The 122,990-nt window shown below is 36.7% G+C and overlaps 3 protein-coding genes across 3 annotated transcripts; all 3 read left to right on the top strand.

Annotated features, from left to right (window-relative positions):
- The first annotated feature begins 7,401 nt into the window (after positions 1-7,401).
- Positions 7,402-116,141, top strand: LOC145684472 (G-protein coupled receptor dmsr-1-like). The gene is made up of 2 exons (XM_081756906.1): positions 7,402-7,494; positions 113,735-116,141. The coding sequence occupies exon 2, from the start codon at positions 114,276-114,278 to the stop codon at positions 115,530-115,532; it is 1,257 nt and encodes a 418-aa protein (XP_081613032.1). The 5' UTR covers positions 7,402-7,494; positions 113,735-114,275; the 3' UTR covers positions 115,533-116,141.
- Positions 87,693-89,954, top strand: LOC145680618 (uncharacterized). The gene has a single exon (XM_081751339.1). The coding sequence runs from the start codon at positions 87,693-87,695 to the stop codon at positions 89,952-89,954; it is 2,262 nt and encodes a 753-aa protein (XP_081607465.1).
- On the top strand, positions 89,982-91,605 carry LOC145680552 (uncharacterized). Its single transcript, XM_081751220.1, has 2 exons — positions 89,982-90,165; positions 90,959-91,605. Exons 1-2 carry the CDS (start codon positions 89,982-89,984, stop codon positions 91,603-91,605), a joined length of 831 nt encoding a protein of 276 aa, XP_081607346.1.
- Positions 116,142-122,990: the final 6,849 nt, after the last annotated feature.

Raw genomic sequence — 122,990 nt, 5'->3', positions numbered from 1 at the left:
GATTGAATTTAAGTCGGGGAGGAGCTGATCCTAGGAATTTTTGTAATGGCTCTGATCCCGCGGAAGGGAGGAAACTCTGAAGGATATTGGCCGGCACCAAACACAAATGATAACTTAACACGTACCATTGGATCTGGGATGAGATGCGGGAGCATCTCGACGTGTGTGTGGTACCCCTACACACGAAGCAGGTGGCCAGTTGAACGATAGAGGTAGGCAGGGCTGGGATTGAACAAATCCACTCAGGCAACGCCTGGGGCTCCGGATTTGCGTTGGACTCAGCCAGGAAGTGGTCATACCGTGGGATTCGGTAGCTCATACAAGCCAATCCCAGGAATTTGGGTAGCGGTGAGCATGGGCGGGAGGTGAACTTGCCTTGAAACACTCGGATGCCATGCCTGCAGGGCACGGTAGGACTGGCTCGCTAGCAGTCTTCCTCCATCAGTAGAATAACTGCTAGTCACTCAGGAGTTCGGTATGGCAGAGGTATCCCACCTCTTCAGAAAATGGGAGTTACATCGCTTAGGTGAGTCAGGATTAGGGGACAATCCTGGCGGTGCACCTCGTGCACAAGGACTATGGTCCAAAGAGGAGCAACTATGGTCGGGGTGCAATGTAGGGGTACCCGTTCATTAAATAGACCGAACAGTCATGGGCGTGCTCTCCATGCATGCAATTAAGCGTGGAAATTGAAGACTACCAGCATCAAAATAGGGCAAAAGTAATGAGAGTTTGAAGTTTAGCATTTGAAAATAAGTGAGAAACAAATTTTGATTTGCATGAAAAGAAACTTTTTACAGGGTTTCAACGCATGAACATCTGATTTAAAGATTACTCATTCAAGCCACTCGGCTATTTATTACACATGTCTGAACGTTCAGCTGCGCTGTAATAGTTGCTGACCAATTAATGCTACATCAACATTTGCTTCTTATTGGTTTTAATGCTAAACTCCACTTCAAGACCCCACCATTTTCCCCCGTGTGTATTTCCATGTGAACTTATGTGTTTAGGCATAGTTTCCCATTCTCTAAACAGTGTCCAAGTTTGCCAGCGGGCACCTGCTGACTATTTCTTACTTATCTCGAGTCGGGTTTTCTCTTGTTATTTTAATTACAATGCAAATTCTAAGCGTGGATTACAAATGTGAGCCAAGCAACAGAGAATCTCACAAACCTCTCATCATAAGAAATTCTATACATAAACGCATTATTAAAAATGTACGGCACTTTCTACACTGCTTTCGGAACTTTTACTTCTGGGAGAGAAAGGGAGCAATTGCTAAAATGTCTTAAATTCTCATTTTGTAGCCATAAAATGACCAAAGCGAGGAAACATTTTAATTGTTTGAAATGAATCTTCAACAAAGCACATGGATTAATTTAACCTTTTATTATTTTGGTTCGATTGAAATGCGTATTCTATTGGAGGAAGCGGTCTAAATATTTCACAAATAATATTCGATAAACATGCTTCTTCTCTTGAGAAAAACTGAAATATTAACTAGTTTTATTTGACTTTTAATCATTTGATTAGTAAATATTTTAAAAGGAATTGTTTCTTTTATTTAATTATTATATTAGGAACCCTATATTAGGAACCTAGATGCACTAAAAATCCGACGTTTCATTATGGACTACGATGGTTCAGCGAGAAGTCACCCGTTAAATCAAGATTTGTGATTTTGATCTATTTCTGGATTTATGTGGAAATAGCTCCGGGCATGTTTCTTTTCTTTATATGTATTAATTGCAACACTACACGGATTACGATCAAGTTTTCTTTTCTCAACCTTATAAACTCTAAGACTGATAGGTTGGTAATTGATTATTAGTGGAGGATAGTAGTAGATCATGGAGCCAGCTTGATTATGATAATGAGGATGATGTTATTATCTTGAATGACTTAATCAGATTGATTTAACGTGCTTTATGACCGAAGAAACCTTATGATATTCAGATTTGCATAAACTAACTAACTTTATGGCCTCTGATACCCGGAGGTTCAATGCCGCGTTCACAAAAGCTCTCCACTGACTTCGATCCATAGCCAACTGGATCCGGTTTCGATTTTGTATTCCTATTTCTTCGAGATCCGTCTTAATATTCTCCTCCGATTTGTGCCTGGGTCTTCCTAATGGCCATTTTCCGATTGGACTTCCAGTTAAAATATTGAAAGTTTTTCTACTTTCTTCCATTCTGGCTACATGACTTGCCGACCTGAGCCTCCTAGACTTGACTACTAACAATGTTTGGTAAACGGTATAAATTATGTAGTTCCTCTTTTAAGAAGTTTCCGCCACAAAGCATTCCCGCTTTTCTTGGGTCCGAATATTCTCTCAGAATCTGTTCTCAAATACTTTCAGTCTATATTCTTCCCTCAGAGTAAGCGCCCATATTTCGCAAAGCACAACAGGTATGATTATCGTTTCATATATTGTAAGCTTCAAATTCCTCGACGGAAAATTTTGAACTGAATAATAACACGAATTCCTTGCCTTTAGTTGACATTTAATTTCTTCTTGAATATGTTTTCCGTCTGTTAATATTGATCCTAGATGTTTTAAAGTATCTACTTTCTCAAAAGTATTTTATAAGAGCAAATTACAAACTATTTTTTAAGGTTTTGTTTATCTCTTATGTACACTTGTGCTATTTACATTGGCTGTCATTCAAGGACGCGCATTTCCATAAAGACGAATTGTAGAAGTAGAGCAGCGAGGTGGGATCTAAGCTTCCTCTTTGTTTACATGTCTACTGGAATACTGACAATGTAACTGACTAAGCTGCAGTAAGATAATTACGGAAACAATTAGGAAAACAAGAAATTGACTCCATTGAATGCTTCAAAGACCTTGGAAGTGGTTTACTTAAGTGGACAAACCTATCTGAGCATTAAACGGAAAGACCCTCTTTGCGAAGGCTATTTGCACGATTGTTTTTAGACCAAAAGACAAAGCTTGACAGTAGATTGCATAATGCCTTTGCGGTTTTACGCTTCTAAAGGGTCTTTCGTCTCCATGGGAATAGAGGATGGCTGACCAATTCTTAATTAATGTTATACTGTGTCTGTACTGTTCCCAACACCGTTGAGAAATTCTGTGGGACAGTGCTATCGTATGTTGTTACTGAATAACTTAATACCCTGCTATTAAGATGGAAATTCTCTAGTGAATGTGAGACTACTCGACACCACTTCCCTCCTTCACACATATAATCGCATTTTAATGAAGATACATATATCTTGTTTCCATCCAAATTCTAATAATAGAATAATTTAAGCATCAGAGTACAATCAGTTCTTTGGAACCGTTTCGTAATTACAGAGTAACAAGCAATAATCACATTCTCGAATGCAAATTTCCATTTCCCTTGTTAAGTAGCAAGAAATTCAATTTCAAACAAGTAGTCATATTACAAAAGCTACTACTGACCCTACGTAGTTCGTGTAAGAGGAGAGGGTATGGATCAAGCACCATCAAATGTTTGTGTAGCTTAGCTCCCGTGGTTATACGATTCATATATATATATATATATATATATATATATATATATATATATATATATATATATATATATATATATACCGTTCGATTCCGGGTGGGAGCTCATTTGTTATGGATTTCACGTTACGTTGAAGGTTCATGTCTCATATACCCTTGATGTTGAAGGAGAAACTCAAACTACTCATCTGTCTGGTATGTGTCTCTGTGGAAAATATGCGTTCTGTATGCGTGGTCCCGTTTTCGTTTCCCATTAAGGGCACTTGTCTCACACAAACTCGATTAGTCGTGAGAATCCGACTAGATGCAGTGGACATATTTCAAGCTTAATCCCTTTCAGCAGCAAGGCTACATGCGACGTTGACCTACGATATCTACGGTGGGAGCTTAAAGCAATATCATAATAACGTAAGCTCCGACTGGGAGTAAACTCTTGAAATCTCCGTGTTGGTGTAGATGATACCAAATGCCAAATGGTAGGAAACACCGTACAATGTACCAAGGAAGCACCTACAGATCCTTGTCAATTTACTGGAAACAAATGGAATTGGAAACAAGTCTGATGTCTGGGTTGGCAACGGCCAGGTGGCGAATGTAGCGCCTGGCTGTTGGCCGTGGTGGTGAGTTAAGAAAGACTCTGTACTACGGAAATCTTAGTAGAATGGCAGTGTGCATTGAATTGGGCAGATGGTGATAGTATAAAATGTGCGACATCCCTAATTTCGAAAAGGGTACATTATTGGCTTTAAGTTATGTGGTGGGAGCATGACGAAGTGACATATGTCTTAGATGTGTGGCGAAGGACAGTGTCCAAGGTGATAACTGCCTACAAAGCTCACGGTATAATCATATCGGCGAAGAGGAACTATGGTCGGAAGAAAATCGTCAGTCACAGGTCTGCTTATCACTTAAGGTCACTATTGCCACATAGAAGTGTAGTGTGTGATTCGATACAAGTGACGGCCAAACAGTACCTCCTACAGACTGCGTCGACAATCACATTCCACCTGAAATCACATGACTTGGAAATTCCGAGTAGGTTGGACGGGCATATATTAGATGATAAAGCTTTAGCACTATACCAAGTACTGCATACATGCAGCATGAACAGCTGTTGACTAGAAACATGTAACATGGTCTGCAGAGTAATCGCTCAGTTAATTTACGACTATCAGCCAAGTTTATATGTGGCGTATGCTCAAAGAAGATACGATCCGCAGTGTCTCCACCCAAACGTGAAACACGACGGCTATTCTCATCCTTTCCGGTCATGTCACTTTCCGTGATTAAGTCGCCGTTTTAGGGAACCATATACATCCTATGGTCTCGATATTGTTTCCGGCCAATGATGTCATATTCCAGGGTCATCTTCCCATTCACACTAGGGGCGTCATTTAGTGGACAGGAGGGGAAATTGCCCCCCCCTCCAAGAGTTTGAGGAATACATATACTTTACTCGATTGTCTACTAATATAATAGTACAAAACGTGAGTTTTATGTCGGTAGTGTTCTTGCACCCCTCAGGCGAAGTCTGAAATGACGCCCCTGATTCACACAGCTGAATCTGTTGCAACATAATTAGAGAAACACCGGGATGAAATAGAACAATCGCCTGGCCCGTTCGACACCAAGGCCTAAACATAATTAAAAATCTGTGGTCCATTTTGGAAGCAAGGATTTGGCACAAATTTTCGACTCCATCTTCCCTCGCTGAACTAAGAAATGCTCTCCACGTGAAATGACGCAATATTGCTACCATTCAGGACTTCCATTACATCATGCCACATCAAACTAGAGCTCATTTGAGAATAAAAGTTGGTTAGACGCCATATTAATCTACGTACTTTGTAGTCCGTGGTACTTTTGCAGGTATTCCTATTCAATTAGTAAGCACAGTAAAGTACCCATTATTCATGAAATTGGGTCGCAAGTGCGCCGCGGATTGCGAAAATCGGGGATAACGAGAAAAAAGTCTGAACGTGAGGTGCAAAAACAAAAAAAAAAGATATTTCAGCATACAAAACTATGCTTTATTGTTTGTATTGCTCGGATCGTCAAGATCAGAGAACGGAAAAGCTGTGACCAAAACAAAACACCAAGAGCCTGCCACTCATCCACAAATTCCGAGAAGCCCTATAGGATTACTTTGCACAATAAACTCGTCACTAATTTTTGAACTTCGCTCCTATACGGTCTATTGTATTTTCCCGGTTGTTGCCTTGGTTTATTATTTTTTTTAAGGTTCGTAATTGACCCTTCAGTAGTCGCCCATGGACTCTTACTTCCTCCACTGTGAACAATGAATGTATGCAAACCACTCTTCCAATTTCCATTTCTCATACTTTACAATAATCGGCTCCTGCTAATTAGAGTAGAGTTTCACTTCGAAACGTGCTTTACTGCATATTTGTTCGTACGTTGAGAATTTAGGTGATTTTATTTTACACATTTTCGTACGTTGTGAAGTCATCTCTACACTGTCCAGGTAGCATTACCAATAGAGAACTGTTTTCGTTTATTATTATTATTATTTTTATTATTATTATTATTATTATTATTATTATTATTATTATTATTATTATTATTATTATTATTATTATTATTATTATTATTATTATTTGGATTATTGTGTCCATTTCGCTAGCGAAGTTATATGAGACGTGAAGCTATAAATTTACCTGAGATTCTATTCATATGAGTTTTCAACTGGAGAAGAACTCAGGCCTCCTGCTCCGAAAGCATGTGCTAATCATATAAATCAAATACTGCTGTTCTATTAGGGCGATGGCCGCACCTACACTTTATTGCTATAGTACGCTTTCGTGTTCCCGTACTTCGAATATTACCCAAAAAGGAACATTTGCCGGATCCTGGAAGTACGCAGAAATATCTCTGATTTGAAATTTCTTCGTAAGGTAGTTAGTGGGAACTTAAAATCAAAAACTCTACTTCAAGAATTATCCTTACGTGGCACTCCTCGCAAAACTCGGAATACTTACCTACTATTCCATCTTACCCACCTCAGGTTGTTAATTATACAGAGGTATCTTTTTCATAGAATAGGATCTACTGAACTCCTATAATAATGTACCAACTGATGTGGACATTTTTTCGATCTTCCCGGTTTTTGACAGACTAATTGAACGCGTGTTGGCCAAATAATATTAGTTTTCCACTTTTTGTAGGCACTGCTGTTGTTATGGTTGTTGACAATTTATTTCTATTTTTTCCTTCCTGTCTGTTAACATTCCTTGTGTAAAATGGCAAAAATATGCTGTATCTGAGAATTTGTTCAATAAATAAATAAATAAATATAATCAAGACGGAGCTATATTAAAATTAATTACCATAACATACAACGTTGTATAATTGTATTCTACTATCAACTAGAATTCATATAATATTATGATTAGTTGTTATATTCTTTATTGAAAATTTATTTTATCGTTACATAAAAAATATGTAATTACACTATTTTATCGTTTAAATGTAAAACTTTTCAAGTCTATTCCGTATCTCGAGCGTACATTCAGCGTCCAAGAGTAATCTTCTCCCCTTCCTCCCCCTCCCCAAAATAATCTTCTGGATATGGTAGTGAAGTGAGGTGAGTTCTAACCGTCAATAACAGGTTCTTGGATCAACTCTTTGTGCCAGAAATACTAATTTACTTATCAATTATTTCGGTTAAAGAAATGTAATCAAGTAAATCATTGCAAAAGTAATAAATTAAACTAATATTCTCGGAGAAACATTTGTTACAATCTCGATTACATGATGCGAGACTGAGAATTTTATAGATGTATATATTGGATGATTAATTGATTTAGTATAGTATGATATCTGGTTAGTTCAACTACTTTATTATGTTATATTACAAGAGAAAGTAATGTAATACACACTTTGTCATTTTCAGCTTCCGTCTCCCTGATGTCGTCTAGTTTTCCATAGGACAATATTTAAAGGCAAAAGGTCAAGGATACCAAACAAGTAACGTAAGTAGCTTCTAACATTTAACACTGCATGTATTATTGCTTATCATTAACAACGTTTTATTATATATTCCAGTATATAAAAAGTGGCGCCGAGTTGACTAACTCATTTCAAACTTACATATTGCGCATGCGTAATAACTAATACAGAATGTCTCAAAAGTCCCGTGACATAGGGTAATTCTGTTATTATCAAAGTTACAACAAAATGTAAGAGGGGAAAACCGTCTCCAAATATGATGTTTTCAATCTAAAGTTAAGAATTTTTTTAATCGGGCGACCCGTTTGTGATGTACACTCTTTATGCACCCAGTGTTAAATGAAAATGCAACGTTGCCTTTACCTGGACTCACAACATAAGTGAATAAAGTTACTGTATTTTACGCTAACTGTATCGATGGCCAAACTCCATTTCAAACAATAACTTCATTCACTTGTTTTTCATTTAACATCGGGTGCACAAAGAGTGTACATACCAAACGGTTCGTACGATTTAAAAAAAATCCTTCACTTTAAATTCAAAATATTGTATTTGGGGATGATTTTCCTAAATATATTTTGAATTGAGTTGATTTTGAGTTTAACGTTCCGTGCAGCAGCGAGGCTATACGAGACGTGGACCTACCGATTAACGTGCAATCCGAACCACATGAGCTCCATTACATTTTGTTGTAATTGTGATAATAACAGAGTTACACTGTGTCAAGGGACTTTTGAGACACCCTGTATTTGTTGGCGGGCTGGGAACCGAAAGAGGAAAGAATGTCACGTTATACGGTCGATCGCAATCGAGCATTGGAGCACAGAACAATGTTAGAAGTAGAGCAAAGAAACCTTGAAGAGGTCGATCAATTCAAATCAGAGATGTGCGTCTACGCGTAAAAACGATAGTTTACGTTTACGTGTCAACTATGCGTAGACAATGTAAACAACGTAGACTATGTAGAATATGTCAACAACACGTAATTTAATATGGCATCGTGGACAATAAAGGAGCTTTATTTTGTCGTTACCTTGCGAAATTGCGTACAAAATAAAATGTCTAGACCAGCGAATAGTAACTTTTGAATACTTAGTTTCGGCTGGATGAAGGAAAATAAAAAAATATTATGCATTTTGTAAAATATGCAAGAAAAAATTGACAAATACAGCAGATTCAAGACTGAAAGTCTACAGGTAAGAATTAGTTTTGTAAATTTCATTACAAAAGCAGTGCTCGAAGTGGAAAATCTAAGGAAGTGGTATGTGCAGAGCAGATTAAACATACAGATTAGATAATTCCCTCTACTTTTTATATGTTACTCGTTTCCCTAATCTTTCGCTGCACCGAAGCAAAACAACTGAATGAGGAAATATGAACAAACGAGCAACGAAATTATTCCTTACATTTGATAGTGGTTGTCTACATAGTCTACACGGGAAAAGGTGTAATGTTGATTACGTTTAGATTACAGTAGACAATCGCGTAGACGTAAAATTATAGTTTACGGCACATCACTGGTTCAAATATCTGAGACGTCTTTTGACGCTAACTGTGCCGTTCAGGTCAAGAATTGCCCTAGCCAAAGTCACATTCAACAGGAAAATATAATTTTTAACCAATGTCTTAACACTGCCCTAACGAAGAAGCTAATCAAGTTATTTATATGGAGAATTTTATTCTATGCTTGGAAGACATAAGCACTATGAAAGTTTGGGAAGAAATATTTAGAAAGCTTCGAAAGGTAATGTTGGAAGAAGATGGAGAAGGTAAAAGGAATATATTGGGAACTAAAAGAGCAAACCAAAGATTGGGAAACGTGGAAAAATAGTTCCAGATCAAAACTAAGAAATATTTTTAATAAAGAAAAATACAGCGTCTCATTTGTTCCGGGAATTGCTGTGAGGTAGAAATCTTAATAATAATAATAATAATAATAATAATAATAATAATAATAATAATAATAATAATAATAATAATAATAATAATAATAATAATAATAATAATATGGTCACTGAAGGAAAACGCGAGTATCTTACACATACCGTGTAATGAAAAATATTTCGAAATGAATGTATATTAACAAGGAAATATTTGGTAGTAGACCAAGACAATTTCCTGCGAAACAGCACACTGAATAATAGTAATATAGTGTAGTATTAAAAAGTGAAAAGAAATGCTTTATAGCACATTCAAAAAATGCATGTTATTCCTATATGAAAAAGAACCCTTTGATCATGGAATCTTTTTGTAGAGATCTGTATTCAATTGGCTCTCACACCTTGAAAGGATTTTGGGATTTTAGATTTCTGGGCTGTCAGCAACTAAGGCCATTTAGCCCGTCACGTTTTGAGGGATGACGTCCCTCGGCGAGGACACTATCCGGGAAAAGGGAAGGAAGGAAGCGGCCTGGGACCTATAAGTTAGGTACCACTCCGGCATTTGCCTGGTGTGAATGAGGAAAAACCCAGGAAAACCTCATTCAGGGTGGCTGGCCTGAAAAAGCGTTTTACACTTTTCAACCGGGCGCCCCCACCGGGAATCGAACCCGGGACCTCTCGCACCGAAGACGAGAGCGTTATCGACTACGCTACCCGGGGTCACCCCTTACATCTTGAGTTGAATATGAATGGAGAAAAGGCGAAGGTCAATTGTTGGTATGGATATATTCAACATATCACCTGGTTCTGACAGTCCAGTTACACCGCATAATTACAGAGTGACCATGGAATCTCCACAAAGCGACATAAGGACGTGTATGTTGTACAAGTTCAAACTGAGGTCACACGCCGCTGCAACGGGCTTTAGATATGTCAGGCTTTTGTGAGGGTGTCGTAACTACAAGGGCAGTACAGAGGAGGTTTAACAAGTTTAAGGACGGTGACAAAACACTCGAAGACGCGCCACATGCCGGAAGACCAAAATATGTAGATCTGAAGATTTTCAGGCAACAAGGCAGCAATTAAGGCGGACAGTGGACAGACATGTAAGGAACTATGACTACAATTCCTGTGAGTGGAGAAACCATTCGGCAACACCTCCATCAACTTGGGAAGCACTACAAGTTGGGACTATGGTTCTCACATGATTTGACACCGAGCCAGAAGGCAATGTGAGCAGACATCTATATTTCTTTGCTGTCTCGTCTGAGAAAGGAGGCATTTCTGGACAGGACGTTCATATGTGATGAGAAGTGGGTCCTGTGCGAAACTCCACGGCGCCGTCGTCATTGGTTAGAATCCCATGAACCAGTTTTAAAAACAGCCGAAACCAGCACTGCGCCAGAGAAAGGTCCTCTTGTGTATTTTGCGGACTGCTCGCGGCATCGTGTATCTGAAACTGGGACCAGCTGGTCAGGGCGTCAATGCAACTGTGTACTTTCAGCAATTGAGCCGTGTTCAAAAAGACTCAAAACTCTAGAGCCAGCATTTCTGAATCGCAAAGGAGTTCTCCTGTTACAGGACAACGCTAAGCCTCACGTGGTTACGATGACCCAGGACACCATTGTACGCCTTGGAATGGGAACACTATTGCAACAACCATACTACCCAACCACCATACTACCCGTACATTGCACCACGGATTATCACCTGTTCCATTCCTTGAACAATCACCTTAGAGGACGCCAGTTCAAATCCCTAGTAGAGGTGCAAAGTGCACTTGGTACTTTTTTCGTTTCACTTGTCCGTACCGTGGTCCATGAAGTTTCTTTTCTGGCTTTGGCATTGAAAATTCATTGGGTTGTCTTTTTTTAATTCCACATGGCGTGCTGTGCTCCGATAGATCACCTTGAAGAGAAACCACCCCGGTCCAGGCTCGTCGGCCGCAATCCTTTGGCTTTCGTCGAAGCACATGGAGCGGCACGAAGTCTACCATAAATTGAGAAGTGGTATAGAAAGCAGGAGCGGCACTGCGGTCCTGGCACGGGCTGAGGAACGTCAGCTTATGTGTGGATCAGCGTTAAACCTCTATGTTGCCCGTATGCGTAATATGCACAGAGAGTTAAAGGTACTACTCGGGGCACCAAAGGGAAAAGAATTAAGGAAGAGCAAATTTGAGTTTAAGTTCTTTTTATGTGTCTCCTTATTCAAGATCGAGGTTACGTACGACAGAAGCTACTGTGAATAGAATCTCCGAACCACTACCGTGAACTGTATTTGGCGCATTTGGTGCGTTCAAAGTATTATCATGCAAAATGTATAAATAACAATCCTTAATGAATTTCTCATGATATAGAAACAGTTCAGACGAGAAGAATCGTTTCGCTATTAATTATCCTTACAGGTCTTTAACCTTGAGTACCCATAATTAAAAGTACTCAGCGCCGAGACTCCCAGGTTTACACTGGATACTGCATCTTTAAGAAATTTTAATACGCTAATAAAATTCTAATATGTTATTATTTTCGTCTTAAGTAATACCTCATTCCCATTCTTTCTCAGGATTTGAACTTTTCGAATCGAAATTCCTGATTTCTTCCACCATTTGATTCTTATATTATGATAAGTTTTGCAGACCGCGTACAAAGTATACTCATCTTGTGACATAGAGAGGCAGTCAAAAAAGTTCCTAGAATTTTGCCATAGTTCTGGCATTTGTGATGCAATCACAATGAATCTTGTGCGCAAAGTTTTGCAGACCGCGTACAAGATATACTCATCTTGTGACATAGAGAGGCAGTCAAAAAAGTTCCTAGAATGTTGCCATAGTTGTGGCATTTGTGATGCAATCACAATGAATCTTGTGCAATACAGTCTCTAGGTTGTCTAATTCTGAATTTAGCAAGTGTTAGCATGTCTTAACAGACAGTGTACGAATAGTGTAGCTAGTGATCGGGCAACGCGCAAACATCAAGTTCATGTGCAAATTGGGGAATATCTGATTCAGAAAGCTTGACAGCCTTAAAAGCAGTTTAGCACCATCGGCTCTTCCCAAAGCCAAAAATAGGCCTTTTCCGTTCCATCAATGTAGAAGAGATCAAAACCAATGGGACGGCTGAACTTCGGAAGATACTAAAAGAAGTCCGTCGTCGGTGATTCTGCCAACTCAGAAGGAGCAGTGGAACAACTTTCCGTGTGTTCCGAAGGTGTCAACTCTGAAGACGATTAAGTAATATGTACTTATATTGTGATAACAAAAAGCTACAGCAGAATTCCGAGAATTTTTTTATTTCCCCTCGTATTCTCCTGGTTCGATTCCCGTTAGGAGCTCACAGCTCATATAGTTCGAAATCGAGGTAAATGTGAATCCAAGTCTCAGCTTGTCTGGGTGTTAGAAAGAGACACTCAATTCAAACCCAAGGAAAGAATATTTATCACGGATAGTGTACAGATTTAATGAAGACACCTGAAAAGTGCAAATTAATGAGGAATTGAGCCACATTTTTACCGTTAAGATACTTAACTCTGATGCGGCGAGTAATGGAGTGATACAGGTCTTGAATTGTAATTAATGAAACATTACAGTTTCGCGTGCAGTGCATCAGTCAGTTTCGTGAGAGAGGATGGAGGCGGAAATTGCGTCGAATTCATCCCTCCAAAACAGATTACAGATATTCAATTGGGTTCGGACCTGGCCAGGGAAAGTTTTCAATATCATCCCGACGGTCTCCAAACCACGCCACAACGCCTTTAGCTATGTGAATGGGCACATTGTCAGAATGAAATGTACTATTATATTGCTCAGAAACAGCATTTAGACCACAGTATTAAATTGGTCTCCTTACGACGAGTACGGGCACTGACATGACCGGAAAACGTCATCACAGGATCTACTCAAAACTAGGATATCGCGATCCACAGCATCACAGAGCTGACGCCAAGTTTCACGTTTTTGTGGAGACACTGCGGATCATACGTACCTTTAAGCGTCCGCTTCATACGAAATCGGCCTGTAGTTTCAAATAAGGCAAATGAAGACTCATCCGATCATATATTACGTTTCCACTCATCAACGTTCAACCTTGTATGTCCGCGGTATCATTGATGTCGTGCTAATGCGTTATAATCCATTACCAACGGTTTCGCCCGTGCAACCAAACCCAATATGTGTATGATATGTCTCGTAGTTATCAATTGTGGTTGGTCGATGGAGGCTGTGGGACGTCCGGGTTGATTTCCTCCGTCAATTATATCGCAATCATAAGATGATTAATGAGTGACAATCTGGTTTAATGCTCTACGCGGCAGAAATTGCAAGGTGAGAGTTTTCTTACAACAACTGTTACTCTTCGCCAGTATGGTTTCTCCCTGAGTTTTGTAGACTGTTATTACGTTAGACACTCTCTTGCAACAAACCGAAAACACTTGCCTCTTACAACGGAAAGCCAATGATTTGTTCTATACAAAAATCAGGAAAGTGAGACATTTTACCGTATCACTGTCTGCTTAGTTCACTGTACACTGCTGTACTACTGTTGACATACTGCGTAGTTGTCCAGACACCACACTATCCGGCTTTACGGTTATCATCTGACAGTTGTCGTCCCAGACATCTGACGCGGTTCTACCCCCAACTGTTTTCATTAAATTGATAACGATATGTATATCGTGCGTTATCTATCTAATGCGTCCTTTTCAGGATCGAGGCTATATGGTATATTAAACTACAATTTAAGATATAATCTGAAATACCCTAATACTCTCAAATTTGAAAACTCTTCTACAGTGAATTGAACCCAGGACCCGTGCTACAGAGGTTTAGAGGTTTGCACATTAGCCACCAAACTTGAGGGAAGGCTCATCATGATTTAAGAAGATATAACTTCCGTCTTAAATGTGGAAACTTAATTAAAAACGGGAGATGTGACAAAAAGGTACGGTTCTATGAACAGAATTGTACCAAGCTATATTAAAGTATTGATGATATAATTACCAGCAGTGATGATTTGAAGGTTTCCCGGGGTGAGAACGCATTCCAATAGAAGATACGAAATTCGGATCATGCTCAGTCTAAGTTACCTGTAGTTTCTCCTTTCTACTTCCACCTGGCGTTTATTCAAACTCTTCGGGGGAAATCTGAAATCATCAGTGTTCATTATGTATTCAGGAACTGTCTGTAAACGACTGCGTCTCTTTCCTAAATAATTTGCCACAAAGATTATCTTAATTGTTTCATGAAGGTGATTAGCCACAGATTGGCCTCGTAGGTAATTGAATGCATTGCTGCTCTATTGACTTGCAGGGTCTGGTGCGAAAATAAATTGCGAGACAATGTAGGTGAGAAGTGTTTCTTCCACGTACGTCCGTGGGTGGCCAACCGTCTGCCACATTTCTAGTGCTAAGGTGCCTTAAATTGCGATAAAATAATACACAGGATACGTTTAATCCAGGACACGTATTTTAACGAATAGTGTCCTGCACATTATGATTCAGTGCTCTGTATGTTTGGTTTCCATGCGATCAACAAGGTACATTCGCGAAGTGTTCCCTTATGATCACTGTAAACCTGATTCAAATCCAAAGTTCTCCTCGGCCCAATGTGTATTGTACTAATTTTACCAGCCCATATCGGTAATTTGCATATTTTCGGGCCTTCATATATCCTGAACTCAATCATATATTTTAAGGCTAGGACATAAAATTACTTTTAGTTTCTTTAGATATAACCGGACACGCGAAAAAAACTGGATCAAGTACTGCTTCTCTGACCCATGTTACCCATCCTGGCCGCCATTTTGGATCCGCCATATTGGATTCAACTTTTGTTTTTGCAAATGGGAATAGGAGCAAGTGATCAGTAGCGGATTTAGGGAGGCTAACGGGCTGGAACCCCCCCCCGCAAAACGTTCAATAAAAATTCAATAAGCAATGAAAGTACGAACAACTAACAATGTAAGCTTACATAAATATATTCCATTCAAATATACTTATTTTCTGACATATATTTCATGTAGAGGATTCATAATTTTTCAAGGGCTACTTTGGATTTAGCTACGGGGTCCTATGCAGATTCGTTCTGACGCGTGATTAATACCATACTAAAGAGTTAACTAACATATATTTCTTGCAGTAGTCAGGCCTTTAGTAGCATGTTAATCATACATCAAAATGATTCTGCATAAGGTTGTACGGTGCTTATTTGCTGCGTAACTAAGTACTGTCAGTCTCCGTAAAGAAGAAGGAAAACAATTACGCTTACGATCGATCCTTTTCAAGCAAAGTCGCAGGGTTACATTCCCGCCGCTCGAAAGAAGTGCATGGTTTTGTTGGTGGTTTTTGTTTTTTACAACGGCAAAGCGTAATCAAATTGGTTTAAAAGCTATTTTAATCAAGACAGCGAAGAAAAGCAAGGGAGTGGTGAAGAAGAATGTTTAGGTGATGATTCTTCCAGTGTTTCTTGTGAAACTATTCAAACTGGACTCATAGCTGCAGTGCAAGATAAGATAAGCAGCTCTGACTTAACACATTGTTCTACAGTGGACGACATTTGGAGTTTTGTAGAACAGAAATGTATAATTGCAAATGAACGAAAAATCTGGATACGAAATTCAAACTATTAATTTCCACTTGTACTTGAGTCAAATCAAAATCGTAAATTGAATATAAAGTGTTTAACCTATTTTCTTCGGTTGTCGTACAATAGGAAGAACGAAGATGCATACTGTAAGGTGTGTGTGTGGTTTTGACGGACGAAGCAGGGGGAGAAACGAAAAACTCCTCTCGGAAATTTCGTTAAAACGACGTCGAAAAAACATAAGCATGCACTGGAAGTGTTTCTGCAGCATGCCACAATAGTGCCATTGTTAACAGTGTCAATATTGTAAGAACTTTTGAAAATCCTGAATTTTCAATTGATATATTGCTCAATTCTGATTATTATTATTATTATTATTATTATTATTATTATTAATAATAATAATATGATTAAGAACATTAATATCGTTAAAACCATTCTTCTGTGGTCAGGAGAATATTCCTCTATCTGGTCATCATGGTGACGGAATAATTGTACTTGATAACTAGATACCAAAACAAATGAAAGTAAATTCAGAGCAGTGCTAAGATTTCGTGTTGATGCTGAAGATAATGAATTTGAAAAGTACTTGTAAACAGCGTCAAATGTCCAACACTTATTAGTAATACTACCAGGTTCTAGGTCAAAACCGCGCAAACAATAACAGCGATGGGCGAAAACAGCGCGTGCAAATCAAGCGTGGACAAAAAAAAACGCATGAACAAAAACCGCGCAAGGACAAAAATAGCGCATGCAAATACCGCGTGAGCGAAAACAGCCTATGGACAAAAACTATAAATAAAAATTTTGCATTAGGATCGCTCCAGCTCGAGCTCACTTCTTTCAACTGGGCTCGCGATCACTCGGGCTTTCGATATCTTACCTCAATTGGGCTCGTGCTTCCTACCACTTCTCTCAACTGTTCTCGCAAACATTCGCGCTCGCGGTCACTTGGCCTCCCACTCATCAATATCGACTGGGCTTGTACTCACTCGGGCTTGGACTCACACGAACGAGTCAAGGTAGGAATTAGGTTGAGAACCAGTGCCACAAACTGTTTACGATTTTATAGACATCCTTAGGAAAGATGAGTCAAGAACAATTACAGCAGAAGTCCCCTAGGTTAGACAACGCAAATCTAGTTAGAAAGAGATAATTGAAGAGTGCTATTTTACTGCTAAATTTCTATCACGAATACCCTATATTAAAAGTCCAAACTCTACCGTAATGAAGAGTTACAATTTTTCGAAAAGAACATTTTATATTCCTCATAGATGTAGCATGTTTCAACTTTCAACGTGAAAAAAATATTGAATTATAGGATGAAAACAAATTTTGTGTCGATCTAGTAAAAATAAAATTTTGTTTTCCAAAAGCCAAAGAGGTTACCATTTTCTAGTCTTTTCGGAAGATCTATCTGTTCCCAACACTCATTATTGATTTCATCTCTCCCGGATATAACGTAATTTGCACAGATATAATGAACACGCTAAGAGCTCAACGGGTCATCGTGTCAGTCGGATGATATAGACCACCACTGGGTCGAGGATTCAAATCCGTAGTGACCCCGTAATTCGACTGAGGCTCGATAACCCAGAGAATAAAAAGAGATTTCACTTATTCCCTTGCATTTAAACAGCATTTCTGTCAGTGATGACTACAACTGGGATGTTATCCCCAGAGCACGAAAAACACGACGCCGAAGTTCTCAGTTAATTAGATTCTCAAGACCAGGTATATCGATCTCTTGCTCCGTTCAAAGTTCGGAACATTAAGTGCGTGTATGTGAAAGAGAGGGGGGAGAAGTGAAAGATCCTAAGACAGGATAGGGAAACCTCAAGAAATAGAGAGAGAGGGGGACAAATATAAATATGAAACATACTGATCATTCCAGTGTATGATGTAGAACGCACACACTGTTTACTCGAATTATCGTTAGTGATGCTTTGTAAGTTCTCGATCACAAGATCTCTGTTTGCAGCCAGTATTTTATGCGAAAAAATCATACTACCTGATGGGGAATCGAACCAAGATCTTTTAGTTGGAAGTCTAATACGCTACCACTACACCACCGATTGTTGCAGCGAAAGTTTGTTCAACTAATGGTGTAGTGTTTCTTTCTGAGAACGATAACATGGGAAATGTATACTGCAGATCAATGATGTCTTTAGAATGACCTGGTAATTTCCTTGACCTTTCGCAACAGACATTCGTAAATCGTTTCTATCATGATGCAGGTGTTTGCTTCTACATTCTTAGTATTGTTTGTCCAGTATGATAAGTCGATTCTTTATAATCACAATGTAGAACTTTAACTTTGGCGTGAACAAGATTGGAACCTATGTTAGATAGCTGTAATATTCATATCGCTATTACGTTACCCCTACACTATCGGACCACATGAAATTTCAAGCCAAATATTACTTTAGCCCTGAACTTTGGAACGAACCAAAGTGCACAAAGAAATTCATTTATTCGACGACATAGAGAGAAATAAGTGCTCACTAATAAAGGAAAAACATACATTCCAGGAGAAAATAGAAAAATAAAATATATTTTGCAGTAATTTCGCCGGGCATGTTCAAACCTACGCTAATAATAATAATAATAATAATAATAATAATAATAATAATAATAATAATAATAATAATAATAACCTATATTATAAAATTGAAACTATGTGGCTCCTAATCTCTTGAACCACTCAACCGATCATGATCAAATTTTCAGCATTCGGTAATGGTAAAACGGTAAAACCAAAGAGGGGAGGAGGGGAGGAGAGTTGATTTATAAAAATGAATAAAACGTAATAACTCTTTGACCACCAGACCGATCTCTATCAAACTTTCAACATAGACAAGGTTCGGATCTGGAGCGACTTTTATCGTTTCAGTTTGACGGTGCAACGTAGGGGACGGAGAGAGGGTGACATATATGTAAAAAAAAATTAATGGAATATTTTTTTGACTTCATCACTCTTGAACCACCCTACCGATCACAATTTTACCCTACCGATCACAAAGATGAAGCTCGGACCTAAGATGGTATTTACCTATTTACTTTGACGATATAACTTAGGGTAGGGGAGGGAGGAGTTAAAAAGAATAAATAAAACTTGTTCACTCGTGAATCAAATGATCAATCTCGATCAAATTTTTAACATAGGTGAGGTTCGGAAATGAGATGATTTTTATCATTTTACTTCCACAGGAGAACTTGGGGAGTTTAATGGGAGAGGGAGATATATAAAAATAAATAAAACTTAGTGACTCTTGAAGCACCAAATAAACCTCGATCAAATTTTCAACCAAGATGAAGTTCGAACCTGAGATGGTTTCTTTCATATCACTTTGACGTTGTAACTTAAGACATGGGGAGGGCAACCGATATTTAAAAAAGAACGAAAAATGACCGGTATTAGTGGCGAATCTATAATTTTTGGAGACCCTGAGATTAACAGTGACACATCTGATGCTGTTCAAATCCAAATTCAGCCCCTTAAGGTGGAGCAGTGGGAGACATATAAAATGATTGAAATAACCAATATCAGTGTTGAATTCATAGTTTTCCGGCTGAGATGAACAATGACGTTGCAGATGCCCTGCCCTACAAGATAGAGTGGAGATATATATGAAACTCATCGAAAATGACCGATATCAAAGAGCGCTCTAGTAATACTAAGCTATTCCTACTTCAATTTAACCCAACGAAGCGGGTAATTGATATTATTATTATTATTATTATTATTATTATTATTATTATTATTATTATTATTATTATTATTATTATTATTATTATTATTATTATAAAACTCATCGACATAAGGTCAGACATAAGGGTGGATCTTAATCTTACCCTTTTCTCTTACAGGCGTTGGCTCTTTGACTTGATTTTTTTTTTCATTTTGTTCTGCATGCTGATTTTGTTCAGGAGAACTTTTTCTCTTTAAAAATTCCTTACCGAAACATTAGAAAATTCCTTCCGTTTATTAATAAATAGCTAATTACGTCTTCAATATATAAAAGTATTGAAACAGCTTAAACCTTTTTCCGGTTCTTGACTTGACTACTAAGAAGGTGCGTGAATTATTGTTTAACTTTTAAATAAACTATGGAATGTCTTAATATTTTTAGGCTTGCTACTGCTTGTGTTAATTTTTTTGTATTTTTACTAAATACTGTATTAATTTGTTGATATATATATATATATATATATATATATATATATATATATATATATATATATATATATATATATATAGTATTTTTTTAAAATCAAATTGTAAAAACCTTTTTATTCTGAACAGATACATATGTTTGTTTCTTATTTTATTATATTTCTGGGGCCATTTTGTAAAGTTTTTAGCTGTTATTTGATGGATTTCTTTAACTTTTGTTAGGTTTTTAAAATTATTCTCTCGTCTTTTATTTTCCTATCATCTTTTCTTTTCTTCAATGCTTAATTCCTTCCTTGTTACGTATACTGCACTTCCAAAAAACTTGGTAATTGATCTTTATTTGTGCCATATGTAATTTTTATGGTCATTTTATTTTCATCATTATTACTAGCTTTATGAATCAGTGTATTTTACTTGATATGTTTAACTTAGAAATATTTATTTTCAATTTCTAATAGCAGCCACATAGTGTCTTTTTGAACATTTTTCTTTCTTATAACACTTTATAAACTGTTACAACTACATGGTCAATTATAATCAATTTGGAATTTTACATTGTACATTTTTCCTATATGGTATACCTTTTCTATATGCATGTTAATTATGCTTATTAATTATTTATTTTTTTACTATTGTTATTTTTGTATTTTCCAATTTGTAAAACATACTGCATGTTTTATGTTATTTTTCTGAACTAATATTTTATCCATTTCATCTATTTTTGTATAGTCAATTTTATGGTAGTTAATTCTATTCGCATGCGCTCTATGCTTGTAAAAAATTTTTTTCTTCCTTTGGGACACCTGTGGCTGTAATGCTGTTTGCTTCCAATAAACACATTTCAAACATTATTATTATTATTCACGTACTTTTGAACTTTCATGGCGAAATTACTGCAAAATATGTTTTATTTCTGTAATTTTTCCTGGATTCTATGTTTTTCCTTTATTACTGAGCACTAATTTCTCTCAGGGCCGTCAAATAAATGAATTTAGTTGTGCACTTTGGTTCGTTCCAAAGTTCAGGGCTAAAGTAATATTTGGCTTGAAATTTCATGTGGTCCGATAATGTAGGGGTAACGTAATAGCGTTATGAATATTACAGCTGTCTAACATTGGTTCCAATCCTGTTCACGTCAAAGTTAAAGTTCTATATTGTGATTATAAAGAATCGACTTATCATTCTGGACAAACAATACGTAAGAATGTGGAAGCAAACACCTGTATCATGATAGAAACGATTTACGAATGTCTGTTGCGAAAGGGCAAAGGAAATTACCAGGTCATTCCAAAGACATCATTGATCTGCAGTATACCTTTCCCATGTTATCGTTCTCAGAAAGAAACACTACACCATTTGTTAAACAAACTTTGGCTGCAACAATCGGTGGTGTAGTGGTAGCGTATTAGACTTCCAACTAAAAGATCTTGGTTCGATTCCCCATCAGGTAGTATGATTTTTTTGCATAAAATAATGGCTGCAAACAGAGACCTTGTGATCGAGAACTTACAAAGCATCACTAACGATAATTCGAGTAAACAGTGTGTGCGTTTTACATCATACACTGGAATGATCAGTATGTTTCATATTTATATTTGTCCCCCTCTCTCTCTATTTCTTGAGGTTTCCCTATCCTGTTTTAGCATCTTTCACTTCTCCCCCTCTCTTTCCCACACACACGCTCTTCATGTTTCAAAGTTAAAGCGGAGCAAGAGATTGATATACCTGGACTTGAGAATCTAATTAACTGGGAACTTCGGCGTCGTGTTTTTCGTGCTCTGGGGATAACATCCCCAGTCCTGGTCATCACCGACAGAAATGCTGTTTAAATGCAAGGGGATAAGTAAAATCTCTTTTTATGCTCTGAGTTATCGAGCCTCAGTCGAATTACGGGGTCACTACGGATTTGAATCCTCGACCCAGTGGTGGTCTACATCATCCGATTGACACGATGATCCGTTTGAGCTCTTAGCGCGTATCTGTGCAGATTACGTTATATCCGGAGAAGGTGAAATCAATATTGAGGGTTGGTTACAGATACATCTTCTGTAGAGACTAGAAAATTGTAATCTCTTTGGGTTTTTGAGAACAAAATTTTATTTATACTAGATCGACACAAAATTTGATTCCATCCTATAATTCAATATGTTTTATTCACGTTGAAATTTGTAACATGCTACATCTATGAGGAACACAAAATTTCTGCGAACATTTGTAACTTTACATTACGGTAGAGATTGGACTTTTAATATAGGGTATTTCTGATAGAAATTTAGCAGTAAAATAGCACTCTTGAATTTTCTCTTTCTTTCTTTCTTTTTTCTTTTCGTTTCGTACTTTTTTGTTTTTTGTTCAGTTTACATTAATAGTCTGAAGTGAAGGATATGACCAACGCTATCTAACGGGGTATATGATAATGTGGTTTGGATCAGTACTTCCAATGAACACTACCGAATTTGCAATCGAACCACGCGGAAACAAAGCATGTGTGTTAAACTTTTTACATTAACCTAGATGTGTCTCATAGTATGTATACAGTTCCTATATGTATGTATACATGAATGTATACAGTATGTACGTATGTATGTATGTATACAGTATCATAGATGTATACAGTTCTACTGGAAATTGAGTATGCTATCCATTATGAAAGTGATATAATGAATGTTTAAAGCATCCTCTATATATATTCGAATAATTCTGAAAAAATAGGTAAAAACAAACCTTATTTCTATACTACTGTTGGATTTCTGGAAACGGAACTTTTAATGTTAGGTTCTTTTCTTACTACGTTTGAATTCTAGTTGTATCTGTTCTTCCTTTTCTTTTTTATTCTCCTCTCCTCTTCTCTCTCTCTTCCTGTCTGCCTCATTTCTGAATCTCTGTGTAACAGATATTCATTGGTTTCAATTTTTCATTGTGTGTGTGTTTTAAAAATGAAATGAAATGAAATCATTGAGTTTTACGTCCCCCGATTATGCCGGTTAGGCTAAAGGAGACGGTGATGATGAGTAATGAATGAAATGATGGAATGAATAAAGTGGGAGGAAACGGGAGAACCCTGAGAAAACCCACGCACACGGTGTTTGTCCAACACAAAGTTCACTTGTCGGGGGCTGGGATCGAACCCGGGACCCCAAGCGTATTTGTGTTTCAGTTTCTATGTACATCAACCTATGAATCTTGTTTCGTCCCTATTTTGTTATTTCATTTTATCGAATCAAATACATGTGTAGTTTGAAATTAGAATTGTGCTCATGTTAGCTAATTTTAGTATGGGAGAGAAGAAAGAAGGAAAGAGAGAGGGAGTCTCTTTACCTGACACGATTGTGGGGTAAGGAAATGTATTTTGGGTGGCCTAACTGCAAGGCTTTAGCTGTTGCAATTTTTTGATGCGGAGTGTTCAAAAACTGCGCAAGGACGAAAACAGCACATGGATGAAAATCGCGCAAGGACAAAAATAACACATGCAAATACTGCATGAGCGAAAACAGCCCATGGACATTTCTCCATGAACCATAGATGAACACTTTGGACTAAGCTCGCTCGCGCTCGAGCTCAACTGGGCTTAGTCCAAAATGTTCACCGACTCTTGGCTAACTCGTGCTCGTGATTACTTACCTCAATAGGGCTTGCGTTCACTTCTAGCGGTTGGATTCGTACTCACTCGGGCTTGAACTCACACGAGGTTGCACTCATTATTGTTAACTGGGCTCGCGATCACTCAGGCTCACGTTCACTTCTCTCAACTGGGCTCGCGATCATTTCCGCAAACTGGGTTCGCGCTCACACGAGCTCGCACTAAATTCTCGTGAGTGGACTCGCGCTCAATAATCGTAAGTGGGCTCGCGTTCACTTGGACTCACACTCACTTCTCTCAACTGAGCTCGCGCTCAATGAAGCTCCCGCTAACTTCCCTCAACTGGGCTCGCGCTCGGGACTACTTCTCTCAGCTTAGTTCGCTGTAACTCGGGCTCGCGATTACTTCCAGAAACTGGCCTCTCACTCGGTTTTCTCGAATAGCCTGCTCTCACTAATCCTTTGTGGGATCGCGTGCAGTCGGACTCGCACTCACTTCTCTCAACCGAGCTTGCGCTCACTGATGCTCACGATCACTTCTCACAACTGGGCTTGCGCTCACCTAGTCTCTTATTGATTTCTCCCGACTGGCTCACGCTCAGTCGGACTCGCTCTTACTTATTTCATTGAGGCTCGGGCTGACTCACGCTCGTGCTCAAGTATTCAGCCGGAGCCCAGCTGAGCGCGAGTGCCGAGCTCACGAGCATCGGCTTGCTAGTTTGCATACCTATGACAAAAGCAGCGCCTGCATGACCCGCAATGCACATCCTTTCCCAAAGCAAACATTAAGGCTATAGTAGTGAGACTAATATAGCAAAGCACATTAGCTCTTGCGCTCAGCCCGACTCTTGGCTGGATCGCACTGACTTGCAGTATTTCGGCATTTACTATAGACTTGATCTTACTGCTGATTTCTGCCAGTCAGGACTATATTAACAAGTAACACTTCCCAATTGTAACACTCCGATTTTGATAAAATTTTACAGGTAGATACTACAAATAAGACAAACTAATTCATGTTTTTTTTTTTTTTATTTTCTGGGGAAAAACTGTTTTATGGAGCAAAAGCCCCCACCAAAAGTGTTGAAAGTTGATATTCGAAAGGCAAAAACAAGTGGACCGAAGTAAATGAAATTGTGCGCAGATATTGTAGATGTAAAATGAGGGAATATGAGTTTCGTATTTTTCTGAAGAAACTGTTGAGTGGTGCATGGATCCGTCCACACCTTTGATCATGAAATATCAAAAGTGATAATAACATATCAGAAGTGCCTAAAGGACATGAAGAATTGCAACGGAACTTTGTGTAGTGACAAAACGCAAAAAATAAAGTAATACTTTCTCTTATTTTCTAAGAAAAAATGTTTCAGGGGCCAAAACCCACCACCCAAAATTTTAAAATTTGACGACCGAAAGGCAAGAAGTTAACCAAAGTCAACGAAACTGTATTCAGATATTGTAGACATAAAATGAGGGAATATATGTTACGTATTTTCCTTTAAAAAAAATTTGTTGGGTGGGCCACAGATCTTCTAAACCGTTGATTACAAAATATCAAAAGTGCAAATATGTATACTTCAGAAGCTTCTAAAGGATATGGAGAATTACAACGAAACTTCGTGTAGGGAGAATTTCCAAAATAATAAACGAAACGTTTTTTAATTTGTGCGGAAAGATAGTGTTGGGGCCATGACGCCTCCGAAAAAGAAGTAAATATTACGGTAATATTGCAGGAATGACTGGACCGAAGCAAATGAAATTGTGTGTAGGTATTATATGTGTAAAATAAAGCCTTTCGTGTTTCTCAAATATCCCTACCCGATTTGCTCCAAATTTGGCACATCTACAGCTTGTTGGCTTTGGTGCACTCCTTCCGCCACCCAACTCCTCGCTCCACAGAACAGTTTTTTTTTCTTTTCAGAAAATACGGAACACATATTTCCTCATATTACCTCTAGAATATCTGTAGACAATTTCATTCAGTTCAGTCGTCTTCTTCTTGCCTTTCGGACGTCAGAGTTCAAAATTTTGGGTGGGAACTTTTACCCCTAAAACATTTTTCCGCAGAAAATTAAAAATCCATATTTGTGTATTTTTACGTATTGTCACTAAACAAAGTTTTGTCCCAATACTTTATGTCCTTTAGGCACTTGTGACATATTGTTATTACCAATTTTGATATATCGTGGTCAAAGCTTTGGAGGGGTCCGTGAACCACTCAACCGTTTTATCCAGGAAAATACGAAAGCCGTATTTCTCATTTTCCCTCTACAACATCTGTGCACAATTTCGTTCACTTCGGTTGACTTGTTTTCGCCCTTCGGGCTCCAATTTTCAAATTTTTTGGCGGGGGCTTTTGCCCCTAAAACAGTTTTTCCGCAGAAAAACACGTATTCGTTTATTTCATGTGTAGTATATACCTGCTAAATTTTATCAAAATCGGAGTGTTACACTTGGGAAGTGTTACTTGTAAGTCACCCGTTATGCAAAATAGGAAGATAGAGCATCCAAGATGTCAATGCTAAGAAATAGGCACACCAGAACATCATGTATTATGGTGTCCATTACTGGAAGAACGGCTAGGGAGAAGAGATCAAATAAAAAGGAAACAAATAAATGAAATTATAGCTAATAAGAATAACTATAGGATATTAAGCAAAATAACAAATGACTAATTAGAAGTAATAAGAGTACAATATACTAGGACAAATGATTAAAATTTTAAACAAAACGGAGAAACACCGAAATAGGAATGATGTTTATAATAGTGTAGCTGAGTGAATGGAAGAGTGGCTGTGAATCTTTCTGCTCCGGAGTAGTTCTCCAGGAACGTAGGCATTCCGAGTGTCCCAGAAAGAAACTGTATCTTTGCAGTCGATATATCCTCGGGTAAACCCGGATATGAACTCCGGATATATCGAGAGTGTGTTTGTGTGTGTCGGGAACGGTGTCATAAATTGTGTTTTGTGTAAATAGTAAATTTATAAATACCTTTAATGAAAAAATGTCTCGGAACGGAAGCACAATCCAGTATCCGCATTGCCGTATTCAAATGGCATGCGAATTTTACAAGGAACATACATGAATGTGTCGTCCGGACATTCGAATCAAACCTAATCCATTCGATAAACATAACAAAAATATGTTCATTCACTAAAAGTTAGGTACCAAGGAAAATGAAATAAGTCCCTGGAGCCCATTAATCCTCTTAGCATAAAAAATTGTAGACTCGCAGTGAAAAAGATATTGCATCAACACTGTTCATTGGAAAGTCATGCTTTATAATTCATTCTTTTCAGCATGAAACAAATCCTCTAGAGGTGCTATATATTAGTGCTCATAACGTATTTGAAAACGAAAAATTGGGAAAAATCCCCTCCAAAATACCTCCCATCAGATTTGGTCATCACCTCTGGATTGGCCCCAGATAAAAGCACACAATCCAACGTATCTTGGAAAATACTACAGGGGTTAAAAAATGAGCGTACCAAGTTTCGTTTTGATAGACTGAATAGATATGAAAGGAAAGGAGAGAAGTGGTCGGAAGCGCGAGCCCAATTGAGATAAGTGAGCGCGAGCCCAGTTTAAACAAGTGGGCTCGAGCGCGAGCGAGCCTGTGCAAAATGTTCATCTATGGTTTTTGCCCATAGGCAGTTTTTGCATGCACTGTTTTGTCCGTGCGCGGTTTTTGTTGTTATATCTACTTAACTAGAAAGAGTACCTGGCAATTATGCAACCTGAAACACAGTAATGACATTTCGGTTGTGAAACTTAAGGGACCTCTGCTGAAATTGTTCCTGACTCATCTTTGTTAAGGATGTCTATAAAAATTGTAAAGAGTCTGTGGCAGTGGTTTTCAACCTAATTCCTATCTTGCCTTGTTCGTGTAAGTTCAAATCCGAGTGAGTATGAGCCCAGTCGAGAGAGGTGATTACTAGCCCAACTGACCGCGAGCGCGAGTGATTGCGATAACAGTTGAGGGAAATGGTCGGAAACGCGAGTCCAATTGAGGTAAGTGATCGCGAGCCCCAGTGAGCGCGAGTCCAGTTGAAAGAAGTGAGCTCAAGCGCGAGCGAGCCTAGTGCAAAATGTTAATGTATGGTTTTTGTCCATATGCTGTTTTCGCTCACGCGGTATTTGCATGCTCAATTTTTGTCCTTGCTCGATTTTTGGTTCGTGCGCTGTTTTTGTTTACGCGGTATTTGCATGCGCTGTTTTGACCCAATAGCGACTACCCAAAATCCAGTGCTGTTGTACTATCGTTGCAAAAAATCACAAATCAAACACAAAACTCGAACCTGTATTCTGTGATTGCCGATGAGACAAGAGATGCGAGCTCAGTTGAACAATTGTCTGTGTGCATTCGTTATCTTGACACTGACTTGTGTAAAGTGAAAAAAATGTTCTTAGGTTTTATTCAAGTGAATGATATCACAGGTGAAGGTCTTGCCAAAAGTATTTTAAATAAATTTTCAGAACTAGGCAGCGTTGCCAGATCTAGCATAATGATGCTAGATCTAGCATAATTTGCATGTCTTTAGCATCTAGCATCTTGCTTTTAGCATCCTACCCTAATCTAGCATAATTTCAGCAAGTTTATCAAAAAGCCGTAAAACCTGGAGATGAGAAAGAAGTTGGTCGTGGGAAGGAAAAGAACGGCAGAAATGTATCCTCTTCCATTGATTCATACAGTCGGTAAACCATAGAGCCAGTCTTATTTTCCGAAGTAAGTTAGAAACGGCTTTGGGCCTTTTTTTTATGTTGTAGCTCGACCCAGGGTTTTCTAATCCTTTAACTTCGAGGCATGGGCGGAGCTATGGGGGCCATTCTCCTCCCAACTTTTTGACAACTTCACTGTCTTTATTTCTTACTTCGTCTTTATTCCTGAAATGAAAAGTTCGAGACCGACCAAAAATCTGCCCCCAGCAGGCAATTCCCAACTCCGCTTATGCTGCGAGGTAATTTTCTTTCAAAATATGTAAACAAACACTTTGTATTCATTTATACGATATATACGCCAGTGAGTCTGGCAAAGACTGCACTAGTTTAGTTGAGTTAAACCTTTGGTGCGTGAAGTATTGAGTTCTATTCACGCATTCTTGCGCTCTGCGTATTTTAAGTTACGTTATCGTATCTCAACTTCGTTTTTTTTTTCTTTCTCTCAAAACTCCTGAATTAGTAATTATGAGGATCTAGCATAATTTGACCGAATCTAGCATAATTTCGATCAGGTTTTGGAATAATTCCGAGCTGTGAGTCTGGCAACGCTGGAACTAGGTTTAGATCTATGTCACTTACAGTCGCAATCATATGATGGTGGAGCCAACATGGCAGGATGAAAGGAGTACAGAATAGTATCCAGGAACTTAATCCGTTGGAGATATATGTATTGTGCTCGCTCCAGTTAAATTTATCTTTAATGCATTCTTGTTGTGAACCAAATATTAGATATATGATAGGTACAGTGACAAAAGTAGCTAACTTTGTGCGTGACTGAGCCCAACGAATAGAAACGATGGATATCCTGAAGAAAAGAGGCACAAACTTAAAATTTTTGTGTGAAACTCGTTTGTTGAAAGTATTATTATATTTTTCTTGATGTGTTTGATTCTGTTGTTGTATTTTTAAATTGTGTAGATGTAAAAGTGCCATCGATAAAATCCGCTGCACTCCTGTCGTCTACTGTGAGATTTGTTTGCATTGTTGCACTTAACATTGTAGGCACAGTGTTTGATCTTACTCTTACACTTTCTCGCCAACTTCAGAATCCCTCTATGGAGCTTCACCAGTGTACAATGATAGATAACATTCTGCATCTTCTTGAGTGCCGTAATGATAATGAATATTATGATACTATTTTTGAAAAGCAGAAGAAATAGCAAAGCAAAATGGTGTTGTAATTGCATGCCACATACAATTAAAAGACAGGTACACAGATATAGTGTAGAATAATCAAATCCTCATTGAGTTTTACAAAAGGAATGTTTACCTTCCATTTTTGTAGCACCTTATAAATAAACTATCTTCAAAAATTCTCTTCAGTTCAATCTGAAATTCTCCCCCTTTTTAAACTGTTGCCTACCTTTGTGAAAGAAATTAAAGAAAATAACGTGGTTGAGTCTGCTTGCAAAAATCTGGAAGATTTTGATGGTTGTGAAGTTGCACCAGAAAATGAAGGATGAAGTGGCTTTTTGGGGTGAGCCAGGGCCGTAATTTGTAGAGGGCAAAAGGCAATTGCCCCCCAGGGAAGCTCCCCGCCGTTCGAGAGGGGCCTACTTTAAGACAAAATTTTCTTACTCCATATACGATATGAACATAAAATTATAAATGAAGCATCAAACGGGTTCGCTACATTCCATAAACAAAACAGCACACAAAAGATAAATAAAACAAAAATGAGTCGTAGGCCCATTTCAGTAAAACATGTTTACTATTAGGGGCCCTAGAAATAATATTTATTCGTATGGCTTTTAGATTTGTCAATATTGTCCCCTTCATTAATTTGTCATGTATAGAGCGGTCCCAGGGATGTTAATTAAGTACCCCTCAGACCTTGCCATTCGGGAGTACCCACAGGCTCCGGGGACCCATAAAGAGTAAGAGAAAGATAGAAAGAGGGGACCCAAGAATTAGAAAAACAATTTTTCTTGGAAGCCCAATACGCGTATTAATGCTTGTCCTCCCAGAAAAGTTACGGCGCTGGCCTGAGTATTGGAAAAATAAGAGCAATCCATCTAACAGTGCAATAGAAGCATACAATTACCCACTTAGATACATACAGTGTTCTACCCCCAATATTCTTCACTTGCTGTGTGTTCTACCTGTTACAAAATGTTCTGCTAAAAGGGCCTTCTCCACTTTGAAATTGGATTAAGTCATATCTGCGGACAATAATGAATGAAGATAAACTAAATGGACTTGCTCTAATGAACATTTACAGAGAAAATGTTTCCATTAGTGTTGAAGTTATAGAGTATTTTTCACAATTAGGTCCCCGACGAATGCAATTGTTGTTCCAATAAACTAAGTAAAGTCAAATTAAACAGTATTGCATTAGGCGTAAATGTTGTTACTTTTTCATTCTATTTTGTATACTTGCTACAATGAGGCTGTAGAGCATCTTTATAGTTCCTTATAATTATAGTTACTAAATGTAGCATGTTTAACACGATGTATAATTAAATTAAGAAGGTTCTTCCTCAATTGAACTAACTCATGCTGAAATATGTACATCCAAGCCACTACCAAATATTTCCTGGATTCGCCACTGCAAGTGATGCATCAGATTCATGTACAATTTTCTCTAAAATTCACTGGTGTAGTGAGTATTACCGTAGCTTGCAAGATATCGTTTGCAAGGTATAGCATGTAAAATGTCAGGCACTTCACGAATATTGAAGCAAATAGAAAGTTGTGCAGGGTCTTGAGTGTATATGTAATCTTTTACGTGAGTTATCGTAAACGAAATATTCTCTGTATGTAGATACATACAGACACACAGAGGTCAATACCGTATGTCTTATGGTCGTATCTGGATTTTTTTATAATAGGTATTTTGACCCTAATACAGTAATTTCTTGTTATAACATGGAAGTAAAAACAATCACTCATACGAATGTAATAAGGTTATGACACTATGACACCAATGTTGTAAATAGTTTGTTTATATCTACAGTATTTTTCCAGTTAGGAATTGAAGACTTCGAGTAAAAACCCGCCAAGTCCGAAAAGTGAAGGTGCAAAGGAGATAACTTCACAAGGGTTCCACGTCATTCATTTTCTTCAAATTTGGCATATATACTAGGCCGAAAATAAATCGACACATATTTTTTTTTTCGGAAAATAAGTTAAGGGGAGCAAAGGGACCCGTTCAAAAAAGAGCCCCGTTGACTAAAAGGGCCACATTAAAGAATCGAAGCTCTGCCGATGCAAAGATGACTTCAAAGTAGGAAATACGGGTTTCGTCGTTTTCGCGAGAAAAGTGTTTCAGGGGACAATGCCTCCCTTCGAAATGACAAAGGATTCCGCACAATCCTTACGGAAATCAGATTTCGGTGGAATTGCTTGAAACTGCGATATGGTGTAGGTATTGTGATCCTGAGAAAACGTCTTATTGGGCAAAACCACTAATCACTGACCGTTTGGCCAGTACGAAACCACTTTTTTGAAAGCAGCCGAGCCGAAGATAATGATATGCTGGATTTCGGTCAAAATGACAGAAACCGTGATATGTTGTAGATATTGTCATCCTGAGAAAAAGATTGTTGTTCCAGTAAATGAATGGACACAACCAAAAGTCACTAATCAGTTGGTCACCACAGGGTTAGTTTCTTGAAAACAGCCTAGTATAACGATATACTGGATTTCCGTTGGAATGAGTAAATTTGTGATATAGACCTACTGTTGATCTTCTCATCGTGTAAGAAAATCTTAATGGACACAACCATCAATTGTTGACTGTATGGCCACTACAGATCCAGATTTTTGAAAACAACCGAGTATAACGATGTTTTTGATTACATTGTAAATGAATGAAACTGTGATACGTTGTAGATGTCATGATCATGAGAAAAATTATCTAGGGTTTTCCAGGGTTTAGTTTGTCCCTCAAGATGAACATCGGAATGTTGTCTATGCTTATGTTAGCCGCTACTCTCTCCATCCTTTTTCCGGGTTGTGCGATAGGATTGTTCATGGCTTCATACAATTCTACCAAAATTCCAGAATATCCTTACCTTCTGCTGTTTTAAGAAATGTGGTCCCGTAATTGCCAAATGGTCAGTGATTTATGATAACGCCATTTCAGACTTTTTATCAGGATCAGAATATCTACAATATATCACGGTTTCAACCAATTCCACCGAAATCCAGAATACCTATCTTCTGCTGTTGTCAAAAAACACGATCCTTAAGTGATCAAACAGTCAGTGATGGGTGGTTGTGCCCATTGAGACTTTTTCTCAGAATCCAATATTAACTACATATTATGGCTTCAAACAATTCCATCGAAATTAAGAATACCGTTACCTTCTACTCATTTAACCTTTACAAGACGAACGGCTCAAGAGTTGAGCTAGGAATTTAAACCTCCATCACTTCGCTCCTAATTAACCTACAGAGATGGCTGTGGTCTCCATCTCTTTAGGAAGGATCAAACTTTCCAACGGTGTGCATTTCGTCCACATCGGGGGTCCAGCAGCGGGAGGGTAGCGGGAGAAGTTGAATGTTTTATTTACCCTCAGCATTTGGGAAGGGAGACTCCCTCCGAAGGAGCTACAAGCATAGAAAGTGGTATCAATAAAGATAAATAAACATCCTAACTAATGATACCCTGTGTACGGCCATTCTTTCGCACGACAAACAACAGTATTGCCAACTTCGAGAAAATGTATTTTTATTCCATTTTTGAATTTCTCCTTCTTCTTTTACAGGTTGGGCACAAAAGTTACCTCGTTAGAATCCATGTCTCATAAGCTTTCCAAAGAGGTATTGCTTGTATCTCTGTGACGATTAGGGTCGTCAGGGTAGACGAAAATATTTTGAAAAATACATAGGACAGGCGATTCTCCTAGGACACACGTTTGAATTTTCTTTCTCATTTGGTATTGAACTTTCGCCCTTCATTTTTTTACATGATTGCACTCAATATCTGGAGTACATGTGAACATATGTTTTCCAGCATACGACAAATAACAAGGTTCCCATAGTACCACAAGTTTCGAAAAATGTATGTTCTCCCAGTGTTTTTGAATTTCTTCTTCTTCTTTTACGGGTTGGGGACGGGTAGCACAAAAGTAACATTGCTAGAATCTGTGTCCCATAAGCTTTCCAACCAGGTACAGTTTATATCTCTGTGACGATTAGGGGTCTCAGGGTAGATGAAAATATTTCGAAAATATGTACAGAGTGATTTTCGTAGGAAACACGTTTGAAATTTTTTCTCAGTTGGTATTGAACTTTTGACCTTTGTTTCTTTACATGATTGTACACAATATTTGGCGTACACGTGAAAATATTTTTTTCCAACGTACTATAAATAATAGTGTTGCTATACTCAAAGAAGCTTCGAAAAAATGTATTTTCTTTTCAACTTATTTATTTTTTTCTTCTTCTTTTACGGGTTAGGCACGAGGGAAGAAAAGTTACCTCCTTGGAATCTGTGTCTCACAAGCTTTCAAACGAGGTATGGCATATTTCCCTGTGTCAATTAGAGGCACCATGGTAGACCAAAATATTTCGAAAAATATGTACAGGGTGATTCTCGTAGGAAACACATTCGGAATTTTTTCTCACTAGGAATTGAACTTTCGTCCCTCACTTATCTACATGATTGTATCCAATGTAGGGCGTAAACATGAAAATATTTTTTTCTTGCATATGACAAGTAACAGTATTGCCTGCATCTGACAAATTTCAAAAAGAAAAAATCTCATTTTTTACAAAAAAAATCGTCCTCTTCTTCTACGGGTTTGGCACGAGGGGCATAAAAGTTATCTCGTTGGAATCTGCGTTTCATAACCTTTACAACGAGCATAGTTCATGTCCCTATGATAATAAGATTGGTACTAGGGCCACCAACATAAAGGTACACGATTTTCTTGAAATCATATCCCTCCTGTAAAAAAGTAGCCCTATAACGGCCAAACGGTCACTGATTGGTAGCTATACATATTGAGACTTTTTCTTAGGATCACAATATCTACACCATATCACGGTTTCATTCATTTTTACCGAAATCCACAATACCGTTACCTTCGGGTGTTTTCAAATACGGGTCCCAGTACTGGCCAAACGATCAGTGATTTTTTCTCAGCTACACAATATCTACAACATATCACGATTTCAAACAATTCCACCGAAATCTGATTTCCGTAAGGATTGTACGGAATCCTTTGTCATTTCGAAGGGAGCCATTGTCCCCTGAAACTCTTTCCTCGCAAAAACGACGAAACCCGTATTTCCTACTTTGAAGTCATCTTTGCATCGGCAGAGCTTCGTATCTTTAATGTGGTCCTTTTAGTCAAGGGGACCCTTTTTCAAAAAAGAGCCCTTTGAATCCTTTAACCTATTTTCCGAAAAAACAAAAAATACGTGTCAATTTCTTTTCGGTCTAGTATATATATGTGCCAAATTTGAAGAAAATCGGATGACGTGAAACCCTTGTGAAGTTAGCTCCTTTACACCTTCACTTTTTGGACTTGACGGATTTTTGCCCCAAAGTCTTCAATTGTTTTGATTTTGTTAACATCCTAAAGGTAAGCGTAACTGATATTACTCTGCAATGAATATACGCGAAGTGGCAGGAGGGATTTAACGTGCAATAACTTCTTAATAGTACAAGCTACTGTAAAATTTACTACACCAGTGGATTTCTGAGAAAACTGTACATGAATTTGATGTATCACTTGCACCCATTCCCATTTGAAAAAACGAAAGTTGAGTCCAATATGAGGATCCAAGATGGCTACCGGGGTGGGTAACATATGTCAGAGAAGCAGAACTTGATCCTATTTGTTTTGCGTATGTTCACATTCATGTCCAGTTACATCTGAAGAAACTAAAAGTAATTTTGTGTCCGAGCCTTATAGTGTATGGTTGAGCTTCGAATATATGAAAGCGCATAAATATGTTAATTACCGGTATGGGCCGCTAAAATTAGTACAACACACATTGGGCGGCGGAGAACTGCATTTGAATCAATTTTCCACGAATCCCGAAGGGACACTTCGTGAATGTACATTTTACGTCCGTTGTGCAATTTCAATGGCCTTTCTGTAGAAAATTTACGATATTTTTGCCGCCACTTGCTACAACTGTGGTGAAATTGCGCGAGCGCATCACTGCAGCTATGGCCGACATAGACCCTGACATGCTAGGAAGAGTTTGCTAGGAACTTGATTATAGACTAGATGTGTGTTGTGTAACTCGTGAATCGCATATTGAACATTTATACTACGTTAGAAAAGAACTTTTTGAGTTGATCAAACAGTGTGTGTAATCTCTATTTACATACATGTTATTAAAAATAAATAATAATAATTGAAATCGCGGACATAAGTTTGACTCACCCTGTATACTCCTAAAAGTGCCTTACAAAATAATGGTATATTTTCAACTCCAAGCAGTGAATTTCTTATCGTTAACGTCTCATCTTTCTTGATCGCTCTAACTCTGTCCTCTTGCCACGATGGTGCAGTGGTAGAGTGCTCACTTCCGTTCTGGTTAAATCCCAGGCTGTGGAATACAATATCGTTTCCGAAAATTTCTTCGGAGTTCTCTCGTTTCCTCACACATTTCTTACTATACAATTTTCTGGAAAACGGGTCGCGTTTATTAACCATCCATTTTCTTTAGCTTTCAGGCATAGTTGTAGGATGTAAAGTTAGCGACAAAAGTACTTTTCCGTTTGGTGAAACTTATTTTGGGAATAAGGGTGGAATCGGAGGAACGTGCAACGACAGTGTGGCTGCATTCTTTTTAAATTAACTGAAAACTGTATTTAAACTGTCCTTCCACTCTGAAGTTCTTTACTAAATTAATTTCATCAAATGAAAAGAACTTTTGTCTCTGAGTGTACAACTAGAATTTTCATTTAATTTCTGTCCTCGTATCGCGCAGAGTGTATCGGGTGTGGGGCAAGTACAAAACCATGCGTATGTAAGACAGCCAATGTTAATATAGGAAACAAAAACATAACAGTTTCAATTAAGTTTTGTTTCTTCACAAATATTTTGTTTTCTTAATTTACACACGGAATGTGTGTGCAGAATTATTTACCTCAAGGGAGAGTTGGTAGTAGCGAAATATTTCTCTTATGCTTTATTAAGTGTAAATTCCTAGAAGTTCCGTATTTAATCACCCCTTTGTTTGTGTACTCTCTTTCGTTCTCGCTCTCGGTGGTGAACAAGATACTTCAACGCTCACGAGAATTATGGCCTCTCAGCTAAACGAGCGTGTCAGCGCTTGAAACAAATTGCATAGTGGAACACCCACGGGAAACGCTGCAATCGGAGATACAACCAACCACATTAGAGAAAGATATGAAAGCACGAAATTCTCTGGTCACGATTATTTAATTAAAAATTGAACTAATGTCTACAAATTTTTATTTTTAAAAAATTAAATCTTTGAACTCAAATACATAAACATTTGTTAATAACTGAATAAATAAACGGTATTCTAGTTTTGGAAGCCGATTAGATAAATGAGCTGCCTTCTGGTGGCTAAATGAGGAGACACGGGTCCGACTCCTAGTGGAAGCTCATTTGATTCGGATCCCCCACCTTAAGCTATAGTTCACATATTATATAGTCTCGATGCTGAAAATGATATTAAGCTAAAATCATATTATTATTATTATTATTATTATTATTATTATTATTATTATTATTATTATTATTATTATTATTATTATTATTATTATTATTATTATTATAGGTGCAATTATATGGAATAATATATCCACAACATTATGTAGCAAAATTGAATCGGTTCAAAAATGTTTCATTAGACTATTGTGTAGAAATAAGAATAAAGATTACTACTCTCATAGTTATGATTACTGGAACGAATACTGGGGGTTGCAAGAATTACATGTAAGAAGAAAAATGATAGAGAAAAACTTTATTCAGAAAATTTTAGATAATAGATATAGTAGTGAATACTGCCTACATAATATAGGTATAAGGGTACCAACATATAACCTTAGAAAAGCATCGGAAATGATTCCTATGAATAAAAATTCTATAATTTTAAGAAAACTGACAAGTTCTTTTAATATATTATCGGGATAATTGTATTTATTGAACTGACGTATAGATTTTAATAGGTATGTATGTTTTATATAGTATATCTGTATGTTTGACGGCATCCTTATTTTAAGGACAATTTTAAGAAAATTGACTAACTATTTTAATGAATAATGAATTAATTATGTTTATGCAGACAAGATAGAAATAATAAAATTATGTGTATATTATAAGATAGACAATGACCTCCTGTCGTCGAAACAAATGTATTGTTAATATTAAAAGGAATATAAGATGTGTGTTATAACCCTTAGTTCTATGACTAAGTGCTGTATTTCTGCTATCTGGCTGTTCATGGCACTAAAATAAATATATTATTATTATTATTATTATTATTATTATTATTATTATTATTATTATTATTATTATTATTATTATTATTATTATTATTATTATTTCTAACTTCTTTTTAAGTATATGGAGGAAGAGTAACACAATTTTATATACAGTCGTGTCCAAAAGTTTGGAAGCACTTTCCCGAAAATAGCATATTTCCACTTAGGGTGTAAATTAATGGTTTTAGAGCTACTTTTTCCACTTGGTTTGCTCTGTTTTACCTTCCGTCATATTGCACAATGATAGATGGACAGTTACATAAAAAAAAGTGAGGCTCTTAATTCCTTATTGCATGTCCGTTATTTCTTAATACTAGCTGTATTCGTTTAGCCATGGAATGAGCTAAATCTTGCCAATACTCTGGAGTAATTTCAGTTACCCACACATTCTTAATTTTCTGCACTAGGTCTTTGTGCGATGTTAGAAACCTATCAGCCACTCTCTTCTTCATAGTATACCATGCGTTTTCAACTATATTCAAGTCTGGAAAACTTTCGGGCCATGATTCAAGCACTGTGTAGCCGCGAGACGCAATACTTGAATTGACAGTATGTGTACCACGGCAGCAACTCTGTCTTGCTGGAAGTAAGTACATCCATGAACCTCCATAAAAGATGGAAGTTTCTCTTGAAGTATCTTGAGGTAAACAGACCCATTTATGGTAGTATTCTTGAGCACAATCCAGAGTCCTCCACGTCCCTTGGCTGAAACTGGTCACCAAACCAACACCTTTTCTTCTTGTTTTACAGTTGGACTAACATAACGGGAATCATATCGCTTTTGTTGCGTGAAAGTTATTTCATCGCAAAAAATCAACAATTATTTCAAATCTCGTATTTATAAACCACCGACGCACGCAACTGGTTTGAAGTGTGCAGCAGTACAATACAAAAACGTGTATACAAGAATGAAAGAAAGTACAATTATGTGTTAAAAACATGCTACAATTAAATCATTGAGTTCGAAACCCGGTCATCTACATCGAAACTAATTTGAGAGGAGGGAAAAATGAAATTAAATTAGTCAATATATTTCCGACATATAGGGCTGTTTTCATTTTTGGACCGTAGAACTGACATTTTTCTACTTTCCAAAAATGGGAATAACCCTATATCTCAGATACATCTTGATTAATTTAGTTTTGTTTGTCACTCCTCTCAAATTAGCTTCGATCCAGATTACCGGTTTTCAAACTCAACGATTCAGATGCTATTGCCATATGACGGAAGGTAAAACAGAGCAAACGAAGTGGAAAACGTAGCTCCAGAACCATTAATCTTCATCCCAAGTGTGAATATGCTGTTTTCGGGAAGGTGCTTCCAAACTTTTATCCACGACTGTATGGTCCTAATGCTGCTAATGTAGGATTTAGGATTTAGATTTCTGGGCTTTCGGCATCTAAGGCCACTTAGCCCTTCACGTTTTGAGGGATGACGTCCCTCGCCAAGCGAAGGAAGGAAGCGGCCTTGGACCTATAAGTTAGGTAAAACCCTGGGGTAAATGAGGAAAACCTAAGAAAACCTCATTCAGGGTGACTGGCCTGATAAAGCGTTTTACACTTTTTCGAACGAGTGCCCCCACCGGGAATCGAACTGTCCCAGCTCGCACCAAAGGTAAGAGCGTTAGCTACTACGCTACGCGGGGCCAATGCTGCTAATGTAATAACATTTCAAATATAAGGAGTTTGAAAATGTTGATGGTTGGTTCCCACGAAATTCACTATGCAATGCTGAGTTACCCTAACAAAATTTGAGCTCCCTCTGTGCTAAGCGGTTAGCGTACATTTCTTTGGCGTTGGAGACCTGGGTTCGATTCGCGGTGATTCGGATTTCACGTTAAGTTGTAGTCTATGTTTCACATAGCCTCACTGTTGCAGGGGACGCTAAATCCAAAATCAAAATCAACAAAGTTTAACAAACCAAAGGCGAATGGTGCGTTTAACTCGTCATTCCTAACCAAAATGCACTGTTAATGTTTCTGTGGCTTTTTGTGTGGGATGTCCTAGATTGCATTCGTAATGAAAAATGACTCGCAATTGTTTGTATTCCACAGTTCACTTTCAACCCTGTCCAGCAACACACTGCTTGTATTTTCTGTTCACTTTCACACGATCCTATTCAACAATTCACTGCTTGTATTTTCGGTTCACTTTCACACGGTCCTGTTCAACAATTCACTGCTTGTATTTTCGGTTCACTTTCACACGGTCCTGTTCAACAATTCACTGCTTGTATTTTCGGTTCACTTTCACACGGTCCTGTTCAACAATTCACTGTTTGTATTTTCGGTTCACTTTCACACGGTCCTGTTCAACAATTCACAGCTTGTATTTTCTGTTCACTTTCACACGGTCTTGTTCAACAGTTCACTGCTTGTATTTTCGGTTCACTTTTACACGGTCCTGTTCAACAATTCACTGCTTGTATTTTCGGTTCACTTTCATACGACCCTGTTCAGAGATGCACTGCTTGTTTTTCACGATGCACTTTCAAACTTTTCTGTTCAATAATACATTTCTCACAGTGCAATTGCATACGAACCTGTTCAACAACGCACTGCATCTTGAGTGTCTGGATATCCCAGCAAGTTTGTTGAATAGGTACTGTGCCTTTCGAAGTTAGACGTATATTCTTAGTCCATCCCTGTATCATGTTGCTGAGGTGAGTTTCTACCAGACGTTAAAGCAAATATTTCATTTGAATCAACCTAATAGCTGCAAAATTGTACTCAGTTTGGAAATTTATTTCTTAATGTTCATACCTTCTAACCATTCTTGTGAAATAAATAACTTAAAACGGTTAGTATTTTCTGAGTACCTTCCCTGCAGGTATCTTAACCTGTGGCTTTGAGAAGGTTATATATATATTTTTTTAACAAAAATAACAATTTTTCGGAAAATCTTCGGGAAGAGGACTCAGTTAGGGTTCTTGATGAAATAAGATATTTGGAATTCGAAAATTGGGGGCATTCATTTAGATATATGAATAACTCCTTCGGGGAAAAAAATAGAAATTTCCGGATTCCAAATAGCAACTTTTATAATGGATATATGAAAGCCATCACCCGTTGACAAAACTTTTTAGGTACCGGTACCTCATGTTCATGCCAAAGAGCTGATTTCAAGATATGATGTACACTAAAAGTCCTTTGAAAATAATAGTTACTAACCAAATGGGTGACCTTTCTCGTTTCTGCACAAATTCTATTGTAAAAAGTTAAAATTGCACCATTTTGTGTGAACCTGTTCTTTCTTGTTGACTTCTTTAAGTATCTTACTTTCATATCACGGGCTTACTTCCATTGTATCAGGTACACTAATGTTTTATACAAATAATAGTTGGAAATCAAAATGGTGACATTTCTCATTTCCTCGCAAATGGCATTGCAAAGAATTGCAAATTACACTTTCATCTACATTAACCTTCGTTGCGGAACTCTTTAGGTATTTTATGCTCATCCCAGTGGGCTAATTCCAGCGTATGATGTACACCAGTCCCTTATTAAGGGTGCTTAGGGGTATTGTGGATCCCGGCCTCCAGGTGGGAGGGAGCCTCCACTCTGATCAAAATGTCAACTGGCTGTCTATAAAAAATCATACAAGATACAATCATCATCATAAGATAAAATATGGCTAAACATTTGAAACAAATTTCTTCGTTTGCTACATCCAACGTCTTCATTGGAAAGTTCCATTAGATATAATATCATCCAATGCATGGCATGGTTAATGTAAAGCTATGTATAAGTCAGCAGGGGCAACGTACTTTTTTTCTAGTCCGGGGGCCTCCAGATGGATTAATCTGGCCCTGATATACACCAATGTTCTTTAAAAATAACAGTCGCTAATCAACATGGTCACCTTAGTTATTTGCGTACAAATTATATTGAAAAAAGTGAAAATCACGCCACTTTCTACAAGACCGATCTTCATTGCCAAATTTTCTTAGGTACTGTATGTTAATTCTAGGAATTAATTCGAATATCGGATGTACTTTAATGTTGTCTTCAATTAATATTTAGAAACCAGAATGGTGATTGTTCTGTTGTGCCCACGAGTATCATTGTGAAAATGTGTTGTTGGGTGTTGTTTCTTTGTTGCTTCTGTACTACAATACGTATTTGGGGATTGATAGATAGGCTACACGTTATTGTCATTTCCGGTCCTTTAGTTACTAAGCCATTTTTCCATTGACAACAGTGAAATCAGTGAAGATAACGAACTTTGATTAAGATCTGAAATGTAAATGCAATTCCGTTAATTTTATAATCCTTTTTATCATTTAGCATTCTTTTTCAATTTGCGACTTCTCATAAATCATTAGTTTTCATTGGTCATTAAAAATCACCCAAATAAAATTTGAGTAAGAGTGTTGAATCTGCGTTTAGTTCACTGTTGCCACACTTGGTACAATTGTACCAAATTCAGCCCTTTTTCTCATTCATCGGCCCGTTGGTACCACGCTGGCATTTTCAGCCCCTTTTGTGAAAAAGTTGGTACAATTCTACCCAATTCAGCACCATTTAACAAATACTTGTCACATTTTCAAAAGTGTCAGTAAGACTTTTCCTACATCTCACGTTACTCATACTGTGTGATGTCATGAGGAGCGAACTCGGAGATGATTGATTTGTTTCTCGTTTTACATATATATTTTTCATATATGGCCATAATACCGTTTTGGTTTATTGGTCACTTTGAAATAGAGGTGCGTTTGGTTTCCTTACAATACATACCAAAGACGATAACTGTTTTCTCTTTTAATTTGCGGCCTATGTTATACTTCCTACGTGCGAGAAGAGTTTCATCTATTTCCACGGTTGTTTGGGGTCCTGCCAGTGGAGTAGCAATAGGCTATGCAGGGTAGGCATTGCCTACAGGCGCAGGGAGTTTCGGTATATTAGGGGGAGCACCAGGTTTTTAATAAAAAAGAAACAAATTATATAAATGAGCCCCAAGCTTTCATGGTCTTCATTTTCAAACATAGCAAGAATAAAAATTCCTTCCCCCTCCCTCTCGCAGTTTTTTACATTTGCGTATCAAATTATTAGCATTACTGTAAACTCGTCGAGGTTACAGCACTGTATGATTAAGAATTTAATCCTCCTGGTAATTAATTATTACCGTATTAATACGATACCAGTCCTATATTGCATGCACTGAGCTTACTAACTATAAATAAAATTCCCCTGCGCAACCGGCTTTCAACAATAACGACAAATTCTCCAAGCATCAAAGGTTGGGCAAACCGGGCAACTGCCCGGGACGCTAACGTCAGGGGCGCCCAAACGAGCACCCCCAAAAAAATTTCGAACTTATTTTCTAACATCACTGTAATAAAATGTAAAATATAGGCTAGGACTAGGTGGGGGGGGGGGGCAAAGACTCATTGGCAGGGTGAAAATTTTGCCTTCGTCCGCTCCTGATGTTGACTGAGATGACGTAGTGTTAAATGGATGAGGACGATACTGACCTATTTAGGTTCTAATCTCAACATTATTATAGAGTAATAATTAGCTGATCTTCTTAAATACCGATTGCAATATTTCTTACAGTATTTTTGTAGACGTGATAACCTTTTTTTTCAGTTAGCGAATGTTTAGCCCTGTTTTAGCGGAAAGAAAAATCTCATGTTGGCAACACTGCCCAGCGTAAATTACAGATGGTCATAAATTGGTCTATTAAATGGGTGAGGGGGCGCCACTAGGTATTTTGCTTAGGGGCGCCAAATGCCATTGTTACGCCACTGGGTCCTATTTGCATGTTTTTAAAAATAATTTTTAAAAAGAGCACTTTCTTGATTTGCACTCTTGAAAGACGGGGGGGGGGGAGTGACCTAGAACTTGACATCTTCAGTTTCGTGCTATTGAGCCCTGTATTACACTGATATAAAATAATAAATTCAGCCCTTTTTGTTTCAATTTGGTACTATTTTTCAGCCCACTTCAGAGCGAGGATTGTGGCAACACTGGTTTAGTTATAGGATATGAAGTTGGAAATTAGAAATGCAATATTTACTTCTATGCTGTTGCGCATTTTCAATTTTTTTTTTTTTTTTTTTTTTTTTTTTTTGTACGGAAGTATATAATTTTATTATGAGCTTAGTCACAAGAATTTTGCTTTTTATATTATAATTTATATTTTGTATCTGTTCATTTTTGTGCCCATTTGGATCACAGATGTATTGTGCTGCCAAAATGTCTTCAGCCGATAGGAGCACTTGCAACGGAAGACTAGGGATCAAGTAAATGTGGTATATTGTATTCAATTTGTTAAATAAAACTTCTGAGGCACAAAAGAAAAAGAATATTATTTTCAGGCCTGCAATGGTAGAATAATATTTGTTATTCTACCATTTCAGTTTCACCACTTCACGAGAATATTTATGTTTGCATTTTCATTACATCAATTTATAGCTATTTCTGGAAAGTAGTGCTCTCACCAGTCGGGTCGGGTTGAAGACCGACCCGACCCGACCCGTGACCCGACCCGATGACCCGACCCGACCCGACTGACCCGAACCGTGATCCCATCTGATTGACCTGACCCGATAACCCGACCCGAGCTGACCCGATTGACCCGACCCGACAACCCGACCCGAATAACCCGACCCGAACTGACCCGACTGACCCGACCCGAGTAGCCTGACCCGACAACCCGACCCGAACTGACCCGACTGACCCGACCCGACAACCCGACCCGAGTTGACCCGACCCGACCCGATCCGTAACCCGACCCGAACTGACCCGATCCGAGTCGGGTCGGGTCAACCCGACCCGTATGAGAGCACTATGGTCACGACACTGGGTGAACGCCAAAATGCACTCACATTGGGAAACTAGTTTTAAAAGCATAAGTTTAGAAAATAAAGCATAAAGCATAATTTAAAATATATAGCACAATTCTTGGAAAATTCTCTTGAACTGAAAGTTTAACATACTGTGTTAATATTTTTTAAAGCCAATATTTACAATGCAAAATCATTGAGAACATAACAATGCAACAATTATAAGCTTATTTTCATTTCTGTAAACTTTTCGGTGTAATCCTTTGATGTGGAGAAAAGAAATTAAAAGAAGAAATTTTTCCGCCAACAATAAATAGTATGCAAGAACTCCATACTATATTGTTACAGTGACGACGCCAGCTTTAAGTTCTTAGGGGGGCAAAGGAGGGGCAGATACATTTTCGGGGGGCGGCTATTTGCCATACCAAAAATGACATATTTATTACGTTTGACTTATTTTACATTACATTGTGTATTTCGTTGCTGTTTTTATGTTAGATCCATATGATTATAAATTAAACTTATTTCAAACAAAATTTGTAACTAACAAATAAGTAACGTCTGCACATGAAATATTTTTCAATGAAACTTTTGAAGCCTAAACATAAATTGAATTACTTTCGCGTATGCTACAAGAGAGAGAGAGAGCCAGAGAGAGAATTTACGAGGAGCTGCTGAAAATGTCGTAGTCCAATCCAGAAGGAGTGTAGGTACTAGGTAGAAAAATGAAACCGTAGTTTAGAAAAACATATCTCTGTATGTACAAATGTAAATTTTCATATTAATAATGAAATTCTTATTGTTTCTCAGGCCTCTGAAGTGATTATGTGTGCCCAAACAGATAATTTCACGAACATCCAGATCCTTACTGTTATAACATTTTTGTTCCACCAAGGAAAGTCACCGAAGTAAATTAATTAGGAAATCAGTGAAACACCACGGGACTCCCCTCCGTTATATATAGTGGTGAAGAAGTAAGTGGCTTAGTATAAACGTAGCAATTTCTCAACAAATTATGCTTTACATCCAGGATGATTAAAAGCAATGACTTCCTGGAATCATGGAGGCAATTTGTGACATTATTCTTGAAAATTGCAGCATTTCAGCCAGTGGTGGATATAGCCCGGGGCCGGAGGGCCTAAGCCACCCCAGTTTTTGTGTGACAAAAATAATTTAAGCTATTTATATTTATTATAGTCTGAGGTCTGCACCCGCTTTCTCAGTTTTTACCTTCTCAGCAAAACTTGTGTCAGAGATTCTGGGCATTTCTTTGGAACTCGTCGGTAGCATAATTCAGAATGGCTGGGTATGCGCAAGTTCTCGGCATAATGGGTTCCCAAAATATATGTCAGGAGAATAAAAGGGTAACGGCATTAAGAGAAGTATTCTTCCAATTTGACCGTAATGCTGATCAATTTCGCTGACGAATAGTAACCATAGATGAAATATGGTTGTACCACTATGACACCTGTCCATCAAGCCCTTGCGAACATAACTGACATTGCATAATCTAGGATTTCAATGTCTAGATCATCATTCTTATTCCGCAGATTTAGCTCCGTCTAACTATTACGTGTACTTATTTCCCAAACATAAATAACACTTGAAAGACGCCATTTTAGATCTGAAAGGGGTAGTGCTACGAACAGTGGTGCGAGGAAATCTAGATTTTTTTAACTTTTCTGCAAAAGCTGGAGCACTGTACAAGGTAGTATATTGACTCTCGGGGAAGAGAAGAAGTAAAACTTCACCAATCCACGTGCACTCCTTCTGGGTTGGGCTACGAATTTTTCAGCAGTTCCTAGTCAATATGGTAGACGTCACGTCAGTACTTTGAAACAAAATAAGTAAAGGAGCACTAGTATAAACCAATTACTAACTAAAGATCAGCACTCTGACAATACATTTTATTGGGAATCAATTTCATTCCATAATTTTATTATTATCACTTGCAGGAAGGGAAAACACAACTCTTTTTATCTCCTTCAAAAAATTAAGCCCTGGTAGTTGCAAACTAAGCTGTTATAAGCACATCCTCTGAATATTGGAAGCCGAGAATAATGTTTCAGAAAAAATTAAGTTTTAAATAAAACAAAATATGAAACTGAAAACTTCAAACCTGGACAAATACAAACAAGTTACGTAACTGGTTTTACTTTTCTTTTGTTTCCAATCGAAGGTGATCCAATGAGAAGAAAACAAGTCGACCAAATCTACTATTGTCCGCTAGGCACAATTATTAAAAATCATAAGAAAGAAGTATAACTAAAATTTACCTCAAAAGGGGCTAAATTAGAAAACAAATATACCCAGACGCTCAAAGAAGAAAGCTTGAGGATTAATCTGCCACATAGTAAATTCATGGAAAGTAGACTACAACTTGTCAATGAGATTGGTTATGATACTGATATATAATACTACATGAAGAATGTTTAAAGTTTGTACGAGTCTGGGGGGGCAGTCTAGGTGGCAGTCAGGGGGGCAGAAGTAGCTACTAGGGGGGCGCTCGCCCCCCTTGCCCCCCTCTGGCGTCATCACTGTATTGTTATGTTTACTTTTTGAACTTAAGCACTTTCTGTACTTTTTGGTGGCATCTTTTACTTTCCCTTTCTGTATATATGTACCTGTAAGGCACACACAAATGATAGAAAAAGTTTATTCGAGCAAAGCACATCTCTTTACAATGAATTAAGTAGAAAGTTCATTAAATATGAGAGAAACTAGTTGCAAAAAATATCAATAAATAGATCAAGATATTTAGAATATTTGTTGTATAATAAATATACATTATACACGATTAATGTAAAATAATCATTGCAATTAAGAATAAAGCATAATTTATAAAAAGCATAATTAAACCAGAAATAAAGCATAATATGGGTTGCTCTAACAATTAAGTTGTATGAAGACGAGAAGAAAACGAAAGCTGATTCCTTAACGAATTTCGTTGATCTTTGTGTGTACAAAAACGCATTCCTAGAAACCTACAAGCTAGGTATCATCTCTGTGATTATATCAGTTTCTAGTGCTACATGTGAAAAGTCATTCTCTTCTTTGAAAAGATTAAAGACTTGTATACGCAAGTCAATGACTCATGATAGGTTGAAAAACTTAGTGTTACTTTATATTGAGAAGAAAATTGTTAAATCGTTAGATCTTGAACAAGTTGTGGATATGTTTGCTGCTGCCCACACGAATAGAAAGATCCTCTTCAAGTAGAGGCATGAACCTATAAGTTATTTTCTTTACCTGTAAAAGTGTATTTGCTTCCACTTAAGTCAACCAGCTACATATATTTTAAACGCCATGATTAAATAACTATTTACTTATATTAGAAATCAATTGCATTAATGAATCCTAGTTGTTTGAGGTACTAAATTCTTATATTTTCACTGTTTTCCAAAGAGCAAAACCATGAACAATAAAGATGGAAACATTCACCTTGAATACACACACACACACACACACACATATATATATATATATTGGAGATGTCCCCCTCAAAATCCTGTTGGGCACTTCATTGGCCCCCCCTGAACAAAAACTCTAGGTACGCTACTGAACACCATGCACCAGAGATGAATTCTCTACCACTGAGCCACCGCGGCCCTGCTTGGGCTTGGTCGTCCATATCCAATCTCTCTTTTGGCGTTGCTTAAACAACTTCTAGTTTTGTTCTAAATCCAGACTCCATATTGGCGTAGATATTAATATTACAGTCGATTGGTAAAATCAATCTTCCATATTTAAAAATTAAAGTACACAGAAGTAGAAAAATAAGCATTTATCATAAAAACACTAGCTGTAAGTGTTCATAATAGATTTATGGTTTCTATAAAAATCAATTGAAAATTGCTATTTTTAATTAGGCAGCTAGTGAAAAACAGCAGCTTTCGACTCCAGCCGAGTTTAATCTCAACCTAAACTCAGTTGACCAAAGTGAACTGACCCGACTGACCCGACCCGACCCGACAACCCGACTCGAATAACCCGACCCGACAACCCGACCCGAGCCGACCCGATTGACCCGACCCGACAACCCGACCCGAATAACCCGACCCGACAACCCGACCCGATTGACCCGACCCGAATAACCCGACCCGAATAACCCGACCCGACAACCCGACCCGGGCTGACCCGACTGACCCGACCCGATTAGCCTGACCCGACAACCCGACCCGAGTTGACCCGACTGACCCGACCTGATAACCCGACCCGAGTTGACCTGACCCGACCCGACCCGTTTGAGAGCACTACTGGAAAGTGTGCGGCGTTAACTGTACCCTATTAAAGAGCGTAACTTAATTAACTCCCAACTTTGAATTCCGATCACATTTTGTTGATATAAAATCAGCAGTGTTTATTTCAGTTAGCATTAGTACATATCAAACGTAGTAAGTATTATAGGTTCCTGAAATGACACGCAAAGTCCACAGTGAGTGATCTCATATATGGATACAGTGCGGTTATTTTGATTTCTTTCGCAAAGTCGTGTAAGCACAAACGAGAATGATCATCATTTTGCTTTGCAACTACTATTTGCCGAGTATGTAGTTGCACATCATACTTTGAAATCAGCATCCTAGCATAAAGTACCTGAAAAATTTCAGCAATGAAGTTTAGTCTCATAGAATGTGGCGCGATTTGCATCTTTTTACAAAAAGTTGGTCGAAAACGAGAAATATCACCATTCTGGTTTCCGTCTATAAGGAGGATGTTTATATACATCATACGCTAAAATCAGTATCCTAGAATGAACATATAACATACCTAAGGAGGTCAGAAATGAGAGTAGTCTCATTTGAAAGTGGCTCAATTTTCATTTTTTACACTGTAATTTGTGCGCAGACAAACAAGGTTATCATTTTAGTTTGCAACTGTTATTAAAAGAGAGCACTATTGTGCAGTTCGCGGCACACAAAATGTTACAAAAAGTGAAAGCCCAACTTACTAACAAACTCTCACGCCGTGTGCTTATGCATTCAGAAACACACGTCTTGCTCCACTAACCCTCCCTGGTATTTAATCCAACTCGTCCTTCTTCCCATCCTCTACTTGTCTAAAACAGTCAATAAGACATAATATACTCTTTCCATTCAGACAGAAAGAAGCAGAAACCATGTTTAAAAGCTTTATATCTCTAACACCGTCTCTTTCGTTCGTTTGTTCTGAAAGGTCCTTTTACAGCCTGAATTTAAAAATTGTCAAAATGTTCCCATCGCTTCACAAACGCCTTTATTGGCGTTCTTTTCCTTCGTCAAAAATTGCATATCACATCAAGTGGGAAGATGCTCCTTTTGAAATCTATGGAAATTGTCAATCATGGTAGTAGGTTTGGGGCTTCCCAAGGTCTGTAATGCGGGCGCAGAGCTATGAAAACTACGGACAAATGATTTATTTTGTTTTGTTTCTCAGTAATTGCAAGTAAATGTTCCACAGGAGGACAGAAGGGTATAACTCCTCCTCAATTGAGTGTAATAAACACATCAGACGGGTTTCCAATCACGAACCTCTTAGCTATCGAACCATGACTTTATCTTTCAGAAACACAAAACTCTACGCAATTATTCACATACTTTTCCCTTAGCTACGTTGAGAAACTAATAGAATGGTATATTCCAAAAGTTGACTCGGTGGATGCGCCGTATAAATTGAACGTATACCTCTTGTAGCTTAGTTACATTGTGCATAATGAACTTTTTCTTGTTCAGGGACACTTTTTAAGGTAGTGAAAGTTTGTTACTACTGTGTTTAATGATAAAACCGTCTGACAAAGTATTTGATACAACCATTTGATAAAGTAGTGCCAAATACTTAGACATAAATATTTTTTTTTTGCGAAGCTCTAGTGGAAAACGAAACGAATCGTCCTAAACTTGTTGCCTTTTAGAAAGAGCAAGTTGAAAAAAGCATTGGAAATGAGCATAAAAATGTCACTTGGATCGGACTCATAACTTCAAAAAAAAAAAAGAAGAAAAAGAAAAAAAGAAAAAAAGAAAAGAAAAGAAAAAAACAGCACGTTTCCGTCATGATGTGTTAGATGAATGGTTGGTGTAAAGGGCTCGTACGTGGATGATTCTAAGTTCGAAAAATGAAATGAAATCTTTAAGTTTTACGTCCCACGGTTATGCCGGTTAGGCTAAAGGAGACGGTGATGATGAGAGATGAGTGAAGTGGTGGAATGAAGAAAGTGGGAGGAAACGGGAGAACCCCGAGAAAACCCACGAGCACGGTGTTTGTCCACCACAAAGTTCACTTGGCGGGGGCTGGGATCGAACCCGGGACCCCAAGCACCAGAGGTGAACGCTCTACCACTGAGCCACCGCGCCCCCCATTCTAAGTTCGAATCTAGACCTTGTTCATTCTATTTTCTTTTTGCTATGCCAGTACCGTGCATTCGAGAAGTTCAATTTTGAATCAAATGTAGTCGCAGCTAGTTTAACCCGAAATTATTTTCATATATGAGATTTGTTGTTACATGCTTTTCTTTAACTTTCAATGTGCACAACGATAACACTTGGGCGGTAATATAATATTTCATTGTTACTGTAATATATTTATATATATTTTGAAAATTTTTGATTCAAAAAACGTACAGTGGACCGTACGATGCATCGTTGACTCCTGGAGGAATTTAAAACTAATTTAGTGTACCTATAAATTACCTTCTGAAAAATATACTGTAGGGGGCAGACACTGAATCCATTCTTAGGAGAGGAAGGGGTGACATGAAAAACTAATAGAAAGCATACGATATTAGTGTCGAATTCATAGTTTTCGGGGTCGCAAAGATGAATAGTAACACTGTCGATGCTGTTTAAGTCCAAGTTAAGTCTTTATTGACATGGAGATCAGATTGGGGGGTGAAGGCAAAAGGACACTTAAACAGCATCGTATATTTGTGTCGAATGCATATTTTTGGTATCACTGACATAAATAGTGATATTCCAGATGTGATATATGTTGGCCCATTGGCATGGGGGTCAGAGGGGAGAACCAATGAAGAATTCAGAACAGTTCCTTTGGGGTGAGTTTCAATGCACTGAAAGTGAAAATTTGTAATGTATAAATACTTGTATCACATCTAGAACTATCAGAGATATGACTTCTGGAGAAAAGTCGTTGCTCCAGGGAGGCATTATCTCCTGATCACTCCCTAAAATCATCACTGCTTTGTAGGTGCGTAGCCAGGAATTTATTTTAGGGATCGAAAGCTTTTTGAGGGGTTCATGTTCAATATGAAGACACACTGTACGAAAATATCTAATGTCATCTCTAAAATTAGGTAAAATTTACAGAACGGTAGTGATGTCGGGAGGCGGGGACTCTGGACAGCCAGGGCCTACATCCTGTGCATGTCTCTGCTGCTCTGAATTGCCATAACCTCCTCTTTTAATGTACAAGTCATAACATGTCAATAATAAAAATAGAACATAAAATAAAATAAAAAATATACATAACTAAGAAGTAAACAAAAAATAAAAAATAAAGTTGAGGGACAAGTTTTTAACAAATTACACTTGAAAGGAAAATATAATTTTTAAAAACATTTTCATTTATGAATGGCTAAAAAGCTTAGAAGCGTTCATCTGGAGTGCAATTATTTATCTCTTTGAACCCGAAAACTATGAATTCGACACTAACATCTTTCCAATTCTATTACATTTACATGACACCCCTTCCCTTCCTAGAAATGTTTTCAGTGTCTTACATAGTATATTTTTCATATGGCAATTTATACGTATACTAAATTTATTTGTAATCCCTCCAGGAGTCCATGATGCATAGTACAGACCACTGTACGTTTTTCTCTGAATTACAAATGTCTAAAGATATATACATACATTTCAGTAACAATGGAATATTGTATTAACGCCCGATTGTCGTTGTTGTGCAAAACCTCATGATATGAGGTAGAGTAATGAGTTAAATTAAGATTATAAGATTTAATATCAAAGTTGAAACATCGCACATTAAAGAAAAGGATATTAACAAGACTCATATTTGAAAATTATTTCAGCTTAAACTAGCTGCGACTACACTTAATTCAAAATTGAACTTCTGGATTGCACAGAGTGAGTGTAGCTAAAAGAAAAAGTATTAAGAACAGTCAGGATTCGAACCTACTACCATCCACGTAGCAGTCCCTTACACTAAACATTTATCTAACTCATCACGACTTAAACGTGCTGTTTATAAGTTATAAGTTCGCATCCAAGTGACACTATTTTGTGCATTTCTATTCCTTGTATCCAACTTGTTCTTTTTAAAAGACTATCATGTTTATGACGATTTGTTTCATTTAGCTGAGCTTCGAAAAGGTGATATGTTTAACAAGAGAGGGCCACAAAGTGGCTCCGCCGAACTAGACAATTATGTTTGCATTTGATATGTTATAACTAGATAAGTCCCAAAGTTATACGTGTCACCAGGCGGAATATCGTGAGATACAATATATTTTGTAATGAAAAATGCTATAAAAATTACCTGGCAGAATAGTTTGAACAGAGTCATTTATTCGGAAAAGGTTGGGTAAATGGAAAACACTGCAGACACGTATTCCATCATTTTCAAGGGCACACTTTTTGGGGTAAATCAGTTTACCCCAGGGCGCCTGCAGGGTCCCAGATGGGGTCCAACTCAAAACTTAGAACTGGCAAGGAGGGTTAATAGCACATCGTTTGAAAGTTGTTATGAAATGGGAGAAAATGGAGCAAGTCTCGACTCTCTACGATAACCCTGTGCAAAATGGAGACGAGTCAAAATGCAAACAAAAAATCAATTGAAAAGTCCATGGCCACCTCTGCAAATCGAAAACGGTGGGACAAATGTGAAAACACGAAAAGACATGTGGCATTGTTTTCAAAATACAGCGATTTAAGTTAAAACGTCTTGTCCCAGGGCCTCCACAGAATCCACAGTGAGGTCCAACTTAAAAGTTTCAAATGGCAAAGTGGGTTTAGTAGCATATCATTTGAAAGCTGTTTTCAAATGAAAGAAGGTGGAGCAAATCTCGATTCTCTACGATAACCCTGTGCAAAATGGCGGCGGGTCAAAATGTAAACAAAAGCTTAATTCAAAAAACTATGACTACCTTGAATCCAGGATGGCCGCTTAAGACCTATGTCGATAGGATAGGCATATTAAGCTGCAGAAGCTGGTAAAACCGAACTTGGCATGAATGTTTGATGCCAAATGTGAAAACAGGAAATTACCTGGCAGAATAGATAGCATCGATGACGAAAAGATACGAAATGTTAAAAAACGCGACATCTTGAGTTCACAATCCGCACTATGTATCGAACTCATGTCCAGCTCAAACCACTAGCGTTGGAGAAGCAAAATGTGGTATTTACCTTTATAGTCAATAGTAGATATCTTCAAAATATCAAAGACGTATCATCTGTAATCCAATATGGCTGCCAGTGTGAAAAATGAGTTTGTACATAAATATGCTATTTCTTGGAATATTGTGGCCAGGCAGATCGATTTACAAGTTGTTTGGTAGTGCTCGCCAATCTTGTAAATGAACGTTTATTTTATTTTATTTTTTTTGTATAGATCTATATGGTATTGCTTGAATTATTGTGATCAAACCAACGAATGGCATACGTTACACATAACCATCAGGAATACGTTACAATAGAGCCCCTAACCTGATTGGTGCAGCAAGTCCTTTATCTATGAACTACTATAATAAAATTAGAAAAGTCACGAAGGTATTCAACTTTTCTTTAGCAATATGAATAGGAAGTCAGAGTTGGGTGTTCATCGCATATTATTTATATTCACGTAAAAATATCGAGAGAAACGTGACGAACGTGCATAAGGAACAACGGAATGAAATAATAGTTGAAGTGAATCGAACTTCAGTTGTTCTTTAGTCTTACTATTGTTTCTAAATACACAATAAAGAAAAATAGAGATTTAGGTTTCTACTGTTATGAATGACAAAGGTTTTAAGCGTCCATCCTGGATTCAAGGTGGCCATAGCCTTTTCAATTAAGTTTGTGTTTACACTTTGAAACGCCACCATTTTGCACAGGATTATCATAAAGAGTCAAGACTTGCTCCAACTTCTTTTATTTAACCACAGCTTTCAAACGATGTGCTACGCAACCCCGCTTGTCATTTGAAACTTTTGAGTTGGACCTGACCGTGGGGTCATGGGACGAGACGATTTAACTCACATCGCTGTACTTTGAAACTATTGTCACAGATCCTTTCCTGTTTTCACATTTGTCCCACTGTTTCCTATTTATAGGAGTGGCCATGGAGTTCTCAATTAAGTTCTTGTTGACATTTTGACCCGCTGCCATTTTGCACAATGTTGTCGTAGTGAGTCAAGACTTGCCCTATTTACTTTTATTTCACAACAGTTTTCATACGATGTGCTACTTAACCCTCCTTGAAAGTTTTGAGTTGGACCCCGCCTGTGACCCAGGGGCAAACTTGTTTATCCCCAAAAGTGTGACCTTGAAAGTCATGGAATACGTGTTCACCGAGTTTTCCTTTTACACAATCGTTTCTGAACAAATGATCCGGTTCCAACTATTCTGCCAGCTTTGTAGCTTTTACATTACAAAATATGTTGTAACTCACGATATCCCACCCGGTGGCACGTATAACTTTGGGATTCGTCTAGTTACAACATATCAACTGCAAACACAATTGTCTCGTTCGGATCTCAGCGGAGCCACTTTGTGATCCTTCCTTGTAAGTATTTGGTACCACTTTAACAGAGGTTCTATCAAATAACTCAATTACTGCAGTAGTAACAAATTTTCACTTCGTTAAACGGTGTTCCTGAATAGCGCATCACCGAGTTAGGGGTTGGAATACTTCATTCTATTAGTTTCTCAACTTAGCTACAGGAAAGCCTATGAATAACTGCGTAGAGTTCTGTGTGGCTGAATGGATAAAGTCATGGTTCGATAGCTATGAGGTTCGTGATTCCAAACCCGTCTAGGACGCTGAAGAGTCTTTAAATTTTTAATTCCCCAGATCTTAAGATCTTCTTCTCCCTTTGGAATCATCTGATACTCTAAGAAGTTTGCCTTTTTCAAGAACTGCCTGATGTGGTCCCCCAGTTCGGAAACTTGTTTCCTTCTGTTCCATAAAATCACAAATTTCCACATAATATGGATGCTGTCTAATAAATTTTCTCCGATTCTAAAATTGCATATGTAAATCATCGATTTCTGTCTCCATATTTAAATCTCTGTGTCTCAGTGTCGTCCACTATATACGCAAATGGCTAGGGATAAAAACTTCGTCTCTTCAAACCAAATGTAAGCTCTTTAGCAATGTACTATCGTAACTCTGTAGGTTTGTTTCTAAAATCAGCGTCAATTTAGATTTTGTTCGGGGGGATTCTCCACCAACATATCAGTATTTTATCATACATTAATCTAACAATATGTGTATTTCATACTCAATGGAGGGGAAATTACACCCTTCTGTCCTTGCCGAAATGAAGCCTCTGGAACATTTGCTTCCAATTACTGGGAAACAAAACGAAATAAAGCATTGAATAACACTCATTTGTCAGTAGTTAAATGACAAATGAGTGTTGAACATTGAATATTGAGTCAGCATTGAATAACACCTTGCGTCCGCATTACAGACCTTGGGAAGCACACAAGCTATTACCGTGATTTACAATGTCCATAGATTTCAAAAGGGGCATCTTCCTACTTGATGTAATATGCAACTTTGAAGAAGGGAAAGAAGGCAAATAAAGAATTATGAAAATATTTTGTGACTTTTTTTTAAATTCAGGCTGTAAGAGGACATTTCAGAACAAACGAACGAAAGAGACGGTTTTAGACTTATAAAGCTTATACACATGGTTTCTGTTTTTTTTTTTTTATCTGAATGGAAAGAATATATTATGTCATGTATATTGCTTTAGACAAGTAGAGAAGGGGGAGGAGAACGAGTTAGATTGAATAGCAGGAGAAGTTAGTCGATCAAGACTTGCGTTTCTGAATGCATAAGCACAGGGGGCAAGAGTCTGTTAGTAAGTTGGATTTTAACTTTTTGTAACATTTTCGTTGCTGCGCACTGTACATCATACGTTAGAATCAGCAACTTGGTATGAACCTAAGGAACTTAAAGTAATACGACAATAAGTGACAGCTTCCCATGCACCCCATTTTAAACTCTGCAATGTTTTGGCACTCTTCACCGTGGTGCGTTTTGCATTCATTTAGGACTAGAGACAATTCTTTCGAAAAACGAAGTAAAATTTTTCGAATTAAATTCAAATTTCAAATTTTCAACAGAAGCTGTCTCGGGGAGTCCTTTATCAATGCTTTCCCAAATTTATAAATCGTGACTCATGTAAGTGGTATCACCTAAATCATTCTAAATACAGCGGCGTTCATACAATATACGATAACTGGTATATTAGGAGCTACTTCTTCTCAAGTTGAGTTTAGATTTTTTCTAAAATCCGCGTTCTAAAGGCAACTCTTACGCTAAAGCTGAGTTCCTGAACAATTACATTTTTCTCAATATATCAATATCTAGGAATATCTCGGGAACCATAAGTTACAGAGAGATGATATTGGTGTTGATCAATACCTAAGAAGATAGTGAACATCTTGGTACCGGCCAAATAGTAACTAGTGGCCACTGATCAACTTGTTACTGGCCAACTGACCACCGTTCCCCAGATATGGGCTACAAAAGTTCGAATTTAGAGAGATTTATGGAGCCATATCTCGGGAACTGTAAGTCATAGAGAGATGGTATTTTGTTATTGTTTGCGAGAAACAGAACAAGGCGCGGATAAAAAGCTTTACTTTTACATCTAGGAACAATGACAGTTATCCTTCCCTACCTTATTCGTTAAGAAGGTATTAATATTTTGTAATGTGACACAAAACATTAAGCTCAATAAATTTGACCTGCAATTCACTATATACACGCAGGTGTACACGATGATTGATAAAACAGCAAACCAATTAATGCAAAAACATTATAAACTGGCAAGGTAATAACTATTTTCAAATATTTATTTAGCAACGTGAAAGCAAAAGAAAAGCAAATATTTAAATACGAAATTGTTTTATCGTGTTCTTTCTAGAGTCAGGGATTGGCCAATCTCATTATAAGTGGTCGGAAGCCACATTTTTGCCTGATACAAGCTCCAGGTAATTGATACTCGACACAGCTACGCCCTCTAATATGAATTTTTCTTTTAATTCAGCGTTGCCATAATGTCATCACATTCTGCTATTCCAGCTACCGTTATTGACCAGACAATCAAATATTTACTTGCTGAATTTAGAAAATCATTATAATTTTTTAAATATTCTTTAAATTTATGAACAAGAGTTAGAATTGGTTTTAAAATAATAGCCACGAGAAGGTTAGTAGATTGGTGATAACGTTTAATATGTAAGAACATTACTGCATGAAGAGTCGAACAGAATATTGAAAATTAACTTAAGAAGATAGTGGATAGAACAATTTATCAGACAGGATTTGTTTTTTTTTCTTCTTCTTCTTTCACAACCCTTTCAACGAACTGAAAAAGTTCGTTACTGAATTCTCTATGTCTGTGTGTCTGTGTGTCTGTCTGTCTGTTATTTGCGAATTTTTCAATATTGAACCCTCCATTGGGTAAAGCATCAAAAACTATCTCAGAAAGTGATTAAATTTCTCGCGTCACTCCTATCGTTCCCGAGATATTGACCAAAAAACTGGCCGATTTCCAGAGATTTAAGAAGTCATATCTCGGGAACCATAAGTCATAGAGAGATTATATTGGTGCTAATTAATACCTAAGAGGATGGTAAATATTTTGGTACCAAATAGTAACCGGTGGTCACTGATCAACTTGCTACTGGCCAACTGACCACCGTTCCCCAGATATGGGCCAATTTAAGGAGCCATATCTCGGAAACTGTAAGTCACAGAGAGATGGTATTTTGTTAATTTTTGCGAGAAACAGAACAAGGCGCGGATAAAAAGATTTACTTTTACATCTAGGAACAACGACATTTATCCTTTTTTGCTCCATCTCTCCATTCTTTTTAAGTTCGTTCTGGCAATGCCCTTGGAGCATTCTCAACTGGTTTATTAAAAACGTTCTGATGTATAAAATTATAATTTACAAAGTTCCTGTAAGTGTGGACCATAACCCAACACAAAATTCTCTAAGCAATTTGAGGAAAATAGCTATTTCAAAACCCAAGCAGCCAAGGAAAATATATCACAAAGTTTCAGACAAAGTAAGTACAATGATTTAAAAATTTTTAGTTCTCCACGCAAGCAAAAGAATAATAATAAGGTCCCGTAGAGCTCCAATTAAGCTTAGCAAGTAAAAAAAAACTACAAAGCTCTAGACAAGCTAGATGGTTGCAGTTTAAGATTTCTCAGAGCTCCATGCAAACTTAAAAAAACCTAAGTTCCTGCAAAACTCCAGGCAATCTAAAAAGATTTCTTTCAAAGCTCCAGGCAAACCACGAAAGCAAAGTAACCAGTTGAAACTAATATATACTAAACATTCTACATGATCTGTTATACTTTCTTTTAAGCAGCGGTGGCGATTACTGTTCCTCTTCTGTCACACAACCTAACAATAACAAAAATACCTGTCTCTTGTTTACCTGTCACAGATATACTAAAATGATACGTAGTTTTGTTATAAATAAGAAACACGTGTTAGTGTTTACAAACGCAGACTATGTGTAGGATATCACAATACGCGTATCTATATGTTATTCACAAAATAATATTCTTTTATATTTTTATATTTTGTCTAATAGTTATGCAGATGTTCACTCGATAAATTATATTTTGTTCTTTCCTTTTATACCCTCTGTCCCTTTTCCGGTAGGCGCGGGAGACCCGGGTTCGATTCCCCCCAGGAGCTCATGTGGTTCGGATTCCACGTTAATCAATAGGTCCACGTCTCACATAGCCTATCTGCTGAACGGGACGTTAAACTCAAAATCAACTCAACTCCCTTTCCGTTATCATTAGCTTGTTCATATCTCTGTTTGTGGGGTGTATCTCTATGTTTATCATGTTGCAAACTTGATTGTGCACTTGCAGGTGTACTGCAGAGAAACACAAAAGATAATAAAAAAAGACATTATTATTTATGTTTCTTTGAGTATGAGAAACACGAATGAACAAATTTAAAAGGGAAACAAAAATAACACCTTCCAATAGTAAATTACCCCTTGTAGACTATATCATCCGAAACAACCTATCTCGTATTGTAACAATATTAATGAAACATTTATATATGAAATGCGAACAAAATTGTCTAAATCCATTCTGATCAAGTGTCCTAAAAAAATCACCTCCAGCAGAAGCGCATCCACGGGGAATTACAGGGTTCAGACCCTCCTTTCAAAACTTCGTAACTTGACTAACATTTGTAGAATTTCTTAACAGAACAATACATGTTTAACAGAGAAATGATTAACGTAGCCGAAACATTTGATTTTACTCCTCATTTGAATTCTTCCTTTCCTTATAAAATAATAATGTTCTATCAGATTTTATGAGAATATAGCTGGAAGTATAAATAATTAACAATTACTTATCGTCTTTTGGGGGTGCAGAATAACACAAGTTTAATACTGTACAGATATATCGGACTTCATAGAAAATACTTTGGACCACTCTCACAAAACAATGTGGATGTACGCCTGACCTTCCGAAGTACGCTACTTATTGTGTATTTTTTTTTTCAAGACAAATGAGGAGTTACATCATTTCTCAGGCTTATTTGTAAGGTATGGTGAAGCTCGAGTGACTCGTGTTCGATAAATTCACACAGATAGATTCACCTCTATAAGTAAACTGCCCCTTCGGTATTTTTGCAAGAAAATTACTTATACCTCAGTGTAGGCTTGTCAATGAAATATTATACGAAATAGAGTCATTTTCTTTTTTTAAAAAAATCACATTTTTTATTTTCAACCTTTAGTAAACTGCCTTTATTTTCTGAGGTAAGAACATCCAAAAATCTCTCTCGGGGAATTTTATAAAATCTTACAAATTTGAAATTTTATCTTATATAGTTGCTCGAAAGTAAAGAAAATGACCCGATGTTAAGTTAACTCGTACTACCAGGAACGCATCATATACAGTGCCATATCTTTGAATTTTTCTTCGGGGTGGGAAAAAGCATTAACGTTGTCCTCCTGGAAAAATGTGTAATTTATGATCCACAGAATTTACAACTTTGATAAGCATTTTTATAACATCTAGGAATTTAAGTTACTGGGCTCAGGTTTTATTTATGCTTTATCTTGAAAAGTTTATTTTCTTCAGATTGTGAGGCATTAGCAACATCATTTATTGAGTTTCTTTTTTGAAAGAGTGTGATGAACCCATTTCATAGAATGCCCTTGTGTCTAAGGGGTTAGCGTACGTACCTTTGGTGTGAGACCCGGGATCGATTCCTAGAGGGAGCTCATCTACTTCGAATCCCAACGTTAAGCAGTAGGTCCACGTCTCATATAGATTCGCTGCTGAAAGGGACGCTAAACTCAAAACCAAACCAGACCAAATCTAAATCCATTTCATCCTTCACAACTTACATTGAGGGTACAATATTTGGCACAATGTGAAACAAATTAAAACAAGATATACAATCTCATTCTCCTTATCTGGAACAAGGAAGAATTGCCACAAGAGTGGAAAGAATCAATCATTGTTCCAATTCACAAGAAAGGCGACAAAGCTGCCTGTAATAATTATCGAGGCATTTCTCTTCTGTCAATATCCCATAAAATCCTTTCAAACATTCTATTAACAAGACTGACCCCATACGCAGATGAAATTATTGGAGATTATCAGTGCGGATTTAGACGAAATCGATCACTATCGACCAAATATTTACCATTCGCCAAATATTCGAAAGAAAAAAAAAGTGGGAATACAATACCTCGGTGCATCAACTATATATTGATTTTAGAAAGGCGTACGACTCGGTTAGGAGAGAAACATTATACAACGTTCTTACAGAACCTGGAATACCGAGAAAGCTAATTAGAGTAATTAAGATATGTTTAAATGAATCCCAAAGTAAAGTCCGGGTAGGAAAAGTTTTGTCCACGAGCTTTCACGTCGAAAATGGCCTGAAAGAAGGAGATGCGTTGTCGCCATTATTATTTAACTTCGTTCTGGAATACGCTATAAGGAAAATCAAAGATAGCAACCAGGGCCTAGAGTTGAACGGTATTCACCAGGTTATGTCACATGCTGATGATGTAAATTTCATAGGGGATGATAGGAGAACAGTAGAAATAAATGCAGAGATCTTATTAAACGCTTACAGGGACATGGGTTTAGAAGTAAATGCAGAGAAAACTAAATACATGGAAGTGCGTCGGGACCGTAATACAGCAAATTATAGATGCGTTAAAATATTAAATAATACTTTTGATAAAGTGGATTGTTTCAAATATCTAGGATCAATATTAATAGAGGAAAATCATATCCACGAAGAAATTAAATGTCGACTAAAACCAAGGAATTCGTGTTACTATTCGGTTCAAAATCTCTTGTCGTCGCTAATTCTGTCGAGGAATTTGAAGCTTAAAATGTACAAAACGATAATCATGCCTGTTGTTTTGTATGGCTGCGAAACATGGTCACTTACTCTGAGGGAAGAACATAGACTGAAAGCATTTGAGAACAAGATCCTGAGACGAATATTCGGACCCAAGAGGAACGGGAATGGGGAATGGCGGAAACTTCATAACGAGGAACTACATAATATATACGGTTTATCCAACATCGTTAAGGTCGTCAAGTCTAGGAGGCTTAGGTGGACGGGTCATGTAGCTAGAATGGAAGAATGTAGAAACGCTTTCAAAGTGTTGACTGGAAGACCAATCGGAAAACGACCATTAGGAAGACCTAGTCGCAGATGGGAGGACAATATTAAGATGGATCTGGCAGAGATTGGAATACAAAGTGAAACTGGATGGAGTTAGCTAAGGATAGAAGTCAGTGGAGAGCTTTTGTGAACGCGGCATTGAACTTCCGGGTTCCATAGGCCATAGAGTTAGTTAGTTAGTTAGTTATGTGAAACTTTAAGAAATATATGTTTCCAGAGGCCATGGTAGAAAACATTTTACTGAAATGTGCTTTTATATATAGATCTGTGTATATAGTTAACCTATTACAACAGATTATTTGGCCCAGGAAATTTTTGCGATCATTAATAATATTTTTTTTAAACTTTATATCTTAAACTAAACAACTGTTTATCTAAATTAACATCCATTTTTTTATTTCTTTGTTATAATTATATACTCTTGGTTTCTGGCTTCTGAAAGCATAAACTCGCAATGTTATTTCATACTTAAGAGAAATATGCTATTCAAAAGTATATTTTTGAAGCTAATGTCCTGGTTCCCATACTGATATCCACTAGTTTATACCACATGCACCAATCAAATTCAGGCATTGAATTTTTGTCTAGTTGCACGTACAAAATGTGTACTATCGAGCCAGGTAGTTTCTAAAAGAACTCCAAACTAACAACCACGTATTAATTGAAAACATCATTTTCTTTCTCTAAGAATAATAAGTGCAAGAATTTGTTATGAAATACATGGCCGTGATTTAAGATGTGTCCAAACTTTCGTGACAAAAGTGAACACTCTTCGGTCACTTGCTTGGTTGTAAATCAAAATTTCGTCTACTTCTGTCAGATCAATTCTTAGTTTAATTTTGAACAGCATGTTAATTAAGCTAACAATTTAGAATACCGCTTCTCGTAAGATCAGAGAAATCTGGTAGTGCCTGGTCTGGTCAGAAGAAAGAGGTAACCCTTGGTACTCATCGGATGGTATTGCCATTGCGTCATGCACTCAGCGTTGTGAAGACAATTTGGAGCTGCTTGAAAGAAAGAAGTAGAAAAATCCGATATACAAAGCCGCCGAGGGAAGCCAATGCCCTTACTACCAGCTGGCTGGTAAATTCTAGCCTCTGATGACTATCGCGAAAACAGCTTACCTTTATTACTTTATTTAAAGTTTCAATTTATTTTGTCAGTAAAATTGAACAAAATAGCAGTACAGTGTTCTTAATTCCTTACTGAGGCTTAAAGAGAATAGTTATAGACCTATATCTCGTGCACTTATGTTTGAGAATCACAAAGATTCAGTGAAGTTTGTCAGAACATCGAAGACTATGAACTCCGTGGATCAAATTCCACTTCAGAACCAAAGAAATAAATTAACCAGGCTGTAAAAGGAGAGAGATGACAACTTGGTTGGTTCGTTCGTTTAGCGTCCCTTTATCGAGCACCGATGATATAAGAGGCGTTGTTATAAAGCTTAACATAGGATCCGATCTACATGAACTCTCACCTGAATCGAATCGAGATCTCTTGCGAGAAAAGTAAGTGCATTAACCATGTACCCACGAAGGAGCTCTGAGACAAATTAACATCCAAATGAAAGCTGAAGCCATCAAAGATACTGTCTGGAAAAAATGTCAAAATGATGCCTAAAGCTCTCACACCACAGAAAAAACTAAAAAACTTCGTTCACGTGTTACAACTATTTCACGCATTTTTTTTTCTGAATGTCACAAAACCTATATATTCCAGTACGATCCATGTGACTCTTTTCCTTTCCCGAAAGTCAAGTAGACCTACGTACTTAAAACCCTCCGCACTGGTCAAGTTGTTATTGCCTACCAGTGATACCAACCCGTGAGGAAAATCCTATATTATGAGATTTTTTGACAACGATTTCTCGAAATGGGTTATAGGGAATTTTAGCAAAAATTGGCAGGATATATATATATATATATATATATATATATATATATATATATATATATATATATATATATATATATATATATATATATATATATATATATGCAATTTTTCACGTATTTATTCCATTCAGGAGAACAAAATTGTCTATGCGAGGAGCAGACAAATGAGCATTCAATAACCTTGAAATTAATACTAAGTGTCAAATATTGTTAGTATAAAGTGAATGTTAGTTTTTAAAGTCATTTATGCAGTGACTTCTGAATGTAAAAGACAAAACAAAAAAGTTCCGGGCAACGTTAATTGTACTCTGGTATTGAAAAAAACAGAGAAGTGAAGAAAACGGAATTAACGGATGAAAATAAAACGAGAAACATCCAAGTTTCGAAAATTGTTCCCTATGAAATAACTAACCCGTGAAGTTTATCTAAACATTGTTCGACTTAAACTCTAAACTGCGATAAACAAAGACACGTGAAACTAAATCTCGCTGATTTGCTGTTGTCCTATGGACGCTTGTACTCCTCCGCAAAATAGTTCATGTGATTGGGTTATTACTTTTACTAAGAAGCTTCATATAAAACTGCTATATTATTATAAATGACAACAATATAATACGGATTATCTAATAATACTGCAATCGAGTGTGGCTAATGAAACAATAGAAATAAACACTAAGCATGCGCAGTAATTTTGGCGCCAACTCAACTGTGGACTGATGTTCTGCTTTTTCTGAAGTCTGAAAGATGGCTGGCATGAACCCCGGTTACGTGAGTATTGTGGTGAAACACCAACAAGGGAAACCTTTACTCACTTAGCAACAATTGTTTACCAGCGAAATTCAAATACCTTTTTTAATCTTTCCAGTTGTTTTCTTTCTTTTCTGCTGCTGCTGTAAGTATCTGGACAACACGAGACAGTATTGGCAAAATCCACGTGTATAATTTGCTCCTCCCAGTGGGGAGTGGGAGTGATACATCACTAGCCAATCGTATTTGTGAAAAGCGGAAGGATACAAATATTTTGTTTATCGGAGTTTAGAGCTTACGCTGAATAGGGAATAGTTTTATTACGCTCAGTAGAAGATTATTGTACAAAAGCGTAATGGAAATACTAAACGCACAATAAAATGTACTTATTCTCATCGACATTTTAAATTGTCTCTTTCAATTAATGAAAATACTTGATCATGAACTGTTTGATTAACGTTGACAATCGGAATTTTTGAATAACTGACTCATATATTGAAGACAAGGATTGATATACACTGATTTCACTATTCATATTTCCTAAGTTTAAAAAATTTTATTACTAGTATAGTGTAAGAAATTCAACTGGAAAATGGGAATTTCTACCTCTCGAGATGGGATTTTATCAAGTTTCAAGTTGGCATCACTGGTGCGCGCGAATTGTGCACGGAGTCCAAATCTGTGCTTACAGATTTTTTTTTTGGGGGGGGGGGGGTCAGTTGATGCACCAAATTAACAGATATGCGAAAGAAGCCGACTTGCTCCACGCCTTCGACTAATTGGGAACAAGATTGCATCAAGGTGTAGATACGAATAAGAATTATATTGACAAGTATAAATATTAGAACTGTAACATTACACATTGGGTTCTTGTGTTAAACTCGTAAATTAGCAGACACACCTTGTATGCTTGTAATAAACCTATATAGCTTATATATGTAAGAAAAAATATACTGTATATTTAAACAAGAGAAGGAATAAACGTTATCTAATAGAGTGCTGAAAGTTAGAAGTTTTCGGTAAGTAAATAGAATTATTGTAGTTGAGTTTCGCTTTGCTGCCTCTGTGTATGTTTTGTGAAATAATACTCCATTCGTTTGCGTGGAGCTTAAAGATCGCTTAGAATACTACACACTACACAAACAAACTAAACACTGTTAAATTTCTGAAATAAAATTCAGATGAAAATATGGACTTCATGATGAATGGATAGTTTCTGTAATGCAAACATGCTAGGCTACTAACAGTAGAAGGTATAACAGTAAATGGAAAGATAATAAGATATCTACAGTATAGCTTAGTAAGTTAAAATCACAACTCATACCTATTAACGGGGCAGACTACTAAAAATAATACGAAATGATACTAACCATTTTTCTTTTACCCGTTTCTCATAAGTCAAACGAGATAATGAAATGTAACTTACCACAATAATATATAATGTTATTCTACACCCGAAAATACTTATCGAAAGAATTTTCAGCGTTGCCAGCCATAGAAATTACAGTGTAGTCAGAATATGAATTACCCAAAAAATCTAGAGTAAGCAGCGACTAGAAAAATGAACTCAACAGTAACTGATGACTTATCGTGTTTGTCTTGGTTTCTTGTTAACTAATTTTTAAATAATATTTGTATTTATTTTGCAATGAACAGTACAAAATAAATATAATTTTATATATTGAATCTTCTTAGTGAATGCTTGTAAGAAAATTCCCTCAGAAACGGATTCAACAAATATTAGAAAAGCACTACTTCCGTTTTTAAATGCCTAAGGTATTGCATATACTCTAATACAAGGAAAAGTAAACTATAAATACTGCAGTGTTGCCAACTGATTTATGCTTTATGTAAAAACTACTTTTGTTATATGCCCCAAAAGTCATCTTAATTGAAAAAATCATCACTCCCTGTGACACATTCATTACAAGCAAACCACAGACAATCTGTTACAGTACATATCAGGTGAATCCAGCTGAGTATTATGATATTTATAAGGAACCAAGATGACTGCCAAATACATGTTAAAAACCATAAGAAAAAACTGGGATCCCTTACATGCAGTATACCCTAAACGGAAGTTAAAACACCCCTAACCGTAAGTAAAACGTAATTCCATTGTTTACTATTTCCGTGTTAGAGATGTGTGATAAAAGCAATTAACCATCTTATAAAGAGGTTAATCGGAAACACTGGTCATATTTGTTATTATCTACCTTGAAAAAACAAGACGTGGGTCGTTAAATGAATTAGAAGAGGAAATCATACAGAGAAGGTAATTCTAGACAAACAAAAGAATGTGTAAAAAGAATTAAGGTGAAAAGGTAAAGTACATTAATTCAAGTTAAATGCATAAAGATAGCAGGAAATACTTGTCATATTTATTATTAATTATAACTGAAGAGCAAAAGAACAAAATGACTGGTAATTGAAAACGGTATTTATGGTCTCTCTTCAATCTATGAATGAGGCTAATACAATCAAAGACACTTGTCCACTGACAAAAAGAATACTTATCTTTAGGAGGAAAACAAGAGCCAATGTAATTGCCTACAATTTGTTATAGGGACAAAAAATGAAGAGTGTAGTTACTTCGTACGAAAGATATACAGAGCAAAGGGAAAAGGTGAAGGAATGACGTGATCATAGTTTATACAATATAATACTTTCAAAAAATCAGAAACAATACAATACTTTCAAAAAATCAGAAACAATACAATATAATACTTTCAAAAAATCAGAAACAATACAATATAATACTTTCAAAAAATCAGAAACAATACAATATAATACTTTCAAAAAAAATCAGAAACAACTTGTAATATTTATAACTTCAAAAAGCTATCTCTTCTTCTTGCTGGTCTTCTTCATACAATGACACATCTACTTCTAACAGTGACACACATACTTCTAACAGTGATACACATAGGCCTACTCCTAACAGTGGCGTATACTTCTAATACTGACACACATACTTCTAACACTAACATACATCCTTCTCACATTGATGTACATACTTCTAACAATGGTATAGACTTGTAACAATGGTATAGACTTCTAAGAGTGACACATACTTCTAACACTAACATACATGCTTCTAACACTGACACACATACTTCTAACAGTGGCATGTGCTCCTAACAGTATTACCATTACTTCTAACACTGACGCACAACTCTCAACAGTGACACATATACTTCTAACATTAGCATATACCTCTAACAGTGACATCATACTTCTAACACTAACATACATACTTCTAACATTGACATGCATACTTCTAACAGTGGCACACATACTCCTAACAGTGACACTTCTAATACTCACACAAATACTTCTAACACTAACTTATATCCTTTTAACACTGACATACATACTTCTAACAGTGACACACATTCTCCTAACAGTGATATTTACTTCTAATACTGCCACAATATTTTTAACACTGACACACATACTTCTAAGACCAACATATATGCTTTTAATACTGACACACATACTTCTAACAGTGACAGTTAATTCTAACAGTGACGCACATACACCTTACAATGACACGTACTTTTAATACTGAGAGAAATACTTCTAACACTTACGTACGTGCTTCCAATATTCACACACATACTTCTAACAGTAACACATATATTTCTAATACTGATACACACACTTCTAACACTAACTTACATTCTTTTAACACTGACACATATTTCTAACAGTGGCATACACTTCTAACAGTGGCATACATACTTCAAACAATGACATACATACTCCTTACAGTGACATATACTTCTAATACGGACCCACGTACTTCTAACACTAACATACATGCTTCTAACACTGACACAATACTTTTAAGACTAGCATATATGCTTCTAATACTGACACACATACTTCTAACACTAATATAGATGTTTCTAACACTGACACATATACTTCTAACAGTGGCATATGCTCCTAACAGTATTACACATACTTCTAACACTGACACACAACTCTCAACAGTGATACATTCACTTCTAATAGTACACATATACTTCTAACACAGACACAAACTTCTAATATAGGTATATATTTCTAACAGTGACATCCATACTTCTAACAGTGACATACTTCTAATACTGACATAGATACTTCTAACAGTGGCACATATTTCTAATACTGACACACATACTTCTAACACTAACTTACAATCTTCTAACACTGACACACATACTTCCAACAGTGGCATACACTCCTAACAGTGACACTTCTAAAAGTCATAATGTATACAAAAAAGGAAAGGATAAATGCCAAACATAAGTCAAATTCATACTTCTTGAGATTTCTCAGATGAATAGTGGCACTCACAACTAGAGGTCTCCATTGACTCGGAACTACAAGGCATATATAACTTCGGTCCCGGGCCGGGCTTGGACAGTAATTTTTTAAATATACAACCATATTTCTCGTGCCTTTTCGGGCCTCACTTTGTAAATATACTGTACAACGTTTTTTCTCTGGAGAACTTTTAAAGACAACTGCAAAATTAAACCTCTAATTATGTCAATAAAAATTGAATTTTGCGTTAATTATTAAGTTTCTGTAATTCCTGTTTATTTCAGACTCATTTGATTATCACCCGAGCTCGGGCCGGTCAATCCCACTGAAGTTGAAAGTCGAAAAAATTGGATAAAGAAATGAGTGAAATAAATTAATACAGGCGTCTCCTCCGTCACTATGAATGAAATAAATACATAAACTTCAGTAAGGACAGTATACAGGATCACGCGAAATACTTCCATGTATGGAATATGTATGTATAACATTATTCACCATTATCCCTTAAGATATTAAACGATTGACTTCGTTAATGAATTCGGCCGTTATAATCGCTCAAGCTGTCAGTTGCAAAAGGACAATTCGAAAATTCGCTTCCATGTATGGACTATGGGATATAGAAACCAGCAGTTATCCACTAATACTTTAACGGATTGATTTTCTTTTACGAATTTGATCGAGGTCATTGCTGTAGTTACATGTTGCGAAAGTAGAATTTTAAAAACTGACTACATGTATGAGATACGGGCTATGGATAAGAGAAAAGACAAAAACTTTTACTATAATAAAAAGATGAAACTTTGAGATTCCGTATACATTATTTAGATTCTACTTACAGAACATTGCTATATATAGGCAATTAAAAACAAAAATATGATAGATATCCACACACACATTTCCGACTTTACACCATAATTCAAATACTGTAGTGAAGTACACTATAAATTTTTGCCTTTGTAAAGAGTATGTCAACCTCAGAGATAATATGCGGCTCTGTAATTGAACGTTATATGACTTTCTAATCGATTCCTTTTAGTTATTATACTAGAGTCAAATCAGTGTCGTGCCATTAGGGGAGAGAGAGGGGTGACGCCCCCGGGGGTTTCGAAGTAAGAGTCGCAAAATTCGAGAGTAAAATTGAAAAGAAGTAAAGAAAAAAGAGAGGAAAGAAGAGAGATTGGGCGCCGTCGTATAGTTCTACTGTCGCCTCGGGCGCTGATTCCACGACACGGTACAGTAAGGGATTAGTTGATGTTATAAATGAATAATTAAGTTGAGTTGATTTTGAGTTTAACATCCTGTTTAGCAGCAAGGCTATATAAGACGCGGACCTACTGATTAACGTGGAATCCGAACCACATGAGCTCCCGTAGGGAATTGAACTTGGGTCTCACACGCCAAAGGCGCTTAGCTAACCGCTTAGCCACGAAGAAGCTCAAAAGAATAATTAAAATGCAAATGCAGTTTTATGGTGTAAATGCAATGAAATGAAATCGTTTTAAGTTTTACGTCCCACAGTTATGCTAAAGGAGACACTGATGATGGAAATGAATGAAATGGTGGAATGAAGAAAGTGGAAGGAAACGAGAGAACCCCGAGAAAACCCACGCACACTGTATTTGTCCACCATACAGATAATTTGGCACGAGCTGGGATCGAACCAGGTACCCCATGCATCAGAGGTGAACACTCTACCACTGAGGCACCGCGGCTCATTGGTTTTATGGTCTATTATTACTTTAAGACGCATTATGAAGTGTGAGTGGGATTGTCATAATGTAGTTTATTCTCTTTTAGGAATAAAAATTTATGACAGAGGTTAAGCTAGTGTGTTTGTATGTGTGTATGTAATAGGCTATACCTAAAACTATATGAGTGTTTATTTTGATTCTTATACCCAAATTAAAAAGGCTTGGTTACCATATTTTGACTTAATTGGGATTTGTTAGTTTACAAAGCAAATGTTTTCTACTAGAAAAATCAGATTGGTCTAATCAAGGATCAGAGGAAGGCCTTTGAACGATGAGAGACATGTTTCTACACGTTTGAAATCACTCCGAAACAATACGTTCAGCCAACAAATGGATGCATTGATGAGAAAATTTTCAATAAGAACGAACACAGAACAAGTGGAGTGAGTATACATATAGTGCTCTTGCGTTTTCTTTCTAGCTCTCTTTCTCTATATTTTATCATATTGTTTGGAAGCAGAGAATCCTTTCAATTTCTTTGATCATTTGTACTGCAAACATCAAGAGTTCTTTACTTGGATAATATTTATTACTCGTACTTTATGACCTCTTTGTTTGTGAATTTCTGTTAAAAAAAAATATATGGCTTCATACAAAAATATCTTGAAGTACTATTTTCCTTTATCTGTAAATTACTTTAAAAACTCGAATAATATTTTTTGTTTCATTTTTTTTTTCTCATAATAAGTAAAGGAATGACTTATCTATTTGTTTGCTTGGTATTCGATTTCCCAGCGAATTGGGCGATTTAGTAAGTCTACACAGTTATACAAAAACAGTCTATAGTCTACCCGGTTTAGTAAGTCTATAGTTTACACAGTTATGTGTAAACAAACAGATGCTTTGTTAATTATAACAAACAAATTCTACGAACATTCAAAGACAGTTTGCGTAAGATGTTACACTAGTGCTCCCTGACAGCGTGATATGTTTGTAAAAAGATATACCCAATTTTAGTTCAAAAGAAGAACTTCCTGATTTCTGCCCTCAACTGTGATTATTCACAATTTTTGACTTTTCTTACTGATAACTATGCTTTTGATTCTCAGAGGAAGACGAACGATTATAATAGGCTATCTATGAAAATGATTTATTTAGATATCAAATTTCTGGCTGTAAATGACATTATGATCTTTTACGTGTATTGAAAATCATCTAAAGGAGTTAATGTTATATTTACCTAAACCATTTTTCGATATAAAAGCTTTCTTTTAAAGAAAAATAAAGAGAAAAAAATTTCCATCGCTTGTAATTTTGTTTCAATTTCTTTTGCATTCATTTGTGGTGCGTTGAGTACCATGAGAATCGAGTTTGATTTTCGTCATTTTAAACATATTTCATCTTCAAGATCTTTATCTGAAGCTATTTTCACAGTTTAAACGTTGTCAGATATCGTAAATAACTAATATGTGTTTTCTTTCATTCTTACTTTTTTTTCTTTTTTTTAAAGGAACTACCGCAAATACTTTGTATTGAGGAAACATTATTAATGATGGAATGGTACGGAAATAAGTTATAGTTTTTAAAGATGGGCGTAATAATGTTCATGATGAGGAATTAAATGATCCAATAAATTCTACATTTTGTGAGATCTTACAAAAACTGCGCCGTACAATCCAAAACAAAAGGCGTGGCATGCTAACTAAGGGGATCGTTTTGCTTCATGACAATGCCTATCTACACACAGCAAGTAAAACTCAAAATCTCATTGCATTATTGGGGGGGGGGATTTCATCACCCTCTGTACAGTTCCGATCTAGCACCCAGCGACCACCACGTGTTCCTGCATTTGAAGAAGCAATTGGGTGGACAGTGCCAACACGACGATGATAAGTTAAAACAACCGTGTTCTTGTGCTTGTCAAATTAGTCGACATCCTTCTATGAGAGTGGTGTTCAAAAGCTTGTTGGGCGAGACGATAAGTGCCGTAATATTGATGGAAACTCTGTAGAAAAGTAGATTAAAGTAAAATTATTTTGAAAACTACACTTGTTTTCTTTTTTTAACGATACTTACTTAAGAAACACCTCGTATAATCTAAGAAACAGTGTACCTAAGCGTACCGCAAATACTTTGTGTGTCTCTTTTCTCACAACTGGTAATTGGAATTGATTTTCTTATGCTCTGAACGTCCCATATCATGACAGGGGCGGATTCAGGGAGGGCAATCGGGGCGATTGCCACCCAAGAAGAGGAAACTTTCTTATTTTATATATTAATAAAAGTTATCCCAGAGTTTGGAGCTCTTAAACGTAGCTCTAAGTAGCAGTATTACAACCCTCCTCCCCCCCCAGAAGTCTGTCCTGGATCCGATCTTGTATCGTGATCACAGTGTTTGGGACAAAAGTTCTCTGATCTTGCACTTTTCTGTCCATTTCAGTTGCACTATTACTATTCCAGAGATCTCCAAAATAAGAATTTCTGATACTGTCTCGTTCTTCGGGAGGGAATTTGCTATCTTTATTCCCGGAACTGCGAACATTCTGCAAGATATTTCATTTACTTTAAAATAGAGTTACGCAGTTAAGAGAGTAATATGTGCAAATAGTAAGGAGTAAGATATGATGAAGATTTAGATCATTGATATTATGAAAGATATTATTCAGGATTTCAAGATTACAAGAAGATATGATCATGATGCGGATATTGGATAATGGAGAATGGCACAAAGTGCTTACAAAGATGATACTAGACCGTTACGCAGTTAAGAGAGTAATATGTGCAAATAGTAAGGAATAAGATATGATGAAGATTTAGATCATTGATATTATGAAAGATATTATTCAGGATTTCAAGATTACAAGAAGATATGATCATGATGAGAAATGTGATTTAAGAGATTTATATGACGCTAAGGCATTTATTCCGAAGTTGGGCGTCCGCTTTCGCCACGTTATTTCGCTGTTATCTCCTTTGCACACTTTCTGCAATTTGTTATTAGGTTCATTAATCCGTGCTCTTCACAAACTTTTAAAAGATTTTGCTCGTTATCAACGTATTGCTTCACAAATGTTAAAACTGAAGGATCTTTGCCCTTGTACATTCGCCATGTTGATAACATAAATGTTCGTTTCTTTCCCACAATGCAACTGTTCGGTTACCTTCCGCCAAGTAGTTCCCTCCGCTCGCCATATAGTCCCATGTTTATAGTCGCTTATATATAACAAATAAATAGATTTTTCGAGACTCTTATATATTATCAAGCACACAAATGATCAAACTATCCATATCTTTACTGTAAATTTTAAAAATTTTGCTGGAAACGGACGCCCAACTTTGGAACTTAACCCAAAGCTAAGATAAAGGTACAGATAGTGAATAAATTAAAGAGGATATACGAAGTATTGATTTTGATTAGATTACTGTTGTAGTAAGTTAGATACCAACAAAGTGATCTAGATACAATATAAAGATTTCCGAGTAAGTAATTTAATCTAACAACAGTAACTGTTCTTAGAACACAAAATCAATTCCAAAAACACCGTTTTTCACCATATTAATAGCAAAATGTTTTGTTCTGTATAGATTAATATTGAAACCGGAAGTTGTAGTGTATCTTTATCACTTCCGGTTTCAGTAATAAAGTAAACAATGTAGTTAAAATGTATACTTGAGATAATTAATCGATTGCAGAAAACCACTTCTGCGCCATCTGTTGTCGTTTTTGCTCAATAGTGATCAACGTTAAAACCAGTTGAATATTACGTGCATTTCCGAACGCAATTCCTTACTTTTGACTCTCTACACATACTGCTGAAAATTTATGATGATCCATCAAATAGTTTCTGAGAACGTTTTTGTCTCCTGGACGGGTGGACACAGACAGATATGCTAATAAGTGTTTCGCCCCTCTTGAATTTAAAAAAATAAAGTTACTGTAAAGAGGAGACGAATTCCAAGGTAGCATAGTGTCCCAGATTGTCAAACTGTATTTTATGAGCCGTTTATGAAAAGTATGACTTCCAATACCAAAACAATGAAATTTTATTAGGCTATTGAATATCAAATTTTACATTACCTTTACCATAAAATTATTTATAATAAAAAAACTATTTTATCATTTTAAAATCTTATTTAGCAAGAGACCTGCCATTCTGTTTTTATCTGAGCTTCTATTCTGATAGAATAGATATTGCTGTTAATAAAAAAAAGGATAAACTTACAAAAGGAATATTTTCGCCATCCTGTCCCTTTTGAACCCAGAGCTTGAAACTATCTCCATGAGCAGCCTAACGAATAATCTAAGTGAATCTGCCTTACACTCCCTTCCAACAAAAAGCCCTTTCAATATCTCTTTGATCACTTATATAGGGCCTTCTTCTCACTTTTACGTCCTTCATTTGTAGGACAATACCTGCTTGTCTTTCTGTTTTTAATTTTGCTTTTTTTTTTCTTAACCTAAAACTATTTTGGAATTGGAAATTGTCCTGTTATTCTTAAATAAACATTTCAGATACAGAAACACAACTGGTAAACATGTTCTACAAATGAAGGATGTACCTAGATGGAAAAATTCATTTTTTTCAATAAACTGCACAATATCATTACGTAAGTAGATAATGGCATTTTGGTACACCAACCTGCTTTAAAATTATAACCTTTAATTGTCATAATATGCTGTCTACTATTTGTAAAGGATGTGTCATAAAGAACTCAACTTTTGGAATGCCCGCCATTTCTGTTCTATTAAGTTGGTAGCACTGAATGTTACAGGATTTTCATCTGTTGACTTTGTGGTTGGTGGTCACGAAGCGACGAATAGTGCATAATCATTATCTATTTTCTATACGAGTAGGAATGGATCGTTTCACGACGGAACAGCGTGTTGTCATAATGAAAAACTTGTTACAAATGTCGTGAATATTGGACAGAGATTGTTCGTGAATATTGAACAGAGATTGTTCGTGAACTTAGATTACGATCATGCGCTATTCGGCGCTTCGCGAGTACTAACAAATTATACTGTATTTTCTTAACATGAACCATAAATGTAATCCTGGTCCTACTTTACTAGGGTCCCCAAAAGTACTAAAAATGTTATTAATTAAGGTTTTAAATTCTACAGAAAGCACAAATTTGATATTTCATATTTTAATTTGAAGCCATAATTTGATATTTTTCTCAGGGCCAAAATATTAACACTTGGCCTTCAGGAACAGATTCAAGTTTCGGCGCTAAATTTAAGGTCAAAAGATTTATGTCTATATATCAAATGATATGTCTGTTATTGTGGTGCCTGGTTTTCTGAACTAGGTGGGGCCGCGGTGGCTCAGTGGTAGAGTGTACAACTCTGGTGCGTGGAGTCCTTGGTTCGATCCCAGTCTGCGCTAAGTGAACTTTGTGGTGGACAAACATCCCGTGTGTGCGTTTTCTCGGGGCACTCCCGTTCCCTCCCACTTTCTACAATCCACAACTTCATTCGTTTCTCATCACCATCGTCTCCTTTAGCCTAGCCCTCATAAACGTGGGACGTAAAATTTAAAGGTATCTTTTTTTTTTAACAAACACCCAGGTCATAAGAACATTTTTCGAGCACTGCGTATATGAATCATGATTTTCTTTTTAATTTTCTTTTATTTTCACCTTAGGCTGTACAGAAAATTTCTCTCAGAATTGTATTACTTTACTTATCCATTGAATAAAGTCCAATGCGTCGTTAAAGAAATTACAATGATATTAAATTGAAAGCGAAAATATTAACAACTGCTTAAATGTTCATTACATGTGTTTTCGACCCCACTTAGAAATTTCAATAGAAGGCAATTCTGCGAAACAGAAAATGTAAGAATTAAGTTAATTATTGTCAATTTTGAAACAGGTCTTTTGACAGTGGTAATTTTCCTTCTTTCCTTGAAGGTAACTAAGTAAATTTTGAAGTTGTTCAACTAGGTGGAAAGAAATTTCGGTGGATAATTACTTTTTTTCTTTCTTTCTCGTTTTTTTTAAGGTGTTAGAGGAGGTCAATGTTAAACACAATACAGTGTCACTGTTAAAAGAATTTTAATTACTGAAGAAGTTCAAAGCTGAAAAGGTTGTCATGTGAATTACTAAAGCATGCGCACCGCTACCATAATCAATCGATATTCTTCTCGCCTCAGGTGATTAATTCCAGACTCATTTTTCTGTCACTTCTGGCAAAAGCGTTGTATTTATTGCACGACGTCATAGAACCTACATGTTTTTTTTTTTTTTTTTTAAATAAATTTCTTTTATATTCAGTGTTTATAGCTTTACTTAGGAGATTAAAAAATTACTATGGGGAAATCAAATGATACTATTGCCTTGTTTCAGAAATCTCGCTTAGATAGCTATTATTATTATTAGAGGAACACAGGACACAATGGGTACTTAATTGTTATCTTAGGAAAATGCCGTGCCTGTATATACAGGGTGTCCCAAAGATGACGTGTTGTTTGACACGACTCGATTTTCGTGTTGTTTGCCATGATTTTACCACAGCATTTGCATTCCGATCTTATCATATCTCTTTATCGTGAAAATTCACACACACCTGGAGTAAAAAGAAGGGTTGCCAGGCCCCTCTGTTTTTGATCCTCTAAAACAAGTGTTAAATGTTCTCAACTTTGAGACGAGAGAGATCTAATTAGCCTCACTACTGGAAGAGAACATTAAGCTCCAAACAAATGAATACAGAACATCATTAATATCACAATAGCTTAGTAAATTGATATAATTGCATTTTCTTCTTTTAACGGAGTTTTAATATCATCTCCTGTTATATATGACGTCTCACTAAGACAGTAGAATTGAGATCATTTTCCGGGGGTTGACTTGAGTTCACTCTTCATGCATAGAAACGGCATTCCAACAAACAATTAAAAGTTTGAGGGGATCTGAACGTGGTCGCATAGGGACTTACCATCCCTGGTCAGCCCTAGCTACGGGTAAGAGCTTATGTATCTACAGATAACAATTGTAGTTATTACTTATTTTCTTATTACTCTCTCTCTATTATGACAATCACGAACAATATATTAGTCATCCCACATGCACGATGTCTCCTACTTCATGATTGCACACACTGTCATATTTGGGTAGGGAATTACAAGGTCGCATAGCTTGAGTAAGCTTTTCCAGACTGACGATTAACTACGTACAACGCTAGTTTCGACAATGAACTAACTTAAATACGCATAACTTTTTTTAAAATATTTATCAGCACAACCATCCTTTGAATTGATACCAAAAGTTTAGGAAAATGTACGCACTTACTTTGTACATTCACACAAAACGTGCAACATATATATCTCTGTGAATAGGTGCTATCGACACATGAATTTAACTAACGACTTTATTTGCAAATTTGTTAATTCTCCGTTCGTTACAACACGTACCCTCACCCTCTCTTTCCAATTTGCCCCCCACTGCGCAAAATTCCCTACCGCGTGATCTCCTCTGACTTCGCCTTATGTGCCAAAAGTGATTGTACCATATAATAAAACCTAAAAGTGACTTTGATTGAGTGGTAAATCTTAATATATACAAATTACTTGAAAAAAAAAAGAGCTCATGTAAGTGCTAGAAAATAAAATCAAAAGAGCTTGTGTAAGTGTTGGAAATAAATTTATACATTATAAATGTTAAAAGATGTTGGAAATGCATTCATACAAATCATTAAAAAAAATGAGAGCAGACAATTAGTTTATGTGGACGTTAAAAATTGCATGTATTAATGTTTAAAAAAGAACACTTGAACATTACTATTATCAATAAGGAAAATAAGCTCATGTAAGTAGCTTAATAATAATAATTAATGTAATAATTAGTACACATAAATACAAAAATTAACATATATATATAAATATTACAAAACAACTGACTAGACATGAATAGTAATAGTCTTCGCCAGGCTCGCCACTATTTTCATTTATTTATTTATTTATTTATTATTTTTGTGAATGATTTGAATACACTGGAGAACTTAAAATTATAGAAAATGATCCAGATAGTATTTGCGTTATGCTATTAAGTAAAATTAAAAAGCTGCTTTCAGATTTTTTTTTTTTTTTTTTTTTTTTTTGTTATGAGATAGAAATGTGGGTACTCAACTTGTGATGCAATACTCTATGGTGGCATTCAAATTTCTTCACTATACAAGAGTTCCGTTAGAAATTATTGGTTCATTTAAAAGTGTTTCCTAGATACTAATTGTCTCACTATTACAAAAAATGTTCCTTATTAACTGTAAGTTATTTGCTAAAATTCAATACGGTGGGGGGAAGCGTATCACAGACTCTTAAATGTCATTGCATTCCAGCGGAAGTGTCCGTTTTTAGCACACAGGCTGAACAGTATAGAACCTACAAGATGATAGAGGTGAACATATTACATACTCTTAAAAAGAATTATTACATTCTAGCAGAAATACCAGATCTTAGCACACAAGCTGCATAGTATGCAACCTGAAACACGATGGAGCTGAGCGTATTCTAGCACGCTCTTCAATCGAATCTTCAACACGGTGGAAATGAGTGTATCACAGACTCTTTAAAAGAGTTATTACATTCCCTCAGAAGTTCCCTTTCTTAGCACACATCCTGAAAAGTATGCAACCTGCAACACGGTTGTGATGACCGTATCATACTCTTAAAAAGAATTATTACATTACAATTACCCCATCTTAACAGTTTGAACATTATGCAACCCACAACACGATAGAGTAGTGTGGGTTGCCTAGCGTGAAACATATACGGAGCATTGGGAAATGCCAGTCACTACATATCTTTTAAATATAGTTCAATGTGGAGATTTCATAATAAGCGCTGCAGTTTGTCACTAGGTAGATTAACTTGTATTAGAATCCGCACCATTTATTTGTTGACACGTGAAGAAGTAGGCGTTGAATATTTATTTTCATTGTGTTTCTTGTCATTTACGGAAAGAACTGGAAGCTAAGAGTAATTTATGTGTGTGAATTCAGAATTTGTGCCAAGGTTAAATTCGCATTATAATCCCATATCAATGTTATGTTTATGTTATTTGGCTGCAGTGTTTCTTTCTAGACAGAGAAGTGTAAAATATTTGACCAAATCATTATGAGACTATGTCGGTCATTTTGAGACCGAACTTCCCGCACATGATTAGCACTCCCCACGTTGAGATTTTTATCATTTCCTTTTTTCTTTGGGATAATTTCACTATCACAAACAATAACTTGTATTTTTTCGAATGGTCCGAAACTGCAGAAAGACTACCATGAAAGCGTCATGGACACAAAAGAACATGGAATGTGCACTACAAAACGTAATGGAGAGCTACAAGAATTCCTTTCATTACATTGCAAGAAAGATGGAAAACACGAATGGCTTCCTTGGGGCGACATATATGTTTACGAAAGATGAAGTAAAGTCAATTGAAGATAAACTAAAATTATTAGCAAATATGGTTTACAAGTTAACTTCAAATGATATTCATTCGTCAGCATTTGAGTTCGCTGAAAGAAACAACATCAAGTATAACTTGAACCGAATGGCTGGAAAAGATTTTCCTGGAACACTAAAATGTTGTCCTTGTTAATTTTACGTTGCAAAGTTCAGAGGAAAATAACATCTACGGTCCCCAATTTAGCACCTTCATGTTGTTGATGTGTCTTTTGCCAATGTTTCACCTTTACCTTCTTTACCTTCAAATGCTGAAGCTTCCGAAAAGTGTCAAAGAATAAACGTAAGATAGAAGCCTTCTAAAATATTGATAAAACACACACACTAAGGAAGTTTTGAAATCTCGGGAAGAAAAGAAGAAAACCCTAGTGACCAACAAGAAGAGAAATAATTTATAAAGAAATTCGTGTGTCGAAAAGAGGAAAAAAGTTATTGTACGAGTTTATGTGAAAATTTTAATAAAACCATGATCAAAGAAACGGATCTCCCGTCTACTCTCAATACGTTAGAAGGAAATATTGCTGCGTGTCAGTCTGCAAATGCTAACTGTACAATTTGTGAAGAATTTGGTGTGAATGATTGTGGTATCGTTGTAGACAGTGTTGTTATTGAATTCATGAGTAATGCAGTAGGTGTGATTCTCCTGCAAATTACATTTGCGATTGGTATTTTAAGAAGTAGCTAGTAAGATTAAGAAGGAACAAGAAAGATTATGTAAAACTTATGAGCTTTTAAAGCGAACCTCTAAATATAAAGCTACAAACACCATACACTGGCTAATACGAGTCTATACGAGTTAATATATTACACTCATTACACATTATTTTACAACTACTGTATGTTTGAAGTAAACATTTAGCTATATGAGGGTAAAATAACATACGTGTCGTTACTTTAGGATAGTTATTTAATAAACATATTCTTACATGTCAAAAATTGTGTAATTACATGTTTTTAATATTTGTGCTTTTTATATGTATCAATACTAAAATTAATGTTTTCCGCAGTTATTTGTTAAATAGAGAAAAAAGAAACATAAGCAGAATAATAATCAATACGAAGTTCGCAAATCGTTCAATTTGTTACCTTACTTTCCTACGCAGTTGACGGACATTTCATGCACGTGTGGGAAATTCCGGTCAAGAGAATATCTTAACGTGTTTAATCGTCGACATCAGTGTGATATAGAAACGAACTTCTAACTAGATAGTGTTGTATTCTAAAGATTGCTGTATCCATCAGAAAATTATCGCTCGTTTCATGGTCATATTTGGGGAGTATATTAAAATTTCCCTGAAGTGACCGCCATTCACTTATCTTCCCTATACTCTACGTATATACCAATCATCTCCACCTGAATTCTCTGTGACGTCATAGATTCGTTTTGGCCTTCGCAGTGAGAATGGAAGGAGTTGGCAGTTAACATGGTGTTGATAAAAGGCAATGGTGTCAGATACATTTTTCGATATGGCAAGTTCCAAGCGAACTGTTTATATTCAGATTCCCTCGGGATTACACAAGGACTTTGAGCTGGATATACCAGCAGATCCCAGATTACTAGATACTAGAGATATCTACCCACTTATTGGCACTTGTGACTGGTGTTCAGGACCGCATATTCCAGCACATCATAGAGATATCTATGGCCGTCCCACTCAACCTAACAAGACCCCTACTCCAGCGCCTCTGGCCACAAGTGAATCAAGGAAACGGCAATTAGAAAACTCATTTCAACCTGCAAAACATACGTTTAGGCCTAAACCAGAAGGAAAGAACTCTGTTCCTGTAACCAACAGCTTTGCACCTATTGCTATAGAAGATGATATGGAGACCAGTTCCGAAAAGACGCTGACTGATACACCTCCCTTTGAACAAAAGGATGAAGATATGACACAAACTTCTCCAGTAATTGCAAATAAGTCCGAAGACAGAAGACAAATAAAATCTCTGACTATTTATGACTATCCAACCAATAAAGGATACAAACTAACGCATGGTGCGTCCTTGGTTTGCAAAGAGATTCCATACTGTGCGGTCTACTCCAACCGCATCAAATTCAAATGTCACTCGGCAGCTGATTATGAAGCATTAATTGCATATTGCAAAGACTTCAAACTGCAATATTCATTGGATATGATCAGGAAAGAGCCTGTTGTTAAGGTGGTCATTCGCCAACTGCCAATAGATACTTCCATTAACAATATCAAGACTGATTTACTCAATCGTAAATACCCAGTATACTCTGTTCAGCAAATGAAAGGCAGGGGGGGAGTGCTGCTCCCACTGTTCTTGGTCACCTTAAGAAAGACGCCAGATGTGAAATCCATATTGAACTTACAATATCTAGAATTCTATAAAATAAAAGTTGAATATTATCATCCGCCATCATTTATACAATGCTATCGCTGCCAGCGTTTAGGCCACACACAGACATCCTGTGCTGCAACTCCAAGATGTGTCAAATGTGCTGACAATCATTTTACCTATGAGTGTCCTCGAAAAGTTCAAGATGACAAAGTGAGATGTACAAATTGTGGAGGGGGGCACCCCGCAAATTTTAAAAGATGTCCTGTTATTCACAACATCCTTTCTCGAAAGAGTTCTCAACCGCCGTCTTTTAGGCCTCAAGACTTTCCATCGTTATCAACTGATTCAACCTCACCAGTGATGAAACCAGTGAATTCCAAGGATACGTATGCCAAGAAAGCCGATGCTACAAACCGTTCAGCGACTATTGCCCATGTTGAAGACGAAAAAGAAGATACTACAAGTGATACTCTTAAAGAGCTCATAGAAATACTTCGTGACCTTCATCTCTCCAAAATTCTAACAGCAGTGAGGAAAAAACTTCCTGCCCTCAAAGCAGCTCCTGATGTTCTTACCAAACTTTCCATTCTCAGTGACCTACTAGATGTCATTACTACACCTCAAGATTAAACGACGACAATCTATGTACAGGACCAAACCCTTATCAGGGCCACTTACTTAAATCTGATTGGTTACTTAGAGCGACAGCAAAACTCTCGATCCCTCCTCCACTAACCAATGGAAACCTCTTCTAACTCCTCTTCTCCGAAACTATTCTCACCTCTCATAGTTAACATCCTCATCTCTCATCATCATCCAAAAAATTCAAAGGGCAGCGACAGTTGCGTCCGGGAAACATCATACTCCGTTAACAATCAGTCATGCACAAATCATATAAGAGGCAAGAGTCTTCCTGACTCGGAACTCAAAATCTAAAATTGTCATGATACACTTGGCACTTGGCACTTGGCACTTGGCACACACGAACATCGATAACTCAGTGGATGATTTTTTGCAGGTATACTAGTTGTGAACCTATGACTCACAGATACCACTTGCGTCACCCTTGCCCCTTCTTTCCTCAGTGAATTTCTTCGCTTTGATTTTCTTAGGTAGTAAAATCGTACTTCCACGTCATACTATAGTATGTTTCAAAATGAATACCAAAATGAATAAAGGCTTTGTAATATTTATTACATTTAATGTACAATTATAAAGTAATAAATCAAATGAAAGAGCAACTCAAATAGTTTTTGCTACAAATGTTAAATGTGAGCACAATTCGTCACATGACACATCGAGTTGTAGGTTGAATGAGGTTTGTCCTGTGCTAAAGTGGAGTAATTATATTTTAAGAAAGTAATGTACGATTATGCATGTAATAGGTTTATAGAAAAAAAAAAGACACAGAGGCGTATGTGGCATCCGTTGATTTAGAAAAGGCTTTTGACTGCGTGAGTTGGAAATTGTTGTCGGAAGTTCTAAAGAAAATTTGAACTGGAATGCAAATATCGAAGACTCATAAGAAACTTATGTATGAACCAACAAGTAAGGGTTAGAATAGAATAGGGGGAGGAAATGACAGAGTAAGGTACAACTGGAATTGGATTGCGGCAGGGATGCTGTCTCTCGCGAACCTTATTAAATTTCTATTCAGAAGAGATAGTGAAAAAGAAGCTACATTATGAAGACGTTTTTTCGGTAGGAGGTAGACTGATTAGGTGTTTACGGTTTTCAGATGATGTGGCGCTAGTTGCGAAATCTGAAGAGAAAATTAATAAGATGTTAGGAAACTTAAAGTAGGGTTGTGAAGAATATGGAATGAAAATAAATGTTAGAAAGACAAAAACTATGGTGATTGTAATGAAGGGATCGGTGTCAAATATAGAAGTAGAAGGGGAGAAAATAGAACCAGTAACTAGTTTTCAATAACTGTTCTATTATATTATTATAAGTGTTAATATGAAATGCGAACGTGAAATAAAAGAAAGGATAGGAATGGTGAAGAAATCCTTTAGGAGGAAGAAAAGACTATTTTGTGGGACCTTGAATAAACAGTTGAGGAAATGACTCACACAATGCTTCGTGTGGAGTATTGTACTGTATGGGTCAGAAACATCGACATTACGCAAAAATGATGAAAAAAGATTGGACGCTTTAGAAATCTGGGTGTGGAGAAGAATGGAGAGAATTAGCTGGGTCGGACGAAAAACAAATGAGAGGGTGTAAGAAATGATAGGAGAGAACCTTTAGATAGTATTAAGAACAGGAAGAGAAACTGGTTGGAACATTGATTAAGAAGGAACTATACCATGAGAAACGTGCTAGAGGGTATGTTGGCAGGAAAGAGAGGAAAGGAGGAGAAGTAGACTACAATTAATGGACAATATCAAAACAGAAAAATCGGATATGAAGACGAAGAGGTTAGTGGAAGGCCGTGGGACATGGAAGCTTCTAAGTTGTGGCAACTGACTTGCCAATAATTGCAGAATACCTATAATGATGATGATGCATGTAATGTTTAAATGTAAACGAAATAAACTTTGATTTCTATGTAGTTAATATTAAATGCATATGACGAAAACCCGACAGCCAAGAATAGGTCAGTATAGATGGAATGTAATGTAATGGAATGGAATGGAATTGCATGTAGTGTAAAAGAATTTATAAAAAAATCTCAATGTGCTCATAACCGTGGAGAATGGGCTTTCTGCTGTAATCTTAAGATAACTTCATTACTGACTTCTCAATCAACCGTATGAGTACAGACTTTTTTTCTTACAAATAATTTGGAAATTACACGAAAGTACAACAAATACAATCTGTTAGAAAATATGGCGGTTTTTTTTTTCTATTGAAATAATGCTTGACAAATACGGTGTCAAATAAAAGTTGAAAAGAAAGAAATTTGAAGAAATTGTTTTAATTCCTATCATTTGATTTTATCTTTAGAATGTTGGTTAGCCTATGACAAGGATAAGGTACCTCAAGGCGATGTGAGCGGACATGGAATATATAGTAAGAGTTATTGCAAAATAATATTTGGAAATGAGAAAGAATTAAAGTGTATTGAATTCTTGTTTTATGCATTGTGTAGAGACTTTTATAGTGAGTTTGTATCATTGCCATTATATTTGCATAACGTTTCTCTTTTGTTTAAAAAACAGTTTTTGTGTGTGTGTGAGTGTCAGCAAGTTGAGCACCAAGAGATCCATACAAGACGGTCCTCCGGAATTCGTACAAAAAAGACAATATATCAGTAAGTTGTAAGTGTTTCAGTTGTTGTGTAGTTAGTGCAAATAAACATGTATTCATTTATCACAATTAAGTTGTTATGTGAACATTTATTCATCAAAAGACAGAAACATTGGTCAGCTCCGACCGGATCACAGTGAACTAGCGTTTGATATAAACTGTGAATGTGTATGTGAACAATTGTTACATTGCTCTTTGTTTAGTGCTGTTCACGTGTGCAGTGACATTTATTAATTCTTCTGGAAACTATGTGAATAGACATAAGTGAGAACACGTTCATCAGTGTGGACTTGTGTTTATTAGTTAGTGTGGACTTACAACATTTTTCAAGATGGAGGACTCAGAAAGAAGCAAGTTAGTGAAACAACGTGGTGTGTGCAAAAGTCAACTGACAAGAATTCAAAACTACGTAAGTAATATAAATTCAACAACTACAATTAGTCAGGTGAAAGTACGTAAGACTGCAATGATTGAGTTGTATAAAAAGTTCGATGAAGTACAATCACAGTTAGAAATAAGTTACGAACAAGTAGAGGACGATGCATATAGGGAGGAGTTTGAAACCAGTTACTATGATGTATTAGCGCAACTAGAGGATTTTATTATTCAGTGTAGCCAGGCATCTCATTCAAACAATTCCTCGAAAAATGAGAACCAGGTGTCAAATGATCAATTATAATTGCCTCGTGTTGAATTGCCATCATTTGAAGTACGATACGAAAATTGGCTTTCATTTTCAGACAATTTTAAAGTTATGATTCATAATAACGATAACGTGTCAGTGTTGCAAAAGTTCCATTACCTAAGGAGTGCATTGAGGGGGGAGGCGTATGATTTAATAGCGTATCTGCAAGTTACAGAAGCTAATTAAAAAATTGCATGGCAATTATTGAAAGACAGGTATGAAAATAAGCGTTTGATTGCAGCTACTCATGTCCATAATTTGTTACATATTAAATGTATCACAAAGGAAACTACATCAGAATTAAGAGAATTTATTAATACAGCTACTAGTAACTTGAATGCATTACGAGCTTTAGATTTGCAGACACCACTAGAAGAGGTTTTGTTAGTTCAACATTTTGTTTCTCAATTAGACAGTAACACTAGGCGTGCGTGGGAGTTACAAATCACAGATCATTCTTTCCCTCCCTTATCAGAGTTCTTTGCTTTCTTGGAACGTAGGTGTCAAGCATTTGAAACTATAAAAAATACACCATCGCAGGAAGTAGTGTCAAGGTCAAGGGGCGATAAAAATAGACAGAGTGCTGAACCAAAACAAAAAGAAAAAACAACCAAATTATACGTGACAACAACTCAGTCTTTCTGTAACTTTTGTAAACAAAACCTAATACATCAGTTGTTTAAATGTCCTGCATTTTTAAACGCTGAAGCAAAAGAAAGACAAGACTATGTTCGAGATAATTTATTGTGTTTCAACTGTCTCAAAAAAGAATGTAAGGTAAAGACGTGCAGATCAGGTGGCTGTAAACGATGCTCCAAAAGGCATAATACCTTGCTGCATTATGATGTAATGTCAAAAGCAGATGAGAAATCCAGTGCTGCTAATTCACAATCAAGAAATTTTTCGAGTCATTCTAATACGAATAGAGAAAATATAACACAAGGTTCTTATTGCAATTTCAAGGGAAAACCAAATGTTACTGTTATGTTATCTACTGCTATAGTAAATGTACGAGATGCAAATGGTAAATTACATCCATGTAGAGTATTATTAGATTCTGCCAGTCAAAGTAATTTTGTAACTGAAGATTTGGTTCAAAGGTTGCGTTTACCTAAAAATAAACACCGAGTTCCAATTCAAGGTATTAATAGTGTGATTAGTGAAACAAAGCATTGTGTAGATGTACATGTAGAATCAAGAATTCGTGAATTTGCAATTGATGTAAACTGTTTAGTTTTGCTCAAAATAACAAATAACATTCCAAGTAGGCCAATAGATCATGCTGATTGGAACTTGCCGACAGACATAGTGTATGCAGATCCTAACTTTCACCAACCAGATACTATTGACATTTTATTAGGCGCGGAAGTGTTTTTGGACATTTTGCGATCACATAAACTAACTAGACCAGGGAATTATCCAGTAGTACAAGAGACTGAATTTGGGTATATTTTAGCGGGTAAAGTTCCTACAACAAGAGATTCTAGTATACCACAAGTGTCATTTTTTGTGCAAGAAAGCCTTGATAGACAGTTACTGACATTTTGGGAGCTCGCAACTATACATTCAACAGTCATGACTCAAGAAGAAAGGCAATGTGAACGACACTTTGAGGAAAACACTACCAGAGATAGCAGTGGTCGATTCGTTGTACGTCTGCCAATTAAGCCAAACCATAAACCATTAGGAGAATCATATAATTTAGCTCTTCGTAGATTTTACCAGCTAGAAAGACGGTTGCAGCAGTGTCCAGAAATTAATGAGCAGTACTGTAACTTTATGAGGGAATATGAAGAATTAGATCATATGAAACCAGTGAAAGAAGAACATGAAGATAGTGGTATGAAATGTTATCTGCCACATCATGCAGTATTGAAACCATCCAGTACCACAACAAAGCTAAGAGTGGTTTTCGACGCTTCTGCAAAGACTTCAACGGGGGTTTCATTAAACGACATACTTATGACAGGACCAACAATCCAGCAAGATTTACATTCAATTGTCACGAGATTTCGAACCTTTCCTGTTGCTTTTACGGCGGATATTCAGTCAATGTATCGAATGATTAAAGTTCATGAAGATGACATTGGACTTCAAAGAATTCTGTGGAGATATTCATCAGTAGAACCAGTCAAGATTTATGAGTTGCAGCGGGTCACATATGGTGAAGCATCATCACCATATTTGGCGACTGCGTGTCTTCGAAGGTTAGCGGAAGTAGAAAGAAGTAAATATCCTCAAGCAGCGACAGTATTGGAACGTGATTTTTATATGGATGATGTAAGCTCAGGATGCCATAACGTTGAACAGGCTTTAAAGCTTCAGAAAGAACTTATTCAATTATTGCAAAGCGGTGGGTTTACTTTAAGAAAATGGTGTTCGAACGAGCCAGCATTGTTGGAAACAGTGCCAGAAGAATATAGGGAAATTCACTTACCGTTTGACTTTGAGTCCGAGTCAGGTGTTTCAACATTGGGTTTATCGTGGAATCCTGCATCAGATAAGCTTCTCATCACCAACAAGTCAGTTAAAGAATGTCTCACGACCAACATACCAAACAAACGTCAAGTGACTTCTACAATAGCAAAAATATTTGATCCTTTAGGACTTATCAGCCCGGTAGTTACTCCGTTCAAGATTTTCTTACAACAAATGTGGATCCATAAGATCAATTGGGATGTTCAAATACCATCAGAGCTTTATCAGCAATGGTTAGACATTTGTCATCATCTTCCAAGTGTTAACGAAATACAAATTGATAGATGTGTAGTATTGAAGAATTATGTTAATGTCGAGATACATGGGTTTGCTGACAGCAGTCAACTTGCTTACGGGTGTTGCATATATGTTAAAACTGTGGACATTTCAGGCAAAACTACTGTTAAACTTTTGGGTTCTAAATCGAGAATAGCTCCTATTAAAAAGGTAACGTTACCAAGACTTGAACTTTGTGCGGCAGTACATTTGAGCAGGCTGTATCGGAAAATAATTCCGATATTAAACATTTCAGTGAATAGTGAAAAAATAGTGCTTGCATGGATATCATCTCCAGCTGCCAGATGGAAGGAGTTCGTGGCAAACAGGGTTGCAGAGATACAGGAGATCACATAAGTCAACCAGTGGCATCATGTGTCGTCAATGGACAATCCAGCCGACATTATTACACGGGGAATGGATCCGAAACTGTTGAAGGAAGCAGATATTTGGTGGCATGGACCCGCATGGCTTGAATTATCTGCATGGCCCGAACAATCAGAAGTGGTAGACGAAGATGTTCCAGAAGAAAGGAAAGTAACGAGCATATCTTTAGTCAGTTATGAAGGTGACATAAGCTTTCTGGAAAAATTTTCATCATTGTGGAAACTATTGCGAGTTATTTGTGTGTGTCGTCGTTTTATTTACAATTGTAAAAATCACAATGAGAAGAAAGTAGGAACTATTTCCACTACTGAAATTGGTGATATTTTACAACAATGCATTAAGTTAACCCAACATGTTAGTTATTCGCAAGAATTCAAGGACTTAGCTTCATCAGGCCAAGTTTCATCCCAAAGTGAACTTAAATCTTTGTATCCATTTATAGATAATGAACAGTTGCTACGAGTGGGAGGACGACTAAAAAACTCCGACTTACCGAATGATAGCCGACATCAGATCATCTTACCACCTAAAGAGCATCTCACCAAATTGATAATTGAAGCGGAACATAGAAGATTGTTACATGCTGGACCGCAGTTATTGATTTCATCATTGAGACAAAAATATTGGATCCCACGAGCTAAACAAGTCGTTCGATCTATCACTCATCAGTGTCTAGTTTGTTTTAAATTGAAAGCGTCAGCCTCATAACAACTCATGGGTCAATTACCATCAGCACGAGTACAGCCAGCTCGAGCTTTTATTCACGTAGGGGTGGATTTCGCCGGTCCCCTAATGATTAAGCAAGGAACTAGATCTCGTAAAGTGACAAAGACGTATGTTGCAATATTTGTGTGCTTAGCAACCAAAGCGATTCATATGGAGTTAGTGAGTGATTTGAGCTCTTCGAAGATTTGTATCAAGAAGAGGCAAATTTTCGAACATCTATAGTGACAACGGAACCAATTTCATTGAAGCTCAGCGAGAACTTAAGGAGCTTCAACAACTACTCAGTTCACAACAATTTCAAAACTCAATTCAAGATGTTGCAGTGCAAGAAGGATTTACATGGCATTTCATTCCACCTAGAGCAAGTCATTTTGCAGGCATTTGGGAAAGTGCAGTGAAGTCATTTAAGTTTCATCTAAGAAGAATAGTAGGTTGCACGATTTTGACATTTGAAGAACTCAACACAGTCATAACACAAATAGAAGCCTGTTTGAATTCAAGACCAATCACCGTTCTATCCAATGATCCCGATGATCCTTCATTTTTGTCGCCAGGACATTTCCTTATTGGTGAACCTTTGATGAGCATTCCTGAACCAGATCTAGTGGACATTCCGACCAACCGATTATCAAGATGGAATCACCTTCAGAAGATGAAGCAGCATTTTTGGAAAAGATGGTCTCAGGATTATCTACATGAACTACAGCAGAGAAGAAAATGGACAACAAAACAAACTAATATTTCTATTGGGGATGTGGTTCTAATCAAAGAAGACAATTCTCCTCCATTGTCATGGAAATTAGGTGTCATTCAACAAGTGTTTCCGGGAAAAGATGGACTAGTGAGAGTAGTGAGTGTAAAGTGTAAGACAGGGACTGTTGAGACCAATTACTAAAATTGTACCTTTACCTAAAAGTGATAATGTGGATTGTAAGTTGATTGACTTGGTTCAATGAAGAGAGGGGAGAATGTAGAGACTTTTATAGTGAGTTTGTATCATTGCCATTATATTTGCGTAACGTTTCTCTTTTGTTTAAAAAACAGTTTTTGTGTGTGTGTGAGTGTCAGCAAGTTGAGCACCAAGAGATCCATACAAGACGGTCCTCCGGAATTCGTACAAAAAAGACAATATATCAGTAAGTTGTAAGTGTTTCAGTTGTTGTGTAGTTAGTGCAAATAAACATGTATTCATTTATCACAATTAAGTTGTTTTGTGAACATTTATTCATCAAAAGACAGAAACACATTGTATACCGGTTTTCCTGATTGTTAGATCGCGTTAACATTGGTGCATAGGTAATATAATGATTTAAATAAAATTGATTGTTTTAAAGGATCTTCCGTGTTAGCTAGGCAACTTCCTTGTTCTCCAAGGACGACCCGATGAAATTTATGTTTTCAATATACAATTTTAGATTATAAATAAACAAATGCATAATAGATTGACAGACAAAATTGATTATAAAAATATCTTCAGTCCAAGATCAATAATGTTATTATAGCAGACGTTATTGCTTAATGAAGTAGGTTGTCATAGACGACATAACAGTGAACTGCACCAGAGTAAGAAAATAAAAATTATTGCGTTTAATTATAAAAAAATGAGTAGTGAATGTAGCTCAATTTTAAAGAAATGAAGCAGTGATCAATTAAGCTAATTGTGAAAGATAAACCATTGAAATATATATATGAAGTATAATCAAAGTGAAAAGTGTAAATATGTATGTTATCTGTACATCGCCCACTTATAGTGATGAAAATGAGTTTAATATTCATAATGCAATATTATCACCATTGTTTGGAAGTGTATAGAGGTAATCCTGAATTTTTTCTCATCTTCCCATTGAATAAATGAATATTCGTTTACATTAATGCTGTGAGTAAAATGACTTCTGTCTGAATGGCGTATCTAATCTGGAGATGGGAAGCCTTAGCCACTCTGGGTTTTTGAGTGACAAAAACAATTGAAGCTCGTTACTTATATACTTTTGAAAGTTTATAGTAAACTCATGATATATCTATTACAGTCTGATGTTAAGATCCTTATTGAGACTTACATTTTGTATCATCATCCATTGATACATCGCCGCCATCATCGCCACACCTCCAACTGGGTTCCGTTGACATCCATACATCCCTGCAGCCTTCGGCAAAATCCGTGAATGTTATTCCGTCTGGCGTTGTCGAAAATGTCATGGATCACTTTCATAATCTTAGGTTTCAGGTCCTGCATGTTCTTTGGTTTCTTCGCATACCCCCTGTGTCTTAACGTGACCCCATAACCAAAAATCAGAGTGTAAATCAGGGGACCTCGGAGTGGGGCCTTGGTGCCCAATAGGGTGCAGCGTTTTACCACTTTTTTTTCGGAACGAAATGTAATACCTGCCAAAAGTGGCCCACCCACATGGACATTACAGGTATAGATTTTTTTCCAAATCAGATAATATCTTCTGTGAGAACTATTGCCTCAAAGTTTCGAAATTTCACTGAAAATTACAAAAAATACCAAAATTGTTCAGGAATTTTAGTTGTGTTAAAGTAAACATTTTTTTGTTAAATACATGTCAGTTACTTAGAAAACTGACATTCAAGTATAAAAATGCCAGTTATATGCCCTTGGGGGGGATAGGGATGCCTCCTCTGGGGCCAGAAAAGGGGCAAATTCAGTACATTTAAGTGGTTGTGCAGGTCCTTGCTCACCTGGTCATATAGCCTGTTTAAGGGTCCCAGAGTCTACCCCGTGGAGGTGGCTGCACCTAGGGCTCCTGCGCCAGCCCTACCCAACCAACCAACCATATGTAGGGCCGGATAAACTAATCCAATTCGTCACTGTCAGGAAAAATTGTCACAAATTGGGACTTTGATTGCAATTTAGATACAGCTTGCCTAGAAAGTAAGGTTGACCTGATCATCCCGTCCCTATCATCACTGCCACATACTCGAGAGGCTGCTTCAGTGACTAATTTTACTGCCATCGTGTGGCATGGATAGACGGTGGAAGACTATTCTGGCACAGTGTTGTCAGAAAGTGAAAGTTTGTCCATGAGCTATTTGTTTGATATCGTCCTTAGAACTGGTGGTACAGTTATTGAAACATCAGTGTTTTCCCAAAAGATCATTTCAGTGAAATCTTTTGCCTCAAAATTCAATCTGGGAATGATGTTATATCTAATAGTGTTATGAAGATTCTCTGCTTCGTGTTTTCGAGCACTAAGAATCTTATGTAATGCATCTGGTCGGACAGCAAGTAGACCATCAGTCATCATGGCGAAAAGAACATTCTCTGGGAGTGCGAGAAATGCATTCGTCTGAAGGGATGAACGGATTACAGCCTGGTATTTATTTGGTAAGTATCTAGAACTGTGAATGTTCTCAAAGACGTGACAAGGACCATTAGCAATGGAAGACTTGAGATAAGTATCTCAGGTCTTTACTGAGTTTTCTGAGCTCTTCTGACTATATGATGAGGTAAGTCACATTTTATTGGTTTGAATGACACCATTGGAAGCTTTTCACAATCAGATAGTTTTGAACCTATGGGACCTGTGTAAGAATAGGGGCTTGAATTAGCGCCAATATTCGTGAAGAGAACTCGGAAAGGCAGTTCATTAAAATACAAGAGACAAATAGCCTGTTAGTTCCTTTAATTTTTTACGAATACCTCCCTTCCAACCAGTGTTAGTGTTTGTTCCATCACATCCAAGAACCTCAACTTCATCAAAGCCACCTTCGATTTGGTTCATGATGTACTCGAAAATAGCCGTGGTCTCGTCATGGCCAGAGCCAGAGGATGGTGTCACGTCACCAACGTATTGAGAGTTAGGTTCAGCCACAAGTGATAAGTGCTCTTCTCTAACGATGCTTGCGTTTGTTTTAGTGTCTTCCCTTTGACCATCAAAGTATAGGCTTTTAATGGGATCATCATTTCTAGAACTTTCTTTTAAATTCAGAGCAACTTTAAGTTTCTCATACCTTACTTCGCTCCTGTCCACAATAAAAGCAGAGTTATGTTGCTAGATTGTTGAGAAGTTATAATTCCAGCCTTTAAAGCTGTCTGAAGCACAGTTGATATAATATTTGCCACAGCCTTTTCGCTTACATTGTATCTCTGAGCAATCATAGCAGTTTCAGCCAAATCTAGCTTCGGTTTAGATGTTCTGTCTCTGAGTTTGGTCTCTTCCTCAGAAGAGCTTTCCTCTGCTTTCTCTTCACGGTCTGCTTCATTGTCACTGAAGTTATTTTTGTGATATAATAAATAGGATTGACTGTTTTAAAAAAGAAATACAGGATTTTCTGTGAAAATAGTGTTTAGCAAACTATTATCTGTAACGGCCAATTCATATAAGCTGAAGGCAACAGTAACCAAATATAGCGCTTGAGAAATGGCGCCCAATTTGAAGCGTATCCGGCTCGTTCCTGATAGTGACGCTGAGTTACGCAGATCGGGACAGAAGGGTGTTGCAGTATTGTGAGGTGGAGGGGTGGGAATGTCATGGTGAAAAATAACAATGCTCTGCTACCACTATGAACCACCAGTAGAAGGAAAAGGCAAGGACGAAAATAGCTGTAGAAACGCTTAATTGTACTGAATTTGCCCCCTTTGCGGGCCCCAGAGGAGGCACCCCTATTCCACCTCAGGGACATATAACTGGCATTTTGAGATTTGAATGTCAGTTTTCATAGCATCTGGCATATATAAATCCAAAAATATGTTTACTTTAACATAACTAAAAATAATGAACAATTTTGGTATTTTTTGTAATTTTCAGTGAAATTTTGAAACTTTGAGGCAATAGTTCTCACAGAAGATATTATCTGATTTGAAAAAAAATCTATACCTGTAATGTCCATGTGGGTGGGCCACTTTTGGCAGGTATTACATTTCGTTCCGAAAAAAAAGTGGCAAAACGACCCACCCTAGGCCCAATCCACCTGTCAACTAGATTGGCAGGTCATGGTCAAGGTAATCCCTGACAACTTCTACAAAATGTGGGGGAGCTCCGTCTTGGTGGTAGTGGATGCGATCATTGATTCCCAACCTAACCAATCCGGGCATCAGGAAATTTGTAAGCATTTGAAGATACGTTTCCGCTGTCACAGTATTTTCGTCGAAGAAAAATGGGTCTATGTGGTGGTCCTTTGATACGGCACACAACAAATTCACTTTCGGGCCCTGTCTTTGGTGCCTTTATATTCATAAGGGTTTTCAGTTTCCCAAACAAGACAGTTGTGCCTGTTTACCCTCCCTCAAACATACAAAGTTGCCCCATCTGAGAACATGAGTAACTGCAAAAGTTCCCTGTCATAATCCAGTCGTTTCACCAACAGTTTATAGAACTCCAGTCTCGTGTTTTGGTGCGTTGTTCACTTAGGGATTCCCAACCTCAGCGACCGCCGCGGAATTGATTTTCTTGGACTCTTCTCCAGGCTGTCGGCAACATTTCGCACCTTGTTTGTGCTCATTGGCGGCCGACACTCCTTTGCATATCACAAATAGTCCCGGTAGGCAGACACTTGCTGTGCTAACTCTATTCTCCTGAGATCAAGAGGTATGTTTTTGTGCACACGTCTGAAGTTTCGCTGCACCAACACACCTGATTTCAGTTCTCCGTACCAATACAGACTGTGCTTTCTCTTGTACGTCGCAATTTTCATGACCTTTATTGCCACCAGTGTTGCCAATCAAAATTTTACAGACCATCGCACAATTTAAAATGTATTTCACAGCAATAAAAAAATTAAGAGCATTTGTTTTATAAGGACTTCGTATTATAGCCCTGTACATTACCTTTTCAAGATGATTAAAGAATGGAAGTTCCCAGATGTTTATCGTATGATGCCAGCTGAAAGTCGGGAAGTAGACTTGTGCGACCATTAGCCTTCATGTCTGTAAATGAATGCTGGCTCCTTACGGGACAGAGGATGTTAAAATCAAATCTACAAGAGCTAAATTAAGTGGAAATAGATATAGCAAGGAAGTTCAGCTCATTATATTCATTAACAACATTTGCTCTATTCATTGTTTTTTTTTCTTGACAGTAGATATATTTTAGCTTTGTTTTATTTAAAGTGTTCAAATCTCTCCAGCACTCTCTTATGCTTTTTGGGGGTTTCTCTGCCCATTCATTTCCTGCTATTTACTTATTTAACACCATCTACACATGAGTTTCACAGTGGATATAATTCGAACCTTAATATGTCGCGTGTAAAATCAGTACGCTCACAACAAGATCATGTCTAGTAGTAGAAATTAATGTTCATATTAGTAATTTTTACGTCATTCTCTTAAGTCGATTTTTATGCTTGAAATATTTTTATATGGAAAATCTATTATATTTGAAAAGTATTCCGTTCGGAATATTCCTTACAAAACCATATATATATATATATATATATATATATATATATATATATATATATATATATATATATATATATATATATATATATATATATATATATATATCCGTGTAACGTGGGTTCCTGTCACCACGGCATGGCGCGTCCTTAGGTTGCGGATCGAGGAGAAGGCCTCTAGATATAGAGGTTAGCTGCGAATATATTGAATAAGCAGTCGCGGACAGCCGACTAGGAGTGGTCCTCCAGCTTGGGGGTTTGGGTAGGGCTAACAACCTCATCCTGTAAAAAAAAGCACTTGTTCAGAAATATTCACAAAAGCCTCGGACAAGGACTGATAACTTGGCACGACCTCAGCAAAAGAAAATGGACATGAGATTTGGAACATGGAATATTAGGAGTCTTTATAGGGCAGGCGCTTCAAAATCCGTAACGAGTGAGTTAGAGAAATACAGAATGGACGTAGTAGGAGTTCAGGAAGTTAGGTGGGATGGAAATGGATCTGTGAATTCCGGAAATTTTACGTTCTGTAAAAGAAGGAAATAAAAATCACCAGTTAGGAACAGGGTTTTTCGTTCATAAACGTATATTACCAGCAATTAAACGGGTTGAATTTGTTACTGACAGACTTTCTATTATTACTCTTAAGGGACGGTGGTGTGATATTATTGATTTAAATGTACATGCCCCAACTGAAGATAAGGATGACGATATAAAAGACAGTTTTTACGAAGAAGTGGAACGGATATTTGACCAACTCCCGCGATACCATATGAAAATTCTATTAGGGGATTTCAATGCGAAGGTAGGACGAGAGGATATTTTCAAACCGATTATAGGAAACGAAAGTCTGCATAAGGAAAGTAATGACAACGGTGTTAGACTCGTGAACTTTGCAACATCCAAAAACCTAATCGTGAAGAGTACAAAATTCCCACATCGCGACATTCATAAATACACTTGGACATCACCAGAAGGGAAAACACATAATCAAATTGATCACGTTTTAGTAGATAGAAGAAGGCAATCTAGCATAATTGATGTCCGGTAGTTTAGAGGGGCTGATTGTGACACTGATCACTAAATGGTAGCAGCGATAATACGAGAGAGGTTATCGTTGAATAAAGGTAATATTCATTGTCCGAAAACGGAGAGATTCAATTATAAAAAATTAGAAGAGAGCCAGGTAAGAGAGAAATACCAGATTGAAGTTTCGAATAGATTCTCGGCTTTAGAAAATTCGGAGAGCACTAGTGTTGAGGATACCTGTATTGAAATTAGAGATAGCATTAAACTTTCAGCATAAGAAAAGTTGGGACACGTGGAAATACGTAGGAACAAACCATGGTTCGACCAGGAATGCATAAAACTAGCAAAGAAGAGAAAACAGGCAAAATTACGCTGGCTACAAAATCCGAATGAAATAACTACCCAAAATTTCGCAGATATCAGGCGGGAAACTTCCAAAACTTTTAGAACAAAGAAACGCAATTTTCTGAAAGCTAAAATTAAGGAACTTGAAGATAATAGTAAAAATAAAAACATCCGGGACATGTATAAGGAAATCAACGAATTTAAGAAAGGCTATCAACCTCGTGCTTATATATTAAAGAAATCTGACGGTACAGTTCTCACAGACACGGATAGCATCTTAAATAGATGGAAAGATTTCTTTGACGATTTGCTTAACACGCAACCAAAAACTAGTGTGCGTGGAGAAAAGGAGATACACACCGCAGAACAGTATATTCCAGAACCCAACCGAATAGAAGTAGAAACTGCTATATAGATATTAAAAAACACAAATCTCCGGGTGTAGATCAAATTCCGGCTGAGTTAATTTTAGCTGGAGGCGAAACATTGTGGAACAAGATACACAAACTCATTCTCCTTATCTGGAACAAGGAAAAATTGCCACGAGAGTGGAAAGAATCAATCATTGTTCCAATTCACAAGAGAGGTGACAAAACTGACTGTACTAATTATCGAGGCATTTCTCTTCTGCCAACATCCTATAAAATCCTTTCAAATATTCTATTAGCAAGACTGACCCCCTACGCAGATGAAATTATTGGAGATTATCAGTGCGGATTTAGACGAAATCGATCAACTATTGACCAAATATTTACCATTCGCCAAATACTCGAATAAAAGTGGGAATACAATACCCCGGTGCACCAACTATTTAGAAAGGCGTACGACTCGGTTAGGAGAGAAACATTATACAACGTTCTTACAGAACTTGGAATACCGAGAAAGTTAATTAGATTAATTAAGATATGTTTAAATGAATCCCAAAGTAAAGTCCGGGTAGGAAAATTTTTGTCCACGAGCTTTCACGTCGAAAATGGCCTGAAATAAGGAGATGCGTTGTCGCCATTATTATTTAACTTTGTTCTGGAATACGCTATAAGGAAAATCAAAGATAGCAACCAGGATTTAGAGTTGAACGGTATTCACCAGGTTATGGCATATGCTGATGATGTAAATTTAATAGGGGATGATAGGAGAACAATAGAAAGAAATGCAGAGATCTTATTAAACGCTTGCAGGGACATGGGTTTAGAAGTAAATGCAGATAAAACTAAATACATGGAAGTGCGTCGGGACCGTAATACAGCAAATTATAGATGCGTTAAAATATTAAATAATAATTTTGATAAAGTGGATAGTTTCAAATATCAAGGATCAATATTAATAGAGGAAAATCATATCCACGAAGAAATTAAATGTCGACTAAAAGCAGGGAATTCGTGTTACTATTCGGTTCAAAATCTCTTGTCGTGGCGAATTCTGTCGAGGAATTTGAAGCTTAAAATATACAAAACGATAATCATGCCTGTTGTTTTGTATGGCTGCGAAACATGGTCATTACTCTGAGGGAAGAACATAGACTGACAGTATTTGAGAACAAGATCCTGAGGCGAATATTCGGACCCAAGAGGAACGGGAATGGGGAATGGCGGAAACTTCATAACGAGGAACTACATAATTTATACGGTTTACCCAACATTGTTAGGGTCATCAAGTCTAGGAGGCTTAGATGGGCGGGTCATGTAGCTAGAATGGAAGAAAGTAGAAACGCTTTCAAAGTCTTGACTGGAAGACCAATCGGAAAACGACCATTAGGAAGACCTAGGCGCAGATGGGAGGACAATATTACGATGGATCTCGCAGAGATTGGAATACAAAGTAGAAACTTTTCATTTTTCGGCCACATATGCCAATTCTTCCACTTTTTATGCACCCTGCTTCCCAAATCTTGGCCAGCTGCCTATCCACTGTACTTTTATGTAGTTGTATAATCCGGGCTATTTCAGCGTTAGTTTTGCTACACTCACTTAATATTTTAATTCTAGTGGCTTTCTGTAATGTAATGTCACACGTTTTACCAATGTCGATGTTCCATATCAATATTTTATAAACGGTAAATCAATATTTATGGGTAAAACTATCACTTTCAAATTTGTCAGTAAAGTAACACTACTAGAACAACAAAATTGCATAACCCAGGACACCTACAGAACAAGTAACGAAGCAGAAACCATAATGCACACTTGGAACGAGGATTACCTTTTTGAGCGCGGACCTCACTGAAAGCAACACCGAGTCATACACTAAATGAACATTTAGCATGACGGGTTTGTGTTTCCTTTCCCACACATTTTGTTGAATATCATCAATTGTTGTAAAGATACGTAACTTCTGTGGGTAGATTTGAATTCTATATAAACTTTCCTTTAATTTGATGTATATATAATTGCCTGTTTGTGCATATTTAGGTAGAAACTTCTTTGAAATCCTTATAAATGCTTAAAATTCCAAAGAGTTGCTATTAATATTTCCATCACAGTACTGTTGAGTTAGTGCACATATTTTTATACTTGAGGTTAGAATAGTCGTCTTCGGAACTACTTTCGTCACAAATCATCATTTTTTTCTCGAGTATTTTGCAATTATGGATTAAAGCTGTAAGAACCAATCTCCACAAATAACTATTAAATGTTGCAATACTGCCACATATTAAACACATAGTTTTGTTCACTACGATGAAATCACCTTATGTACCTTATATAATGTGACTGAAAAGTGGTAGTGCATGCTGAGTTCGCAAAACTGCATTACTTATAACATTCATGATAGTACAATTGGATAGCGTCTGCTCTATGTATTATATTATTAAAATTGCCAATAGATTGCTTAAACACATTTCAAGTTATTTGAATTTGTTTCAAAATTTTAACATTGTTTCGGATAATTTTTCTCAAACCTTTACTGTGTTATAACTTCGTTATTTATGTCCATTAGCAGCTACAACATTGGATTATGCTACACCATCGGAGAAACTATATAGATCTTTTTGTAGATTGCAAAAACCCAGCGTTCACCTCCGGTGCTTGGGGTCAATGGTTCGATCCGAGCTCACGCCGTGTGGACTTCGTGGTGGACAAACCGTGCTCGTGGGTTTTCTCGGGGTTCTGCCGTTTCCCCCCACTTTCTTCATTTCACCATTTCATTCATCACTCATCGTCACCGTCTCCTTTAGCTATCCTGCATAAGCCTGGGACGTAAAACTCAAAGATTTTATTCTCATTTTCATTTGTATTTTACACTTGGGAAACATTCGTGGTTAGTGAATTTCGCACCTATACAGCTTAAGGAGGGGGAACAAAGTTAGGTCCTTGAAACCCAGTTTGAGAGTAACGTATCACTCCAATATTGTCTACACAATTCTTCATACCATAATCCACATTACGCTATACAGTAGAGCGTCGATTATCCGAAGTAATTGGGGGACATGGGTGTTCGGAAAACTGGTTTGTTCGGATAATCGAGCTGTACATGTTTATTTGCCAAAAAGAAGTACTGTACAGTAAATTTATTGATAAAAACAGGCATCTCTTTAAGTGAACAGCTTTGATACTACCGCTACTTCTACAACCAGTGCCAAACCGACAGAAGTGTGCTGATTGTTGAAACACAGCGACTGGCCGGTCAGCAGCGCCTTATGAAGGCCTCATTAGAAGCAATGTTCCGCCAGCGGTGGCTCAGTGCGGCGACTACTGTGGGAAACTTGGTTTGGGAGTGAAGGGGATGATGGACGGTAGGGTGGGAGAGTAACAGGTGCGAGCGAGTACACAGTTCGGTTAAGCGGTCGTTCGGTTGACCGACGTTCGGATAATCGACGCTCTACTGTACTAAAATATTTGGAAATTGATAGTAAGTTTTCCAGTTGAGGATTTAACGACCTTTATTCATTTTATCAACGGGCCACGATGGCTCAGTGGTAAAGCGTTTACCTATGGTGCGTGGGGTCTCTGGTTCAATCCCGCAGACAAGTAAGCTTTGGTGGACAATCGGATCCGTGGTCCTCTCGGAGTACTTCTGTTTCCTCCTACTTTCTCATTCCACAAATTCTTCCATAATCATTCATTTGCCTTAATTATCATCTTCCTTAGCCTAAAGGACATAATCGTGGAACGTTAAACTCAAAGATTTCATTTCATTTTTCTATTTTGATCAGACTTTTATTGCGTGTACGAACTGAATTTACTAAAGATTTTATAGCTTAATCTTTAAATTTCCCTTGAAGTTTTGTTTCAAATAGAAAATAAGTGAATAGCAGTTGTGAAAATTCGATTAAGTCAAAATCTAAACTTTAATAATTTATAACACGGGCACCAAAGTTCTGCACAGAAACTTTTTTTTATGCACACTTAGCCAATTAAATTCTACGTCTAAGCCAACTTTGAACAAGATCTCATGAGTCCTGTAAGTTACGTCCTGTGCAAGTCCTTCCGATAAAGGACTTAACCATATGGAGCTAGACCCTCCTAGCACACTGTTGGCCCTCAGGTATACCTTTGGACTATGGATAAAGTTCCTTGAATTCTTAGAAATGAGGGCTATGGTGAAGCAGTTTTCGTAATTTGAGAGGAAATTTCCCTAATCTAGGGAATTTTGTCAATTTTGGGAAAAAGGGAAAAAAAGGATTTTTGGATAAAACATAAAAATTCAGGGGCCGCAATGGCTCAGTGGTAGAGCGTTCACCTCTGGTGCTTGGGATCCCAGGCTCGATCCCAACCCCCGCCAAGCGAACTTTGTGGTGGACAAACACCGTGTGCATGGGTTTCCTCGGGGTTCTCCCGTTTCCTTCCACTTTCTTCATTCCACCATTTCATTCATTACTCATCATCACCGTCTCCTTTAGTCTCACCAGCATAACCATGGAACTTAAAACTCTAAGATTTGATTTTCATTTTATAAAAATGCAGGAAACTTCTCAGGCTGATTAATTGATCAATATAAATGCTTCAGAAATGAACTAATACAATAGGAATAGTGAGCTCCGTGGCTAAGCGGTTAGCGTACGCGCCCTTGGCGTGGGAGACCCGGGTTCGATTCCCGGCGGCAGCTCATGTGGTTCGGATTCCACGTTAATCAGTAGGTCCACGTCTCATATAGCCTCGCTGCTGAACGGGACGTTAAACTCAAAATCAACTCAACTCAACAATAGGAATAGTTTTGTGTGTGTGTGAGGGGGGGGGTGTTCAAAGTAGCTTAATTTGCACTCATTGTTGACTCGATGTACTTTTTTAAAAAAAAAAAGTTTTAAAAAGTAAATAGAAATCAATAACAAAATGCAAATATAAATAAAACAAATGTGGTTGGAACTTCCTTTAAAATAGCTTATTTAATCTTATCACAACTTCTGTTATAGGAATTGGACACAATGAACTAGTGGAAATTTGATTAGAAAAGGGACAATTTTGTGTCAGTCGAGAGAAATTTTCTTAAGCAAACCTACGAATACTGTGGTGAACCTCTAGCAAAATATTCTAGTTACATCATTGCTTGTGATGGATTTTTCTTTACGATTATTTTTTTTTTTAAATATTTGATTTACGCTAACACTTTCTCTCAAACGAAATTCAACTACCTTCAAGCTTCCTAGAATGAATCATTTATTTGTTCCATCACATGAGGCCCGACCAGACGAATGATGCGTACAGTAATTACTGCTGCCACGACCAAAACAGAAAATCACTTTTGTCGGTGTCAAAACATTGAAACCACTCAACGACTAAAAGCGTTGCGCTATGTGGAAAAGTGAAGATAGAAGCACGTTACAGCACGAGAGTGAAAATGTTGGTTTTTGTCTGTGATTGATTTTTAGTGGTCTCCCTATTCCTCTCATACCGATTCACAAGTTATCACACACAAACACATTTGTAAGCACAAGCTGGGACCACTTCACAAAGATTTACTTTTGTCAATGAGGAAACTAACTTTCGGTCCATTTTATCCTGCATTTCCACGAAGGAAAATCAATTTGACTCTTTAAGGCTTAACTTCACCAAGGGAACTAGGCGGGTGATATGTGATCCTTTTGTTCTGGGTTGTTTGAGTCGTCGAGGATACAAGGATTATAAACTGTTTCACAGTTGCCGATTGCTCCTGGACTCTTGGGAAAGTTAATCCTTTACACTACGAAAGGTACATAAAATAAAATTAATGCTAACTGATAGGACGGTTGGAGGCAAGGGCGGTCCGTGAGGGAAGAATCGTCCGTAAAAATTATGAAGTATTATTACTTTAAATTAAGGGAAGAGTAGTACTCTAATATTCTGATTCTTCTATATAACATTTTGAGCATTTAGTTACTTTTACTTCTTTACTTGCAAACGACAAAAGTAATTTTTAACATCCTTCACGAGCCACGTCTGGTTGGAAGAAAGAAAAACTTCATACAAAGAACTTAAGAAAGTGAAAAAAAGGCATCTCATTTCGTTATACCTGATGATGTGACTCCATTGGCATGAACGTTTAGTCCAAGTAACTTATATTGAAGTACAAATTGTATAGAACTAATTGTTATTGTCAACGAAAGATGTCCTCTCATATGGTCTATGTGTTTTAAAATATTCACGATGAGTTTCATGTATTAGTTCATGTGTGTATGAGGCATGTATTACAATATTACGACTTAAGTGTGTGTTAAATGTTATGAACTTTTAACGGTGAGTATAAAACGATACGTTAAAGTCAAAGTTCAGGAGGCTCAGGTGGGAAGGTCATGTAGTCAGAATGATAGAAGGTAGAAACGTTTTCGAAGTTTTTACTGAAAATAAAATCGGAAAATGACTATTAGCAAGACCTGGGAGGAGAAAGGAGGACAATATTAAGATGGATCTCGCAGAACTAAGAGTACAAAGTAGAAAGTGGGCCCAGTTGGCTAAGAATAGAAGTCACTGAAGAGCTTTTTGAATATTGCATTGAACATTTCACAGATCGTAGAGTTAGTTATAAAATATACTGGTTGAAATATCTGTTCTTTCCACTCGGAGATTTTTGTTAGTGGAAAATATTCCACCTCTCTCTCCAAGTTTAAAGATAATAACCCATAATGTCAACTATTCATACTCCACCACTTTCCACCCCCCATATCGATGTGAGATGAACTTGAACTTAAATGTCGTATAGAGTGTCGCTATTCATCTTATCACACACTTAAATCGCGGATTATACATTAATGTCGGTAGTTTTCGATTACTTTTACATGTCACCACCTCCATGCCCCTATCTTTACCCTTTCTCACCCCTTTGCTGATAATTTGACATACACCTATTTTTTTTAAGTTAGAACATAGTGTGCTCATGCCAAGAAACATCAAATTCAGCTAACGTTCTAGGAGGAGTTAGCCATCAAGCATTCTTATAAAGTGTACTTCTTTACAATTTGTTTAGAAAATGATCCATTTTTCCACTTTAGTGCGACGTTCAATTAATTCACCTATTCTTCTTACCCGTAAGCAAAATTACTTTTTGATTTAACTTTCAGACCTTCTTTAGACTTTGTAAAACAAGATTTTAGAGCCTGAACTATTATACATATGTTAAAATGTGTGAGTCTTAATGTTATTTGGCGGTATTTTAGATTGTGTACGTTCTAAGAGAAAAGTGGTTCCTTGATCTCTTATTACAATCATACTTACCGAAAGTAGAAGGCCACGCACGTAAAATGACATAATTTTTCGCATTATTATGTCAGCGCTCTTAGAAGTAAATATTTTAGTAGCAGAGATCTGTCTCTTTAACATCCAAGAGGTGTTGTCAGGTATCATTTCTGGCAGTAAGACGTCCCATGGAAATCCAAATATGCGCTTATATCCCTGGAAGAAGACTTCCTGCGGGATTCTAGTGGCACATTTCTGCGATCTTTGATGGATAATCACAGAACGATTGTTGGGAATCCAAATATTATGTCGTGATGGGCACAACACTCGAAATCCAAAAACATTTTCCAGTTTTGACTGCAAGCTTGAATGTCTTGATACATGTTTCGGACTTGTAAAATGTCACGTTGATACCTTGTGAAACCCAAGGACGTCATTTTGGTAGGGTAAAGGAAAGCAATTGTCCCCACCTGAGTCTGATATATATACAACTATTAATAGAGGGACTAGGGAGGGAAGGACTGGGGAGGTGGATAAATTTTGTCGAAGTGTGGTGAATGGGGGTCTTGTTTGAAATGGTGACTGGCCATTGACACGTTAGCGAAAAAGACAGTAACTTAATTCTCTTATTTTGTGGGTGCAGGTAAATGGCAATGTTGTATTTTTAATTAACATTAGGCGCATAAAGAGTGTACGAGGGAGGACCCAAAAGAAACCGGACTTTCGTTCTAAAAAAAATTTTGTTACATTTTTTTTACAAAATTCTTTCAGTCTCCTTCAAAGTACTCTCCATTAAATGCGATTCATTTCTCCCATCTTCTTTCCCACTGTTTAAAGCACCTCTGGAACTTTTATATCGTCCAATGCGCTCTGCGAAGTTCTTCTTATAGCCTCTACACCATCAAAACATTTTCCTTTTAGATTTGTTTAATTCTCGAAAATGTCATCATGTTGGTCAAAAAGTCTCAATCACTCAATCTGATTTTTCAAGTCCTGGCTCAAAATCAGACGAATGATTTGATCCTGTGTGAGCAGGAGAGAAACAAACTTAGCGGCAATATGTCTCATTTGTAAAATCTCACGCTGGCACGAACTCAAACTCACTCCTGTCTCTTTTGAAATATCATCGATCATGAAATGACGATCCTCGCTGATTTTGGAGCAGATTTGTTCGATGTTTTCGTCGTTTCGAAATGATGAAGAGCACCGAGAACGAGCATGATCTTCAACACTCATCTCACCACACTTAAAGCACCCAAACCACTCAAAAAATTGTGTTCTGTTCATAGTATCCTTCTTGAAAGCCTGTTGAAGCATTTGGTAAGTTTTCGTTTCCGATTTTCCAAGTAGGAAGCAAACACACTCCTTGTTCCTTTGAATCTACCATAGCGATTTCGCAGGCGGCAAACGAGAACTGTTGAGAAAAACAATAATACAATCAAACGTTAATCTCCTACGCAGAGACCGCTTGGCCAACTAATCTGGGAAGGTCTCTACTGGACCCACCTAGCAGGAGAACGCTCTGCTACGCCTAGGAACAGCAGCGCTCTTTCAACCGGTTTCTTTTGGGTCCCCCCTCGTACAGCCCAAATGGATAGTGCGATTTAAAAAAAATCCTTCACTTCAGATTGAAAACACCATATTTGGAGACGATTTTCCCTCTTATATTTTGTTATTGGTCTGATAATAACAGAGCTACTCTATGTCAGGAGACTTTTGAGGCACTCCGTATTTATATAACAATAGTAAAATAATACTCTAATAGAAGACATGTATCTCTTTGTATATCGGAAGTATTTCCATATACTGTATATCTCCTTAAGCAAACCCTGAAATGACGCTACTGATCAGTTTTATAGTAAATTTTGTACCAAGAAATATCTCAGATAATCAACACAAATATATCAGAAATTTAGTTTTACGTGGTTTACATGGAATGTATGAAACAGTGTAATCAAAAACATCGCTATGTTACGTGAAAAGATAAAAATATAATCAAATTTATTTTCCGTTTCAGAAATTGATTGCAATTTTAGGAGCAAACTCATCAGTGTTTTGCATTTAATAAACTTGTATTTATATTTTCGTATACCCATAGGAGACAATATTTGACCAATTCAAATAACAATATGCAATTGTAATTTGTAATTATATCGTTGCAAGAGAATATTTACATTTAGACAACACATTGTCGAAGAGTGAAAGTAAATACATGTTTTATATGTGTTTTATATACGTATATATATATATATATATATATATATATATATATATATATATATATATATATATATATATATATATGTGTGTGTGTGTGTGTGTGTGTGTGTGTTTTGATGTTCATAATAAATTTAATAATTAATATTCATAAGTTCACGATATTGTATTTCCAAACAATTAAGAAAGATAAACAAAACAACTATTTCTTTCACTTCGCATACTCGTCTTTGAATTAACTGCTTATTTTTTATTTATTTATTGTATTCCATTTTATGTAGTGTAATTTTAAGACGAATTTAACATTTATTGATAATTCTGAGTGGAAATTGATACAATATCACATTACTTCAAACAGATACTTTTTCAATTACATCAAAATATTTTTACAACAACAATTGAAAGTACCAAAGATGCCAAACTTGCTTAGTAGTTGCTGGCAAGAAAGTATTGGTTACTGGTGTAAGCAGATGAAATTTCAATATCAAGGTATGTATCCAAATGTGTCCAAATTTGAATACATTTCAATACATACCTTCCATGTCTAGACACGCCCTCAACATTCGACTGCATATCGTAAAACATTCTTTAGTATAGGTGATGTAACGGCAGGAATCACAACTTATTTCCCTTTGGTTAAGTGCTGAATGCTTTAGATCTTCACCTTGTACACTTTTGACTTGACAACCCCACATACAGAAAGAGCTTCTAAGGGTAAATGTCTCGGAAACTGTGAGTCTGAGTAAGCCACGAGCAATCCATCTCCCAAGGAAAAACTGATTCAGGTGGTGCATCATCCTGTTAAAATACAATAGTATCCTTAATCCTATTAGCTATCAACTTGGGCCTCAAAATTTGTTTATAAACATATCAAGATACATGTTTATGTGAACACTTTTCTGCACTAGATGAGACTGTATACTTTGAATGTGTCATTCCCAACCACACTTTAGTTTCGATATAAATTCTTTCTCATTCCTGCAGTATATTTGGTTGTTTCGTTACCCAGATTCTACAATTGAAGACTCGCTGTAGAAAACTACGTAAGTGCCAAACACAGTAGTTATTGTAAGAGTAGAGACGAAATATAGTACATTGTGCTCAATCATCAAAAAATAGAACATTATTGCTTAGAACTACTACCTAGCATATAGCCAAGTATGAAAATCTAACTAAAGCATAAACGTATTCAAAAAATAAAATAAGTGAGACTGTTTCAGGATTATATTTACATTCTTTTCTACAGCGAGTCTGAAATTGTTTCTATTCATACGCCCATAGGTATGAAATATTACCTTATCACTAAACAAGATGTACTGCATTAAATTGTCATGTCACACTGCCTGTAGTAAGTCATAACCCATAGCTTGTTGAGTTATATAGTCCTCAGCTTCAAGCTTGTGCACAAATAGGACGTTGTAGATACATCTGTGCAGCTTGTAGCAGTGAGTTCACACAGTGCTGTGGGAAATAACAATTTTCTTGCTAAGTCCTCTGGTAGATGCGTTTGGGCGACGTGAAATCACTTTCTCTACATTTTGCAAGGTTTCTGGAATTATGAACCGCTCTGCAACGCTGGAACTAATTGACACGTTTCTTGATAGCCAAATTGGTGAGGTTGAATTTTCGAAATCTACGGGTGAAGTCATTCAGTATCTGTGCATACGTCATTCCACGCAGACGTGTAGAGACAACATCAATTGGTTCTCTTTTGCTTAGCATTTTATCACATTAGCTACAAGAACAAACAAAATTAGTCAATATTTCACAGAAATGTATAGAGATTTTAGAATTACTCTGTAAAACTAAAACCAATTCAAGTTAAACTTTGGATGTTGAAATCGTGAAAGAAGTAGACACAAGTAAGTTTTGTTTCACATCATGAGCCTATAGTAGATATCCATTCTGTACAAAATCAATACTGAAACTGTATGTAATTAGTAGATATATAACTTTCTCTTACCATTTTTGGTGTATGAAGATTAATATTAAAACCGGAAGTGATAGTAGATGGAGACTACAACTTCCGGTTGCACCAAAGGAATTAAGTTGGAAATAAAATATATTCTTACGGTTCTGAATCCACATTAGGAAACTGTAAAAAAAAAGTGACTCTGTTTACTTCCAAGAAACGCATAATTTTGTGCGCAGGTGTATCTCATTATATGGTGGATAATTTTCAGTGTTCAGTTTCTCCGAAAATCGAATTATTTTCGAGCTTTGAGCGAAAAACTGTTTAAACTTTGTCAGCGTTAAACTAAATATTCCCATGTGATTGGGGGTTTAGCTTGGGTTCATTTGAAAGATAACGAGCTCTTTGAGTTGGAATTATCAAATCAACCCTATTCTGACCTACTACTCTCTCCGTTCCCCAGTGAATATAATAATCCATGATTGAACGTATGACTTAATGTGGAATTTTGTGCCTAATACATTAGCCATATCTTCAGTTCTATAGTACGCCTGTAGTCGTTATATGTGCTACATTAATCAACTGTATATGAATATATGTTTTAATAGCAGTCCAACAACATTTCGTTGCTTTTGTATTAAGAAAATATTCTTTGAGTTTGTACTGACTATCGTACATATCTATGGTAGATTTCTTGAAGAATCTTGGAGACATCAACTAATTTGTGCAAACTACGTGTATTATAGAGTTAACTGTTCAAAATTCCCCGTTTAAAGAAATGAAATTGTGGTAACCATTCCTGGTATCGATAAGCCCTTTTAGCTGAATAACTTCCCTTCTTACGCTTTAGTGATATTTTTATGTTAAGGGACGTATTATATTTTCAAATAATATGCGTGCATTATTATTTTTAACGTGTCTTAACCGGAATGTATCCTTTTATGTGGAGGTGAATGCTATGTATCTATGAGCTTCATGTGTAAGCTCTCGGTTTATTTATTACTGATGTGAAATAAACGTTAAGCATTTAGGAATATTGTGAAACAGTTGATAAGACATTTAAAATTATATAATTCAATTCAGTAGCTGTAGACTAGTGCAACCAACTTGAATGGGCATATACTGTCCCTCGTGTTTATTTCATGCATTTTGTCTCTCCCGACGACCAATACACTTACCACTTTCATCACGCTTGCACCAAATAAGCAATGCCTTACAATTTTACTTTTTTTCGAAATCACACAAGTCGAGGTCTAATATCGTACACTATCACTATCTCCTCATTTCGTTACACACTGCCGATCTACTGCTCCTTACGTAGTACAGAGTTTGCTCTAATACACCACTAAGCTATAATGCCGTGCTAAGCGAAAAGGCCTTAACTCAATTTCACATACTTTCGAGAAAATAAGCGAAACGCGTTTTGGCTTAGGCTGTACTTTCAAAATTGTTGTATTTCAGTAAAACTTTATTAAATATATTTTGACGATCTAAAATTTGTGTGGTAATACAGTTAAATATTTTTGCTTATGAATTGCCACTTAAGGTCTTTCTGCTTACTTTCAAGTACAGTTTTGAACATAAAGTAAACACTCATGACGTCATTACCCCCTACCTATTGGTCTAACCATGTCAATTCCCCTTAGATAGATGCAGAATTGTACTACGAATATTCCCATAGCAATATCTCGATTTTCGAAAAATATGGAGTAAAGGTCTTTTCGCTTAGGACGGCAGTATAACATCCCAGCGCTGCGTTCGCCTGCTGATCGTTGCTAACCCAGGCATCTGACGTATTTCCTGCCTTAGATGTTTCCATTATTCTGGTAACTGTCTACAACTCCAGGGAAACGTCACTGATTTTGCTAAATTCTAGTGTCACAAACGTTTTCTGATTTATGTACAAGTTATAGAGTTTCCAAGTTATAGAGTTTTACTTTCCTGCAGGACTTTATGGACTCCCTGTATATACACGCAACAATTCCAAAATTACTAGTGTTAGGGAGTATAAGACGCCACAAATTCCCAGGCATACGCTCTTTGTTTTTCAAAAAACTTGGTAAATCTTTGCATCTAATCACATAATTCCTTCTGCTGTAAGTATCTTAAGATTTGATTGACTCTAGAAACAACTATGATTATGATTGTTATGATAATTATGATTGTGATTATGATTGATTGAGTAATTATGATTGTGAAGTATATACATGAATGTTTCATGATGCTGGTCCGCCCTACTAAAACATCTCAATTCGCTTATTACGAAAAGGTTTTCGAGAATGAATGCTGGATTTTCGGTGAGCTGCTGGACAGGAATGATGGCACTTGGAGAGTTAAATGATGCAGTATTTTGTTGGGTAGCTCATATAGTTTTCTTAGTTGAAAAACAAGTGTAGTGCTACCAGAACTCATTATACTCTGACAAAAAAAAAATGTGGAATTTCTTTTGCATGTAATAAAATATCTTTCAGTATGATGGTGCACACACCCCACTTTCTTCTATTGTTTCAAGTTCTTTGGGTGTTCGTTTTAAGATCAATAGTTTGGACGCCAAGGACCCATTCCTTAACCTACAAGTAATCCCGGCCCTCACACCATTGCATTTCTTCTTGTGGGTTTTTCATTAAAAATATTTTAAAATCGATAATGAGAAACTGAGTTGAGTTGAGTTGATTTTGGGTTTAACGTCCCGTTCAGCAGCGAGGCTAAATGAGACGTGGACCTACTGATTAACATGGAATCCGAACCACATGAGCTCCCACCGGGAATCGAACCCGGGTCTCCCACGCCAAAGCAATGTGAAACTGAAAACAAGATTCAAGGCAATTGACAATGTTACTTTAGACAGGTTGCGATATGAAATTCATTATTGCCTGGATGTATGTGGTACTATGAATTATGCCACACGTAGAAATATACGGACATCTAAATGCACTAAAACTTGTTATTTACCAGCTATAGTGGATTCTGGTAGCACTGTTTTTTTTAAACTGACTAAACTATTTCAGTTGCTGAACGAAATGGTGTATTCACTGGTGCACAGTAGCCTCACAAAATCTCACTATTCTTTTTTTTTTTTTTTTTTTTGAAAAGATATTAGGCTATATACGAAAAACTAACTTTCCTTACTAGGTACCTAGTTTCACAGTATTCAACAGAATTTATGGGATTTTACTCTGAGACGATTTCTATTCCCATTAAGTAAGTAGATGTTATCATACTTGCTTGTACAATATAACGTCAATACCGGTATGGTATTTGTGTAATATAGTAACATAATTTACCGTCTAGAAATAGAAAATATCTCAAAATAAAATCCCATAAATTATGTTGTACGATATAATATGAAATAGGTATCTTGAAGTCAAAAAATGAAGTTTTCATACGAAATTTCTTAAACCCACAAATCGTTTATAAAGTTTATCTCATAACACCAGAGGACACAAACAATCATTGGGGATACTTATCACTATACGTATATCCAAGTTATATACAGTATTATTATTAATTTTTGAAATTATTTTATTTATATTACGTAAACTTCTAAACTAATCTCTCTTTTTTTGTTGTTTTACTTGCAGATTTGATGTGCAGGCCCTTCCGAGAAACGTCTCAGAACGACAAGAAAGAAAGAATCAAGAAATCCTATTAATTTCAATGAATAATACAATTTTTGTGTCATTGTTTAGAGTACACTATCTCATTAGAACTTCTTTTAAAAATATTTTCTAACATGTGCTAGGAAAATACTATAAGTTATTAATTCAAACTTTAAAAAAAATACTAAATGTAAGAAACTGCAAAATATTTCAGAATCACTTCATATAACTAGTTTTTCCAGCATGTATGTTAACTGTTAAGTTAAATTTTGAAAAAAAAATGTTGCCATGTTATTGAGTTTGTAGTTCCAATTACGTGCTTTTGATATTTGAAATTTCTGAGAAGCTCAAAACTGGTTGAACTAATGATAAAGCTTATAGTACTTCAAACACGAGAATGATGTAATTTTGACGTAATGTATAAACTAAACATAAAGTTCTAGGAAAGTTAAAGGAGTTACTTATATACATATATAACTTTTACCCAAAACATGTTTGTCTTGGAATAGAAAATTCAATTATAATGAATAGTACAGCAGATCCTCTTCCAATGAATACTTCCAGTCTCTCGAACTTCACAACGCCTTTCTCTGAAGAGGTGTTGCGTTTCTTGGCAGAATTATCGAGTGAAGATCTTGAATGCCTTATGAACTTGAGAAAGAACCATTCCAAGAAAGCGGCTCCTAATTACTGCAACGATAATTTGCGGAATATAGGCCTTGCTTACAAAGGAGTCCATGGTTACTTGAGTTTAATAGTTTGTGTGTTTGGAACAATTGCCAATATATTGAATATCATAGTTCTGACAAGAAAAGATATGATCTCCCCGATAAATAAAATTCTTACAGGATTGGCAGTGGCTGACATGCTAGTGATGGTTGAATATATACCTTTTGCTTGTATTATGTATCTGCTTCGAGATAAGCAAGATGACAACTATTTTGCTTACGGTTTGGCTGTTTTTGTGTTGTTTCACGCACATTTTACACAGGTTCTTCACACTATATCTATTTGCCTAACTTTAGCATTAGCTATTTGGCGGTATATTGCTATTAAATATCCACAAGAAAGTCATGTGCTTTGCAGCTCACAACGTTGTTACATAGCTATTATCGTATCATATATTCTTCCACTGATTATATGCATACCGTCCTACTTGATGTTTACGATAAAAGCGACATGTGTTTCGCAAAATTTACGAATAGTTGTGCTGTATAATATAGGATTTAGTCATTTAGCTGAGAAAAACGACCAGTTATTTCATAAAGTTCATTTCTGGGTGTATAGTGTCATTGTAAAACTGTTGCCATGCCTTATCTTAACTCTTATCAGCTATTGGCTGATAAAAGCTCTCTACCGGGCCAATCAGCATAAACAAATGCTGAAACGAAATCAGGAAACTAACGGAGAAATTACATTGGGCTCTTCAGGCAAAGAACAAGAAAGAAAATCAATCTCGAAGAGTAAATCTGAGAAGCGAACAGAGAGGACGACTAAGATGTTAGTTGCTGTTCTTCTTTTGTTTTTAGTTACGGAATTCCCTCAAGGCATTCTCGCGTTACTCAGTGGCATCCATGGTCACAAATTTTTCACCTATTGTTACCATGTTTTAGGTGAAATTATGGACATATTGGCGCTTCTTAATGGTGCTATTAATTTCATTTTATACTGTTGCATGAGTAGGCAGTTTAGAACGACATTTGGGGCTCTGTTTAAACCTCGAGTTTTAACAAAATGGTCTCAACCATCACAAACAGAGGTTCAAAGTACATACGTCTGAAACTCTGGACAATTAAACGAAGTTTTGTTCCATAAAACGATGGCGTTTTTATATATACATAAAATTTCCGCCCAGTAAATTTGTAATTAACGTTGGCATGTATGATGTAAGAACATGTGATTATATAATGTGATATTAGTATGTTTAGTAGTAAGTTATAACATGTAAAAAAGTGTATGGTACTACTTAATATAAACTTAATCATACTACCTGCTGGATATAATTAAATAAATGCTTTGGGAGCATATTCCTAGAGATTACTGAACGTCAAAATTCAACTACTACCGAATTTTCCAAGTATAAGAGGCCTCAATATGTATTACAATTATCGCATGTGTTTTGGGTTACCATCCAATACAAATCATACAATTATTTTTGTTAATTTTAAACATGAAAAAAGTTTATTTTAGTATAGCACATTTTCTCCTAATACAAAAACTATGTTGATTTTACATATTCGTTTTTATGTGAACTCTACGATGTATATCTACACTGTATGTACAGGCGCAGATTCCAAGACAAGGTCTGTGTTGTTGTAGTTTTTTTTAACTGTAAAGTAAGATGAGTGTCATAATTTATGTTTTAATTTGAACCTCAATGAAGAACTACACCCCCTTTCCATCGAAGTCTGTATATAGGCCTATCTCTCTATCTGTCTGCCTATCTGTACGTAATACTTTCGTATAATATATTATACAGTATATACACACACACACACACACACACACATATATATATATATATATATATATATATATATATATATATATATAGGGGGTTTCAAAACAACACCGACAACGTTTGGGTTGTGATTCCTGACACCAAGATAAGACAAAAAGAATAGCCTCCTGGGTGCACAAATTCTTCCTTTCGGAGTTATAAGCTGCCGAAAACATGACAAATTGAACTTTAAAGGTCCATAGCTCCAAAACTATGGGATCTACGTAGACGGGTCACGACTTCACTTAGGAACTAGTACGTGCCGTGTTCAACTAGTACGTGCCGTGTTCGATCTCGATCGAACACACAGTTTTCGGGGTGGCTGAGACGAACAGTGACACTTTCAGTGCCGCTTAAATCCAAATTCATCCCCGCAACTTGGGGGAAGAGGAAGGGAAGATATATAAAAAAAAATGATCGAAAATGACCTATATCAAAGAGCGCGACAGTAATAGTAAAAAGCGACTAACTAACGAAACATATTACTATGTTTTCTGTTTTTAATTTAACCCATTGAAGCGGGTAATTGACGCTGGTACCCAATAAATATGGGTCGGTAAACCCTGTTTTGAGGGAATTTATGAGAAATCAAAGTTGCCTGTGTCAATGACTTACTAAATTATCTAGTTAAATTTTGTAGGATATAATTAGGATAAGGGGACAAATTGCAGCGAAACTAGCAGCGGCGGCTTTTGGGGGAAGTCACATCGGTCAAAATTAAAATTTTATCCCTACAAACTAAGGGAAACACTTACTGTACTAATTTTTGTATACATTACGTCAGCACATTAGGTAAGATTGTTCCTTACACAAGGGAAGTCACTGCATTAGGATAAGATTAACCAAAATGTGAAACTTAATAATTTTGCAGTTTGAGCACAAATAACTTTAGTAGGATTTTTTAAAATAATGTTAGGTTTTTGAGCACAACGTTCTCTGGAACCATCTGTTACTGATAATGTTTTCTTGTTGTTCTATGTGCTGCCATCTAGTGATGAAAATAGGAAATATATAAAAGTTTAGCTGTAAACAATAAGCGCTTGTTCCCTAATATTACTCCTTGGAGGGTGAAATTTCTATTTTTAGGAATTTTTATTTTACTTTTTGCTAAGATCTGATATTTCTACTAAATTTCAATTTTCCATGTCTTCAGGTATTACCTTATACGTTTTGAAACAGTGTGACGTGACGTAATTTTGGCCCTGCCACATAATTTTCCTCGTTGGAGGGAGATTTTCAGTTTTTAGATTCCCCCTTTTTATGTATTACAAATATTACACTTGTGTTAAATTCTAAGTTTCAACGTGTACAGGAAATGTCCTTAAGTTTTGATGAGCCACTGAATGCCAAAATTTGATTTTTTGTTGAGAATTTCATGATTCTCTATGTAATATATGATTTGAGATAAGATCTTGAAATTTTATATAAAGCACATAGCCTAGTGTAGATTACCAAGGCAGCTAATTTTCTTTGCTCTGTCTTCATAGGAAGCAAAATTATGGATGTTTGAAGAACGTCTGAGATCCTTAGTGTAAATATGCACACTGTGTGCTCCAGCCTGTAAACTCAGTTTGGCGCACTGGTGCACCTTCAATGTGCATGGGGTTTAAAGTTTTAACAACACTCTTGAATTACGTTTCACTTGCATATACCGCATGTTCATTTAGGTATTTTAATCTTTCGAATTGAGTTGCATTAACAAAAATATTTTTTTAATTTTTTTGGCAACCAATATACTTCCCAACTTGTAATTTTTTAAATCAAGAAATGAAAGAGACGAGAAATCGTTTCGAAATGCGGTATTGGAACCTTCCCCACTGGTCTGTGCAAGCCGTCTTTGAAGTACGAGTCAAAACACTGGTGAGAGCTTTGGACTATCAACGCATTATAGTGGTTCGGGTTCCACCTTAAAGTATATTACCACGTCTGGTATAGCGTCTGTTCTGAAGAAAGACACTATACTGCAACAAATAACGAAATGTGGATAAGAATAATATAAGATATATAGAACGAAAAAAACAAACAACAAAGAAGTTATGTAACAAGAAAACTATTGGAAACATTGTAATAAGGTTAAACATTTAGAAAACGGGAAAATTACAAATTATACAACCGTAATTTCAATATGGTTGATGTGTGACGTAGGAGAACGGTTTTACAGTCTAAAGAAAGTAGATAAAACACAATGAACAAAGGATCTGCTTTCACAATATGAGAAAAACATACAAAACCACTATGAGCTGAGGATCTCTTTTACAATCTGAGAAAACCAGACAACACCACAATGAGCAAAGGATTTGCTTTTACAATAGGAGAAAACCAGACAAAAGCACAAAAAGTAAAGAATCTTATTTTACAATCTGAGAAAACCAGACAAAACACAACGAGCAAAGGGTCTACTTTTACAATCTGAGAAAATTAGACAAAAGCACAATGAGCAAAGGATTTGCTTTTACTATATTGGAAAACCAGACAAAAGGACAATGAGTAAAGAATCTGATTTTACAGTTTGAATAAGTCAATCAAAAGCACAATGAGGAAAGGATCTACTTTTACAATCTAAGAAAAGCAGACAACAGCACAATGATCAAAGGATTTGCTTTTACAATATGAGAAAACCCGACAAAATCACGAATAAAAGATTTGATTTTACAATCTGAGAAACAGACAAAAACACAATGAGCAAAGGATCTACTTTTACAATCTGAGAAAACCAGACAACACCACAATGAGCAAAGGATTTGCTTCTACAATATGAGAAAACCAGACAAAAGAACAACAAGCAAAGGATGTGCCTTAAAAATATGAGAAAATTAGGCAAAAGCACAATGAGAAAGAAACTCTTATACAATATGAGAAAACCAGACAAAATGGAATGAGCATAATTTTGTTTTTCAATACAGTACAACCCCTCAAATCCGAACTAATTGGGGCTGAAGCCTGTTCGGATTTCGGGGTGTTCGGATTACCCGGGAAATAATATTACGTACTTATTACGTCATTGAATTGGCGGTAAAACAACGACTGAGGTTAGACAGGGTGGCCCAGTGGTCGAAAGGGCAATGACCTTGACTGGCAGGTGTACACTCATGTCCAAAATGATTGTCGCATATCTATAACTGTCGTCTTGTAAGAATATAATTAGATAATGATTTTGAATAAGCATTAAGTCTAAAAATGTTAAAACCTTATAAAAACTAAATTTGTGTGATTAAATCTATTTTTTTTTCATTTTCCAGCTGTAGTTATTTTTTTTCTCCTGAGAACGTGTTCGGATTTGCCGGGTTTTCGGATTTCCGGGGTTCGGATTTGAGGGGTTGTACTGTATGAGGAAATCAGACAAACGCACAATGAGCAAAGGATATGCTTTTACTATATGAGAAAACCAGACAAAAGGACAATGAGTAAAGGATCTGGTTTTACAATCTGAAAAGTCAATCAAAAACACAATGAGCAAAGGATCTACTTTTATAATATGAGAAAAACAGACAAAAACACAATGAGCAAAGGATCTGGTTTTACAACCTGAGAAAAGCAGACAAACACACAATGAGGAAAGGATCTGCTTTTACAATCTGAGAATTCCGGACAAAAACACACTAAGCAAATGGTCTGCTTTTACAATTTGAGGGAACAAGATCAAAGCACAACGAAAAAATTACTTGATTTTACAATTTGAAAAGCCAGAGGAAAACAATGACTAAGGTATCTGCAAAACCATCAACTTCCTATTGTTATTCCTTGGCTGGCACTACTGCCTTTTATCATCATCTGGTTACCTTTCGGCTCCTTCCACTCTTACTGAGAAAGTGAGCAGCCAACTGTGACCTCACAGAGTATTCAGTTAGAAATGTCTATAACAGACGATATTAAAGTAGGATTTTTTTTTATGTCAGAACATATACACCCACACCGGATGGAAATTTCTGACGGGAATTCATCTGGTTAAGATCTCACGTTAAGCTGTAGGTAAACGTCTTATATAACCTCGCTGCTGAAACAGACGCTAAACGACCAACCATTGAAGTAGAAGCACTGTGGCACAAATGCTCATCTCTTATGCGAGGGGTTCCTGGTGCGACCAGACCAGACCAAGTGAGTTTGTGGTGGACAACATCGTGTCCGTGAGTTCGCCAGAGGTTCTTCCTTTCCAACTCCACATGCACATCCCCACAATATTTCATAATCATTTATTAAGATGTCACCTATTGACGGAATGAGCAAAGGCACTTTAAATGTATGAATTCGCAGAAAAATTTAGTCCTTCAGTTTGTACGTAGAGTAGCTCACTATGAAATTTCTCCGGAATTTTTAGTTGCCGCAATGAAGATACTCGACGGCAACTAAAAATTAGGAAGAAGTTTCGTTTATATCGCAACCGCTTTACTTGCAACTGCGGAAACGGAACTTAAAGTTCCAGAAGTTTCCAGTAGAAGTTTCTCAGTTTCCAGCAAAAATGAAATGAAATGAAATCTTTAAGTTTAACGTCCCACGGTTATGCCGGTTAGGCTAAAGGAGACGGTGATAATGAGAAATGAGTGAAATGGTGGAATGAAGAAAGTGAGAGGAAACGGGAGAACCCACGAGCACGGTGTTTGTCCACCACAAAGTTCACACGGCGCGAGCTGGGATCGAACCAGGGACCCCAAGCACCGGATGTGAACGCTCTACCACTGATCCACCGCGCCTCCCAGTTTCCAGCAAGTAATCTACTATTGATTGCAAGAAACGAATACATATGGTAAGGATAAGTGTTTTTGAAAGTTTACTCGTAGTAATTTCTTTTTATACTATTCCTTGAACATGCTTGTCAGAAATTCAATGGACAAGTTTCGTTTGTAGATGTACACCGTAACCTAGTGGTTCGAGCGTTAGATTCATGTCCGGGTGGTCCCGGGTTCGATTTGCTGCCGGTGCTTCCCCAAATTTCGGCGTCCAGCCAACGTCGTGAGGCGAAACTGGAGAGTCACGTAAATAAAAAAAAACATGATGGCCACTTGGTCTACAAAGCTCCCAAAATGCCAGTGGTCACCACTAGGCTGGGCGTAGTTCCACCAGTCGCTAACAGATGGCGTGGAGCGGCTCAGACTCACAAATCCGGTCTTTACGCTAAGTGATTTTTTTTAAAAAGTTCCCTATGTTAAAGATAATACCAATCCTGCTTCTTGTGAAATTACTCATCGCCAATGTTATGTACCAAAAAATTACATAAGGACAGTGGCGTATTTAGGATTTTGTTTCGGGGAGGGCTTTGCTAACTTTCGGGGGGGGGGGCTTTGCTTGAAAATGTGAGAATTCTGCAAGATATTTCATATACTTTACTATAGTAAGTAAGATTTCGGGGGAGCTTAAGTCCGGAAGCCCCCCCTAAATACGCCACTGCATAAGGACATCACCAGAATAGCGTTTCTCGAGGGGGGGCTCTTATTGCCCAGTAAAGGCGACTTGATAAAAGCATTTATTAGACTTAAAATGTAGTTTTATCTAGTTTAAATGACAAAGGAGACTAGCAGCCCAATATCTATTCCAGCAGTGGTAATTTCAGGGGATGGCCTGGATTAAAATTTCCCTAGGAAGCATTTTTCAGATTGTTCTCAACCTGGGATAGCATTTATTGTTTGTTTTGTCGCAGTACTACTTTCGTCTCTTGTTTCTTGATATCGCGCTGGGGAAATCTTCTGAAAACATCACTGCCCTTTAGGATACAATGCTAAGGAACTTAAGATTTAGAATATTTCAAAAGAAAAACATGAGATACAAATTCAAGTGTACATGAAATTATATATATATATATATATATATATATATATATATATATATATATATATATATATATATATATGTGTGTGTGTGTGTGTGTGTGTGTGTGTGTGTGTGTGTGTCTGTTTTCTAGAAATCATGCGATTTATAACAAACAAGCTATGTAGAATGAAAAGATATTCTTTCCTTGGACATTGAATATTGTAGGTTAATGAGTTTGTAGTAATATCACAGAAATTAAACATCATCCATTTTTTTTTTAGACGAAGTAAAAAAAATCATGTCAAACTCATTTCCATAACATTGAAATGCGAATCAATATGAGAGATTTACAACTGAAGACCAGAGGAAAGAAAGACGAAATGCTACTTTTTGGTCGAGATCAAGTTATGGATATCAGTGTAAAATCTCCTATTCTGATATTATAGACAAATGGTACACTCAATAGTATTTTGCTGCTGCTATGTACTAAAAAAGCTGTAGTTACAAAGTTTAAAATTAAATTTTCTCAGAATGAAAAAAAAATGACTTTTCACTTTTCCTCTCTGTGGTATTCAATTGTCATTAATTAAATCATGAAATAAATATCTATTAACTACTTAAGAGATTAATATTTTATTTTCGTATGAAAAATTATGTAAAAGTTCCGTAAATACGGTTATTGTATTCAGAAAATAAGTTACATATATGTGAGTAATAAACTGTAATAATAACATTAATGGTTTTACTTAAGAATTACAGGGTGTTTCAAAAAGAATTACCTAATTTTAAAAGTCCATATGTATTGACAAAAACATGCTACAAAAATGTGTCCACCAGCAGTAGCATGAACAACATCTAGATGATAGCTAAATTCGTCATAAACTTTACATAGTGTATCTGCGTTTACAGCGGCTGTTATTCAGTTTTTCATTTCTTTCATGTCACGAAATAAAGGGGGGATGAACACACTATCCTTCACATATCCCCGCAAGAAAA

The sequence above is a fragment of the Thermobia domestica genome, chromosome 1 (genome assembly GCF_964235325.1).
Source record: "Thermobia domestica chromosome 1, izTheDome1.hap1.1, whole genome shotgun sequence".
Taxonomy (NCBI): domain Eukaryota; kingdom Metazoa; phylum Arthropoda; class Insecta; order Zygentoma; family Lepismatidae; genus Thermobia; species Thermobia domestica.
This window is presented reverse-complemented; position numbering and strand designations above follow the sequence as displayed.

Bases quoted from the DNA above. Each gene is read 5' to 3' on its own strand.
- LOC145680618 (XM_081751339.1), top strand. From the start codon at position 87,693: ATGTCAAAAGCAGATGAGAAATCCAGTGCTGCTAATTCACAATCAAGA.
- LOC145680552 (XM_081751220.1), top strand. From the start codon at position 89,982: ATGGACAATCCAGCCGACATTATTACACGGGGAATGGATCCGAAACTG. The intron at 90,166-90,958 runs GTGACATAAGCT...ATTTCATTGAAG, and splicing joins ATCTTTAGTCAGTTATGAAG to CTCAGCGAGAACTTAAGGAG.
- LOC145684472 (XM_081756906.1), top strand. From the start codon at position 114,276: ATGAATAGTACAGCAGATCCTCTTCCAATGAATACTTCCAGTCTCTCG.